General features: G+C 37.6%; 5 protein-coding genes and 1 non-coding gene across 10 annotated transcripts; 2 read left to right on the top strand and 4 right to left on the bottom strand.

Moving 5' to 3' along the window:
• Positions 1-14887: 14887 nt before the first annotated feature.
• On the bottom strand, positions 14888-21525 carry LOC149830681 (uncharacterized). The gene is made up of 5 exons (XM_090015515.1): positions 19472-21525; positions 19208-19370; positions 15976-16139; positions 15589-15847; positions 14888-15492 (listed from the first exon to the last, which is right to left on the bottom strand). Exons 1-5 carry the CDS (start codon positions 21523-21525, stop codon positions 15382-15384), a joined length of 2751 nt encoding a protein of 916 aa, XP_089871641.1. The 3' UTR covers positions 14888-15381.
• Positions 21526-33367: 11842 nt separating this feature from the next.
• Positions 33368-49571, bottom strand: LOC149830682 (protein transport protein SEC13 homolog A-like). 2 transcript variants are annotated; one of them, XM_090015900.1, is made up of 2 exons: positions 49433-49571; positions 33368-34651 (listed from the first exon to the last, which is right to left on the bottom strand). In XM_090015900.1, the coding sequence occupies exon 2, from the start codon at positions 34608-34610 to the stop codon at positions 33687-33689; it is 924 nt and encodes a 307-aa protein (XP_089872026.1). In that variant the 5' UTR covers positions 34611-34651; positions 49433-49571; the 3' UTR covers positions 33368-33686. The 2 variants fall into 2 exon arrangements, with proteins under 2 accessions (XP_089872026.1, XP_089872027.1); XM_090015901.1 differs by having other exon boundaries at positions 33368-34661.
• Positions 49572-76495: 26924 nt separating this feature from the next.
• Positions 76496-82990, bottom strand: LOC149830683 (putative serine/threonine-protein kinase PBL16). Its single transcript, XM_090015517.1, has 7 exons — positions 82694-82990; positions 82038-82233; positions 79330-79640; positions 79103-79238; positions 78659-78795; positions 78427-78550; positions 76496-76993 (listed from the first exon to the last, which is right to left on the bottom strand). The coding sequence occupies exons 1-7, from the start codon at positions 82988-82990 to the stop codon at positions 76638-76640; spliced, it is 1557 nt and encodes a 518-aa protein (XP_089871643.1). The 3' UTR covers positions 76496-76637.
• Positions 82991-89820: 6830 nt separating this feature from the next.
• LOC149830684 (transcription factor MYB3R-1-like) lies at positions 89821-109360 on the bottom strand. Of its 4 annotated transcripts, XM_090016700.1 has the most exons (14): positions 109238-109352; positions 108917-109031; positions 107923-108055; positions 105827-105881; positions 100455-100512; positions 99616-99710; positions 99374-99477; positions 97077-97205; positions 95392-96442; positions 94609-95220; positions 93490-93746; positions 91551-91668; positions 90564-90809; positions 89821-90233 (listed from the first exon to the last, which is right to left on the bottom strand). In XM_090016700.1, the coding sequence occupies exons 3-14, from the start codon at positions 108039-108041 to the stop codon at positions 90081-90083; spliced, it is 2997 nt and encodes a 998-aa protein (XP_089872826.1). In that variant the 5' UTR covers positions 108042-108055; positions 108917-109031; positions 109238-109352; the 3' UTR covers positions 89821-90080. The 4 variants fall into 4 exon arrangements, with proteins under 4 accessions (XP_089872826.1, XP_089872825.1, XP_089872824.1 ...); XM_090016699.1 differs by lacking the exon at positions 107923-108055 and adding an exon at positions 107257-107494 and having other exon boundaries at positions 94609-96442; positions 109238-109360; XM_090016698.1 differs by having other exon boundaries at positions 94609-96442.
• Positions 109361-126089: 16729 nt separating this feature from the next.
• Positions 126090-132344, top strand: LOC149830685 (YTH domain-containing protein ECT4-like). The gene is made up of 9 exons (XM_090016702.1): positions 126090-126262; positions 128253-128329; positions 128534-128684; positions 128794-128870; positions 128961-129539; positions 129986-130573; positions 130680-130892; positions 131033-131188; positions 131535-132344. The coding sequence occupies exons 1-9, from the start codon at positions 126235-126237 to the stop codon at positions 131766-131768; spliced, it is 2103 nt and encodes a 700-aa protein (XP_089872828.1). The 5' UTR covers positions 126090-126234; the 3' UTR covers positions 131769-132344.
• A 2349-nt stretch (positions 132345-134693) lies between these two features.
• TRNAY-GUA (transfer RNA tyrosine (anticodon GUA)) lies at positions 134694-134778 on the top strand. The gene is given in 2 exon segments: positions 134694-134730; positions 134743-134778. It is a non-coding gene; the product is annotated as a tRNA-Tyr (tRNA).
• Positions 134779-144179: the final 9401 nt, after the last annotated feature.

A 144179-nucleotide genomic window follows, 5' to 3' on the forward strand; every position in this document is an offset into this window, starting at 1 on the left:
TGTATATTTATGCTTTGCAGGTACGTAGCTGAGCTAATTGCGTGATGCTTAGTGCTAAGCATCACATGCAACTAAAAATGCAATGCAAAAGAAATAAAAAAATGCAAAGGTAAAATCAATGCAAATCAGGTAAATACCCGTGGTGAATAAGTGATGCAAGCGCATCACATGTTATTTACTTTCTTGGATGCAACACTTTTCTATTCACACACTCACTTAGTTGTGAATATCTAAGACTTCTTTGTTGGAGTTCGGAGATCATGCTGATCATGATTTGAATGTATGAAAATAGAAGTGCTCTTATTTTTGTAGTTCAGAGTGCATGTTAGTCATAGTAGTAGTTAGCGGAATATTGGAGTGTGTTTGCTGCAGGTATATGTTTGACATTATTGTGATATGAATGATTGAATGTATTGCAATGTTTGACGTGATTGTATCCATGCTTCCATGAAGTTATTTTCGAATTAATTATACCCTCCATGTGAAATTGTATTATGAAAACATGCTTAAATTGAATGTATCGTGTTTATGAATATGATTTCATCTTTCTAAATATCTTTGTGATATATATATATATATATATATATATATATATATATATATATATATATGTGTGTGTGTGTGTGTGTGTGTGTGTCATGTAACGTGTAGCCATGCTTGCATGAAGTTATTTTTGAATTATTTATGCCCTCCATGTGAAATTGTATTATGAAAATATGCTTAAACTGAATGTATCATGTTTATGAATGTGATTTCATCTTTTTAAATATCTTTATGATATATATCCAACAATGCATGATAAATTTGATATTTTTTTATCGACGCATTATTATGATTATCTTTTAACTGGTGAAGATAATATCTGTAACATTATAGGATAAAATGGCTGCAAACCGTAAATGGATGTACCGTAGAATAGTTGATAATGAGGTGTCCCTTAAATATATGGATGGTGTTGACAGTTTTATTGAATTTTCAATGGCAAGTGTCAGTACAGTGGATATCATCGGTCAGATTAGGTGCTCCTGCAGAATGTATAAGAACAATCAATTTATAGAACCTCATGGTGTTAAACATCACCTATACAGAAAGGGTTTTGTGAGTAGTTATCAAAATTAGACGCTTCATAGTAAAGAATTTTGAAACAATTTTGACGTACGGTGGATGTGGTGCATAATAATCCATATGTGGATTTGATATTTGATGTTGTAGGACCAGAACTGGGTTCTGCTATGGGTTTTAGTGATGTACTAACTGAGGTAGAGGAAGAAGCAACAAACGATGCAGCTAGTAGATTTTATAACTTAGAGATATTGATGAGCCACTGTGGAATGGTTGCGAGAGTCACACTATCTTGTCTGCAGTTCTTCAACTACGTGCGTATATGGTTCAGTAATATAAATATTTGTTAAGTGCAGACGATTTGATCTGGAGTTGCGAAGAGAACTTTCACATCTCACTGATTCAGAAGTACAGAAAGAATGTGAAAATAAGTTTGGGTAATGGTTAAAAGAGTTGGTAAGGACAATGACATGCATTCTTTTTGTGTAAACAACAATATGTTACTTAATTGGTCGTGATTACAATCATTGTTTATGCTTGTAAGTCCGCCATGGTGATGTTAATGATCAAAGAATATGTGATTTACAAAATGGCCCCACCAAAGTTGTGTAATGTTATAATGGGTACATCGTAAATGATTATCGATTCCATACAAAAGAGTACAGTGTAAACAAGTCAACGATGAATAGTGGCATGTGTGTCAAGGATAGCAGTTATGGTAAAAATGAATTTGACTACTACGGTGTTATTAAAGAAATAATGGAGTTGACTTACTTAGACATAAATAATACGATAACTTTATTCAAGTGTCATTGGTTTGATCCCACAGCAATAAGAGTCGACAAAGCCTCGGGCATTGTGGAGGTGAATCATAAATCAAGGTTTAGAATATATGAATCATTCATATTAGCCTCGCAAGCTCAACAAGTTTACTATACTTCATATCCGAATACAAGGAAGTCAGATAGAAATGAATGATGGGTGGTTTGCAAGGTGAAGTCTAAACTATACCCCGAGTATGATCAGTTACAGGAAGACAAAATTGTTGAAGAGGGTGATTACTATCAATCAGATGATATGTATGACTTCTCTTATGGTCATGATGTCACACATGGTTTGCATGTCATATCTCCATTGTCCGATGACACACGTATGAAAGAATGTGATCCGAATGATATATCAAGTGGATGGACGCCCAATGAAAATGACGAAGAAGAGGAGGAGGAGAAAGAAGAAAAATATGAAAGTCAAACAAGTGATGAGGAAACATATTTGAGCTAGTGAAGTACATCTTTTAATACATACCACATCAGTTTCACATATGCTCTTATTTTTGTAGTTCAGAGTCCATGCTAGTCATGGTTGTAGTTAGCGGGATATTGGAGTGTGTTTGTTGTAGATACATGTTTGACGCGACTGTATTCATGCTTGCATAAAGTTATTTTTTATTTGATTATGTATCCGCATTTATGGAATTGCATATCATGTTACATTCTATGCATACTTAGCATGTATATGCATAGTTATAAAATTGATTCATGTAGAACCTTTAAATCTTTACATTTCATGTATATATCATGTTCATGCTAAGATCAAAAGTTATGTAACTGATCCAAATAACATTTTTATTTGTTAGAATATGATTCATGGAGGTCACAGTGGTCGAGCACCCAGTGATCGAGGATCAAGTGGAGGTCGTGTGACATCATTAGGTAGATGTCTTTGTGTTATATTTAAATATAGGAATTCATTATATTTTTTCTTATATGTTGATATAAAAATTAATACTTATTAATTGTCTTTATAGGATCCCAGCTCAATGATAGCCAGTATCAGCCTTCGTCTTCACATAATCCTTCAATAGGTATATCATTTAAATAAATGTACAGTTGATTAGTTTATATGTGCATTGTGTGAATTTCTAACTCATTGTTTTGTAGATGATGTTTCACCTGCACATGACCCACCTACACCAGGTACTCACACACATCACGAGACAACGCCGGATGTAGGTCTTCTCAGTCTGACACACGATGACTCATTCAAATAGTGTATATCGATAGTCGATCGTAAGTATTACATTATCACTTGTTCAATACTTATGTTATAAATAGTGTATATCGATAGTCGATTATTAATGTGTACCATTTCATGTGCAGTGGGAGGTTTGAGCCACAAGAAGTAATACAAAAAATTAGGAAGTCACTACTTCAGTATCTACTAGGATCGGTCGCTCAATAGAAAGAGTACCTGAAGGAGGTGTTGGAAAGATTATGGTCCTCATTTAAGGTATACAATTGTTTATCATAGCTAATGTATTTCGTATATAATTTTTTGTTATAGTCATATGCACTAACTTTCTGAAATTATTTGTAGGCTTCGAATCGCTTCGCGATCACAAATATGGAGCATGACGCAAGGATAGCGTGACAGAAGGTGGCTGCCAATCAATTTGCTGACATGCTGCACAATATGAAGACTGCGACAATAAAATTAGCTGGTGGGATAGATGATCCACTACAGTGGAAGGGCCATGACACTTCTACTATCAGGATAGATTATTGGGATGCAATGTGCGACAAGTAAGCGAGCCATGAATTTTGAAATCGCTCAGCAAAAGCTGCATAAAACCGAGCAAAGATGCCCAATGTTCATCTACACATAGGTGGTTGTAGAACTTTTGGGAGCCACCAGAAAAAAATGGTAACTCTCTCTCTCTCTCTCTCTATATATATATATATATTCAAATTTATAAGTATTTAAACGTACTTTCTAATTGATTTTTTTATCATTTAACCTTATAGGAAGCCGAAAAAAGAAGCATTGTGCCTTAAAATGATGTGTTTGTTGAAACACAAAAACGTAAGAGCACGGAAGAGTTCGTATCAGAGAAGGCGAGAGCGACAACAATATGTATTTATTATATTAATAAATATTATAATATACAAGTTACCATGATTTATATTATCATAGACATTGTAATTCTTAATTATTAATTTCTATTATAATCATTACTTTATAGGAGTCATACGAGTAATAGATGGTAGAGCGATATGACGATGACTCCACTCGGCATCCGCCTTTTGATTCTGCAGCATGGGTGACTGCAACTGGTGATCCAAAAAAGGGTCGTGTGTTCGGGTTTGGGAGTAACATTAACACCACACCAGTCGTTGTTTCATACAGTCAGGGCTCTCAGAGTTCTTCTGCCATCATCAACTCCGATCGTCTGATTGACCCTGCTGTTTCTTGGGATGGTGTCTGTCAGCTTCTTCAGGACACAATGCATGACTTTTTATATGAAGTCATTCCCAACCTTTTTCATAATGAGTTGTGCAACTTTTTTTGGGACAGGAAAACTTCGTCTGCATTCAACATGAGCTCTAGTGCCCGTCAGGTATGAATGATTGAATCACTGTGATTTTTTATTGCTAGCATTAGAACACATGTATGCATGATTGAATCACTATAAAAATTTTGACAACCATATAACACATATATGCATGATTGAATCACTATGAAATGTTTTTTGGATAACTTTAGAACACATATAAGCATGATTTCATCACTATAAAAGTTTTTAGACTGTCTTATAACACATATATGCATGATTGAATTACTGTAAAAGTTTTTTGACTATCTTAGAACACATATAAGCATGATTTCATCACTATGAAAGTTTTTTTATTGCCTTACAACACATATATGCATGATTGAATTACTATAAAAGTTTTATGACAACCTTAAAACACATATAAGAATAATTTCATCACTATAAAAGTTTTTTGACTGCCTTATAACACATATATGCATGATTGAATGACTATAAAAGTTTTTGACAACCTTAGAACACATATAAGAATGATTTCATCACTATGAAATTTTTTTAACTGCCTTAGAATACATATATGCATGATTGTGATACATAACATATTTATTTGACAGCCTTATAAACCATATATGCATGCTTGAATCACTATGACATTTTTTTCACAACCTTAGAACACATATCTGCATGATTGAATCACTATGGATTTTTTTTGTCAGCCTTAGAACACATATATGAATTCGGTTAATGTTCTTCACCTTATTGCTAGTCTATGTGTCATTCAGCTATGATACTTTGATTTCCTTAGATTATGTGCATTGCATATAATTTATTTCATTATATTTTGTTTATCAATACTAACATTTTGGCTCTCTTGTAGGATGCTCGAGATGATCAACGTAGAGGAGCTGATGCAGGAATGGATGAAAGGGCAGATCGAGACAATGAAGAGGATGATGCTCCAAATCTTGGCGATGATTTGATTCATGTGTTGAATTTGTTGTAAGTACTTGTTGTTTCAAACAAAACTCTTTGTATATGTTCACTTGTAACTAATTAGTACTTGATGAGGATTATAGTGGATTGTTAAATTTGTTTAACTTATAGCTTGTGCTAAATTTATTTCCCCTACTTTGTATATGTCTTTTTTATGTGTACTTTATTTTTTATACACAGGTTATATAAATTGTATAACGAGAAATTTTTTCTTGATATTTCTATTTCAAATAAAGTTTTTTATTTATTTATTTTTAAACTTTGCGATGGATATTTTCCGTCGCAAATGTAGCGATGGATTAGGGACAAATATTCATCTATCTTAAAAACTGAATCAGTCGATGTTTTGCGATGAAATATAATTTGTCGCTACACCATTGTTAATTAAGCGATGGAATTTAGTGACCAAAATGTATCCATCGTAAAATTTTAGCAACGGCTTAGCGACGAATATGTATCTGTCGCAAAACCAAACTAGTCCTTATTTAGTGATGAATTAGGGACAGATCATGACATTCGCTAATCCATCGCGAATTAGCGATGAAAGTAATGACATATCAGTTTCATCACTAATTAGCGACCAGGAAATTACGATGGATGCTATCCATCGCTAAGTCGTCACCAATCCGTCGCTAAACGGATTAGCGATAGATTTGCAATGGTTTATCGACGGATAGTGTCTGTCGCTAATCCGTAGATTTCTTGTAGTGTTCACTCACCTAGACCTGAGTCACCATACTCGGTTGAAACCACCTAAGGTGATTTTTGGGGGAATTAGCCCTAACCCACATGCACCCCCATGCGTCCAACTGCTACGCGTGAGACTTCTTGCAAGCTGAGAGGTCCTTAACTAAATCTCCAAAGGCAACATCCTCTGATCTGCTGGCATTGTTTAACCAAACAATACTCCATGTCTGTGCCACCATACAACAATGTGCTACCACCGCACGCCACTAATCAAGCGAACGCATGCCGCACGTTCCTACACTCAATACATTTTTTCACTCAGTAGAGCTCTGCACTACACATGCCCCATTCTGAAAGATCAACCCAGGACATTCTCCCCCACCCAAAACTATTGTCGTCCTCAACAATGCTGGTGCAGGTAAGAACACAATCTTCATTGATATGTCAATTTTCCTTTGTATTTATCTTTGGTTTACTCTTTTTATTCAACCTATTCAACTTGTTCTGGTTTTCATCCACCATCGTCGCAACCTTTAACCCATCAAGTCTCATATCTTTAACACATCTTCGATCACTTAGACAACGATCTTCTGCTTTATCAACATCAATCATTCTCTGCTCGTGAGATCCCAGTGCAATCTCAAACACAAATAGGTCATCCTCACCCGCACGACAAATTTATCATCTTCATGCTCATGGCTGGGGTGCCTTTCAACCCCAGCAAGGGAAATTTCAAGAACTTCATGGTCCTGGCAGATAAAGATGACCACCAATGCGTGCCGCAAAGATATCAACTCTCTTAAGCACCAATTTGCGATTTTTCAATGGTTCAAACTAGTCCTCAAATAGGGGACGCCTACTTACGTATCACCTCAATGCAGTCTTTCAAAGTATCTTCTTGGACACTCGTCCTCACAAGGGCACTTTGCCCCAATGTTGCAACTCTCCTCCTGAAGCCAACACACTATACTCTGTCTCAGAGTCAGCAAAACATTCCTGCAGGAACCAGCAAGCCACAAACAACAACTTTTTCTACACACGCAATCCATTGAAGATCTGTCAACTCAAGAGTTCAAAACAACGAGCATTGTGCTCAACGTGAGTACTCTGCTAACCCATAATCTTGGGAGAGAATCTAGAAGTTTAGTTGAGTCTTCCATACCTGAAGGTGCAAATACATCCAGCTGAATTCAGCGTACATTCTCTGCATGCACAAGACAAACATCACGCTCCACCTGTGAGCCTAACACACAACTGGTAGGAATCTTTGGCTTATTTGCGTTCCCTTAGTCAAATGAACATCAACCTTACACTTCTGCTTATCATTAACAAAATGTCACATACCATCCTGCCAACATCTTGCTTTTGTGTTCGGTCAACCACACTTCAGTTGCATAAAATTATATAACCAAGATAAACTATAGTTGTCCTCTTCAGTGTCGCACACAATGAAGAACAAGGTCTCCATGAATCTTTCTACTCTGATGCCAATTTATCACGAACTTACTTTTTTCAATAAGCCAGTGCGGCACGACGATCCTTTCTTACTGCCGCAAGCCTCTCTATTGCTCTGTCACGAGCATAGAATGCTTTGCAAACCCGCAACATGCCAAGCTACCCAAGCTGGCCAGCCTAACGGTTAAAGGCCACGTACCAACACCTTTTTATGTACTGAATCATTTTTATTGACCCTGCACACCATCCTGTGCACAACTGCCTAGCGGAAGCTGATCAAGTGCATTTTCAAATGCATATTCTATGTAGTCCATGTCGCTTAGTGCATAATCGTCCTATACCAGTTATCACTTTTGAAAGAGGCACAAACTTTGCCTTAGCCTTGCGTGCCATGAAGCGTATTGCGACTCCATGCGCATGACACTGCAAAACCTCACCACTGAAGAAACAAGACCTTGCGGCCCCCAGTCCGAAGACCAGTTGATGATTGAACACCATAGCGAAAAGCACCACCCAGACTCATTCGTTGGTGCTTAGGCATTCACTCGCCTAACCCCGAGTCACCATACTCGGTTGGAACCACCTAAGGTGATTCCTGGAGGAATTAACCCTAACCCACATGCACCATCCTATGATCCTTAACCAAATCTTGCTAGGCTTGGGACTTCTTGCAAACTAAGAGGTCCTTAACCAAATCTTCAAAGGCAACATCCTATGATCCGCTGGCACTGCTTAACCAAACAACACTCTACGTATGTGCTGCCATACAACGATGCACTAACGACGATACCGATGCCTATCACATGCCATGTTACTACCGTACGTCACTGATCAAGCGAATGCATACCGCACATTCCTACACTCGATGCATTTTCCACTTAGTAGAGATCTGCACTGCACATGCCCCATTCTGAAAGATTGGCCCAAGACAATATATATATATATATATATATATATATATATATATATATATATATATATATATATATATATATATATATAAAACTAAGTTAATGCATAAAAAGATAAAATGCTTTGATGATTAATAAATGAAGAAAATGACTTACTGACCATTAATTTGATATATTTTTTTTAAAGCTCTATAATTTTTTATATTCTCCATGTATCCGAAATCACAAATATTTAGATTTAAAAAGTCTTTTTACCTTTCACATATACGAACTTTTTCCAAAATATATAGTTATTTTTTTTGCATAACAATATTTGTTCTCAAATCTGTATATCTTTAATCTGACATCAAAAACTTATGTTTTCATAGTCATTGGAATGGAGATACATGCCTATTACTTTCATGTTTTGAGTTGAAACTGAAAACCCCTTTAGGGTACCGTTTATGAGTTTCAAAACCAGAATAGAAACATGCTTTGCAGACTGAAACAATCGAATAATTGATCTTTTAGAGAACATTTTGACCCAAAAAAATGAAGGATTTCAAAAAACTACAAATAGAACAAAGAAACTAGACAAAAATATGTTTCCAATGATACTTGATTCGCTAGAAAACATTGAAGGGGCTTTAAACTCTGGCAACGTTCCTAAAATAGTAGATGAACAAGAGTAGTTGCTCTTTTTTCGTCTATGCCATGTTATTTTATGACCACCTGCTTAAAAAATCTTGGAAAACATAAAAAAAAAAAAAAGATCAGACATTAGCTTTCTATTGCTACTAAGATTACATTGATCTGATAAATGATTGTAAAGAAATGTCTTCTAAAAGATAGATTGTTCTTTATAAACACGCGAACAACAAACATAAACAAGGATGAAAAAGCCTGCATAAAATATAGGTGGACTTGAGTAAGTCTGCATATATTTTATGCGAACTCCGCACAAAATATATGTGGACTTGAGCAAATCTGCATAAAATATATATGCATTTCTTAAAGTTCATATAAAATATATGCAGACTTGCATAAAATATGTGCAAACTTCCTCAAGTTTGCATAAAATATATGTGGACATGAAGAAGTTCACATAAAATATATGTGTACATCCTCATTTTGTTCGAGTTTGATAGAATGTTCACAAATATTATTACGCGAACTTCGTGAAGTCTGCAAAAAAAAAAAGTGCAAACCTCATTTTAAGTGGGAGTATGCAGCAACGCTGCATTTTTGTGCAAACTTTGTGAGTTTTGCGCATGCAAAAGATAAAAAAGACATTCAAAACTGGCTATTTATGATTTTGGACATGAAAATAATAACGAAAATTCTAGGGCATTTCGAAAAACATGCTAAATTGCCAATACAATATGGCCATTTTCCATATTAAATGCATGTCTCATTCACGTTTTACGCCAGGCTGCAGTGTAGGTAGGGGTGTCAACAGGTTGGGTTTTCCCGGACTCGACTAGTACCAAACTCTATAGGGTCCAGGTATGGTGATAAATAAGAAAACCCAATTAAGACCTGGGTATGTATCTGGGTATAATTTGTTATATTTTATACCAGACCAGGCTCGACCAGAGTTCCGATTAAGATCCACAAATTTTCAATGTAAAAGTGATAAAAAATATTATTTTACCAGATATAGCCCAGGTCTGGTTCATGTAGTTCTTATCGGGTCCGGGTATGGTTTCTCTTATGGTGTATTTGATTAGACCTAGGTCTGAACCCGATACCATACCCGAAAATTGGGCTTAGGTCTGCTTCCACCTGGGTCCAAACCAAACCCGACCTGTTGAAACCTCTAGGTGTAGGGATGAAAGTATTTTTTTTTTTAAAGGCAATCTGGAGTTAGGCAGACAGTTATACAACTATACCATTGGGTTACGAACCTGCAAGGTCTCAACACAAGGTGACGTGCACTAGCTGCTCCTACCAGACAAGCTGAGCCCCCATTGGTGATGAAAGTGGTGTTGGGTAGACCTGACCCAACCAGAATTGACTTAGCTCGACTCTGTCATTTCCAAGATGAGCATTGAGGGCTGCGAGTGGGCCAGGTATAGGAGCCATTATAGTGCACCCAAACCAACTTAACTAATAAGCATCTAGTTTTGGGTTACGTGGTCTCGAAAAAATTGGACCTTCACTGGCTCACATAATTCAAAGGGTAATTTTTTATCTTTTAACAAAAAATTATGTAAGAAGAAACTCAAGTCAGTTGGGTTCACTAAGAGATATATCAATAACACTTTAGGCGAGGTGATTCAAACCTACTAGTGTTCTGAATCTGTCCTAGTCAGACTTTAAGCACTTATGAAACAACAGCAGCTTGGGTCGCCCAAGTGGTAGTAGGGTTGGGGAGAAGATGCTGACCCCTTAGTTTCAGGTTCGATTCTTACTGAGTGTGCAGGTGCCTTTCACTGGTGAGCTCCGACAGGGTTTGGGTGATCATTTAGAGATTACCTGAGAACTTTGTCATAAAAAATATTTATTGGAAAAAAATAATCTTTTAAAATGATGAGTTTTTTTTTTTAATAATTCAAGAAAACACCTCCTTCCATCACTGACCTTACATTGGCTGGCCTATGGTTGATAAAACCCTTGAGGTTTCCCCCTGCCTATAGAAAGAGTACACCCAACTTCAACTTTGCTGCAAGCTTTGCGTTTCTAACTTCGTTTTATCTGGATATTAATGCAATAAAACCACACTTCTTTTAATAAGTGTATATATAGGCATCCAATTTTGTGATATGGCTATCAGTTAGACCAAATAAGCCTATTTGATCAAGACATCAAGATCCAAATTTGTAGTTGGTCTCTGACTTGGATTGGAAGTAGGGTTGCAAATAAATCAAATGCAGGCTAGATCATGGCTGATCCGAAGCTGAATCACAATTTCATGCGGTAGATATGAATCAGGTCCAGTTTCAAATAAGATCCAACGAAATAGATTTAAATCCGGATCCAAACTTTGTATGGTTTTGGAAAAGGCTGAAGATGACTTTTACATGTACAAATATAGAGGATATGATATAAAATCTGAATATAAACCCAATATAAAAATGCATCTGCATTTGATGCCAAGATAGTCTTATTTGATGGAGCTGAATCCGATCTTATTGCACATTCGGATTTGATGCAAGATCCACAACCGACAATAATTGCAACTCGCTCTCTCTCTCTCTCTCCCATTGGATAAGTGTTTTTTCACATTTGGAAAGTGAAAAAGGAAGATATGTGAACGAAAAAAGAGTGGTTACATTGTTTTAAGGAGGGAAAGAAACAGAAAGATTAAGTAACTCACTTATAATTGGTCAGATCCAAATTTGACGTGCTGATGGATCGGACTCATATCTTAACCGTCTAACGTTTCGTTTAGTGAGTATTATATTTTTTATTATCTTCAATAACTTCCCAAAATTTTTGGCAACCACTAGTAGAACCTCTAATCTACTGCAGTCCCCTAATGGGCTCGTGGAGAGAGAGAGAGAGAGATTATGTATGCTTCAAATTTCAATAAGATTTGGTAATTAGTAAATATATCTAGAGAAAAAATTAGTAGCTTTTAGTAGACCATCTAAACTTTAACTTTTTTTTTATGACGAGGAACCCTTGCAGGAAAACCCCGGGTGGGGCCTTAACATATTATAATTGGTATATCTAGTATAATATTCTGGTAATTTTTAGTTGACAGTCTAATTTTTGGTAAATTCGATTATTAATAAATATATCTGGTAACATATTAATAGTTTTTAGATTGGATAGATGTTAGATTATATATGCATAAATTGGCAAATCCAAGTCTGATTTTACTTGGCCCCAAGGGGGGTTGGCGGGGCCTTGGCTGCTAGACGGGTAGTCAAGGTTTGATTCTCATGAGCGTTGCCCCTCTGCACAAGACAATGGGTAGCATAGGCTCCGGGACAGGGGTCCTAGCCTCGGAGTTTTACGCTTCCAGCACGACGACTGTAAGTGTTGGGTATGGTTTCTTCGGGTAATAAATCCAAAAAAAAAAAAACAGATTTTACTTGGTTCGAGATCCTGTTCTTGATCTCCATTAAAACCTACATATAGCAAAAAAACAAGTGGCCTAATTAAATTAATTGCTTAAAATAAAGCACAACAACCCTAGTTTTGACTCATGAAAACTCTCTCTCTCTCTCTCTCTCTCACTTCTATATATATATATATATCCTTTGGGTGTGGTTACTTTTTTTTTTTGAATTTATAACCCCGAAGAAACTGCACTTGGCATGAAGACCTAGTCACGCTGGCTCGGCCTGCTATACCTTCGGTCATCGTGTCAGCAGTGTAAAACTCGGAGGCTAGGACCCCTTCCCCCGGGGCCCATGTTACGCATTGGCTTGCGCATAGGGGTGCCGCCACTGAGAATTGAACCTTGTCTGCTAGTCTAGCAAACCCCCTTGGGGCGTCTGTGGCTGTTACTTAGCTTAACATATAAAATAACATAAACTCGTGTGAAAAAAATACAAATAGAGGCATTGTTACTCATAAGCTATAAAGAGGAGAAAGAAGAAATCTTACATGAAAGACAAAATCTCTAAGCCTCATGAGGAGGGAGGACTAGTGTGAAAGAAGCCAACATGGCATGTCTAGCCAAACTAGCTTGGAAAGTTGGCAACCAGGTGAACTCTCCTTGGGTCCAGCTAGTTAAAGTGAAGTATCTGAATTTAGAATCTATGTGGGTGCCTCAGCAAAGTGCGAGGTTCATATGGATGGAAAGAAATAAAGCAGGGCACAATAACCATTTTGGAACATGTTAAATGAGAGATTGGGGGACGACCAGGTAGAGTTTTGGTGTGACCCTTGGTGCCCCCAGGGTCCATTGATTAATCTACTCTCCTTGAGCACCAAACAAGTCATGTACTGCAGTTTGAGAGAGTGAAGGACCAACTGGATGGGGAAAAGGCTCCACAATGCTACTATATTGAATCTCAACTTTGTGTACCTGAGATCGTTAAGAGGATGGTAAACATTCAAGCATGGGCTATGGGTACCCCTGATAGATTGAAGTGGTTCCCGAAAAAGGAATTCTCTATGAGATCGGTATGGTAGGCAATCAGATCTCATGAGCAGGGGAGCCTGATCTTCAATTGTATTTGAATAAAGGTCTTCCCCAGAGCGGCCATTACGCTGAGGTGGGCAATAGAAGACAGGTTAATTACCCAAGACAAACTCCATAAGCATGGGATTCAATTCCTTAGCCGTTGTGAGTTATGTACAACAGCCAATGAAAACTCGGTCCACCTGTTCCTGCGGTGCTCGGACAACCTCTTTATTTGGGATATGTTGGCCTACATGTAATTTAGTTAATGACATACTCTTCTAGCTTTATGTGAAGTTCAAAGAGAAATTCACATTGGAGTTGGGAAAGAGCATTTCAAATTGTAATTTGGGTTATTTGGAGGATGCACAACCCCAAAACCGATTTTGAAAGAAGGTATTATGATAATCAGAGAACATGTGCAACGAGTTCTCAGCAACTCCAGGGAAGCGACAACACGTTGGAGGAACTCATCTTGCTGACACCTGTTGGAACCGGACTGAATCCAGGTCTGAATCTGTGGTGTATTTCAAAATTGCCTGGTGTGTGGGATTCACAATCAGGAATCACACTGGATACTTCATGACAGCATGGTGCTTCACTTTTGATAGAAATTTGGAGGCAAAAGAATGGAGTGGGTGGCCAAGAATTTTGGCTATGATAGCCTCAGGATCCAAAATAATTTTAGTATCTGGCAGGACTGATCTAGTGGCCGCAGTCCACAAATTTTTGAATGGTAGAAATCATACACACCAATACACCATGCCTCATAAGGTGAGGGACTTTTTGTATAGCTGTAATAGAGTAGTTGTACAGAAACCCGAATTTGATTCTAACCAGTAACCACATTGCTCATCTTTTGGCCAAGTTAGCGAGGGGGGGTGGGGGGAGGGGATCCAGAAATGCTGGAAAGATCACCCCTAGATTGGTCCCCTTACTGGGGAAATATATGAAATCTAATGATTATTTTTCATTGGAATAGAATCTGGTAGGAGTCTGCCTAACCCCAGCTTTCCTTTAAAAAAAAAAAAAGACATGACAATGTTGCATCACAAGTAAATCCTACAACTATTCCATTATTCACAAAGGATGGAATTTTATTCCTTAAAAGAAATCACCAAATTCCTATTGCTTCAACACAGCCGACTGGATGTGATGTAAATATGTGCCGTTGTGATCCAATTTGAATCTCTCTCTCTCTCTCTCTCTCTCTCTCTCTCTCTCTCTCTCTCTCTCTCTCTCTCTCCTTGTGTGTGGTTGTTAACACAAATAACATAAACTCGCGTGAAAAATACAAATAGAGGCACTGTTACTCAAACTATAAAGAGGAGAAAGAAATCTTACATGAAAGACATGAAATGGTCATTACAGAGAAGGATACAAGAAAACTTAAATACAAATAACAGATGCACTCCTAGTACCAACTACCAACTATAACTATAAGCCATCTACTCGACGTGTTCTTTTAACCCTGAGAAAGCCTCCTAAGAGCTCACTTAGACCACATTTCCATAATTTGCCATACACATTTCCCAGGTTCATTTATTGAAAATCAGGTTCTTCACAGGGACAATAACTTTGCTTTCTACTTACAAAGCTTTCTTCAACCTTAGCTATGGCACCAAATTGCTCTTCAGACAAGTCTTCCATCATATCACCCCAATGTTTTTTTTCTGGAACTTCAATGAACTAGCGTGCATTTGGCATTCCACAGGGAAAATATAAACAAAAGCCAAAAGTCTAGAAAACCCATGATTTTTATTACACTTTACATGGTCCTCTAAACTGCGAAACTGGACTTATGGCAGTAGCTGCATAGCTGAACACCAAAAATATCACCCAGATATTGTGGGTGTGAAGCAAAGGTCACCCCAAGCTAGTACTTATTTACTCTTCAGATTGGTGCAGGAAATTATTCTCTTTCCGTAAGGGCTGCTCCTAAGCGCTGGAAGATGAGGTTTTATAGCATCCACAAAAGCAGCATGAATGGCACCCTGGAGAATACAAGGACACATAATTGATTCAGTGACAAAACATTAATTTGTTCTTGGTGAAAAACACATGCATATGAGATGTTGATAGTCATTAACCTTGGAATTGGCCAGTGCTGACTGCACAACATAATTGGCAAAAGGATCCTGCAAGAGTTGGCCCAAACGTGAATCATCTATAAGCTCTTGAATAATACGTGCTCGCCTTTCATCTCCTGCTGATTTCAAACATTTCTCAACTACATTACTGCTGAATTTCTGTGCAGATAAGTATGCAAAGTGGCCCACTAGTTGGTCAATCACATGTGCGGTTGCCCATGAAACTTTAAGTTCAAATACATATTGCACCACATAGTTCCTGCAGGTGATTTGAAAGAGCAAGTTCATAAATGGATGCTTCAAGCCAAAAATAGATTTCATGCAAGAGCAAACTAAACAGGTTTCCAAACTAAAATAGACTGGCAACACAGCAGGTATGATGCATACCCAAATGGATCCTGTGATAAAATCAGTGTATTTGCAGCAATCTCATAGACCAACCGACGCCTTTGTTCACCGTCTGAATAGTGGAGGCACTTTTGCATCACACAACAACCATGACGATGAGTAGAAATTTCAACACAATGTCCTACCACCGCATCAAAGACAAACTGCCAATTGAATATTTTCATGTCATGTTAGTAGAAATCATGTTGCTGACATCAGTTATCATGAAAGCATAACTTTATGGTTAGAAACAAAAATAAAATAGTAAATATCAGAATAAGCAAAGCAAAGCATATTAACTTGGAATCTTGGTCACCTCATTTGAATTGACATATGAGGAATCTGGTAAGTTTCATTATGTACCACAATAAGTGAACATATTGTAAGAATAAAACTTTAAAAAAAAGGCACCCAGAAAGATTTTGTTGGAATAAAAACCTGATCGTGCATAGTCCTCCTCTTCCAAAGAATTTCTTTGTTTTCTCATATTGCTTTGTAGGTGCTAATATCAAGGAACCTAAAGCCAGGTTTGTATTACAAATGTTAAGAATAGTATCACTCAGATGAGGGCCAGTGATCTTTGAAATTAGAAATACTATAGCATAAGCATCTATTATTACCGTGTCAAAAAAGTGATAACGTGCAATAGTTATATTTTTCAATAATGTTGCATTGATTTCATCAACAAAGTGCAGAAAATGTGATCAATTAACCTACTTAGTGAGTAAAGTATAAACGACATTCTGTTTATCTCAGATATTGTCCCACAATCTTCTCCATCTTAACATGTACAGCTAGCTTCACAGAAGCTCACAGAAATAATCGAGTGATTAATTAAGCTATCTATGTTGTTCTCCATTTATAAATAATTTTGATTAATCAATTCATCAAGAGATCAAAACCATAAGGTTCCCCAAAAGGAGTCTAATATCCTCATACTGTTCAAAAGGCTTTACAATTTCTTTGATACTTGTAATTCTCTACTCCACATGTGAACAATTTTGCTATCTCTGTTTTGACATTTTAATAACCCTCTTCCAATTCTTGTTCATTATGCACAAATCTTGAGCCTGCCAGTTGGAGGAATTTTAGCAACACAGTTGAACTAGTGGGGAACTATACTATGCAACATGAGACATATTCACATGGATTAAAGCTCCTTCCCACAGAAATCAGAGCCCAGTAGAAAACATTTCTATGAATCATCTTGTTTTCTAAGAGGTGAATACGAGCATCCATTATTCAACTTCATAGATTGAAGAGCCTTACCTTGTGATGACTTAGTAGTAGAGTATATTTTTTCTTATTATCATATTTTTTATTGCACTCTCATTTATCACAATAATTTTTTGAAGATGAGGTTCAGTTTTTTTCCTCATCACTTGTTTTTTATAGAATACCCATTTATCACAATATGCATCATAATATACATTTGTTTTGGCCCAGTTCAATCTACCTTAATTGCAATAATAAATGGAATTTATACATCTAAGCATTGCAATATGGTTCAATAGAATCTCATCCTTGATCTACAATCTTGATCAGGCCATATCCTTCTCACACATCAAGAATGCTATAACAAATGTCAATCTATTCTTTTACAAGGTCCAATCATATCATTCTCAAGTCTCTTTCCCATGTAAAACGAAAGCCAACTAAATAATGCAACCTGACAAACATGAACCCACTCATATTCTTTACTTAAACATATCTAGATCATAGAAGCGATTTGTGTTTTCATAAAAATTATCTAGATCATATAAGTGCTTTGGATTTTCATAACCATGCAATACATCAGATGTTGGACCTTGCAGCTGCTTCTCGATTTGAAACATCCTTACCTGCACTCCAATGCATCCTGCTTCAGTACATCAGTTCCATTCCCCATCATACCTAGATAAAGCAATTCACACTATATCTGTTGGTTGTGATAACTCTACAGATGATATTTTTTTGTGGAGTAGCACTCTTGAGTTAAATATCTGAAAACTACAATGTAAGCAATATAAATATCTAAAAGCAGTTCTCAGATTAATGACCAACAATACTCTTATGGTCATCTTGTTTGCAGAACCAAACCTATGTCACATGGGTGCGGGTGCGGGTGCAGGTGCGACACGGGTGTGGCGCAATTTCAAAATTTTTGGACACGGGGACTCGGATATATATATATATATATATATATATATATATATATATATATATATATATATATATATATATATATAAGACTCGGTCAAAGTTGTGCCCATTAGGGGACAGGTGATGAGTTGTGAAGCCTGATTCAGGGTTTTTTTTCCATTCAGGAGGGGGGGGGGGTTCCCCCCGGTGCGGGTCCCGCATGCAGGTACAGATGTCCATGCTTCGTCGACCTTGGAGCCGAGTCCATGTGACATAGAACCAAACATAGCGCTAGAAACAAGCACTGCATAGGAGTATGAAAAGAATGATCTACAACAGCCTACAAAGCTGGACTTTGCAAACTAGATAAGAGGGCATCAATTTGTGTACCATTTAGTTACACATTCAGGTACAGATGTCCATGCTTCATGAGTCATTTGACATCAAACTGCTACAAATCAAGTCACCAGATATTGGCTACTAATACACTGTATTTAGATCCTTGGTTCAAACATTGTACTACTTTGCTTGTACATGAATTCATTTGCAACACCTAGGCCTACCATGGCTAACAAACCTTGATCTTTTAAAATAACTAAAAAAGTACATTTCACTTGACTTAGAGAATGATAAAAAATACATAAAGTTAATAGAAGTCAACCAGTGTATGAAGATGAGCCAACAGTTGTTGAAAGGAACCTGAAGGGTGGAAAGCGCTAATACAACAGAAGCAAAGAGGTTTCTGTGGGACCAACATAAACCAATAAAAGAAAGGAAAAATTATAGAAGAAAAGAAAAGGAGAACATAAGAACTATGCCACTGGGGGTTAAATTCTTTCCTCATGTGGTGTTCATTATCGAGCATAGAAATATATTGCTTTCAGAATTGCATCTTGAAGAATAAGTATGAATAACTCATACAGAAGGCCAGTTGGCAAAGAAAGACAGTTGTATGCAATTGAAATACAAAATGTGGTTACTGATTGAAAAAAAAGGTCTTTATTAACCATACATCTTTATTCTTGTGGATTATGACAACACGGCCAAGACTCACATGAGAATATAAACATAAGGGAAAATTCTGTCAAAGAATTCAGCATGTTAAACTTACCTCATTGTATTCATTATCTAAGCATTGCAACCACCGCTGTACAACATGATTTCCATTTGAGTCCTTTGTTAATAGCACTATACCATCCTTAAGAGATGAAACAACCATAGCAATTTGCTCTGGAGTTTTAAGAGTTTCTATAACTTTTTGTACAGCTCGAGTCCTAAAGTTAGGAAAGAAAAGAGACAATCAACCAGAAGAAATGACAAGAAGATTTCAAATAATATCACTAGCATGTAAATTGGTACAGGCAAACACACATACCCATGCATGTTGAGAGAGATGTTTACGAGGATCCCAGCAGTACTGGTAATAGAATGAAGAATCTGCATTCTTTGATCCTCATTACATACATCCATGAGCTTTTGAACTAGATAATTTCCAAAAGGATCAGTCATGAGCTCAACTATGTGGTCTATGATCTCAATAAATATCTTCTGTATTTCTTCTGGAGTGCCATCGACAAACTTCTCTTGCAAGAAACGGCAGCCATGCTGATCTTTTGCAAAAGAATAGATTTTTCCTTCAACATCATCCAATGAAGTACATTTCAGCTGCTGCCGTGCTCTAGGAGTAAACCATTCTGATTTATCAGGTGAAGATCCTCCAGAGTTTTGACCAGAGAGTAGGAGTGAACCTGCATTCAGAACTGAAGCATGGTGATGGCAGTGTCCATTTGATAAAACCCTCCCAGAATTAGCATGGCAGAGCACAAGGTTGTTTGCTGAAACTGAACTTGGCTTCAAGCTCCTCAATGAATTTAGTCCATGTGACCTAGTCAATATCTTTTCCGGGACAATATGTCTCGCCTCTTTCTCCAATACTTGGAAATCTTTCACAGCTAAATTATTTGATGGGCATGACAGGCCAGTCCTGGCTACGTGGTTCTGCCCATGAACAAACGGACAGCTCTCTCCCCTGCCACAGAAACCTTGAGCATAGTACTGGCAATGGCTACCACCCAAAAGCATAAGATTGGATTGGTTAAATTCTTGAGGAAGCACATTGTCATTCCAATATAAAGCTTGATTGGGTTGTTCAACATGAGAAACAGGCATCTCATAATAAGGTTGACCAGAATTTCTGCTCAGAGGTCTGACGATTCCATTAGAGGTTGATCGAAGGTGATTGTGAGTCATAGTTCCTTGGCTCCAAAGCTGTTGCAAACAAGCATACTGCTCTTGCATTGCCCTCCGCCTATCCTCATCCATATGTTGCCATGATATATGAGTATTGTTTAAACGTGGCACAGGTGTATTTGAATGTCCATATTGTTGTTGCTGCATAAATTGAGAACCTCGGGCATCCAAGTAATACTGTTGTTGATACGCAGAAACAGGGAACTCCACTCCAGAAACAGGTACTCTCGGAAATACCTGAAATGTGTGAATGCCTGTGGGCAATTGCATAGGTTCTGAATACATTGGAAGGTTGTGTCTCTGCTCCCCCAAAGTGTTGACAAGTTCATCAACTGGCAAGCAAGGCCCCAGCTTATGCTTCTTCATATCATGAATGTTGAGTTTCAAAAGCTTAGCATTTTCTTCCCTGTTTGTCTCTGCACTGAATTTATTCATAGTGCTCATGTTTGCTAGAGAAGGAAACCTCATTCCACACACATTCACCATCCCTTGGGGATCCAATGTAGAATCTCCAAAATTCAGAGAGTTTACTCTATTGGGCGATGGAGGGAGAACCATACCAACCACTTCAAGGTCAGAATGTGGCTTTCCCATCTGGTTAGAATACTGGTCCTCCACCAAAAAACCAGTATGGAGTGAGTCCTTATAGAGTACTGATGATTCTGTGGCTGGGCCGATACTCATTCCAGAATTGAAGCTTAAATTAGCAAATGCAGATGTCAACGATTGATCATCTGGTAAATTAGACTCGATATTGAGGCGACGCGCCTCCTGATCAATGCTTTCAGCTGGTGTTTGGTATTCTTTTTTGACAATGTTGTTTGCACCATCCAAGTTCCCTTCATTTTGTGATTGTTGATTGTATGTGTTCTTTGCATTCAAGCCACAGTAAAAGGAAGGGAAAGAGCTAGATGAGATAGGTGAAACAGAAACAGGCGACACGGATACAGCATTAGCACCATGTTTCGATGATTGTGAAGCATGGTAATAGTTAGTAAAAGCATCAGAACGTGAGTTTTTTCTCATGGTTTGCTCACTCAAAGGAGCTGCAACCAAACTTGGTGACGAATTAATAACACCGGATTCGTCCGAGTGAAGGTTTCCAGCAGAAGTAGCATTTGGAATCTCCCCCAAAAGCATCTCGAATTCTTCATCATCCTGTTCATTACCACCCTTCATCTTGTGCATATAAGAGAGTACAGAATGGTCTCAAATGAATGTGCAGAGCCAGCTCTATCAATCTCCAATGCAGATCAATACACAACCTTAAACATCTCCCACAAGCTAAAACTCGGAATATCTTAAAACCTTCCTAGAATTCAGAACCTCAAAAATCTTACTCCTCATACGATCAGAGTTGAGATTTCTTAAAAGGAACCAATACTCCTTCATACAGAAAAACAATAAAAAAAAATTCAGAACCATCTCAACCACAGCATGACATCCCAAACAAGCAACAAAACAAAACAAGAAGATCAAAACGACAAAACAACAATCAACTCATCAAAAACGTTGCTTGTGAACGAAAAAATCATCAAAATACAATCAGAATCATCGGAAACCAGATTCCCATAAAAATAGCAGAAATTCAATAAAAAAGAAACACCAACAAATCAGAAACCGATCATCTGCAATTTCTGCAATCAGTATTCAAAAGAACCAATGGAGATAACAAAACCCAATTGACAGATTACCATAAAAATGCACCGCAAATCCAAAACCCCCACAAAACCGATCACCATCGTCAAAAACGAGAAAACAAACCCAACCAACAAAAGGAAACATGAGAAAAGGAGAGAAACTCAGACTAGAGAATCATCAGAAGCATCACAAACTATTTAGATGGATTGAAAGCAGGGATGAGAAAGAGAAAAGGAAGAAAAGAGTGCGCTTCAGATGAAAATTGCTACTATTAGTACCTGCATTAGACAAGAATATTAGAGTCTTAAGAGGTGTTGAAGTGAGACCCCAAAGAGGGAAGAGAAAGAGAGAGAGACAGAGAGAGAGGAGAGGTTTTTGTGTGACTTAATGAGCAATGCAAATGGGAATGAATGGGTGGGATAGGTGAGAGTCGTGAGAACTGAGAAGGGCGGCGTATGAGAGAAGAGGAATGAGAGGAGGATTCAAAGGGAGAGAGAGAGCATGCATGGGTTTGGTTTGGTATTTGTTTTGTCATTTGGAATATAACAGGCAAAATCAAATTTGCAATTTGTATATTTTTTCATGTTACGTCGTTTATAACATATAAAAATAAGTAAAGGGAACCTTCTTAAGATAGGAAAGTGGAAACTACCATTTTTACCCATTTTAACCCAACAATTGAACCCCATTTTACCAAAGTTAAAAAAGTTAATCAAACTAATTTAGAAAGTGATAGGCTCTCCAAAATTCTCTCCTAGTCAGTTACATGAAAGATATTCTAGTCATAATCAAATCCAAACTACTCAACTAAACAATTTCTGATTTTCTTATTGTTTTCCTAATGACAACAAACCAATTAAAAAACAGCCGTCCATCTTGGGCGTGGTGATGGGCCCACAATCGAGAAGCTGGTTGGACCCACATAATGAATACCATACTTGTGAAATATAAATTGAATGTCTTGATGAGCTATTTATAGGTATGATAAATACAAGTTATGGCAAAAAAAAATTTCTGTATACTTGTAAAGGTAGACTTGATTAAATTATAAGCCCTTGTTATATTGTATTATATATACATCTATGTAACTAAGGTTAATTAGCTAAACTCTTCTACACTTGTTAAAAAAGGGAGAAAAAGGTTTATTTTTTTCTGAAAAATTAAGAAAATTATCCTTTTCATTTCCCTTTTTATAATTGATATGATAGTTTGTGAACACTCCTGGAGAAAAGGAACCAGTGCAATGCTCAAACAAGAGGCCAATATGCCACTTTGTCATATGCATGGCTTGACAGTCGGTGTACTGTAGGTTGATGTGCATAACTCCTATCTGATGGCTGCCAATATTTTGCACTTTACTTGAATTTATATCAACGATCAAACCAAACTTAGTTTGGATTTTTATTTTAATCTCATAGGCATGCTTCATTTGATATTATTTTTATGAGCTCATTGGTGTAAAAACATCAAGTCCTCTTGCCTACTAGAGAGTATGTGATGCAGGACTAGCGCAGGATGTAACCCGATTCAGAATTTGATTTGTGGGTCCATTTTGTTTTTTTGGATTTTTTATGTGTGGATCATAGCTAGATTTTGGATCCATATTAAATTAGGTTTTTTTTTTCTATAAAATCTTGTTATTTTCTGCTAACTCTATAGCCCCTCGCAGGTCACCTATGGAGCTGTCTAGACATCACGAGTTCGATTCTCTCTAAGATCAAACATGCATTAGTCAAGGAGTAACAGTGCAGAGCCAATCCACTGTCTGTCCTGGGGTTTACCACTATTAGGTGGGGTCAACTAGGGCACAATTTTGATGGATTTATCGTCATTAAAAAAATAAAATAAAAAACTACTGCTAACGCTATTTTTGAGTTCTGATGAAGTTTTAGTATAAAAAATAGATGGTGTGTTGTCAGATCTGTCAGCAAGTTTAGTGTGAAGGTCTTGAGTTCGATTCTATGCTTCCCCACCAGAAAACAGCCAATGTGGGAGTGTGAGGTTTACATTTCATGTTTCTGTAAAACCAAGAAAAACAGTTCATGTACTACACAACTTCTTTGTAAAAGACAAATATAAAATATTCACTTCAAAGGGCCCAACAGCCTGTTAATGGGCCGGGTACGGGAACGGATCCGGCACCATCCCCGTTTAGTGACCCTGCATCTTCAGTAAGGTGTCAACGGACCCCTCCTACCCCCCGCCCCCTCTCAAAAAAAAAATGGGTGAGTCCAAACCTGGATCCGACTAAGTGATGCGGGTATTGGATTCTGATTCATGTCTGACCAGATTTTTCATAAAAAAACATACCCGGATCCAATAAGAATTACATAAAACAGATCTGGTCCATACCCAGTAAACTAATATTTTTAAAGTTTTTTACATTGAAAAATTGCAGATCTTAATCACAATTTGGTATAAAATTTCATAAACCATACCCGACCCATTTAATAATTGGGCCTCATGGGTCCGATCCGGATAGTTAATCAGACCCCTTTCTTTGTAACCAAAACCTGATCCTATAGGATCCGGTATGGGTCGGGATCTGTACATACCCAATCCATTGACACCCCTAATCTTCAGTTCATCTATATGGTTGTACACTTGTACCCTGGTGTGCAGTTTATGCTATGAGAATCTTTAAGTTCTGGATCTGGATCAGATTCTTTAAGTTTTTTGAATAATGAAGGTATAAGAACTCAATTAAGTTGCAATCATGAAATGTGATATGGTATGGACCCAGTCTCAGATCCATCTTTAGTTCTAGATCTGGACCTACATGGATATTACTCATACCTCCTTTTACTATGAATTATCAATGGCTCCAGGATCCTGATCAGATTGCACTTGATTAGTATCGGCAGAGTGGACCCAATGAGCATGTCTGAGTCTAGAGCCAGTCAAAGCATGGACCATTTTCAGGCCCATTTAGGTCCCAGATGAGGTTTCCAAGTAGAGCCTGCAATCTGAGTACTGTCCAGATATGGTTCAGACTGGGTCCATACCATATGACAAAACTTGGACGAAAATATAGACCAAGTTTGTTCGACCATACTCAAATTTGGGACTGGAAATTGAAACCCAAATTTGACATGCTCGTACTTGGACCTACATTTTGGACATATGGACCCAGTCCTAGTCCCATGAAACTGTGGAAGCTTGGACCTGATATTAATTAACCCAAAAATTATTCAACCTAAGACCGGAATATATGTGGACATGGACTTTGTCCCATATTCGGACCCATGTTTGGGTCTGAATTTGAGCCTAAACTTGCACCACAATAAACAATAAATTCAAATCTTAATTGTCCAGGCAACCAAATTTGCACTTAAATACACACACACACACATTATATATATATATATATATATGGACAGTCAACGCACAAAAACAGCAAAAAATGTGCAAAATCGTTAAAAAGGGCCTTTACCGGCACTTTTGAAGTGCACTGGAACCTTTAGCGGCACTTCAAAATGTGCCTGGTATTTAAAGGACGCTCAGCAAAATAAAGTGCCTGTCAAGTATCTATGGATCAAGCAGCTACCACTCACTATATATGTATATATATTTCTTGACACAAATGGGCAGGTCTAATTGGTTCGGATCAGGGGCGGATCCAGGGGGCGAGGAGGGGCTCGAGCCCCTCCTAAAGTTTTGAAAATATTTAAGCATACCTATAAGCAAAATATATTATTATTTTTATATATTTAAGTCTACCTCTAACCCTATATATTATAAAAAAATTCCCCCCTTTAAGCAAAATATAAAAATTTATATTGCCCCCTTTTATATTTTAGTTTTAGATTTTATTTTATTATAAATTTGTTTGCCCAACAACAACAACAACAACAACAACTACGCCTTCATCCCAAAACAATTGGGGTCAGCGATATGAACCAAAAAAAGAAATTCATTTTGGGTCTTCCACATGAATCCTTTTCCTCTAATCATTTCTATCCAATGCCATGTCCTCGGTGAGGTTCAAAGCATTCATATCCTTTCTTATCATCTCCATCCAAGTCTTCCTAGGCCTACCCCGACCTCTTTTAACTAATATATTTTTCCATTTCTCCAACCTTCTAACTGGAGCATCATTAGGCCTTCGCCGAATATGTCCAAACCACCGTAAACGATTCTCTCGTATCTTATTTTCAATGGGTGCAACACCTACCTTCTTACGTATCTCCTCGTTCCGAATCTTATCTTTTATTGTATTTCCACACATCCATCTAAGCATCCGCATCTCAGCTACACTCATTTTTTGAATATGGTGTCTCTTGGCAGCCCAACATTCCGTACCATATAGTAAAGCGGGCCTAATAGTCGTCCTATAAAACTTTCCCTTCAACCGCAATGGCATTCTACGATCGCACAACACTCCAGTTGCACTTTTCCATTTCATCCACCCAACCTTTATCCTATGATTTACATCTCCATCAATTTCTCCATACTTTTGAATGATGGATCCCAAATATTTGAAATAATCATTCACCGGTATTTCTTGCTCACCAAGCTTCACTACACTCCCATCACTACTTCGTTGCTTACTAAACCGACATTCCATAAATTCAGTCTTACTCTTACTCAACTTAAAACCTCTAGCTTCCAATGTCTGTCTCCATAATTCTAACTTAGCATTAACCCCAGCTCTAGACTCATCAATCAAAACAATATCATCACCAAACAACATACACCACGGTACATTTTCTTGAATTGATCTCGTAAGCTCATCCATCACTATCGCAAATAGAAAAGGGCTTAAAGCAGATCCTTGATGTAACCCAACCGTTATCGGAAAATTGGTTGTCACCCCTCCACAAGTGCGGACATTGGTTACTACTCCTTCATACATATCTTTAATTATACTAATGTACTTGAGAGAAACACCTTTCTTCATCATTGTCCACCAGAGAACGTCCCTAGGTACTCTATCGTATGCCTTCTCTAAATCAATAAAAACCATATGCAAATCTTTGTTCCTCTCTCTATATCTTTCAATAAGTTGTCTAAGAAGATGTATAGCTTCCATAGTTGATCTTCCAGGCATAAAACCAAATTGATTCTCCGATATCATGACAACCTTCCTCAACCTAGACTCAATCACCCTCTCCCAAAGTTTCATAGTATGACTCATGAGTTTTATACCACAATAGTTTGTGCAATCTTGTATATCACCCTTATTCTTATATAAAGGCACCAAAGTACTCTTCCTCCACTCATTAGGCATCTTATTTGTTCGCCAAATCAAGTTAAACAGATTTGTCAACCATTCTAAACCTTTCTCTACCAAGCATTTCCAAGCCTCGATAGGTATACCATCTGGGTCAACTGCCCTTCTAGATTTCATTTTCTTTAAAGCCTCTGCAATTTCTTTCTTTTGAATCTTGCGCATGAAGTCACGATTTATCTCATGAAAAGGAATGGAGAAGTCTCCAAGATCTTGAGCATGACTATCATTAAATAGCTTATCAAAATAATCTTTCCATCTCTCCTTAATCTCCTCATCTTTGACTAAACCCTCTGCGTATCATCTTTGATACATCTAACCATACCCAAATCCCTCGATTTCCTATCTCTCATCTTTGCAAGCCTATAAATATCCTTCTCGCCTTCTTTGGTATCCAACTTGTCATAAACCTTTTTATATACCTTAGCCCTCGCGTTTCGAACTACTTTTTTAGCTTCCTTCTTTGCTATCATATACTTCTCCAAATTCTCATTATCACGACTCTTAGATTTATATAACACTCTCTTTTAACCTTAATAGCTAATTTGACATCCTCGTTCCACCATGATGTATCCTTACCTAGTGGTGCATCGCCTTTAGACTCACCCAATACCTCCTTAGCCACTTTTTTCATGCCACCCGCTATCTTATTCCACATTGATTCTGAATCCTCCTCGAGACACCAATCAACTTCCTTAACTACCTGCTCTACAAACATTCCTTGTTTAGCTCCTTTCAGTGCCCACCACTTAATTCTAGGATCTATCCTATGTCTATCCCTTTTGCGGCATTGTCTAATTCTAAGATCTAAAATTAAAACTCTATGTTGTGTAGCTACACTTTCTCCCGGTATAACCTTACAATCGATGCAACAACCCCTATCTCTCTTTCTAAGTAGGAAAAAATCTATCTGACTCGTATTAACCCCACTTTTAAATGTTACTAGGTGAGACTCCCTCTTCCTAAACCAAGTGTTTGCTAAGATCATATCATAGGACAAACAAAAATCTAAAATCCTTTCTCCACTTTCATTTCTTTCTCCTATACCATAGCCTCCATGGATACTCTCAAATCCATTCCTACTAATGCCTACATGTCCATTAAGGTCAACACCGATGAAAAACTTTTCTCCATAAGATATCCCTTGTACTACTCCATCTAAATCTTCCCAAAATTGATGCTTAATGGAATCATCTAAACCTACTTGAGGTGCATAAACACTAATAATATTAATAATATCCGTACCTAATACTAATTTAATAAGTAAAATTCTATCACCCTTCCTACGGACCTCAACTACATTATCTATAAATTGACGACTCATAACAATCCCTACTCCATTTCTATTCCTATTTATTCTTGTATACTAAATCTTATATCCCCAAGGTTCTATCACTTTTGCTTTCTCACCTACCCATTTGGTCTCTTGTAGATATAAAATATCAATCTTTCTCCTACACATAACATCTACTAACTCTACCAACTTACCAGTTAAAGACCCTATGTTCCAAGTGGCTAACCTAATTTTATGGTCTTGGACTAACTTCTTTACCCCCACCCATCCAACAAAGTGAGGGAACCCTTGCCTATTTGACACTACACCCGGGCGTCGGTGTGACACGTCGCTTCTGGGCGATGACCTAGCAACCCTTGCCCATTTATCACTGCCTCCGGGCCTAGAGAGTACAGCGCGTCGCTCAGTAGGGAACACCCCAACGAAATTCTCATATTGGTTCATTTTCATAAGGTATGACAAAGTTTTTATGTTGGCTGTCACAGGCCTACCGCAACCCTCCTCCTTTATCCGAGCTTGGGACCGGCAGTGTATAACTAGAAATTTATTTGCCCCTTTAAGCAAAATATAAAAATTTATATTGCCCTCCTTTATATTTTAGTTTTATATTTTATTTTATTATAAAAACTTTTTGCCCCCTTAAAGCAAAATCCTGTATCCGCCACTGGTTCGGACATCAGTCTAAGTCATGTATGCTTGACCCAGTTAAACCCAATGTTGTCAGTATCTGTTTCGAATCTGAATTGATTTTCACAACGATTCAGAGAATTGGTCCATTGAAGCTTGAATCGAATTAAAGCTGAATCAGCCACTTTTACTATTTAATATAAAAAAATTTAAAATTAAAACAAGATTATTAAAATATTACAATATTAAAATATTTTAAAGATATTAAAACAATTTAAAAAATATTAAAATGTAAAAAATCAATTGAAGGCTGAATTAGCCCATATCGAATTGATTTTGGGCCGACATGATGACTCAAATCGGCCCACTCAGGCCGATTCACATCGATACTGATAACACTGGTTACACTCGTACATCCAAGTTATTGGATCGGGTTTTACTACACCTCGATCTTCAATCGAACCGGCAGATATCAGACAAGGTATCACCATAATAGACCATCATGTTTAGGATATATTGGTTGAATATCAAACTCTTCTCAATAATAAATTGCCGTTTTAAACTTTTAGGCAATTTCTCACGATATTATCATGAGATTTTCTTAAATCTCGGAATATTTGTCACTATGGCCAGCTTTGACATTGACATCCTTACAATTGGAAAGTCAATAAATGTGATCAAACTAATTAACAAACTTTCATTTTCTTTTTCTTTTACACGGAGAAACCACCCTCAGGAACATAGATCTAGCTGCAGCATGAAACTTTCATTTTAAACATGTCTTTCTCAACAAAACTTTGAAAACTAAAAAAATAAATAAAAGTAATTAAATATTCTTTTAGAATTCACTTGTCTTGTAATGTCTCATGAGATTATAAACTCATGCAAACGAGAGAATGAATCTCAATGACAGTAGCTAAACAAACATCAGAAAATTTGTGATAAGAAACCAATTCTCATTTGTCATTGCAAACAATATGTTTGGTTGCATTTAAATGAGATTTGGAATCTCATGCAAATGAGAGAATGAATTCCATTTACACATGTAACCAAACATGTGAGTTGAAATCTCATGCAAATGAGAGAATGAATCTCATTTGTACAGATAACCATACATGCTATGCTATTTGGATTCACATGCAAATAAAAAATTATGAAATGTGATTTGAAATTACATTTGAAGTGAATCCCATGTGATTCCAAATCACATATTCAAATCACACTTGGAATATGTGATTTGAAATCATGACTTCAAATCACATTTGATTTCATTTCATGAATCACATGAGATGCAACCAAAAATTAAAAGCCATTTTCTCATTTATGTGAAAATCTGAATCACAAGGAGCCCCTTATGACTTTGATTCATATGAATTCTAATCAAATTCTTTTGAAAACATTTAATATATGAGAAATATTTTTAAAAAATGGGTTTTTAGAAAACTTAAACGTGTTTCCAAAATTTTCAGATTCAGATCAAAAGACCTCAATCATGGGGTATTGGATTCAAAGTCCATAGTGTCTATATCCTAAGTTGCCTTTCAAGGAATAAAAATGTCATTTTCTAGGCTTTAAAATTTTTTTATATCAAAATCCAAATAAAAACCGTACTCTTCAAGTCATTATCATCATGACTGCTGTTCTATCATCATCATGCAACCACGCTCTCATTATCATCACCAATCAAAAGGCTTAGGGCTCTAACCCAAGGGCTACCCTTTTGGCCATAAAACTTTATTTAGCAGGATTGTGACCATCAGTTTCATCTAAAACTCAAGCTTCTTGATGTGGGAAAACATGTAGGGCATTGGCGTTTAACGGAACACTGACACTGTCCACCGTTTATTTATCCTCCTTTCCTTATCAGGTCGGTTTTGGTTCCAGATCTAAATCTAAAGTGGGTCACAAATTGGATTCTGTCTCTGTGTATGGTCTAGACATGTATGATACCAGATCTGCTCAAAAGGAAATTCTTCACTATTCTTTATATGGAAAATGTAAAACTGGTTGGGTTAGATCTCATTCCTAGAAGATCCATTGTTAAGCTGCCACTTGGTTTAGATATGGACCCAAATAGACCTGAGGGTGCATGTTTCTGGATCACATCACGATTTGAATATAGGTCGGGTCAGGCCAAACCTGACTCTATCTATTTCGAAGAGTGGGTCCAGATCTTGACCATACATCGATCTGTGTCTGATTTGGGCTTCTGTGGTCCTGGATCTGGACCCAAATAGACCTGACGGAGAATGGTTCTGGATCAAATCACAATTTGAATATAGGCCTGACCTGACTCTATATCTATTTTGAATAGTGGGTCCAGATCTTGACCATGCGCCGATCTGGGTTGGGTTTGGGCTTCTGTGGTTATGGATCTTCCAATCCCCCAGCTCTTCTATTAAAAAAACTACAAGAACTAAGCGAACAGGTCGGCTTGATTGCAGGTCTCCCAACCCGAGCTCCATTTAAGTCAAGTCCGAATCTGATGGTGACAGATTCCACTGGGTCAAATCCATAAATTTGACTTAATTGATCCGTTTGTGGACTGTATCCAAGCGTTTTGCCACGATGGATCTAGTATCTATTACCCACTTGGTTGTCATGTGAAACATCATCAAGGTCATGATCCTGCACGCATACACAGTACATTTTTTTTAAAAAATTTTTACTCGGAGAAACCACCCCAGGATCATCGACCTAGTGGCGCTGGTTCTACCTGACGTACTTAGGGTCTCTGTCCTGACAGAGTAAAACTCCCAGGGCTCACCCCCATAGGGTCACCACACTTCAGCTGGCTTGCGCAGGGGTGACACTCATGGGCTTTGAAGCATATGGTACAATTTAATAGTTGCAACAGGGTTTTAAGCAATGTCACAGGGACACGCTATATAAGGTTCCCATGCCTAGGAGACATAACACGACACCATGACACGTTAAAACATTATCTTGGATAATTAAATAACAAAATTGTCATATATTCAAATATTAAATATATATATATATATATATATATATATATATTATTAATTAAATAATGAAAAAATCTGCATCCCCATGTCCAATCTTCAAAAAATTTGTGTGCCGCATATTGGTATCCAATCCACATCCATTTTGTTTTTGAAAGGCAAGCTAGGGTTAGGCAGACCTACCAGTTGTACTACTATTCCATTAGGTTTTGAACCTGCAATGTCCCAACACAAGGTGACGTGCACGAGCTGCTCCTACCAGACAAGTGGAGCCCCAGTTGGTATCAAATCCATAACAATGCCCATGCCTAAGGGACATAGAAAGGATTTTTTATAGCTATTATGAAGATGATGCACCAACTTCAGTTTTTCTTTTAGAAAGGCCAAGGGAAACCAACTCCCTAAGAACAAAAAGCCACTGAAGGCACAACAGGGGTCTCCACTTGTCTGGTGGGAGCAGCTAGTGCACATCACCTTGTGCCTTGTGTTGGGACGTTGCAGGTTTAAAACCCAATGGTATAGCTGTATAACTGGTAGGGGTCTGCCTAACCCCAGCTTGCCTTTCAAAAAAAAGAAAACACTGAAGGCACATTGTCTGGCCTCCATCTAGTAAAATCCTTGACAGGGTGTTTGGTTGCACGGACAGGAGTGTGCAGAATGGTCCTGTCAAGACACTTTCATTGGACACATGGGACTCTGTGTTCCAGGCATCTTATGGGGCACGAACAGCAGCGACCCGCAGATGCTGTTGTCCGTGCAATCAAACACCACCTGCCCAAGTCCCTCTTGCACACCGGCTCACCCAGCTTTGACCTCGTGGCAAGTGACACCTTCGGCCGGCATCAAACCAAGGCAGGTGGACAAACCACGGTCCCCTCCAGCCAGGAAGATGGAGCCCTTTTGAGAACAACTTGAGATTTGCTAGACCCCAAAACTTCAAAAACCATCAACAAAATCTGCACAAACGCATCATCAACTCACCGTGTCTGCTGCATCCCCGTTGAAGATCGTTTCATTATTTGAGGATATAAGGTTTTATTATTGCTTGGTGAAATTCCTAGTAAAAATAGAAGTGATGAAGCGGCTGCCAAAAATTAAATATAATTTCATCATTCTAGTTCAGCCATGTGTGGAGTATAATTAGGGGTCTTTTGACACGGTTGAGGGGAAAAAACCTCATATTAACATGAGAACCTTTTTAAAACACCTTCAAATAAACCAATGAGAGAGAGAGAGAGAGGCCCCAAAAGGAATACAAGAACATAAACACCAAAAAGAATGCAATTTTCCAGATAGTAATAGTACAGAATAAAAAGCAAAAAGGACATGTCAATAATAATGTCATAATTTCTAATTAGCTTACCATGAAATGCTGATTAAAGGTATAGATCCAATACTAAACCAAACTTCCAAAAAAAACAGTCCCACCAAAAGCAATTGTTCAAAAGAGACAGACTAGCCATCTGCAGTGAAGTAATAACCATGCAGACCTGACAGAAGGGAAAGAAGAAAAGAAAAGAGCAGCAGCAGAAGGAAGAGGAAAGATAGAAGAGGAAACAAATGAAGCAAAAAATAGCCAACACTATGGCTCCACTGTTGTCACCTGCTGCCACTGGCCATCAACTGCTTCCTTCCACAGTGTCACTTCATTATTCCCATCAGCAACCGCTAGTATATTCCCAGTAAGCGACCATGAAACCCTCCACACAGGCGTTTTGAAATCATTCAAGACCTTACCTCCCCACTGATCACCTTCCTTTCCCACAGTCCATATCACCACTGTGCCGTCCTGAGAAGCGCTCGCAATAGTAGACCTCGGAAGCCCAAGGTTTGGTGCCCAAGCTACATCTCTTACCCAATCTGAGTGCATCTGGAGTGAAGGAAAACAATCCATTTTCCAATTCCCATTGTACAATTTCCAGACCTTAACGGTGTTATCGCAACCCCCAGATGCTAACTTCTGCACCGGATCAAGAGGATTAGGGCCGACCAAAGAGCCAGGAGCTGTGGCAGGTGCCCATGAAACAGAAGTGACACCAACAGCATGGGCTTGATCAATCCTGGAAGTATCCCAACCGCCATCAGCACGAGCAGTGAAGACGGAGATGTTGCCATCAGAAGAACCACAAGCCAAACAGAGACCTAACTCATGGGGTGCCCATGAAATGGAATTCACAGAGGCTTTATGGTCAGTAAAGACATGGGCTTGTATCCATTCATTCTGTTGGGCTGTTTCTTTCCATATGATAACACGGCCATCATAAGAGCAAGAAGCAAGGATGGATCCAAACTTTGGGTGAGCCCAGGAGACCTGCCAAACAGGGCCTTGGTGACCACTAAGTGTTGCAAGAAGCTGTTGAGAGGAAGCAGAGCTGGAAGCGCTGCTCAAGCCAAATATTTTGATAGTAGTGTCAGAAGATGCAGTTGCCAAACGCTTGCCATAGTAGTCCATAGCAACATCATGAACAACATCCTTGTGACCCGATTCAATCTTTTGAGAAGGCATCTTCACTTCTTTTAGTTAATATATTCAAATTACTCGTCTTTCTGAAGAGCACTTGACAAAGCAAACAGTCAATCAAAAAGCACTATTGCAACAACTAAACACAAACTGAAAACTGAAAACAATCTGTATATGAGGAATTTCAGAGAAAAAACCAAACTGGTAGCAACTGAACTTATGAGAAACAATGCAGAACAAACATGAGCATGCTTGAAGAGTAAAGAAAAACACAACAGACAATAATAATCACACTGAGATTAAAGATAAGATTACCGTACTAAAGGACAAAGGGAAACTGATGGAACAATCTAGAAGCACCTTATTTGAAGATGAACTCAAATTAGCATATATTATTACATCGTGTATAAACAAATGAACATATATTCTAGAGGATTCTTATGAAACTAAAGTATAGAAGCTTTAATCTCTATGCATGGCCAATTATTATAAGTAATTAGATTTTGTGAGAATGTGTTAACCAGTCGAGAAAGTGGGAGCGAAAAGCGATTCAGGAAGCGGAAGCGGGAAGCGGGAAGCGAGTCACTTCTAAAATTTTAGGAAACAGAAAGCGTGGGACAACTTAGAAGTGAACCGAGAATCATCTCGGAAGCGAGAAGGGATGTGAATCGGAAGCGACCTACGAAGCGAACTGAAAGCGAACCAGAATTTGAATGGGGAATGAAGAAGGAAACAACCAAGGACTCAAGTGGGAAGCGAATAGAAATCGAAAGGGATGCAAAAATATAATTATATATTTTTTAATTTACCAAAATATAAAATTTATGTTATATAACTAAAAAACAGTCAACAAGAAATATAACTCAAAAACAATCAACTAAAAATATAAGTTATATAACTCAGAAACAATCAAGCCGAAATATAAATTATATAACTCAGAAATATAACTCAAAAACATAACTCAGAAATAGTCAAACGGCTTATATATATGAATTACACACACACACACACACAAATATATATAATATACATATTATAATAACTGAAATACTGAATATATAATATAACTAAAACACAAGATTATCAGTTATATATATATATATATATATAACTGAAAAACATAAACTATAGCAAAAACAGGAAGACCAAGAGAGAGAGAAACAGGAATAAGAAGAAAAAAAACAAGAAGAAGAAACAATAGGAAGAAGAAGAAAAAAAGGAAAAAAGAAAAGAAAAGAAGGAAAAAAAAGAACAAACAAGGAAAAACAGAAAAAAGAAGAAAAAATAGAAAAAAGAGTATTTATTTTATTTTATTTTGGTAAAATTTATAATTTTAAGGGCTAAAACTGGAAGCTCACTTCCAATTTAAAACTTGTGCTTCCCCCACATATTTTGGAAGCACAGCATTTCATGCTTTCGAATAGCGTTTCGGGGAAGCACACTTCCCCACTCCTATAGAAGCGTCTGGTAACGCTCGTGTTAACAATAAAATGGAAGAGCTTAAACTCCCATATACTTCATATGTTGGAAACCTAATTATAGGAAGAAAAAAATTCCATTATCACGCAGCTTGGATCTTGACAAAGAGTCTTAATTCAAGAGCTTAACTTTTTCCCATAGAAATACACTCTGTTTGGGGCCTTTGGGCATTGCAACCATAGGACGACATGCAAAAAGAAATGAAGCCAAAAATTTTTCCATCTTTGAGGCATCAGTTTAACACAAAAACTGATGCTTCTATGTTCTCCTTGTGTTCACTTTGAAAATAAACCAAGCCTGCACTTTCATTGTCACTATGTGTTGAACAAGAGTGCACCTATTGTGATGAATCTGCAAAAACAATCAACAAGAAAATAACACAGGGATTTAACGTGGTTCGGCAATGCGCCTACGTCCACGATAACAAGCGACTGTATTTCAACTATCTTATGATTTCAGGTTACAGCACACACACACACTATCTTATGATTTCAGGTTACAGCACACACACACACACACACACACACACACACACACACTAACCCTATGAGTACCGAGTTTTATGAAACAAGGGCAAAAAATAAAACTCTCCTGTACCAAACCGCAAGGACTCTACTCCCTTGCACCCCCTCAACTACTAGTGTCCCTGCTAAAGTAGAACTCGGTAGAAGTCATCGCTCGTTCTACCGTCTGCCTCTCATCAAATATGAGCCAGATACTCCAACAATCTCCACCTTGGCGAATATCCACCCCTTAGGAGACATGAAAACATAACTAAAAAAATTCTACCTGGGACACTAAGTTGAGGCATCTCCCATCTAGCAAGTGGAGACATTAATCAAGTTCAAGCAATGCTTGAACTTATCTGTAGTAACAGGCTTTGTCAACATGTCTGCTGCATTCTCAGAAGTGTGGACTTTCTTAAGCAATACTTCACCAGAAGAAAACCAACTCCCTAATCTTGTGAAACCTCACATCTATGTGCTTGGTCCTCGCATGATACACCTGATTCTTTGCCAAGTAGATCACGCTCTGGCTGTCACAGTATAGCTAAACTCTACTATGCTAAACACCCAGCTCTTTGACCAACCCTGTAAGCCATAGAGCTTCTTTGGCAGCCTCGGCAATTGCCATGCACTCTGGCTCAGTAGTGGATAGTGCAACTAGAGGCTGCACCAAGGATCTCCAAGAAATAGGCCCTCCCACAAGCGTAAATACATATCCCATTGTAGACCTCCTGTCATCCAAGTCACCTGCATAGTCTGCATCCACATATCCCACGACTGAAAGTTCATTTTGCTGATTGTTGAACATGATGACATAGTCTGTGGTACCCTTCAAGTATTTGAAAATCCACTTGACTGTGTCCCAATGCTGTCGACCCGGATTTGATAGAAACTTGCTCACCACACTAACAACGTGTGCCAAATCTGGTCTTGTACAAACCATATCATACATTAAACATCCCACTGCGCTTGCATATGGAACCTTTGACATGTCTTGAACCTCATCATCTGACTTCGAAAACTATGCAGTAGATAGTCTAAAATGATGCGCCAATAGTGTACTCACAGGTTTTGCATTGCCCATGCTAAACCTGTCCAACACCTTCTCAATATAACTGTGTTGAGATAACCATAGTCTTCTGGAGGCTCTGTCCCTAAGAATCTCCATCCCAAGAATCTTCTTGGCCGCTAGAAGTATGTCTGACCAGAGGAGAAAAAATCTCATCATAGTCAACTCCTTCCCTCTGTGAGTAACCTTTTGCTACTAGGCGAGCCTTGAACTTCTCTCTCTCTTTTTCTGATATTGCATCTTTCTTCTTATACACCCATTTGCATCCTATCGCTCTCTTCCCTTCTGGAAGCTCTACAAAGTCCCATGTTTGGTTCTTATGCAGAGACTCCATCTCTTCGACCATAGCACCCATCCATCTACCTTTATCTTGGCTAACTGTTGCCTCCTTAAAGACAGTAAGATCTACACTACTAGTAATAAGTGCATAAGAAACCAGATCCTCGAGATTGTACCTGGTGGGAGGTGATGTGAACCTCACTTCAAGTGCTTAAGCACTTAAGCATGGAACGCACCAGGGGTGTCGACTAGAGCACGGACAAGGGGCAGCACTTGATGCAGTGACACCAACATGCCAGGGGAGGTTGACCGCACAGGTAGGAGCATGAAGTGCGCAATGCACTAAGCACAAGCTGTGCAAGAGCGAGGGCCAAAAGGGAAGACCTGCAGCGCACAACGTGCAACGCATAACGCGCGTGGCATGTGGCGTACAACGCCATGCGGAAGGGCAAGCGACGCGCGGCCAATGGACAACGCACGTCAGGTGCGGCGCTAAGAGAGGTTTGCACGACATGCAAGCAGGAGCGTGCATGCGCACGACGCGAAGCGCAAGCGCATGGCGGGCGAGCGCTATGCAAGGCGCAGGCGCATGGCGAGCGAACGCAGCGCAAGGCGCATGCGCATGACGAGCGAGCAGTGCGCAAGACACAAACGCAGAGGCGCCTACGCGGGAGGCAAGCGCGCAACGACGACACGCATGGCGAGTGACGCGGACGAGCTGCTTGAGGAGTCAGCGCGCGAGGCGAGCGCCAAGTCAGCAAATGTGCTGGCTGTGCTAAGTTGGAGAGCAGGCATTGGCGGGAGCTTCAGCAGCCGAGTTTGACTGCCAAGTCAGACTTTGACTTGACGAGTGTCTTCAATTGTAAACCGTGGGCTGAGCCTATAAATAGAATCGACTTCGGTCTTGAGAGTTTTCTCTTCTTGGTGACTTAGGGCATTCGGTTCTCCTTATGGAGAAATTCGGGATTGGCCTGCGTGTCTTTCCTTGGGCCAGCGGCTACTAGTTTAAAGCTAGTAGGGGTTGGATCAAGTTCAGTCCACTGCTTCGAGACTAGACTGACCCACCACACATCCGACGGTTTAACGGATTCTCTCTGGGTTGTGAATTGCTGAGAAGACTGGCAAGACGCATCCTTCAGAGAGAGACTCCTGTATTGCAGCTGAAATCCAACAGCTGAAGCCGAAATCATAAGCTCCAGCAATATCCACCTTACAGTGAGCTTATAGCCTTATACGTTTATAGATTTGGACAGAAGCAATTGAGCGGCATAGGTCCTGGAAGAAACCTAAAAAATCAGGTTGCAACAGAGGCCTGATGGTGCGTCTGGGCTTGTCTATGGGTGTAGTGTGATGCTCTTGACTCTCTGAACTATAGCCCTATGAGTCACGAGTTTCTAACTCCACCTGCACCACATGCTCATTGCTGCCACAATTTTCTGGCATCTGTTTCTCTTTCTCCTGAGTACGCTGTAACATGGTTTTTTCATCAAAAACCACATCTCTACTGATCACCACCTTGTTTTCCTTCGGATCCCATAGCTTGAAAACTTTCACTCCTTTCTGTTAACCCCAAAAAATACACTGTCTAGACTTTGCATCAAGCTTCGATCTGTCCTCACTAGAAACATGCACGTAGGATGGACATCCGAATACTCTAAACTCGAAGTAGTCTACCGCATTGCCCGTCCACACCTCCTCTGCTACTTTTCCATCTAGTGCTTCCCTCGGTAACCTATTAATCAAGAAACACACCATATTCAGAGCCTCTGCCCAAAAGCTCTTTGCAAGCCCTGCATTCAACCTGAGGCACCGAGCTCTCTCAACTATCGATCTGTTCATCCTTTCCGCTACACCATTTTGTTGTGGTGTCTTGTGAACTGAGAAGTGTCTCTTAATCCCATGCTGCTCACACAACTCCTGGAACTTCGAGTCTGTCTACTCAATACCATTGTTTGACCTGAGGCATTTAATCTTCCTCCCTGTTTGAGTCTCTACTTCAGCTTTCCACAACTTGAACTTGGCAAACATTTTTTATTTGTGCTACATAAAGTAAGTACACCCAGACTTTTCGCGAATAATCATCAATGAAACTCACAAAATACATATGTCCCCCTCGTGATGCTACGCTGACTGGTCCCCAAAGATATGTATGAACATAATCAAGAATCCCCCCTGTTTTGTGTGTGGCTGTCCTGAACTTTACCCTGTTCTGTTTTCCAAGAACACAATACTTACAGAAATCAAGCTTGCATGTCTTGACACCCTTTAAAAGATTTTTCTTATGAAGCTCCATCATCCCACGCTTGCCCATATGTCCCAGCCGCATATGCCATAGGACAGTAATGTCTGACTCGGACTCTACAGCAGCAACTCTACCTACAACCGTGGTACCTAGCAGTCTATAGATATTTTCTGCTAGTTTTTGTTAAAATGTAATCTGTAATATATATATATATATATATATATATATATATATATATATATATTATTTAATATTATTATATTTTCTTTTATTATTTTCTTTTTTTCTTTTTTTATTTTTCTTTATTTTCTTTTTTAGCATCTAGTTCAATAGAAACTAGATATTTGATCTTGGAACTTGACTGTGCAAATAGCTGTTGGACTCTAGTCCAACAGCTATAATAAATGTTGTTGGACTACAGTCCAACAGCTATAATAATAAATGTTGTTGGACTGTAGTCCAACAGCTATATTAAGAGACGTTGGAATCCAACGTCTCTTTTGGAGAGCTCAAAATGAGCTCTCCTCTCTCCCACTTTTTTGTATATATAGGGGTGAACCCCTTCAATGTATACAACCATGCTTCTTAAGCATTTTGTTCATGAATAAAGTATTATTTATTTTTCAAGTGTTCTTCCTTTTATACCCTTTCAAGGGTCATGCTTGTAGTGTCTCCAATAGACACTTGTTTGTGAGTTATTTGTGCATTTGTTGAAGACCACCATTTCATTACATGGTATCAGAGCTACGAAATCCTTAGATCTTGAAGTGCTTCCGCCTCGATTTCCGTGCCACATTTACAAAAGGTGTTTCATCACCTTGTTCTTGGCTCAAGAAGATTTGTTTAAAGAAAGGCGAACTTGTACTACAAAAAAAAAATTGGTTTTGTATCCTCTCTTATTCTTTTGTCTACTATTTTTCTTTTCTTTTTATTTTTCTCTCTCTCTCCTCCTATTTATTCCTCTCTTACCCTTGTAAAAGATGGATGACAATGATAAGATCACCATCATTCCTATGAAGCTAAATGATACTAACTATGTAATGTCGGCTTCGATTATGAAGCACCACATTTGGGGAAAAGGTTTATGGGGTATAGTGGATGGTTCCGATTTGGAACCTAAACTATCTCTTACCAAGAAAGAGGGTGATAAAGAGGTTCCTCTAACGGAAGAAGAGAAGAGTAAGGCGTTAGCCACTTATAAAAAGAAATGGAAAGAATGGAGGATAGGGCATGCAAAAATTATGTCATGGCTCATCAATAGCATAGACATTAAAAAATGCTCTAGTCTAGCTAAGTTTGAGCATGCCGATAAGGCTTGGGAATACCTCAAAAACATGTATTCCCTTAAAGATATTGCACATGTATGCAATTTACAAGATAAAGTTCGGACAATGACTCAAAAAGATAAAACTATTTGAGAATATTATAATGAGTTGTCCGAACTTTGGGAAGAGTTGGCTCTTCTTGAGCCCAAATGGCATTGTGCCGAAGACATCGAGCTTCGCCAAAAGCAACTCGATATGGAACATTTCTATCAATTTGTGAATGGTCTAAGGCCGGAGTTTGAATCCACCAAATCGGCCCTTTTACATCGTGGAAAAATTCCTTCTATTGTTGATACTATAGAAGAGCTCACTATAGAGGAAAATAGACTTAGAAAAAGTACTCCAAAAGTTGATGATGACTCCGTTTTAGCTGTATCTAGACCGGGGAATCATACTCGTACTTATAAGCCGCCTCATTTTGGAAGGCAAAACGGTGACTTTGATAAAAGAAAAGTTATTTGTCATCATTGTCATGAACCGGGGCACTATAGGCCTCAATGTCCAAAGTTAAAAAGAAGAGAAGAAAAAAGAGTTGCATCTGTTGAATCTGAGTCAAAAGATCAAGATGCACCTGTGTCTATGGCTCAACTGATGGAAATCCTTCAACCTCTTCTCAAAGGGGTATCCTCCTCAACCGAAGCCTCAACTGGAGCGGCAGTTGCATCTTTCTCCGGTCCAGGTAACTTTCCTTGGCTTTTAGATTCTGGTGCTTCTTTTCATATGACCCCAAATGTTAATAGTCTATCCGAATGTCTTAAAAATAACTCAAGTGTGTCAAAGGTTTTTACAGCCGATGGCACATCTCTCGAAGTAAAAGGAATAGGATGTTTTGAAAATCTTCAAAAATCCAAAAGTTTTTTTATCCCAGAAGTTAGATATATCCCTAAACTTAATTTGAATCTCTTATCTGTCTCGCAAATATCTGATTATGGATGTAATATCTCCTTCTCTTCTCATGGTTGCTGGGTACAGGATCGCCAGTCAGGGAAGCTGATTGGGGAAGGCCATAGAGAAGGAGGACTTTATTACATGGACTTTTTGGAATTACCCAAGAATGCATTTTGTTATAATATTCAGAAATTAGAATTGGATTTATGGCACAAAAGGCTTGGCCATCCTCATATGTCTAAAATTCAATATTTTCCAAGTTTAGAAAAATTTTGTAATTCTGAAAATTTTTCTTGTAAAGACTGCATTCTTGGCAAAATGAAAAGGTTACCATTTCTTAGTAGAACTTTTGTTTCCTCACGACCACTTGAGTTAATACATTCGGATGTTTGGGGCCCCGCACCAGTAATTTCCAAAGGTGGTTATACATATTATGTCATTTTTGTTGATGACTTTTCTAGACATACTTGGATTTATTTTCTTAAACATAAATCTGATGTCTTTGCTAACTTCCAAATATTTCATAAAATGGTTAAAAATAAGTTTCAAAATGATATTTCTATTTTTCGCACTGATTCAGGGGGAGAATTTATGTCCAACGAATTCAAAGACTATCTCAATTTACATGGTATTACACATCAAAGATCATGTCCACACACTCCACAACAGAATGGCCTAGCCGAACGCAAACATCGGCACATTATGGAAACTACTAGGACATTGCTAATTGCAAATCAAGTTCCAAAAAGTTTTTGGGCTGAAGCGGTCCTAACTGCCACCTACCTCATTAATAGGATGTCATCTTCCTCATTAAAGAATACAACTCCAATAGAAAAGCTTGTTAACTTAACTCCAGATTATTCTAGATTAAGAGTCTTTGGATGCAAATGTTTTGTTTTCACCAACAGAAATGACAAACTCTCTCATCGTGCAATCCCATGTGCCTTTTTAGGATATGCTGATAATCAAAAAGGTTACAGGTGTTTCGATTTTCAAAATGACAAATTATATGTGTCAAGAAATGCATCTTTTTTGGAAAAAGAAAGCTTCTTTGAATTTGAAAAATCCAAGGATGTCACTGAATACTCGTTTTTAATTGATCCAATTTCAAAATCCAATGAATGCGATGTTGGATGTGACCTTGACAATGATCAACGTCCTATTGCTGTTGAAAATGATGATAATAAAGAGCAAATCCATAGGGATGTTAGTCTACAATATTCAAGACGTAGAGAGCAAAATCTTCCATGTGCATTACAAAAATACTCTGAAGTCTCACCTAGAAGAACGTCTAGAATCTCTAAACCTCCAGAAAAATTTGTGTCTTATGAATCTTTTTCACCCACGTATAGGGCCGCCATTACATTAATACAATCATATGTTGAACCATCATCCTATTCTCAAGCAAAAAATCATATAGAATGGATAGAAGCCATGAAAATAGAATTGGATGCACTAGAAAAGGCCAATACTTGGACGATACAAGATATTCCTCCGAGTAAGAAACCTATAGGTTGTAGGTGGGTATACAAAGTCAAAACCAAAAGTGATGGGACCCTGGAAAGATATAAGGCCCGTTTAGTAGCAAAAGGATATGCCCAAGAGTATGACATCGATTATGAAGAAACATTTGCTCATGTGGCCCGTATGACCACTGTTAGAACTTTAATAGCCTTGGCCTCCATTAGAACATGGCCTATCTTTCAATTAGATGTCAAAAATGCTTTCCTGAATGAGAATCTCGTTGAAGAAGTATACATGGAAGCCCCACCTGGTATTAGTATCCCTAAGGGTAAAGCTCTTCGTCTAGAAAAAGCTCTTTATGGTCTTAAACAGGCTCCAAAAGCCTGGTATGACCGATTTAGTCATGTTATGCTTGATATTGGTTTTCAACCTTGTTTAACTGACACTGCTTTGTTTGTTAAGAAATCTGATGCAGGCATCATTATTCTTCTTCTCTATGTGGACGATATGATCATCACCGGAGGCGACAAACAGAGAGTTGCAAATATCAAATCTCTTCTTAAAACTCACTTTGAAATGACTGACTTAGGTTTATTAAGATATTTTTTAGGCATTGAAGTTGCTTATTCCCCTCGGGGGTATTTGATATCTCAATCTAAATTTGCTCTTGATATCGTTTCCAGGTCTGGAATTACAAATGATAAGAAAGTAGACACTCCAGAAGTTGTCAATGTTAAAATGAAAATTGATGATGAAGAACTTCTTGATGATCCTACTCCTTATAGACAGCTTGTTAGAGCTCTTTCTTATCTTTCCATTACTAGGCCAAATATAACTCATGCAGTTCATACAGTCAGTCAGTTTCAGCATGCTCCCACCTCCGTGCACATGGGAGCGATTTTGCGTATTATTAGATACTTAAAATCCTCTCTTTCACGAGGACTCTTCTTGTCTGCTTCATCTTCATTAAATTTAATTGCATATACTGATGTTGACTGGGGAGGTGATCCCAATAATAGACACTCAACTACTGGTTTTTGTGTGTTCCTAGGTGAAACCTTAATTTCGTGGAGGTGCAAGAAGCAGCAGAAAGTCTCTCTTTCCTCCACCGAAGCTGAATACAGAGCCATGGCAACTACCACTATGGAGGTTGTTTGGCTCAGACGATTGCTAGCGGATATGGGAGTTAAAGCAACGCAAGCTTCAAAGATGTGTTGTGACAACAAAAGTGCGATCTACATTGCAAGCAACCGGACATTCCATGAGCGCACTAAACACATTGAGATGGACTGTCACTATGTCAGAGAAGAATACTTACATGGAACCATTGATCTGCCATATGTTACATCAGAATATCAATTAGCAGACTTCTTCACCAAGCCTCTCGCTGCTCCCAGATTTCACTTCCTCTTAGACAAACTTTCGCTCATTGTACCGTAAGTTTGAAGGGGAGTGTTAAAATGTAATCTGTAATATATATATATTATATTTTCTTTTATTATTTTCTTTTTTTCTTTTTTTATTTTTCTTTATTTTCTTTTTTAGCATCTAGTTCAATAGAAACTAGATATTTGATCCAGTCAAGTTCCTGTTGGAACTTGACTGTGCAAATAGCTGTTGGATTGTAGTCCAACAGCTATAATAAATGCTGTTGGACTACAGTCCAACAGCTATAATAATAAATGATGTTGGACTGTAGTCCAACAGCTATATTAAGAGACGTTGGAATCCAACGTCTCTTTTGGAGAGCTCAAAATGAGCTCTCCTCTCTCCCACTTTTTTGTATATATAGGGGTGAACCCCTTCAATGTATACAACCATGCTTCTTAAGCATTTTGTTCATGAATAAGTATTATTTATTTTTCAAGTGTTCTTCCTTTTATACCCTTTCAAGGGTCATGCTTGTAGTGTCTCCAATAGACACTTGTTTGTGAGTTATTTGTGCATTTGTTGAAGACCACCATTTCATTACAGTTTTTGTCCCTTCATTACTGTCACCTTTACTTACTTTCATTACTCCACTTTCAGATTTGTAACTACAACCGTTATAATCTAAAGTGCCCAATGAAATCAAATTCTTCCTTAAATCCGGTACATGCCTAACATCACACAACGTTCTAACCACACCATCAAACATCTTAATTCTGATATTCTCTATTCCAACCACTTTGTAGGATGCATCGTTGCCCATCAGAACAGAACCAGAATTGACTAACCTGTAGGTGTCAACCAATCTTTATTTGGAGTCATGTGATAGAAGCATAATGAATCCATGATCCACGAATTTGTCAGATGTTTTGAAACAGATGAAACAGAAAGCATATCACTGTCACCGCTCTCTAAGTCTTCTTCTTCCACTACGTTTGCCAACTTTGATGGACTCGCTTTGTTCTCTGCATTACCTTTCTTTTTCTCTGGACAGTCTCGTTTAATGTGCCCCCCTTTTTTCGCACTTGTAACGCGTGAAATCCTTTTTCTTCCTCGATTTGGACCAGGCTTTATTGTTACCCGAATCATTACGAGATGCTTCTTCCGTATTCCTGGTTACCCCTCACCATAAGTCCTTCAACTTGTGACGTCTCATCACTGGCTTTCTTCCATTGATGAAAGCCTAATAGAGCACTTGTGACGTCTTCCAGCTCGAGACTTTCTTTTTCCCACATCAGGGTGGTAACCAGATTCTCATATACATGAGACGTCGGTAGAGAATTTAGTAGCATCAATGCCTTGTCTTCGAACTTCACATCAACTTGTTTCAGATCGTTGATGATCTGATTGAACACATTGATGTGTTGGCTCAGATCCGAGCCCTTTGACATCTTAAGACCGAACTTCTGTTTAAGATAGAGCTTGTTCGTCAATGACTTGGACACATACCAACTTTCCAGTTTCAACCAAACTGCCGCCAGTGATTCTTCATTCATGACGTGATACATCACATGATCCGCCAGACAAAGCCTGATAGTCGCCACAACCTTCGCTTTCAGATCCTTCCAATCTGACTTCTCCATGCCTTCTGGTTTCTTTTTGCATAACGCTTTCACCATGCCTTACTGCACCAATAAATCCTTAACTCTCCTCTGCTATAATCCGAAGTTACCAGTTCCATCGAACTTAACCATATCGAATCTCGCAGATGAAACCCCAGAGATCGTCATCTGAGCTCTGATACCATTTGTTGAACATGAGTGCAGCTATTGCGATGAATATGTGAAAACAATCAATAAGAAAATAACACGGGGATTTAACGTGGTTCGACAATGTGCCTACGTCCACAAGAACAAGCAACTATATTTCAACTATCTTCTGATTTCAGGTTATAGCATATATATATATATATATATATATATATATATATATATATATATATATATATATATATATATATATATATATATATATATATATACTAACCTTATGAGTACGGAGTTTTATGAAACAAGAGCAAAAAATAAAACTCTCCTGTACCAAACCGCGGGGACTCTGCTCCCCTGCACCCCCTCAACTACTAGTGTCCCTGCTGAAGTAGAACTCGGTAGAAGTCATCGCTAGTTCCACCATCTGCCTCTCATCAAATATGAGCCAGATACTCCAACACTATGTTTCACATTGATTGCTCCCATCAAGGTCTTGAAATTTCTTTCAGATTTCGGATTCTATGAGCCTATTTCATCGTTTTAATAGCCCAAAAAGTGGGAACAAAAAACAGAAAAAAAAAAGCATTGGATCTGGCATAGCCACTCTACATGGGTTACTCGTCACAAATAAACCCATTGCAATAAGCATTAGCTATTAAGCTCTCATTTAATACAGGAAAGCAAACTATTAATGCACATAACAACACTGGCGTGCAAGTCCAGCTTTCAAAACCAATCCAATTATGGATTTTCCCCTTAACTATAAGTCTTTAATATATTGAGCCCATGAAGGTTTTAATTTCAAGCCAAGAATGTAAACATCACCCATGATCTTAAATTCTCCTGTATCCCTAATGGTAGACTTGGTCAGCTTCCCTACTCTGGCTCACCAATTTACACCAGAACAACTACATGAATCTCTGTGTGTTATTTTTTGAAGAGAAATTTCCCATCGCTCTAGGTCTCCAAGGGGTTACTCTACCAAGATTGTCTACGAGGTGATCTACCTATTGAAGATATACGCTGTAATTGTGCTTCTGAAAGTAGTATACTTAGTGCACTTAACTCTCCATGAAGCTCCGGCTTGTACCTACCTAAATTCACCAGACCAGAAAATCGGTGCTAGAAAATTCTAAGGAACAAAATCCTTGGTACGAAGAGATCAATATGCTTAGTATTAAGAAAAAAGAAAATCTTCGATTAAAAAAGAATTGATTGATTGAGCATATGTTTTCTTTTTGGCTGCATATAAACTCCCTTTTTTGTAACACTAAGTGATAAGATATCACATGCTCTCACACTTTCACATCGTTGAAATGCATGTAAATGTCATCTTATATAAATAATTTTTTATTGCAGAATGAGGTAGACAATAGTAAGAATGCGAATAGATGAGTAACATTGATAGAAAATCAAAGCACAGACGTCTTTACATAGAGCAATTACATCTTCCCCACATAAATGATGAGACAGTATAAAAACCACTTGACAAACATGCAAAGGAAGTGGAAAGAAAACAAAAGGATAAAAAATACTAAAATATGTTTGCTTTCTATAAATTTGCAAATTACTCTTTTGAAGATTGAAAGGCAAAAACACAATAAATACTAAACTAAAAAATCAAGCAATATAAAAAATAAAGCGATCCCAACATTTTTCCCAGACCAAGATGATTTTTTTTTACTTACACAGGGACCAGATTTTCACTCAAATCACCTAATTTGCTACCAAATTGCATTCAGAAAAGGATCAAAACAACCAGACACTTAAATTACCGAAACTCCCTTTGAACCATCCAACAACATTCATGCAAAAATCAAAAGGGGTTGTTAACAAACAGCAATTCCAACATTAAAGATGCCCAACATAACTATACATAAGAGATTAAGAAGAAGAAGAAGCAAAATAGACCCGGTTTTTCAAAAAATAAGAAGCTGTCTTGATGAAACAATTTTCCAAGCTCCAAGCGTGTTACAACCAACAGCAAACGTGAGAAAAATATGGATTGACAATACCCTAATCCCCAAATCCCACAATCCCTAACCAATAGACACCCAAATTGTTGAGATCTATAACTCGATTGAATTCCCAAGTGGCCTTGGTTCCAACCATGCCTCCAATCTCAGAGTTCCTTCAACCCATGAGAATTCGCTTAAACCCCGCAAATTTCTTACTATTCAAGGCCACGATTAGCGAATACAAATTTTTTCCATAATAAGCAATGACCAACATGAACGAATTACACAAACAACAAAATTTGCCAATAATCCATCGATTGAAAACGTAAAACCACCTACACATAAGCCCTCGCATGAATTAAAATCAGAATTATGGAATACCCATCCCGCATATTTGATCCACAGTTCAAAGATCAACAATAGACTACAAAATAAGCTCATACCCAAAATCAAGAACGACCAAAAATCACTGTATTTATAACAAACATCAAGTGATTTGGGCAAGAGAGAGAGAGAGTACCGAGTTTTGTGACGGAATAATGGCCGGATTCTGCAGGATTTGACGAAGATGGGAGGAGATGGCCGGATTCCGGTGATAATGAGGGGAGAGAGAGAAAGCGGGCGTAAAAATGGAAAGGGGGAGTCGGGAGACGGGGGGCTTGGCCGGTTGACAGGGTGAAACGGGTCGGATCATATACGCCGAATTTGGGTCAGACAGTTTATCAATGTGGACTCGAACCCGAATCGTAATGGAAAATGAAGGGCAAAGCGTAGTTACCAAGGTCACGAAATGAGAATGACAAGTGTTAGAAAGTAGAATGAAGCGTAGGGTGTCAACCTGTCGGGTTTATCCGGTCCCGACCCAAACCAAACTATTTAGGGTCCAGGTGTTGTGATAAATAAGAAAACCCGCGTAAGACCTGGGTTCGAACCCGAAGGTCCAATTAATATATGGACCTGAGTATAGTTTGTGAAATTTTATACCAAACCTGGGACTGACCGGAGTTCCAATTAAGACTAGCAATTTTTCAATGTACAACAACAACTACGCCTTCATCCCAAAACAATTGGGGTCGGCGATATGAACCAAAAAAGAAAATCATTCTGGGTCTTCCACATGAATCCTTCTCCTCCAATCATTTCTATCCAATGCTATATCCTCGGTGAGGTTCAAAGCATTCATATCCTTTCCTATCACCTCCATCCATGTCTTCCTAGGCCTACCCGACCTCTTTTAACTAATATATTTTCCCATTTCTCCATCCTTTTAACTGGAGCATCATTAGGCCTTCGCCGAATATGTCCAAACCACCATAATCGATTCTCTCTCATCTTATTTTCAATGGGTGCAACGCTTACTTTCTTACGTATTTCGTCATTGTAAAAATTTAAAAAAAAAATATGGTTTTAATGGGTCTGGTTCATGTAGTTCTTATCGGGTCTGAGTATGGTTTCTCTTATGATGGGTCCAATTAGACCCTGGTCTGAACTCGATACCATACCCAAAACCGGAGTCAGGTCTTATTCCACCTGAGTCCTAACCAAACCCCACCCGTTGACACCCTTAATGAAGTGTGAAGCTATTCGTTTAGAAGCTATTGTGGAAACATATGAAAAATTAAAAAGGAAACTTATACGAAGTGATGGGAAGTAAGGAAGAAATAAGTGACAAGCTAAAAACTAATAAATTTTAATATAAAAAAAAGAAAAACAGTAAAATTTGAGTGGAAATTGATTTGAGAAGCTAGTGAGAAGCATCCCTATCGTACAATAAGCCAGTTTTCTCATGCTTTTTCTCTTTTCAAGGGAAGCATGGTAATTCTCATTTCATAAGCATACTTTTTTAAAGCTTCCATTTTAATGAATAGAATTGAGTGAGAAACAATTTGAAAAGCAAGTGGGAAGTATGCTTTCTATAGTACAAGAAGCGAGTTTTCACGTGCCTCTCTTTTCAAGAGAAGCATGGTGCTTTCCATTTTGAAAGCCTGATTTTTGGATAGCTTGCTCACGTTTTAATGAAGGGTAACTATAGCATAAAGATTGTGCATAGACATTTTTTTTGTAATATCTCATAGAATCGGTATTATTTTAAATTTAATAAATATAGTTTTTATTAAATAAATATATTTTTTGTTGTTTAGATTAATATAATATATAATATATGTATTACAAGAATTGATGCAATTTGGATGCCGATGTGGATCTTTGACTCGTTGGCCGAAATCCATGATAATTGGTGTTTGGATAAATAAATTTTAATAATGAATTATAATAATAGTAAAACTATATATATATATATATTGAGTTTGGTTAGAAGGGGATTTTATTTCCTTGAGAGAATAAAATACCTTCTATTTCCAAAAAGGACATCCTCAATAAGGAGTCCTATTGGATTTATAGAAGGGCATGAACTCTCTCTAAATATTGACTTTGAGAAAGATAGAAAGGGTTGAATCGTGAGAGAGAGAGGTTGCAATATCTCCCTCTTCTTCAATGTGTTCTTCTCCAACGTCTACTTCTTCATCTTCTTTTTCGCAAATCACAACATGGTACGAGTTATTTTCTTAAACTGATCATTAAAAAGGGACTGTGCATCGATCAAATCACAGATGAGTTCAAGAAAGATAAAGTATGTGTCCTATGCATAGACTTTTATCTACCGAATCTAGATTCCCTGATTGTTTTGACCATCGGTCATTATTGGGTTAATCAACCGATTTTTTTTTTATATTTTAAGGATCTTTGTTGTAATTAAATTTTGTTTAAACTTTTCACTAGATTCACATTGGGTTCTTGATCAAAACACAAAGAATCTACTCAGAAGTCAGATTCAATTGGGTTAAGATCAAGGGTTTCTTAGAAATGGATCCATGATGGCTTAAGACCAAGCTTATTTGAATTAGATTCTATAGGCTTTATTTTTTTCAGCCTACATTTTTTTTTGAATGGGGATCAGCTTGTTTGCTTACGTAAAATGTAAATTTTAGAAGAAATCTTCAGAATAGTTTTATTTCTTCTAATCAACACATGTCTAAAGAACTGCTAATGGTATAGACTTAAGCAGTAGATGTTAATTCATTAATATGGTTAAGTAAAGCATGTCGTGGGTATCTTGGGTTGTTTTATTTGTTTCAATCTGAACAGACTTTTGTTATGTTTTTTTTAACTCTCTTATTTGAGTATGATCAAATCATCTGGAAACTCTCCTGCATTTAGTTTTTATCAGCATGAAATAGTATGTGTAACCAAATCAATTTAACACATGTTTATAAAAATAAATTTTTATTGCACAATCCAATCAACATCTATGTTATGTTTGGACCTGCACATCTATTTCAAAAATTGTTTTACCAGATTTATGAAAACAAGAAATCTGAATAGTTTTAAACTAAATTTTTTGACTGAAAAATACATTTGTCAATTACTCATTTTTTTTTGGGTTGTTTTTAGTGCTGAACAGGGATAAATTCCTATTATTAAAACTCGCATGTGTACGGGGGTTGACACTAAATCTTATCTGACAGCTGATCAAATTTTGATTTTATATATATATTAATGTTGAACTCTGGTAGTTTCTGTCCCAATTTTGGCTGATATGATAAATCTAATTTTGGTGTTATTGTGTTAAAACTAGATGCAGTTATGTGAACCTGATTCAGTTGGTATGGATCAGGCTTTGCATCCACTTTCAAATTTGCCCTGTTTTGGTTAACTAAATAGTGTATTGAAAATATGATTGGAAGTCAAATTGAAAATCTGATTTTCTTAAAGTCCCTACAATCTGAATTTTTATTTAACCTGATAAAATCTGATTTTTTTTTAGAAATTGTTAAAGCCGAATTGTTCTGGATATTTAGTTGAATGTGAACTTAATAAGTGTTGAATCTGATAAGGCATAAAAGTTTGGGTTTTTGGGTTAATATGATAAATCTGAATTGTCGGTCACAATATGCATTTGTTCATGTGCTATGAATATGCATTGATGTTGTTACAATATGCATATGTTACAATTGTTGATGAAGCTGGATGCATACATTGTGCAGGGATGAGAGCGTGACCTGAGATAAGAAATCATGACTCGAGATCATAAATCGCATTAAGGCATTATAGTAAAAAATGATCCAGACTTCGAGAAGATGTGTGAGAGTGCTGAAAAGCCGAATGGACAGTTTCCATTATGTTTAGAGATAGATGGTGGGTTCCGAAGGCTCTTCGAGAAGAGTTGATGAGTGTGGCCCACAAATCAAAGTATTTTTTTTAATTTTGGTAGCACCAATATATTTAAGGACTTACAAATGACTTTTTGGTGAAACGAGATGAAACAAGACATGGCGGATTTTGTGTCTCGTTGTCTTACTTGCCAGCAAGTTAAGATCAAGCACCAAAGGTTGGGTACATTGTTACAGCTGTTGGACATCCTAGAGTGAAAGTAGAGCGACATATCGATGAAATTCATAGTGAGATTACTGAGGGCCCATCGTCAGTACAATGTTATATGGGTGGTAGTGGACCGACTGACGAAGAGCACTCACTTTTTGTCGATTAAGGTGAGTCAAACCTTTGAGAGTTTGGCAAACTTGTATATCGATAAGATTTTTAGGTTACACTGGGTACCACTTTCGATCATGTCGGATCAAGATCCTCATTTTATGTTATATTTCGGGCGCCAGTTGCAGAAGGCTTTAGGTTTCATACTGAAGTTCAGTATAGCTTTTCATTCGCAGACCGATGGACAGATCGAGCGTATGATTCAGACTTTCGAGGATATGCTCAAAGCATGCGCGTTGGATTGAGCTAGAGATTGGGATAAGCTTGTGAAACTTATAGAATTTTCATACAACAATAACTTTAACACTAGTATCGGTATGACATCTTATGAAGCTCTATATGGTAGACCTTGTAGATCCCCGGTATGTTGGAATGAGGTCAGAGTTAGAGCAGTTGAGTCTTCAGAGGTGATCCAACATTATTTAGAACGTGTGATTAATTTGCCAACAGTTAATCATTGTACAAAGCCAACAAAAGAGATACACTGATCAGCGGTGCAGGGAGTTCAGTTTTGTAGTGGGAGAGCATGTTTTTGTTTGGATATCGCCGACGAAGAGCATTTTCAGGTTTGAATAAAAGGAAAAGCTTAGCCATCAGTAGGTGGGATCCTTTGAGATCCTTGAGTGGATTGGTGAGTCGGTGTATCGAGTGACACTTCTGCCTCAGTTTGTCCATATTCACATCTTGATATTGTACCAGACCCCTCACACGATATTCAATATAAGGCAGTTGGAGTATAACCAGACTTCACGATATTCAATATAAGGCAGTTGGAGTATAACCAGACTTGACGACAGAGGAGAGACCGATGGAGATTATGGATCGCCAGGAGAGGGTGCTTCAGAGCAAGGCGATTCCGTTGGTGAAAGTGCGATGACAACATCAGGGATTGAATGAATGCACTTGAGAGCCTGAGACCGATATATACAAGCATTAACCATATTTATTCGGTACGTTATAATTTCATGAACAAAATTCTTTTAAGAAGGTAGGGATACAATATTGTGTACAATTGATACTCTTTTAAATTTAATAAATAATGTTTTTATTAAATAAATATATTTTTGGTTGTTTAGATTAATATAATATATAATATGTGTATTACAAGAGTTGATGCAATTAATTTGGATCTTGATATGGATCTTGGACTCACTGGTCGAGATCCATGATCCATACATGTTTGGATAAATAAATTTTAATAATGAATTATAATAATAGTAAAATAATATATATATATATTATATTTAGAGTTTTGTTAGAAGGAGATTATATTTCCTTAAGGGAATAGAATACCTTCTATTTCCAAAAAGGGTGTCCTTCACAAGGAGTCCTATTGGATTTATAAAAGGGTGTGAACACCTCTCTCTCAATATCAACTTTGAGAAAGAGGGAGGGTTGAATAATGAGAGAGAGGTTGCGGCATCTCCCTCTTCTTCAACGTGTTATTTTTCTCCAATGTCTACTTCTTCGTCCTCTTCTTTTTCATGAATCACAACAACAAGGTATAAGTTCTTCTCTTAAACTGATCAATAAAAAGGGACTGAGCAGGGATGGAATCATAGATGAGTTCAAGGAAGATCAAGTATTGCACAGATTTTTATCTACCGAATCTAGATTTCTTGACTGTTTTTGACCAATTGTCTCGATTGGGTTAATCAAATGAAAAAAAAATGATTTCTTTTAAGGATCTTTATTGTAATTAAATTTTGTTTAAACTGATCATACATATAAGTTTGTATGTCCTTGTTTTTTACTCGATTCACGTTGGGTTGTTGATCAAAACCCAAAGAATTTGCTCAGAAGTCATATTCACGTGGGTTATGGTCAAGGTTTATTTTCGATCAAAACTAATGTTTAGGTTAAATGGATTGTGCTTATGTATTTTCGGTAGGCGTGTTTCTTAGAAATGGATCCACGTTGGCTAAGGATTGAGCCTAATTGAATTAGATTCTATAGGCTTTATTTTCTAAGCTTGCATCTTTTTCTGAATGGGGATCAACCTGTTTGCTTATGTTAAATGTAAATTTTAGAAGAAATCTTCTAAATAGTTTTATTTCTTCTGATGGTATACACTTGAGTAGTAGATGTTAATTCGTTAATATGGTTAAGTAAAGCATATCGTGGGTATCTTGGGTTGTTTTATCCGTTTAAATCTGCACAGACTTTTTCTGTCACATTTTTTTACTCTTATCCGAGTACGATTAGATCATGATATGCAATCTGGAAATCCTCCCATGTTTGGTTTTTTTATCAATATGAAACAATGTGTAACCAAATCAGTTTAACGTGTTCATAAAAATGATTTTTTATTGCACAGTCCAAATGACATCTATGTTATGTTTGGACCTGTGCATCTGTTTCAAAAATTGATTTACCAGATCTATGAAAATAAGAAATTTGAATAGTTTTAAACAAAAAATTTTGACTGAAAAATTTATTTGTCAAGTACTCATTTTTTTTCTTGGTTGTTTTCAGTGTTGAACAGGGATAAATTCCAACTACAAAATTTGTGTGGGTCAGTTGTGGTCGTTACATTTTTGGCTGGTTTGGTGATTTAAACTGAACCCTTGATTCACGAAGAAAAACTATATTACCAACTACCCTTATAAATTTACGTTACGAAGATAGGAAATTGTAAAAGATTATTAGAAAATAAAAAATATATATAATAATAAAATTTATCTTTCTCCAAACTTTGAATCCTCAATAGGGCTCTCATCTTTTTATACATGAAGTCTCCCAAATCTCAATTCAAGTAAACTACTTAATTTGATAAACTCCTAAAAAAATAGTTCCTCTTAATTCTCCTAATCTAATTAAATTTGAATATCAGATCCAAGATCCATTACAAAATAATCTAAATACTAAAATTGATTAAAATAATAAAAATATCCAAAAACATCAAAATAGACTCAAATTGGATCCTTACGAACCTGAGTCTTCTGCTATACTCATGCATCATTTGGTGTATTGTGTAAACTGGTGAAAGAATCCGGTTAATCTTTTTTTGCACTAAACTAAGTTGCTTATAAAAAGAATCTAAATAAAGATCATCCTAAGGAAGGAAAATGCAATTAGCCTTAACATATTTTCTTTCAAATAAGCTTAGCATTTGTTGCCACATGACACAACACGTGGACATGCCATCTGACACATTATGATACACGGTTTGGATTACTCTAATAAATTTTAATAATAAAATATATTTTAAATATCAGAATACATATTTTTCTCATTTAAAAAAATAAAATCCTGTGCCCTCATCTTAAATTTAAAAGCACTTCACTAAAAGGATACAAGTCAATAACGGCGAGATATCTCATATCTATAGGCCTATAATGGTGATATTTCTCATCGACGAGTCACCAAAAATAAATGGCTTTTGTTGACATATAACATCAAAATTTACAGCTTGTCATTAAAGGGTGACCCAACACCAATGAGTAATCTCGCCAAAACTGGGAACACCAATAGCGTTGTGGCAATTTTTAACGATGAGAATTGACTCACCGTTATAGGCGATAAAGAGGAGATTAGCTTTTCATGATAGGCTATAAAGAAAAAAATTATCTTGCCATTATAGGCTATAATAGAGAAAATTAGCTCGTCGTTATAGGCTTATAGGTTATAACTGCGAGATCTGATGCACTGCTATTGGCTATAACGGCAAGACTAGGATCTAGCCTATAACGGTGAGACATGAAGAAACCAAAGAAAGAAGGAAGAAGAAGAACAAGAACACGAGATGTAGTGGAATTGTGAGAGAGAGATTAAATAGCCTTAATAGAAGGTGTCCCCTCCTATTGGTTCTCCTAATCCCAACTAGAGATAGAACTCTATCTCTAACAACCTCTAGGTGAGACGTCCCACCTAGAAGGCTCTTCTAAGAGTTTTCTAACTCTTGTAAAAGATTTCTTCTAAAAGACTTATAACTTCATGAGGTCTCTTAAGAGTTCCTCTGAAATAAAACTCTGACTTTAATAATAATTAACAAATAACAAGTTTTTATGCAACTAATTAAGTAAATAATATTAGTTATCCATGTTACTATATAATAGTTAATTTTTATATTATTAAAAAATTAATAAATAACTCAGGCCCATTGGGCTGGCTCGATAGCCCACAGGCTGGGTTTTGGCCCGGTACCTAACAGGCACGGGCCTAAAATCATGGCCCAAACCCGGCCCAACGGGCCGAGTCGGATTGGCCCATCGGGTTGTCGGACCGGTTGCCCACCCCTACTTCCTTGCAAATAGCATGCCAAAAAATTTATTTTCAAGTTACCAAACTTAATGCAGGAGATCATGACAACAAATCTAATAGCAATGCAACATTTATTCAAGCTTAACAACTGGATCAAAGGTACTCATATCTATGCAAATATACAAAGACCATCAACAAACTATGCTATATAAGAAGGCCATAAGAATAAAAAAGAAAATTAAAAGCACTAAGTAATACACAAGAGACATACACTAAACAACCAATCCAAACATGTTCACATTGTGAGCCATTGATTAGGTTTTTTTTTATGTTTAGATGTGTATTTAGAGAGAGGCTCACAATGAACATCTCATATTACACCAAAACTAGTTAAAATAAAATTTAGATTTTCAAATGATAGATTTGATCCAAAATATGATGTTAACTTCAAAAACCAATGGATCACGATGCACTAAAATTTTATAGCTCAAAAACACAACTTTTCATATTGAAATAACATGATCAAAGGTTTGATCCTTAGCAAACGGACCATAATGAGTATATATATGTAGTCAAATATAGGACTTATCATCCGTTCAATAAATTGCAAAAGTAGAGATTAAAATACAAAATCCCCAAATTTAAAGTATATCCACAAATAAAAATTAGATTCAGCATCATTCATTCAATAAATTGCAAAAATAAGGATTAAAATACAAAATTCCCAAAATCCAAAGCATATCTAGAAAAAAAATGGATTTAGCATAATTCTCTCAATAACTTGCAAAAATAGAGACTAAAAATTCAAAACTCCTAAAATCTAAAGCATATCTGAAAAAGGAATCACATTTAGAAACCTTAAAACTTAAAATTGGGTTAGGGTTTACTCAACAACCAGAGTTTACAATTAACCCAAAAGAAGAAGAAGAAGAAAAGGAAAGGGGTCGGCCTACCTTGGTCGTTCCTTTATCCTCTTCACTTGAATGGGACGGCCTCCACAGTAGCAGCATGGAGGTAGAAGGTGGAGGAGAGGGCAGCGCTCTGCCGCAGGTCATCAGAGAAGGGTGGAGACAAGGAGAGGGTCTGCCGATGGTGGAAGATGAGAGAATAGAAGGAGATGGGTAGGCCACAAAATGAGAGAAAGAGAGAGGTGAATAAGAAAAAAGAAGGGTGTGCTTCTCTTTAACTTAAAAGTGAGAGAGAGAGGGGGAGAATGGCTAGGTATATAAAAAGGGCACATAAGGACTCTATAACAACGATGTAACTCTCATAGTTAAAGAGTAAACCTATCACACCGAGATCTTTTGATCGTCAAATATAATTGTTAAAGTGTTTAATGATAATATCTAATGGCCAAATCATCTCTCTCCATTATAGAGTAAAACCTATAACAGTGAGATAAGATCGAGTTGTTATACATCTATTTTTAACAACGAGATGTGTGCAGGGGCAAGGCATTTCAGGAGATATCCAACTCGACGTTATTAATGACATAATAGTGGTGAGATTTATGGTCGTAATAGAGTAATACCAATGTGATATCTATGTTGTTATTTTTTGATCGATAATGAGAACAAAAATCTTATCGTTATTGCTTGATCAATAACGTCCAGATTTTTACTAGTTGTATTCTTCTATTGTTAATAGTGGATTTCTTATTATCTTTTACTTAAAAAGATTGGTGCTTTAATCATTCTTTATTGGCCTCTTTACAGGCTCTGCGTGTTTTCTCCTTTCTTCCTTCTCTTTCTTTTCTCAAATATGGTTGTGTTTTTGCTTCTCTTGTTTAGTTATTTTAAAATAAACCAACCAATAAGTCAAGACCTGGACACATAACATCCCTTCGTGGGGGTGTTTCGATACATATAAATGAAAAACTGAGTCATTATGAAGCTTAATATAATAAGCCAAGACACCAGCCTTTTTTCCAAGTTGGCATGTTGTACTAAATGCATGTTTCCAAAAGCAATGTGCCTCGAGGGTAAGATGGTCACTTCAAAAAATGGCAAACTGAGCTCTTGTGTTTGTTTTTCGATGAGTGGAACCCTGGCCCAAGTAAAAAAAACCCAAGTGGCTCCATAACCACCCTGCCATCGGGTGCAATATGATTGCACAAAAATTGTGCATTAAACCCTATCGCCGAAGTCTTGGGCCCACACCTGACAGGTTCTGTCCTCAAGATGTCAGGTGCTTAATTAATGCACAAGTATTTGTGCAATCATATTGCACCTGACTTTTTCACGCCTTAAGTGGCCCACCTCTAAAATTCTATGGATTCACCTCTGCATCAGCAGAGTTTGATCCGGTGTCTTCATCTCAGGACCCTCACAACCATCCTGCTGGCCATGCAGCCACACCGTGGACTGAGCTCTCGAGACTTCATGCTTTCAATGAAAGATAATAACGTGGGAACAGGACGCATGTACCTTGGAAGGTCCCTTAATCTCAACCGTGGATTCTAAAGCTATGTCATGATGGCAGCGTTCTCATGCAAGATGTATGGGCAGGTTAACCTTGTTGTTGGGCTCCAAGTTTGATGAATCATGACGTCAAGGTGTGGACGTCATCCAGAAGGTTGATATGGAGGTATTTCACCCACTCTCATCTCCCTTCTTCCACATAAAAAAAAACCATTATATGATAATTTATAAAGCAAAAACTAGAGAGAGAGATGTTACTACCAACACAGCTTTTCCCAATATCTTCTTGCTTGGAGACTACCATGGCCTGCTCTCTTTAAGCCCACTATCGATTGCAGTACGTCTTTTTTCTTTTTCTTTTTTCCCGTTTCTGATTTGGGCTTCTTTTTTCCTAGTAGCTCTGCAAGGATGGGGCCTTCTTGCATGCTTTCTTGGTTCAGTCTCATGGATGTTCATGTCTGTTCATATTTCACAGAGAGAGAGAGAGAGTACATACTCATGATAGAAAGAACTCAGGGTCTTCTAAACTTTTCTTCGGTATTGACCAACGGGGCTCCGCTTGTCTGGTAGGAGCAGCTAGTGCACGTTACGTTGCAGGTTCAAAACCCAATGGTATAGTTGTATAACTGGTAGGGGTCTGCCTAACCCCAGCTTGCCTTTTAAAAAAAATACTTTTCTTTGGTATTGAGAGAGAAAGAGAGAGACTATTCTGATACAAAGATCATTTCACGTGTCTAAGGCTACAATTTGAGAGTATGTGTATGTATGTTTTCCTGATGAATTTCTATCTGTCTAGCATTCTAAATTTTACAAAGTTGCTTACCCCCCCCCCCCCCCCCAAAAAAAAAAAAAAAGAAGTTGACTATTTGTGGTGCTATTTTGTGTCTAGGGTGCCAGTTGAACACCAAGAGGAAGATGATGCAATAGGGCAAATGTCTGGGTGAGCCACTTGAAGCTAAAGAGGAATTTTACAGTATGTCAATGGGTTTTGGGTCAGCGCTTCCAGATGATGGATATGCATGGAAGAAGTATGGGCAGAAATTCATAAAAGGAATATCAATGAACAGGTGAAATTTGTCACGCACAAAAATCCATTATATTATCTTGAACAAAGATCTTGGACCAGCATAAGAATAACACCCAATGTTTTGTATCATTGACCAACAAGATGAATCTCTAATCACTGCAAATCTCTCGAAGTGAACTTTGGAAAGATTAGCAATTCTCAACAACGGCAGTGAATTGCCTCTTTTCCTTCTTCAATTTGGTGTCGAGTTTAATATTCGGTGCTATTGAAGGCACGGAACTATTGAGCTGGAAATCATCGGTTTGAGCTTTATAGACACAACCTGACCACAGATATGTTCAGCATGGTTTTTTTTGCTAAGGATCAAACCTTGGATCATGTTATTTTGATATGGATATATGTTTTTTTGAGTCACAATTTTTTTTTTTTACAAAAAAATCTAAACTATATGAAAAGGTGATTTATATTCAATAGTTTAATGCCAGCACCAACTATTTACCCTTTGATGTCTACTTATGTTCTTGTGTTCTATTGAATTGCAAAGTTTCTAAATTGTTAATTTTTTAGAGGCTAGCAAATAAATCTTTTTCGGAAATGGCAGGAGCTACTTCAGGTGCCAAAGGGACAGGTGCAAAGCCAAGAAGAAAGTAGAGTGGAGTACTTCCAACTCATTTGTCAAGGTTGTGTATGATGGCACACATAGTCATCCATCTCCAAATTCCTCAGGTGGTGCCACTGCTGGTGCTAGCTCTGGGGATCAATCATCTGGAGGGATGGACCAGTACAACTTGGTGTACCAAGTCTTTGGAAACACACCTCCCTTTCCCCAAGGTTAGTTGTGCTAAAGGACCAAGTTGGTCACCCTTGAAGTTTGAGAAGATTTGACATTATTAGTTACATAACATGCACCAGTACTGCCAGAAAGCAAGCTATGTGCATGTTATGATAAAGTTAAGAACTATTCTCCTCCTATCTATACATATGAATAGGATTGAAAATTACACCTTTGACTGTTGCAGAGGATACTGCCATATTACAACTGTGCTTCCATTCAGTGAATGTGTCTTGTGAATGTTTGGCTGCATTCTTAGAGGTATGTTATAGTGAATAAACACAGTCTATTTGTGAAGGCCTCTAGGAGATATATGTGAGGTTTACTACATAATGCAAAGCAACTTATCCCACTCTTTCTGCATAAGTGATGTGCCTCCAAATATATAGCTCCTAATAGTCCTATAAATAGAGGATACAGAAGTGTGAAGTTCTGTTTAGCCCCAGAAACTCGTTATCTGTTCATCTTTGCATTTGGTATTACGAAGGATATCCGCAAAAGACATGACTTTTTTTTAAAGAATTTGGTACAACAAAAAATATATCTGCAACTCCAGGTCCAACCATGGTTGTGATGTGCTAATCCCTCTTCATCATTCAATGATCTGAGGGCATACTCAACCTTGACTAATTCGAGGCCATTGGACACTTTTCCTTCTTGAGTTTACCCTTCATGTAGATTTAAGGCACGTTTGTGTGCCGCGGAAAGCCCACGACTTTCCGTGGATCGAGGCGCGAAGCCTCCTTCCCCGATAAGCAAACGCCCTCTTAGGGGCCCTACGCATGTTACGGAAAAGGGAAGGTTTCCACAGAAACGCACAAAGCACAAGGAGTTTCTGCGGGCCCCACCGTGGCAATGCAAACAGAGGGATAGGAGAGCCCCCGAAATGCATGCTAGATAAAAAAAAACTTATCATGATTACAAAATAACTAAAAGGGACATATTTGAGTGGGGTGCACACCAGCCGGGCTCGAGCCTAATATCTATGCTGGACAAAAATTTTCATTTTTCAGGCTTGGCTCGAGCTCATAGCCGAGCATGAGAATGGCTATAGAAGATCGGGTACTAGTTGAGCTTCATACTTTAACGAAAGAGAGAGAGAGAGAGAGAGAGAGCAGAAAGAAACATCAACATTACTAAGGCAGGGGATCAACAAAGAGTTGAGCCCGCGAGCAAACAACAGACCCAAAACAAAGGGCCGAAAGTACGAAAGCAAAACAAAGAAAAATAGAAGAACAGATATCAGCCAGGGTCCTGAGGAAAAGAAGGCGGCTGAAGGGTGTGGACAACATGGAAAGAGAAACGCAAAATTGCCTACACATCAGCCAAGATGCAATGAACGAGCTTATTGAAGGCAACCGAAATTTGATGGAAGATCGCATTGTTGCGAGTCATCCACACAGCCCACCAGGAAGTAAAAAGCCAAGTTCTCCAGATCAGTCATCACCGCTTGCAACTGCAAATCTACAGCGAGCTCCACAAAAGGTCGAGCGCGAAGGATTCCTGTCTTACGATGACTTAAGGTTGATTCCACGTGCTTTTAAAGAGATTCACAAAGATTGGGCAAGCCCAAAAGAGATGGTAGGTGGATTCTTTCACCGCTTGGCAAATGATGCACCTACTTGGATACTGAAAACTCACCTTTTTTAGGAAGTTGTCCATCTGGATCCTATCATGAAAAATTAATTAGGTTAAGAACCAAGAGCAGAGAGTTGGTTCATTCGCCCATAAAAGGCGCTTAGAAATCCAATCAGCCTCAGGAGGAAGAAGAGATTGATAAAGAGTTTTGGTGCAAAAAATGCTGCTAGGCGCAATTGCCCATTGCAAAAGTTGTGCATCAGGGCCAGAATCATCATCTTGCGTGAGGATGAAAGACATGGCTTTAAGCCACATGCAACGCAGGTGCGAGATATAAAGCCTGTAGGGGCGACGGTTATAGTGGATCGACTTAAGGGAACCGTACTAAGCATGGAGCAGATGAGCATACGGATTGCCTAGACGGTGCACCATTCAGCATTGCTTCACGATGAGAGCAATACTCCTTAGTCTGGGAGCGAAGATCCCTAGACCAGCCATACGCCTTGGTAACACCAACGAGTTTCATCCAACCAGGTGACGCTTAGTTCGGGGTTAGCAATTAGACCAAAAGAAATTTGCCATTAAATGGGAGAACTTCTCCACACCCAAGGGTATCAAAATCATGGACATAAAAAATTCTTAGATAGAGGACAAGACATGCCTAATAAGGGTAAGCCGATCGACGATGGAAACGTAGGAAGCCTGTCAGGAAGAAATTTTGGTCTGAACATTTTGGATAGTGGCAGTCCAAACGGCTGAGGGGATGCGCTTTATTTGCAAAGAGAGACCTAGAAAGAAAATAAGTAAATTCGAAGTTGCGCAACTAAAAATCTGTTGTCCGGCGACTAGCAATGAAGGGGGGCATTGAACATGGACATATAGCATTTACTGTCATTAAGGGATAAACCCGAAAGAGAGAGAAAAAGGTGAAGGATGAGCTTGAATCTCAATGCTGCACGGAAGCACTGCCGAAAAGGATCATGTTGTCAGCATAGGTGAGAATATGATGGGGGATTTCCTGGATGCCGATGGGATCAATTATGCCTTTATCTGCAGCCCTCTTGAACAACATCATGATACCCTCGACAATGACATTAAATAACAAAAGAGAGAGCGGGCAGCCTTGCCGAATACCGCGCCCAAGCTTGAACTGCCTACCTCTTACTTCGTTAAGCTTAATCAAAGAGTAAGCATTTGAAACCAACTCGCGCACCCATCGGGAGAAACGGTGACCGATACCGAAGTTGGCAAGCATGTGGAATAAGAAAGGCCAATGGACCGAGTCAAAGACTTTATGAAAGTCGAGCTTGAGAGAGAAGAAAGGTTGGCCACTGATATGCAAAAAGTGAAGAACTTCAGAGGCTAAGATGAAGGAGTGATGAATCCGCATGTGGGGGATAAAAGCGAACTGGGAGTTTGAGAAGATTCGATCAGCTACGACTCTAAGCCTATTGGCCAAAACCTTAGCAATAATGCGGTAGAGCGCACCCATAACTGAAATTGGACAGAACCTCGAGATATCAAAGGTCGCCATGCCCTTCGAGATGAGAGAGACAATGGCTAAGTGTGTGTGAACCGGCAGCCGACAGTTGCGATGGAACTCAGCGATGACATTGATAACGTCATGATGAATGCAAGACCAAAAGATACGAAAGAAATCCATGAAAAAGTTGTTGTAGCCAGAAGTTTTCCATCCTGAAAGACCGTTGATAGCTAAAATGATTTCAGCGTCAGCAAACTTAGATTGCGTAACTCTGACTTGAGCTTGCTCAATAGCCCAGACGAGAAGATGACCAATAGTGTTGTCAACGGAGGTCTGGGCAGCATAAAGGGTCTTGAAATAGTGGGAAACAGTGGGTAAGAAATTATCGACGGAGTAGCTGACTCCCCCAATGGAGATAGAGGGAATAGCGTTCCTCATGTGGCGGTGTGAAGCGTAAGAGTGGAAGAATCTAGTATTGTCGTCACATCGCTTGTTGTTTCCAACAGTACCAGCCGCAAGCCAATGCACCATCGCCTGTTGTTTCCAATAAATTTCATCCTTGAACCGCCAGGTTTGCAGAAGCAAAGAAAGCTCAGTGGATCTGGCCTTTAAGCTTTGAAGAGTCGAATCGGAAAGGGAATCCGGGAAAGACATAAAATGATGAATGGTTGACAACTCTTGTTCCCAGGCATCCATTTGCTGGAATTTATTGATATTATTATTCAAAAGCCAAGCTTTGATGTCGCGGGTCAGGCAAAAAAGCTTCTTATGGCACCGGACGACGGCCCTGACCGCAGTAGAAGGCTTGATCCACAAACGGTAGACCACAGATTTGAAGTTCAGCTCCTTCAGCCACCACTTTTCAAAAACAAAAAACCTTGCAGAGGTAAAGCCTTCTCCCCAACGAGTGACGACCTGACTATGGTCCGAGACAGAAGGAGGAAGTAGGAAGCAGGTGATGTCGTGTAGGATCTTCAGCAAATCGGGGGAGACGAGCACTCGATCGAGCAGCCTGTAGCATAGGCGAAACCTTTTATTCGATCATGAGAAAGGCTCGTCGGTAGGAGGAACAGGGTAAAGCTAATACTGTTGGACAAAATCTTGGAAACTTCGCATAGAGACATATGGAGAAATGAGAGAATTTGAGTCATGAATAGACAACAAACAATTAAAGTCTCCCATAAGAAGCTGCAGCTTCCTAAAAGAACCGATAATCCTGCTCAAATCGGACCATCACGCTGGACAAAGGGGAGGACGATTGAGGCCATAGACAATAGTGACCACTGCGGGAGAGGTCCCCACATTCAAGGAAAGGGCAATCGAAAGAGAGAACAGGATATCGTTGACTTGGGAGATGCTCATAGAAGGCTTTTCGAGAATAAAAATACCACCAGCGTAGTGGACCGCGATCTTAAAAAAGAAGTCTGACCCTCTCCATATTTCAGAAATGAAAGAGAGAGAGACTGCTTCTATTTTTATTTCGCATAGAGTAATGAGATCTGGCTTTTCCTGGCGAATCTAGTTTGCCAGAAACAGACTTTGGTGAGATAATTCAGTCATCTGATATTCCAGCATAGAGTCTTCATAGCTGGAAGTCAGGAAAACTCTGAGAGGTGCGAGCTCTGGCTGAACGCCGAGGAGAACCACCAGCAAGGGAGGTCGAGGGGTGCAGATTGCAACGACACCCTCAGCGGGCAGAACAGCAGTGTCTCAGGGAGGACACCGCCCCAACACCAGGTAAAGGGAATGAGGAAGGAGTCGACGTCTCAAGAACGACCCCAGATTGGGGTACCGTAGAGGAAGGGAGAAGGTCGGAGACCAGGGTAACAGATGCGAGCATGACGCCTGAGATATAAAGCAGTTGTTGTGAGGGAAGAGAAACATTGAGAAGCCAGACAACTTCATCAACTTCGATACCCAGCGGAGAAAAGCGAAGGTTTTTACCCTACTGGAGGAAGAGCACCCGCAGAAGATGAGTGTCCAGAGGTAAAGGTAACCGGCTCCCAAGATGAATTGTGGTTGACCGCCATATGCGAAGAAGGGTGACGACACACGAAGTTTGTAGAAGATAGGATGAAAGAAGCCTACATGTGAATCACCATGCAGTTGATAGCTCGATAAGATAGGGCATTGAAAACCATAACATGAACCGCTAGGCCATCAAAACGCCTGCATGGGAAAAGGATATAGTGCAGGTTCCCAAAAATTGATGCTTACGAGAGCCACACATGTCTCTAAAAGCCACCGTAAAATCATGCAAAACGAGAGCATGGGTGGAGGTGCAGGCTAAAAAAGGCACAGCGGCCTTGACAGGAGAGAGATTGGAAACATGAGCATAGGGAAACGAGATGGCGACAGACTACTGGGCAGGAATGCCATCATCATAGGTTGGATTCCCAAAAGCCTCGATAGCGCCAACCAAAGAGGCTCTTGGTGGCTGAAAGGATCGAGAACCGAGAAGTCACCTGCGTGAGAAAAGGAAGGAGGGAAGATTCCAAAATAAAAGGTTCCTGAGAAGAGCACCAACATCACCATGCGCCGTCAAAGCACCTCGGGTAGGAGCGCCTGAAGAGAAAGGCTCAGAGAACCCTTGCAAATCGAGAGTATGGGGAAATGAAATGATGGAACACAGCTTGCTAGAAGAGCCATCATCAGAGGGAGGATTAACAATATCCTTGGGAGCACCTACCAAAGACGATGATGGCGGCAGAGAAGAGCAGGAAACGAGGGAACCATCGAGCAAGCTGGAGCGGCCACCGAAAATAGGAGATGACAGAGATGGTGCCGCCACTGACGGCGCGAAGGCTTTTCCGATGAATGACATGGGCAATGCAGGTGACTGGCTGATCGAAACTCGGATATATCCAATTTTGAAAGCCAGAAAAGATGATTTGGGCTCATGCAACTTGTCAGTCTGCACCCAAGGAGAGAAGGAGGCATGGCGTCAGGGCATCTGAGATCGTCCACTAGCTTGGCAAGATATCGACTTTGGCTGCAGAGAGCGATTAGGGGGGGAAGCGGGCTGGGGCACACTTACTCTTCCAGATTGGATGTCGTCGAGAGAGAAAAGAGGAAGCATAATGATGATAGGCAACGTGCTTTCGAAAGTTAAGGGAGAAGCACTCGGCGCACCACCAGTCCTGAGGCTTCGTGCGGCACAGTTGAGCGCGAGAACGAAATCCGGAGAAAGAAAGTTGCCAGGAGGGCTTAATATCTTGTCAACCCCGATCATCGCCCCAGCAAGGGGAGACCCGAAAGAAAAATGGTGCGCGAAGCATCGCCCCCACCGAGCAACTCTGAAGAGGCTCCCTCCTAACAGCACGGATGAAATTCTGAATATCCAGAGAAATGAGCAAACTGAAAGCCACACAGGAGGAAAACACGATCGAAAGAGAGAAGAACAACTTCAACGATAGCCGAAACGAAAGGGCAACATCAAAACCCCATCGTCAGAGGGCAAAAGCAGTGCCCCAATCATTTAAAGCGTCCTGAATGGAGAGAAGGACCCGCTGTACCAGTAGAATAAGAGAGAGAGAGAGAGAGAGAGAGAGAGTAGGGTAGACTCAGAGCTTACTTCACCATCGTCGTTTCAGTGATGGTGAGCAATGACTTGCTGCCTGCTTGCCGTGGGTAAAGCCAGAGAGGGGTGAGAGGCTGTGTGCACCCTAACCCTAAGCCCTAACTTTCCTTTTAAGCATACATATATTGTGTATTGTTGAACCCTTGATCATTTTAAGATCAACACTTCAGATTTAAGATATCTATTATTGATATTAAAAATAAGATATACTTAAATTATTAAGCTCAAATTTAATTGAGCTTAATCGGAGCCTTAATGGCTGTCCAAACGCAACTGGTTTGAGCATCCAAGTGTGCGCATCTTGTACGGAGCTTGCGAGCCAAGGTCAGGCTTAAACTGAGCCGATACCAATCGGAGCTCCGGCTAACCCAACTCGTTGTGTAGGCCTATATTTAAGAGATAGGATTAGAAGACCTCGTCTTGTTTTGCACTTTAAAAGTTCTGTGGTAGAGGCCCATCTTGAATCCTGCTTATCAAAAGCATAATGATGAAAAAGTGTTGTTCCAAAAGCATACATGAAACATCCGGTTTGAAGGAGCTGTATTATCATTGTTATTATTGTTTACAACCATTTGCCAGTTTTATATGTTGAGCCTTTTGACAACCCTCATAACATTTTGTACATTTTGTTAATAAATAATATAACATGCAAAACATAATTGAAAGGTAAAATAACTTAGCATACGTATCCTTAACACTAGTCCAAGTTTGTATAATATGATATGACCTCACCTTCAAGTGGTTAAAACACTTTATCCACCACTCTTGATCACCAGAATGTGCTGCTTTTGTTGCAAGTGTAATCCCATTTTGAGTAATCAAGTGTTGAATTTGTCATATAATTTTTGTCCAAGAGATTTAAAAGGAAAAGCTGATATTTTTATAATGTAATATGAGCATGAAAAAAATGTTAATATGAGTTTTATTAAGTAGATTACTCAATGCACGTAGTGGTTAAGTCTCAGGTCATGTAATAGATGTAAGACATGCATGTGTCAAGTGAGATGACATGTAAAGGGTTCATAGAGAAGTTATATAAGTCATGAGTTACATGAGTTAAGCCATGCAAGTAGCCTAATAAGCTTCAAAGCTCATATATACCTCTATTGGACCAACTAGCTTGGTTGGCTCCGAACTGCGGTGCGGTTCTTTTAGTAACAGGCTCAGGATAGCTGATCTGTTTTAAGCCAATAGGATGTCACCTAGTGCCTAAAATCAAGTCGACCAAAGACCTAGACCCCAAGGGATTGCCAACCTGGTCTCAAGCTTGTGCATAGGAGATACCCTATACTCCAAGTTCGAATCTTCATGCAGGCAAAAAAGTCGACCAAAGATGTCAGAAATGTATATACAGTATTGTTCTAGTCACAGAAATTTGTCTAGAGAAACTGAGAGACCCAGTTGACCATGTCATAGGGGCACACAGTTTGGGACCCTGTGTCAAAGGGACACGACACGGTACGTGGACATGCTATGCAGTCGTCAAAGTGGCCTCAATGTATTTCACAATATGGAAACCAGTGAGCTCATGTCTGACCTCAATCAACTATTTTGCGTAATGTTTTGGATCCATGGATTTAGATCTGATTGGGTCCCTACCAAGTCAGACAAGATCCAGACCCTTCTGTGGTAAGCATACCATTTACATCATCCACACACGGTCCCTGCTGTCAGATTCAATTTGCATGGCCCTATCTACCACTAGGCATGTTTGGAAATGAGAAAGATGTAAGAAAAGTGATGCAAAATAGAAAATCTGTATGGTTTTTCTGACCCTTCTAAATAAGAAACTTTTTCGCTGAGAGTTTTTTAAAAAAGTACACTTTTTATACGGAACATTCCTCCATGGGTATGGTGGAGGAATGTTTCCTACCAAGAGAAAATTTATTTTTACAGTCCCAAACACCCATCTCACCACCACCCACCATCGCTACCACCATCCATCTCACCACCACCCTCTTCCTCTCTCTCATTTTTTCACTTTGTTTTTCTCATGCTACACATACAAGCAAAAAACTTTTTTTTGGAGAACTTTTCTTATCAAAAACTCTCATAGGAAAAACTTTCTTTTTCTATGAGTTTTTCTCTTCCAAACGTGAGAAACTGACTCAGTTTTGTCCTAGACTGAAGGGAGTGACCTGGGTGGCTGAGGACAAAAGTGCACCACTGTGTTTGATGGGATCCACCTTGGGTTGATAGTTCCATCCATATGCTGGCCATGTTGCACTACCAAACTTGTCAGTGATTGGCGGCATACATAAAGCATAGGAACATGCCTTTTTCTTTTTGGCCGTTTATGTGGGACCCACCATCCCTCCTTTTTGAAATGAGTAGGCCTCCCTAGCTAGTCCTTTGTTTTTTGGTTTCCTGGCTTTGGCCTCTCCCAAGGTTAGGAACGGAGAAGAGCAGCTCCTTGTTCGGCTCAGCTTGGCTCGTGAGAAGCTTAGCTTGTATCGAAAATTAAGCTGGATGAGCCTGGCTACGAGCCAGCTCTATTAAATGTGTTGAGCATGAACATGGCAGCTAGGCTCTTATAAGCTTGTTATATATATATATATATATAAAAGATATTGGCTACTAATGAAGTTAAGGAACTAACGTGGACAAATCATTCTTTTCTTAAAAAAAATCAATTGTTTATACATCAAATGCTAGGGATGTGATATACATGGTTTGTCTAGTAATAAACTTGTTTTGAATCATGTGACTATGACAAGTAATTAGGTATTTAAAGGGGTCCAAAAATGAACAGCCCACAATATGTCAAAATTTGATAACTCAAAAGATCACACGATCCAAGGCTTAATCCTTAGTCAACAAACCATGCTGGCCACATCTATGTGATTAGATTGAGTCCATACAACTTGCACCTATGATTTATCACTCTTTACCATATTATGTGTATTTTGTATATTATCAAGCTTAAAAAGCACCTAAAAATATTTTTTAAAGAAAATGAGCCAACTCATGATCTGCTCATAACAAGCTCGGACTTGGCTTGGCTCATGACGAGCTCACGAGCCAAACTCAAGCTGGGGTGTACCCTTAATGAGCAGAGCCCGAACAGCCTAACCTCGGCTCATTTGGCCCGTTTACCAGCCCTAGCCTCTCCTCCTCCCTCTACTCGTGCTTCACATCTTTGATGCTCAGTTGGTGTAAAGGCCCCTCTCTCTCTCTCTCTCTCTCTCTCTCTCTCTCTCTCTCTCTCTCTCTCTCTCCGCCCATTGAGATTGAGTGTTGTGATGAAGTTTGAAACGAGGCATTGAGCATTTTTTAATTGTCACGCTTTAAGTGTAAATGCTCTGCTCATTTGGTAGGAGCAACTTGTGATCGTCACCGAGTTTATTGAAACCCAGATGAGCATCCCTTGTTGCAAAGTTGAAGCTGGATGTACTCTTCTATGGACAAGGGGACCTCAAGGGTCTTACCAACAGGAAGCCTACCACTGTGTGGCGTTTTCTCCTTAGCCTACAAAAAAAAAAAAAATTGGCACAACGTCATGTTTTGGTAGGAGTCATGATCGATAAATGGGGAGATGCAAATAACTTTGTAAGGTTGGACATGGGGCTCGATCACCATTACGGGTGGACATGGGACCGACCAGGCCTGGCCCAAACCAGACCTAAGAACACTTAAAGCCCCACCTGTAGGGTATCAATGGATTGGGTTTGACCCAGACTCAACACCCTAGCTATAGGGTCAGGGTTTGGTGATAAAGAATGAGGCCCCATTAGAATCCGGGTTAGACATAAAGGGTCTGATTAATATATGGAGTTAGGTATGGATTGTGAAATTTTATACTAGACTTGGGCCCAACCCGAGCTTTGATTAAGACCAGTGATTTTTCATTGTAAAAAAGATGACATTATTTTACAGTGTATGGACCAAGTTTGGTTCATGTAATTCTTAGTGTCCCAGTATGGTTTTCCATATGGAAGACCCGATCAGACCCTGGTACATGAACCTTTAGTCAGATCTAGGTTCGAACCCACCTGGGTCTGAACAATATCCGACCCGTTGACACCCCAACCCCCTCCGACGATTTTGTCGGAGGGAATGAGATATTTAAAAAAATAAATAAAACAGGAGAAAGTCGGTTACCCCAAATGGGAGAACTGCCTCCCCTGTAAAAAGATCGAGATGAAGATAAACCTCACCCCCTACGATCGTTGAGGGGATGAAGGTTATCCTCACCCCACCGTGAGGTCTATAAATAGCCCTCACAATTCGCATTTCCCCTTCAGTCGAGCAAGAAGGAACAAGCGGTAGAGAGCGAGGGAGATAAAGATCAGAAGAAAAAAAAAGTCAGGGAGCTTACCGAATTCTGGCCGACGACAAGGTAAGGGCTCCTTCTTCTTCCTCTATTTCTTATTTTTCTCCTTTCTTTTTCTGGCAAAGGGGATCAGCAGCCATGGCTGCCGGTGAGCTGGAGAGAGAGTCGGTTGGTCGGCACCGACGATCGGCCCCTCTGCCGCAGAGAGAAGGGGAGAGGGTAGACTCAGAGGCTGACCCCTTTTGCAGACAGAAGGGGCTCTGCCCCTTCCACTTTATTGTTTTCAAGGTCAGGTCAGCCTGAGTGCGACCCAAATCGAACTAGGTCGATCTGAGTCACACCCAGACCGAACCAGATCGTTCAAAAAAAATGGGGTCGATCGAATCGGTTCAGGTTGGGTCGGTTCAGACCAAACCGGATTGGATCAAACTGGGTCAGACTGAATCGGTCTAAACCAAACCGTTTCAGACTGACTCAGTCAGACCCAGGTCTCGGATCCATATTGATATGATCTGGACCAGGCCAAATATGGATCTAGTCAATTTGTATAGATTCAAATAGAACTAGATCCAGAGATATTTGGGTATGGATTTTAACTGACTATTTTGGAATCTAGAATAGAACCAGATCTGATTCGAATCAGTTCTAGATCCAGGTCAGAACTGAATCTGATTGAATCAGTTCTGGATCCAGATCAGAACTATGTCTGAATCCAGTTAGACAGTTTTGGATCCAGATCAGTAATGTGTTTAGATCCAGTCAAATAGTTTTGGACCCAGCTCATAAATAGATCAATAATGTGTTTAGATCCAGTCAAATAGTTTTGGACCCAGCTCATAAATAGATCTGGATCGAGTTATGAGTTATTTTCAAATTTTAAAAAGAATTTCAAAATGACCAAAATGCCTTTGTAAGTATTTAAGATCAATTTTGGTAAAATAGGCATAACTTTGCATTCCGAACTTGAAATCGATTAAGGTTTGGTGCGTTGGACTTATATCGTAGAGAAGAATTTACTTGTCATCTGATTTTGGTTAAATCAGGGGCACAAAAATCAAAATCTAACGAGTCAAGTTGAGAGGGGTATTATGATAATTCTATTAAAATATAAGAAGTGATATATATTAATATGAATATGCTTGTGTAATGACCAGATTCTACTGTTAGAGCATCTTGAGACTCGATTGTGACTAGAGCACAATATTCGTATTTGAGGTAAGAAATATTATAAGAAAAATTTAGATGTGAATAAACATTTTTACGTTGCATGTTATTATAATATTGTAAATTTGCATGATACCTTTTGAGTGTAATCGTGATGTGCATAAAATGATCATGCATGATATTATGAAATGATTGCATACACATGTTAGTTGTGGTATGTCATGCATATTAGAAAGAGATTATTTTGTTATAGCATATCCGTATAATAAATTCCCAATAACATGTATCATAATAAGATTGTGATTAGATTTGAGTTCATTTATTCTATTCATGTTATGAATGGATATATTGAGATTAGCATACATAAACTCTTAAACCCCAGAAGTGGCGACCTGTGGTAAAGGCTACCTGGTTCGCAGTCAGAGTGCAGTCATCATAAAGAGTGGGTCACCGATGATTTAACGATGTTGAGACCCTACATTGTTGTGTGCTTATTATGAAATAAGTGTAAGTCCTAATGTCATCCTGAGATTAAAAAATGAGATATGTCGTGATCATTTCACGATATCACTCATGAGAGAATGAGTGAAATACGATTTTGAGAATGTGGTTCAATGTGTTGAACTTAGCTTATAACTTAGGGTTACACTCACACGGTTTTGGGAGACTCTACACGACCATGGATGGTTAAGAACGATCTTAGTTAGGATACGGCATGAACCATACCAAGTTTGAAATTGAGCCTGATGTCTCAACTAGCTACGGGTGGAGTCCAGGGACCACTGAAAGCGTATGGTTCATTGTCTGACCAACATATAGAATTTGGATGTTATACGCGGGTTGTTAGACCCACAGACGGCTATGACCGGTAATAGCCGACTTATGATTAGTTTCATGTAATAGAGGTTTTAAGAGAATAATGGAGGGATAATTAAAATATACAAACTTGTGTGGTGTATCGAAAACTAAAAACAAACTAAAGACTTAGAGCTTACTACAGTTGTAAGTTTAAGTATTTATTTGCTTATAATTATTTCTTACTGAGTTATAAATTCATCCCCTGTATAATTACAATTGTTGGTTCTAGACACACTAACACAGGAAGGACGTGATCGACTTCTTCTTCTTCTGCATAATACTTGGTAATTGTATCTTTCTTGTCATTGAACATTCTTGTATTTGTTATTTTCTTTTGTTACGAATGATAAGCATTATGAAATAAAGTGAGTTATTGAAAAAAAAAATATTCATGTTTTCTTTGTGTGAACTTTGTATGTTTTTTCTCTGAGAAGTAATACCAACCGAACTCTCAAGGTCTCAGATCGGGGTGTTACACCTACCCACCTGACTGGTGTTAGGTTCAGGCTAGAGCAGGCTTGGTAGGACTGAGCCCTTTAAGACTAACTAGTAATTATGGGTTGAATCAGGCCGGGCTCCATTGAGTTACCCATTTTCCCCTATGACCCATTTACTAGTCGGGATGGACCAAACCAATCCCTTATCAAGCTTGGGCTGCACAAGACAGTCGATGCTTAGCCTGCACCTGGTCGGGTACTGGACTCTATGCCCAACCCTACCGACCATGGTGCAATCATATGAGGCTGGCCTGAGTGACTTCCTTTAGCCACGAGACAGCTGCTCAAAGATCAGGCTGGGCTTGATCAATCAACCTATTAGCACCTCAATGGAATGATCAAGCCCGCCAGAAAATGGACACGGGATGGGCCAGATGGGACCGGGCGCATCCCTTTCTTTTAATTTGTGTGGGCAGCCTATGAGCTGCTAGGGGCTTAGCATGTCCAGGTGGAGCCATGGCTGGCTAGGTTCACCCGGGCACAGGCATTGGTTGACTCTTTAATGGGTTGGGTTTGACTGGACTGCAGCCTATTGATAGGCTGGTCAGTCCATCCAAGATATGCGCTTTATCTAACCTTAATATTTTTGGATCATAGTCGCAGATACCACTGAAATTTTGACAATATTGTGAAACGGGATGTTCGCAACCCGTAAAAGTCCTGATAACATCGCGATATTTTCAAAATCTCGCCTATTTCCAGTATATCGTGATTTTATCACAATTGTCAAAAGTCCTGATTTTATCGCAGATACAGTGTCTTACTTTTTTTTAAAAACAGTGTACATTTATCATACTTTTTGGCAAACCTTCAATATTATATATTTTCTTAAACAATAAAATTTTCAAATATTGCAAGCTTATTTCCTTTGCTAAGAAACCCGAGAAACAGACTTCCCACATTGGTCTCAACTAGGGCAAATCAATACTGCAATTACGTTTTTGTGAATCACACACATGGACACAAATATTGAGTCACAAAGATGAAAATAATTCATATTTCAAATATATAGATATTTAACGTGAAATATAGAAGCAAGGACTAAAATTCACATCTTAATGATATCAAGACACACACATACATTGAGCTAGAAATATAATGGAAAGAATATCATATTTTAAATTAATTTTGTTATATAGATATTTAACATTTAATAAGCAAGGACTAAAAAAATTACCTCAGTGATACAAACACAAGCATGAAGACCTCTCCACTGTAAAACCAACATTGCATGTAAAAGTTCTCAACTTGGTATTGAGATATCAGCAAACATCTTGGCTAGCCTCTTGGACCAGGGCACTTGGAATTTCCACTGTCGCCTGGAGGGGCTCTAAGGAGTCGACAATATCCCTCATTAGCGGCCGCGCCTTGGGATTCTGATTCAAACAGTGGTAGGCTAGCATTGCTGCCTTTTGCATGCTTCTGACTGGATAGTCTCCTTCCAATCTTGGGTCTATGATGCTAAGTAGACGCTTTTTCTCTTTCAAGAGAGGCCGGGCCCAATCAGCCAAGTTTTGCTCTCGGTTGGGCCGGCTCTTATCAAGTGAACGCCGACCTGTGAGCAGTTCCAACAGAACAACACCGAAGCTGTAAACATCACTTCTAGCTGTAAGATGGCCTAAACAAGATGTGACTTGGTCAGTGTTGTTCTCAGAGCATGTTCTAGTTTAAGTAACCAAAGCAGTAAGATCGCATGATAGTAGTAACTGAAAAAGAAAGAAATCTGGTTAACAGATTAACAGCCGTAAAGCTTCAAAGAAACCACTGAATTTTAACAGTCTTGTGAGTTTAAACATAAGCATGTCATTATGCAACTAAACTGTAAATGGTAATAATTAGATAGACATATAACTTCATTCAACTGTGTATAATATTCTTATAACAGAATACAGCATTATATTTTATAATGTCCTTCATGGGATGTATCAGTGGTTTTGGAAACTTGCTGTTTCATATGCAGTTATCAGTTTTCGATGTTATATGCAGATTGGCACATTATGGTATGCATAGTTTTGAGGAAAAAGAAGGAATTGTATATTTTTAAGAATGCAAGTGAAGGAATTGGGGTTGGAATTGTGAAATGAAAAAATGTCAGCACAATGAAAGAAAAAGGCTAAGCAACTAATAGAGTTTCAGCCATATCCACCGACAATGACCTTCAACTGTACATCCTCACCAGACCACTTGATATGAAAATGTATTCTAATGTCATATGATGCTAGAATGACAAGTATACCTAGTGTTGGCAACTTAGCCGAATGTGTGTGTGTGTGTGTTCATCCTTGCATGCATTTCTTAGTTTTCCAGTTTATAATGTCTTAAATACAAGGAATTGTACATCTACCTAGTGGGTAGTCAAGGAGGTATCCCAGAGATTCTTCCTGTTTCTCCACTATCTAACCAGAGGACTCAGAGGATGTGAAACTATAGCCAAAAATAACTCACTGGCTTCTGAAACAGAAGCCAGAGGCCATAATTAAACATCTTACCTCAACCATCCATAATTGTCTTAAATGGAAACTTGATTCAACCAACTTATTTTTTTAACTCAAATATAGGTTGACACAGTGGTCCAGTTCATAGGCGAAAAGATGCACAAACCCAAGATAATATCCAGAAAAGGACATTTGATTTAGGCTTCAACAGAAACTGCTTCTGATTTCAGTTTCTACAATTGTATCATGAAGCCATAATTCCACAATCAAAAGAATGCTGAAATTGTTGAGGTGCAACTTTATTGTCGAAATCTACGAAAATTTATGTAACCTCTAGTGACTATAAGCTGAGTTCCAGGTAACTCAAGCTCATGCATCACAAGTTTGGTTAGAGGAGATGTATGTGGACATCATGTCATCAAAGAAGGTTAATGAAAAAATAAAACCATTCCAGCTGACCTCACTTACAAAGATGGACTCGGGTTAATCATGAGTTGCTAATGGCTTGTCCCGAGTTATATGAGCCTCATAGTTTGCAGGAGCTAAAAGTCAAGTTTCAATGCTCAGGACGAAGAAAACTGTTATATAAAGATCTTGCAACGTCATGAAGTGGTACCTGTCATCATATACTCAGGAGCAGCATAACCATAAGTGCCCATTACTCGAGTAGAAACATGAGATTTATCTCCAACTGGTCCATCCTTTGCAAGTCCAAAGTCAGACAACTTTGCATTATAATCCTGAAATACCAACATCAACTTCCTAATGTTATTGCAACTGATGAGGTGAAACAATATGACTTGTTGAAAATTTATTTCAAAGAACAGTAGATGATGCAAATCAGTCACCATGTCCAGCAAGATGTTGGAAGTCTTAAAATCCCTATATATAACTGGTTTTTCAGATTCATGGAGGAAAGCAAGACCTCTTGCTGCCCCCAAGGCGATCTTCAATCTGACAGCCCATGAAAGTGGAAGCAAAATCCCTGCAATTATTACAGAAACAATCAACCTAAGCAAAAGAATCGCCCATGGAAATTCCAGTAGCTCATGCATAGATACTTGTTGATATCGGGCACACAGTTTGTAAAAGTAACTTCGTAGCTGAAGAAATGGCATGCTGTAAGGGTCATAAAAGTAGTTTAACACATTCTGTACATCGTTCTAACCCATGCTCTGTAATAGGAGTGACCATGAAATAACCATGAGTACCTCAATTAAGAAGGAAGCTTTAAAAAGTGGAAAGTAGCAATCTAGTGGCCTGTCAAAGAACAAGTAAATGATGAAAATTACTTGAAAATAAATTGTTTTCCACACTACCACGAGCCATATACTCGTAGATTAGTACTCTGTGATCATCCTCACAACAGTATCCAATAAGTTTCACCAAATTTGGGTGTGAGAGCTGCCCCAAAAAGATAACCTCTGCCTGCAAATCCAAAAGAAACTTGCAGCTCAATATAATTGAAGGGACAGCCATACATGAACTCAAACAATAGAAAACAAGCAGAGAGATATACCAGCCATTCTCTGTGACCCTGGAAACTCCTCTCCCCATCATGAACTTTGACAGCAGCATCCACTGGCTCAATCCCCTGCCTTAAATCCTTGGGAATAAACCCTCTGTAGACGCTTCCAAATCCACCCGCACCTAAAACATGAGTCGGCTTAAAATTTTCTGTGATTGTCTTCAGCTCACTGAATGTGAACACGATCAAAGGGTTAGCAGCCGAATTCCCTCGCAAATCTTCGACTTCTTTAGGATTGGTAGGGTAATTATCGCCATACTTCCCTTCTATCTCCTGTGTTGAACTCTGTATTTTTGAAGAATCTACAAACAGAAACATTCATCAAGCAATAAATAAGCATTCATTAAGACTAAATACAAAATTACACAGAAGAAAAACAAAGGCTAGTCTAAGATTATCCTATTTTTCCATCTAATAAAGTATAATTTAAACCAACATGCCAATTTTCCAACAGCTAAAACACTTCACGCTGTATCAAATTACGCAGCACACACACAGGCCAATCTTAGTCTTCTTTAATCCTTTTTTCTCCAAACTCATGAAAACAAACTGGAAAAAACACAACACCTTCTTGCCAACTGACCAATCAAACCTAAAAGCAAAGCAGATATTAAAAAGAAAAAGAAAAAGTCCAGATTTCAACAGTGACAAAAAAAAAAAAAGAAGAACCAGGAGAACTGAATTCTCCAACTTGTTTCAGTCCAAGGCATATGATACAAAACCAACCATAAGCCAAAAAAGAAAAGGAAGAAAAACAATAAAAACCAACCTCAATTCAAGCTAATGAGGACCAAAAAGAAGAAGAAAACACACAGAAACTCAAGAAGCGCTGACCTGATTTTGGATTAGAAGGTGGACAACAAAGATAAGACGTCAGCCCAGAACAGCAATTCCCCATCAAGAAAGAGAAAAGAACAAGAACACCCCAACAGCCAACGCCCTCAAAAACTCGTCACAAATCCTCCTACCACCCTCTGTTTCTTGGTGATTACAACCCCACCAACCTTGGTTTTACATAAAAAATCCCATATTTCTCCCAACAGAATCCTCACCCTATCAGAGAAACACCACCTGTAACTCACTATATCATATATCAAGAACACCAAAATAGTGGGGCATTCCTCATGAGGAGTTTCTCCGGAGTCTTGAGTGCGTTGATGGTGCTTGACTTCTTGGAAATAATGATGGAGATAGATTTGCGTCACCCATTTCAAAGTTGCCGTGGGCCTAAGCGTCGATCCTATGATTCCTATTGCATTTTGTGGGTCTTGGTTCCAAAATCCTGCTTTCTCAAAAAGTAAGTGGAAGTTTTGATGGCCTGTATAACAGGGACACCAACGGTGACCCGATATGATTACAAGTTATAAATTGGTAAAATTTTCTAGAGAAATTTTAAAAAAAGCCTCAAAAGTTTGGGCAGTAATTTTTAAAGTTTTCCAAAACTTAGGTAGTTTATTTATGTGTCCAACCTGAGACTATTGCAAAGGAGTGATTTCAGAAGGTTCGTCGTTACTTATAGGTTCTTGTATGTCATCTGAATCATATTGTAGATCAAGAGAATCGTCTTTATTTATTTTTGGAATAACTTTTTTCATGTTTTGATCTTCTAAGAAGATAACATCTCTACTTTCGATTAGACCCTTATCTGGGTGATAGAATTTATAGCCTTTAGATCCTTTAAAATATCTGATAAAAATACATCTTATAGATCTGGTATCTAGTTTATCCCTTGATTGTTCTATAACTTTTATATGAGCTACAAAACCTCATTTTCGAAGGTGACTTAGACTAGGTTTTCTACATGTCCATGACTCATAAGGGGTTGTGACAATAGTTTTACATGAAACTCTATTTAGGAAGTATGTTGTTGTGTATAAAGCTTCTCCCCAAAATACTTTGGGTAATGAAGCGTTAGATAACATACATCTAATAATATCAAGAAGAATCCTATTAAATCTTTCAGCCACACCATTTTGTTGAGATGTGCCCAGAGTAGTAGTTTGCGGTCTAATCCCATTGAGTTTGCAATATTCAGCAAATTCATTTGAGGTATATTCTCCTCCTCGATCAGACCGTAAAACTCTAATCCTCCTACCGAGTTGATTTTTAACTTCTTGGCGATATTCTTTAAATTTTTCTAATGCTTCAGATTTATAAGTTATAAGATAAACATAATTGTATCTAGAAAAAACGTCAATAAGTGATATAAAGTACTGCATTCCTTTATGTGTTGAAGTCCTGAAGGGACCACATATGTTTGTCTGTATAATTTCTAATAATTCAGATGCTCTAGTGACATTTTGTGGGAATGGTTTCCTTATCTTTTTTTTCATAAATACAAGGTTCACATTTATGAAATGACGATTCATCAAAGTCTAGTATTAATTGTAATTCAGCAAGTTTTTTCATCTTTTTTAAGTTAATATGACCAAGTCTTTGGTGCCATACATTTACATCCATATTAAAGATAGTATCAATATAAGCAAAAGTCAAAGTAATTTTATTTATGTTTGAGTCACAAATTTTAAACAATCCCTAATTCTAATCAAAGACACCATCGAATAAGACTCGGCCATGTTTTCCTATAGTGACCTTCTCTGGTAAGAAACAAACTTCAAAACCCTTGGCAACCAAGGTCGGGACAGATACTAGATTATGCCTCATTGACAATACAAACAGGACATTGGATAATAAAATACTATTTTTGGCGGTTTTAATCCGATATGTCCCAACACTCATAACATCAAAGTAGGTGTTGTTGCCCATGTACACTCGACATTCACCAGGTCTGTAATCGATCATGTCCACCATCCTCTCCTTTGTCATAGCAATATGTCGCGTTGCCCTAGAGTCCACCCCACCAACTAGAAAAAGCTTGGTTCGCATAAGAGCATTCTGATATCACGCAGATAATATCTCAGATCTCTTTTTGCCGATTGCTTCCATTATTTCTGTCAGTGTGATTTTTTGTCTGGCTCCTGCAATCTCTCTTGAAGTGTTCAGGTTTTCCACACTTGAAGCACTTCACCTGTGAGGCAGCTGATTACGGCTTGCGGAATGTTGGAAAATTTCTCTTATCAGATTTGTCATTGCCTTTAAAGTATTTCTTCTTGAATTAGGGGCGTCTCGAAGGGTTATAGTTCCATGAAGGTTCATCTTTAGCAAAGTGTAATTTGCTCTTTCAGTCTTGTTGCATGTGTTGTTGATCAATTTTTAGTTGAGCAGGAAGTTCTTCCAAGGTTAGGTGTTTTGAATTCAACCTAAGAGCAGTTTGTACCATCTTTCAAGAGGATGTTAAATTATGCAGAATTGTAGATATCTGCATCCGGTGAGGAATCACATTCCCAATAATTACCAGGTCCTTGGCCATAACTAGCATTTTGTTGACATGGTCAACAACAATGTCATTCTCTTGCATACGACATGAATTGTATTGTTCCAAGAGAAGTTGAATGTGAGTTTCTGATATTGTGTCATATTTCTTGGATATAGCTTCAAACATAGACTTTGTTGTAGGGTAATCCTCAAAAACCCTAATGAGATCATCGTTCATATATGTTAACATGATGGTTCTTGTCAACATGTTGTTTCTTTTGTATTTGGTGTATGAGGTTTTAACCTCGTCAGAAGCAATAGGACCAGGGTCACTCATCTCAGTAGTAAGAGCATTTTCGATGCCCTCCAGAGTCAGAACAAGAGGAATCCTCCTCTTCCAAATATGAAAATTTGTGTCATTGAGTTTATCAGTTTTTGGTAATTCAGTAGCACAAACTCTACTAGTCACTTTTCTATTATTGGTTTTTTTAATATGGCATAACATAATAAGTTTAAGTCCAACAATCAACAAGCAGAATAACAAGAGAATATCAGTCATGAATGCATAAAAGAACATGTTCATAATCAAAAGAAAATTCATGATCAATATCTCGATTTCATACAAAAAAAATGTATGGCAATCAAGCTCTTTGATTTTAAATGAAATTGAGCTAATTTTCATACTCAGACCACTTTTCTATAATTTCATAAAAGTCAGAGGAAAGATTTGCAAGAATAATCCCTCAAAAATAGAAACTAAAAGGAAAGGATGTTTTCTGCAAAAAATAGAAAAACTAACCCTATTTTAGAAAAAAATATGAAACCGAGTCCTTTTGTGGAATTACCAGTAAAAAGAGGACTATTGAAGTAATTGAGGGACACAGAGATAATAATCAAAAAAGGTAAAGAGCTAAACATAATTTACCATAAAGGGATATGAAAGTAAATTAAACTAAAATCAGGGGTATTAATGTAAATGATCTGACAAGGATACAACCAGAACTTCCAAAAAATACTGGGGGCAAAAAAGCATTTTAACCAAGGAACCATTATATAAATCAACCTTATTTTTAAAACAGCAAAAGCTTCTCGATGAAGTTTCTGTGTTTGTTTTTTCTTTTGTTTTCAGTCGGCGAGTTCCCTGTCCGTTTGTTCGCCGGACAGAGAGAGAAACTGGCGATGGCGTGTGAGCTTCCCAGAGGTCGTTGGAGCAGCCTTGCCACTCTTGCAGCGGTGAGAAAAAAAGATTTTGAACCGTTTTCGCTCATTCGCCAGAAGCAGCGTCGGACAGAGAGAAAACCTTCGGCCATACGCCGAGAAAAAAAAAGAAAAGGGCAGATCTGTGTGTTTTATCACTTGTTTTTTTTTTTTGATGTTGTGATTGTCGGTGAGAAGACGTTGATCACCTTCGGCTCATTCACTGGAAACAAAATCAATGAAGGTACTTGGGCGTTGTAGCAGCCTAGAGGACACCGGAGCGGTGTCGCCGATGTAGCAGTGGAGAGAGAAAAATGGTAATCCCCTTTCCTCTTTTTTGTTCTTTTTATTTTTTTTCGACAAAAAGAAAACCCATTGGTAGATCTCTGAAAAAAATGGTAATATGCCTTTTTTCAAATCGCTCGATGCCGGTGACCTTTTAAATGAAACAGAGGTCGCTAGCGACCCTTTGATGAAAAAAAAAAAATCTTCCCCTTTTGATGTTTTTTTTTTTTACTTTCTGAGGTTGCCCGATGTCGGCGACCTTTTCAGTTTTTTTTTTTTTGAGGTCGCCTGCTACAGACAACCTTTCAAAAAAAAAAGTGACCACCCCCCCCCCCCCTTTTTTCAAAAACTGCCAGAAGCTTCTCGATGAAGCTTTTGGTTGGCTAAAACAACTTATGCAGATCCCAAACGGGATCTTTTTTTTTTAGATGGCCTGATACCGACGATGGAGACACCGACCTCTCCTGCTTTATTACAAAGGTCGGGAAAAGTTTTTTTTGTTTTAAGAAAATAGGATAAAATAAAAACTTGTTCTCCTTTTTTTTTTTGAGATCGCCTGAGATCCTACGAAATCTGATGCAGACCCCAGATGGAATCTATTTTTTTTTTGTTTTTTTTATTTTGTATTATTATTTTATTTGAAAACAATAGAAGCTTCTCTGTGAAGCTTCTGGTTGATTCCTTCCAATTGAGGTTGATTGAGACCCTAAAAAACGGATGCAGATCCTGAATGGGATCTGTTTTTTTTTTTTACTTTACAAAAACAACATAGATCTTTCCTTGAGAGATTTGCCCGATATCAAAACAAAAATAATAAGATCTTTGACCTCTCTTTTTTTAATCTGATTGTCCCGATGATGGTGATTCAAAGTCGATCTTGCGTACACCATCGAAGCTGGCACACCACCGAAGCTGGCTCTAATACCATTGTCGGATCGGTATGAAGGAGAAAATAGGGGATTGAGATCGGTTTATGTAAACGGCCTGCTTCAAAGGGGTTTTCTACTCACGCTTTAAAATGTACCTGGTGAGTAATCCCTCCTCCTATATATAAAGAAGGTTGCTGAGAGTTTAGCTCTCTTTGGGTAGCCGTTTACCCAGCAACGATATACTATTTCACTTGGAGCTTATTCAGCCAGAATGAGAAGATCATTCTGGATAAGGCCCTGATCCAGAGCAGTCTCAACCATCAAAGGGAGAGTGGGCCCTCCTCTCTCTTTAATGGGTGAAAAGTCTCTGTGAAACATGGCCACAGTTACTAACATTGCTCTTAATTAGTTAGTAAATTTAATCTGATTAATAAGGTATAAGATGATTCGGATATCGGATGGTTATATTAAGAATAAGAAAGAATTGATAGTGAGTAAGAATGCTTTGGTGGGCATGCAATATTGTCATTCTTAACGTAGGTTGAGTGAATTTTCAAACAGATGTGCCTGCACGATATCCATATTTTCAGTGATTGTAAGAAGCAACAATTTGGCAGTAACAAATAACAATGCATATAGGAGTGTCAATGGGTCGGGTTCGATTCGGACCCAAGAATCTGACTCAGACCTGATTTGAGATGCTAGTACTGGGTCTGGATCCAAGTCCAATTGAGTGCACCATAATAAAATCCATACCTGGATCCCATAAGGATTACATGAACCAGACCAACATACCCAGTAAATTTATATTTTTTATCCTTTTCACATTAAAAAGTTTTGAATCTTAGTTGGACGGGCCCAGGTCTTGTATGAAAGATCACAAACCATACCCGGATCCATATATTAATCAGACCATTCAGGTCCAACCCGAATTCTATTTGAACCTTCTTATTTATTATCAAACCCTGACCCCATAGTGTTTGGTACGGGTCGGGTCCAGGTCATACCATTGGCACCCCTAAATGCATAGACTTTCATAGATGATTTCCATTATGTCCTTTTGTGATATTGTATATGTCAACCTTCTAGATTTCAAGCCTTTACCTTCACATAATCATCCAAGTATATGTAGGCTTTTCCAAAAGGCATATACTTTGGTAATGCAAAAGGACTAATTGTTAAGAGGGTGCCGTATAAGATGTGGACAAGTAGGAAAGCAAACACCAACACTCTACAAGTTTGGTATAGTGGTGCACCACACCAAACTTTATGCCACAAAACTAGGAATCACATACTCGTTGAGTGATGCATAAAATACAAGGTTTATTGTATATTAAAACGCACTAAATGATTGTTTAATGAAATTCCAACAACCATGAACAAAGTGGTATATTAAAACTCACTATATGCAGTTTTAGGCTTGTGGGGTAGGCTAACTTGAAGAGTCAAGTAGGACAAGGCAGACTGGGTCAATCCTGGGCTATAAGCATGGTTGGTTCACCACTGACTTGTCCTATCAAATAGGGTACAAAATGGATTGGTCAAATTGGGTTCAGACTCGATTATGCATAGCTAGTGAAAGAGCTGTCCGTGTTGTTGGAATGTAAATGTATCGGGTCTATCTATTTCATTTGGCCAGGCCTAGAGTATGGATCCAAGCAAATAGAATCCAAACCTAAAGATTGGGTCCCATACAAGGTCAGAGTACTGGGGCAGGGCCCGATCCATACTCAACCCAAGTTGTACATAACTACCAAATTCAAACACTCAACTTTGTAAGAAGGGACCAACGGGGCTCCGCTTGTCTGGCAGGAGCAGTTAGTGCACGTCACCTTGTGTTTGGACGTTGCAAGTTTGAATCCCAATGGTATAGTTGTATAACTGGTAGAGGTCTGGATTACCCTGGTCCATTTAGTACTGGGTCCAGTATCTTCTCCTTTTATACCCATTATTCTACCTTTTGGATAGTGGGAAAGTGAGCGTGGAAAACCCAATCAAAGTGGATCCACTGGGTTGGTAAAAGCTTGCCAACCATAGACTCACATTGTCTCAACAACAATTGAAAAAGATTGACAAAGCTCAACCCGATATGGGTTGGTCAACCCAAATTTAATAGAAACCCAATGCACACAGTGGTGGTGGTGGTGGTGGTGGTGATAGCGGTGTCTTATCCACAAGCTCCACTACAAAAATAAATATTTGCAGTTCACCAGAATCCATAAGAATGGATCCTAAAAAGTCGCACATCAAGTGTTCGACATTGATATAACCTATCCAATTTTGACAATGAGATTATTGGCTGTTCGCAGACTAGGCGTGTTGGGAAAGGAGTTTATTTCAAAAAGAATAATTTGCCAAGTTATGGACAATTTTAGCATTCAATTTATAGTGCAATCTCCAATATGATCTTTAAAAATTTATTAATCATTTTTTTCATCTTTTCCTCCAAATTTCGAACTCCCGTTCCTGTAAGTTGAACTAATTTGTTGTCACTTGCAGATGATGTTAGCCTTGTATATCAATACATATTAATGATAAATTAAAAAATGAGAAATAAAAATTTCAAAATCAAGGGTTTGGCGTAGTGGGATGGGGCCTAGCAACTAGGTATGTGATCTAGGTTCAAATCGCATGGCGTCACCTCGTGTGCAAGCCCAAACATGGCCACTCCTTCAGCGCAAGCTGCAGGCAAAGCCAGCACGGCTAGGTCTCCCATCACGGCTAGGTCTCCCATCATAGGCGTGGTTTCTCCATGAAAATATAAAAAAAATACCTAAGTTTTAAAAATTTTAACTCTTGAGATATAATTAAGATCAAGAATAGATGCTAATTGTTAGAAGAAAAGACTGCACGTCTTTCGAAATCCAAAACTTCATCATGGTTGGAGATAACTTGAACATCATCATTGTAAATGATCCTACTTTACGGCAAAAATGATGTGTTTCTGAAAATGCCCTACAATCTACCAAATGCTTTGATTGGACAATCTCACAAGTTCTCAAATTTTTTTACCAATTTTACCCTTCACATGTGCGAATTTTTTATTTTTCACGTCAAGATACTAAAATAATATACTGATGAAACTCGTCAACAAAATTGCATTGAAGGTAAGGATGACGGTGGACCTGGGGAAAATGGGGGGCCCGCCCTGCCTCGCTCCGTTTGGATCAAAGATAGACGACTTGAAATAGAAAATAGATCGGGGATGGAGGTTAAAATCAAAACCTGTGCGAGAATGAAGGTGGGTATGGAGGGCAATATTTTGAGACAGGGAAAGGGTGGAGACCTTGTCTCCCACCCCGGTCCATTGTCATCCCTAATCGGAGGTTGCAATATTACAAAAAAAATTGCAAATTTTCAAACAATTTGTGAAACTCATAATGAGTTTTACGCAATTACGAGCGAAAATCATAAAATTTGCAAAAGTCTAATAATTATGAAATTGTGAGCGAGTATCGCATGAAGTATTGTGAAAGTTGGATATTAAAAAATTTCTTATTCGAATCCCACCAATATTGCGAAGTTATTTTTTTGTTGCGAAAAATTATCTCACATAAATGATTTTTCGTTTTCCAACCCCTTTTTTTTGCAACACCTAGCATTCTTGTGGTATCCAACCGGTGGTCCCCCAGTCCTTCTAACGACCTTCTTCTTCATTTATTAACATTTGTTGAGCTTCTCTGATCTCTATGTTCTCTTCATTTATTAACAATTTTTTTAGAAACCATCGTGGTGGTTGCTCATGCAGTCAGCAGGGTCCTGTGTCAAGCTGAGGGCGCAGGATCAAATCCCACTGGTGCATGGGAGTTGCTTTTGCTTTATCATGGTTGGGGCACATAAGGCTGGGTGGTTGTATCCTCGCAGGGAGGCAGGCCGATTAAGTGAACTGGTTCTTAGTGAAGATTCTTCATTATAAAAAAAGACATTTTTTGGTAGAAATAATTATTGGCATGCCTAGCCTCAGTATATGTGCTGTCAGCCTCTATGTACATACCTAACCTCGTGATGATAAAGGTTTGGACTTTGGATTCAGGCTGTGCTAGAAATATTAAAGCCAGTCTGCATCTGCCCTAGAAAACAGATCTTACAGACCCAAACCACTAAGCTTATAAGATGTACATTGGTGGGCCCAATAATTTTTATCAGGCAGTTGTGGGGTTCTATTTAGAGTGCTAAACAGAGATTAGAAGTGTTCTCCCATTTTTGTAGCTACCAGTTAAGGGCAAATAAGTAATAATAATGATAGGGTGCTCCCGGAGCACCTACTCCCACCTAATACAAGTTTCAAATTTTCAAAATTTGTATATGTTTTTCATTGATCAGACCCTATAGATATGATCTACAATCATTATTTAGTGATAAACAAGTTTTAGATCATGTGATTATGGCATACATGTAGTTTTTTAAGATCTTCAAAAATCAAAGGTTTATAATGTACCAGAATTTCATGACTTAAAAAAACTAGTTTTGTCCAAAAAACATGATCCAAACATAATTTCTATCAAATAAGCTGTTTTAAGTACATCTATAAGGTCTGATTGAGAAAATGCAACCTACAACTATGATTTTTAGTAGATTGGAGTATGTGCTCCTGGAGCACTGGAGCATTACTCAAAATTCCAGTGAGTAAAAGTAATAAGGGCTGCCAAGGAGCAATTTTTTATTAAGTGGGGTGTTTTGAAACATAAGGCAGCTAAACATAAATTCACCATACATTAGGCACCTATATGCAAATTGCTCTAATTTTTATATTTTGGAGCCTCGCAAAGAAGATGAATATCACAAACCATGAACGGTCAACTGAATACCTCCAAAGAAAATAATATAGATGTCTTAATAAGGGAATGAAGAATACATCAAATATATAAATACATCGCCTTGCAAGCCAAGGGCTCCTTAGTTCAAACATTTTAAGGGATGACCTTACACAGTCCTATATATCTAAAGGGAACAAGCACATGAACTCATGAAGAGATGACCTTCCTCTGACCATATCAGAGAGTGTAATAGACCTCCAGAATATACTAACAGTTTCCAATGCAACCATGGAGCATAGGGAGCGAAGAAACTATTTTGCTATCTACATCCCTTCATCAGGTAGGAAGTGGGACTGGATAACTTCAATCGACAACCACCATATGATGCACCTGTTTCTCTAGCGTTATTTGTTCTGCGTGCTGGTGACACACAACCACTGAAGTCCAACACTCGCCGCTCTGATAGGAACGGCTGCAAGATAAGCAACAAAAATAACCAAAAAGTGATCACCCAGTTCTCTTCATTGGCATGTGCAGAATTCAACTGAAAAAACCCTTGGTTAAGATGCAGCAACTGCAATCAATCAGTTTGGTTTCCCATTCTAAGATTTTTAAGAGAAGTCACCAAGCCGGCCTGAATATACAAAACTACACCAAAATTGATATTAAAGGATATCCTATATGCAGAGTTGATTTCACTAGGATAATTTCAACAGTACATGTAACATTTCATGTTATGCATGGAAAGGAAAAGATCATAGACCTTCCACAAGGATGGGAATGTGGTTTTAGGTGACCTTACCATGGTACCGGATGGTAAAGGAATAAGGTTTTCCAGCTCATTGTCAGAAAATGGAATGTCCTCCTTCGAACAATTCTGGCCACTGGTTTGCTCTGATTTCACTGGAGAAGATGCCATTTCTGGTTTTCCACTTGCCAGGATCTCTTCTGCTTCAACTAATGCTTCTGCTGCCTGTTCACTCATCTGTTGCATTAGTCCAAGCGCATCATAGGTTCTATCTCCTGGACTCAAGAAGTACCCCATCTCCTGGATTAAATGCACAGTGAGAAGAGATTTTAAGCACTACAAAAAGCCAATGGTTAAGTTCCTAACATTCAAAAGGTGGAAGTATAAGAGAAACAAATCCCCAGATCCTGAATAACATCAAATTTAGAATGGTACCAGTTAAAATAATTGTCAAGGAATAAGATTGTCAAAGCGGGCAGATATTATTTGGTGATAGTCGGTCAACAGAGAAAATGCAACTGGCTCTTTTCTTCTCTTAATTTTAGAAGGTAAGCTGAAGTTCACAAATGAAATGATAACCATACATACATACATACATAGGTATTTTTCATCCTCATGAGAACTGAAGCAAAAACTACACCCCAGAGAGCAAAGTGACATGTAAAGTAAAATGCATTCCCTATAAAAGATTCCAACTGATGAATGGAGATTACTCAATATCGAGCTCATGGTTACAAGAAATGAAGGGAAGGAAAAGCAAGGATATGAGAGAGAGCTTGAAAATGTTCATTTAATTGCTCTATTCACAGTACATAACTAGTTCGCTTTCTTGATAGCACAAGGTGATGAAAGTGTCAACAGAAAAAACGGACAGCAAAAATGCCACTATACTTATCCAAACGATAACAAACCAATACAATTGATACAAGTAATGCTCACGAGTCACAGTGCATAATCAAATTGGTTTCCCACAAATAACAAGCACTTCCAGAAGATGAAGTATCAAAGATTTGTATAAGAATGTAGTACATAGATAAGTACCTCCAGTGTTACGTCAGTCTCAAGCCTTTGGCCTAAGAACATTGAGCTTATAAACCAAGGAGACTTCCAAGCTGAAGGAGAATCGAGACCTCTCTTATAACCAGGAGTGCCATCAAAACTGCCAAAAGATAAGCGTCTTTTCAATAAAAATATTGAATACATGGATTACTTCCTAAGCTATTGTGGAAAAAACTAACATGGAGCCAACAGTACCTCCAATACAGCTGTAAAAAGAATTTTTACACTTTAAAATGTTCATTATGTTAAAGAATACCCCAAAAACTATCATGAGAATCAAAACCAGATACTTGTACCAACCAACATTCCACATGACGAAGCAACAATGACATGACTCTGAGGAATAAGTGCAACCACTATAGTGACCACTAGAATATAGTTACCAAAAGCATATCTCTAATGGACAAACCAAAAGACAGAGAGAAGATTTGACTGTATGATACAGAGTTACCAGTCGAGGAAGTGGGAGCGGGAAGCGATACGGGAAGCAAGGCACTTTCAAAAATTTAGGAAGTGGGGAAGTGTGGGACCACTTAGAAGAAAATTATGAACCGTCTCGGAAGCGACCTAGGAAGTGAACCGGAAACGAGGGAGAAGCTAAAAAAAAATGAAAAAAATGGGGAAGCAAGGGGGAAGCGCGCTTCCCATAAAAAGGGGGATGCTTCCCCGCGCGTTTCAGAAGCGCGGCGTTTCGCGCTTCCGAAGTGCGCTTCCCCATATGCCTAGGCGTTTCCGGTAACTTTAGTATGATATGATAAATGGTCCCACGGCATCTCTGGAGCTTAAAACTAAATTTGAACGTAACAGAAGGATGCAGAGTCGCAGACAGCCTTTCTTACAATATGTATTTCTCTTCTTACACACTCAGAGCCAAGTAAAGGGAATAATTTTGAAGACCACATAGGATCACAGTCTATGTAGCACGGACTCTTCTAACAGGGCACCGCACCCTCGTCGCACCCGCACCCATGTGGGTGCAACACTTGGACACTGCTTCCTTTGTGTCATTTTTGTGCAAAAGTAGATTCAGTTAACCCTAACCAGATCCAGTTTTACCTATATTACATATATAAATACATAAATGCACACACATACACGTAGTGTTAACTTAAAAATGTTAAAAATTATATATATATATATATATATATACACACACACACACCCTCCCTGCACCCCCGCACTCAAGTTTTTTTAAAGTGCCGCATCCGTACCCGTATCTGCACCCGCACCTATGTGACATAGATCACAGTCCAACACCAGAATCGTAATCCTTGTGCTTGTGTGTGAAATGTGGATTCTAGGGCAATTTACTGTCAATCTTCCAAGCCATGTGGAAGGGTATTCCACAAGAACTGGAAAAACTTTACAAAAATGATTTGATTTGTGATCTTTCTTTTTCTTTATATCGCCTGCAAAAAGTTTTTTTCAGATATTGCAAACTTGTAATTGAAAGATATAATGCTAAAAGATATGCTCTTGTTTATTAAATTGGTTTGTAAAATCCAGGGTATCATTGGAATTGCCTTCATCTCCATTACTGCAACAATAAGAGAAGACAGCACCACCAGGACTGCCATTACTGTTCCCCAATCAAGGTATCACTAGAACCATTTTCATCTCCATTAGTGCAATAACAAGAGAAGACAGCAAGAGGACTGAATTCACTGGAACCATTTTCATCTCACAAAGAGTGTCATCACACGCACACACACTGAAGACATTAAAAGTATGGCTAATCAATCAACTGCTAAAATGCAGATAATACATGTAACTTCTCAGTCATAATAGGTGCTCACATACAAGCAGAAAGCATTAATATCCAACAACTTGCTGGCACAAAGTAAACAAGAAAAATAGCCATAAAAAGGGTATCCACATGCAGACAAAGATGGAGAGTTTAAGCAGTAGCAGAATCACTCACATGCTCAGGCTTGCAATGTCAGGATGGTTACATTCCCTTCTCCTATCAGCAGAATGTTTTGAATTTGATGAGGTAATATTTCTAGATGGACAATCAAATTGTCCATCAGAACCATCTGACACTTTCTCTGATCTACTAAATTGTGCTTTTGGCGATTTAGACACAGAATTAAAGGATTTGGTCAGAGGATATCCACCTCCAGAAGGTGACGATAATTGCAAGTCATTCAGGTTGTGTTCCACAAGAACTCCAGACAGCTGCATTTAAAGAAAATAGTCCCATCAATATTTTAAAGAAAAACTTTAAAAAACTCAAAGGTTAAGAAAGATGATAAATTTACAAGAGATAATCAAGTCATAGAGATAAAGTTGAAACAAAGTTATCCTGAAAAACAAGTACAATAATGAACATTTCATCAACTAGTCCTTGAATAGAAAATGCTTCATTAGGAATTTCCCACAGATTTTTCAGAAATGTTATGGGATTCCATGATGAATGCCCAAAATCTATCTAAAAATTAAATAGACAGGTAAAGCTAAAATAATCCAACATAATATACCAATGTTTTAAAAAACGTTGGTGTTTAGCATCACAAAAAATGACCTTGAAGTGCTAAGGATATTTAAAATACAGTGATTTTAGGCTCTGTTTAGGAGCCGGTGTTGGGGAGGAGATGAGAGGGGTGATGGGAGTGGAGAAGAAAATAGGTGATGAGGCTGGAGTTGTTAAAGACATCCTTGTGAGAATATAGTTAAAACTGGCCCATCTCCACTCTCAACACCATTCTAGTTTCTCAAACCGGGGTTCCCAAACACCAGTAGGGTAGGTAGTATTAATTAAACCCTAATTAAATTCCATCTTCCCTCCCATCTTGGGCTCCCCCTTATTGGAGCTAAAATTGGTGATCAAATAACCCCATAATCCGAAAGTACTGTTGGTGCCAGTAAGTGAACACACGTACACATTTAAAAGGAAAAAGCATGAAACGCAAAGAAGGTAGATGCATATAACAACTTGTTCCAGGGATAAAAAGGCATAATACGACTATAGGATGGAACTAGTTTATAAGAGAAAAAAACGACTTAGACCTACTAATTAAATTTTCTACTGGTAGCTTACCTCATTATGTACATCCTTAGACACAGGCCTTATCTCATCTTGTAAACCACAGAGTCGTTCATCAAGAAAACTGCCTCTAAGAACACTTGGGCTATCTTCTCTGTCAGCAGATACCTTGACCATGTTGGACTCTGTAAGTTTTGAGATTACTGCTTTCTTTTTACGGCAATAAGGTGGGGACAGGAATGATCCTTCAATTGAAGAAAGAGAAGACATACAATTCTCCTTTTCATCTGAAAGTGAATCCCTACAGTAATTTTCATCTCTACGTAACGGTGAGGTACAAACTGAGTCATTAATCGTTTCTCTTCCTAATATTTCATGCTCTTTCAAAGGGGTTGATAGTTCTCGCTGTCGTTTTTTCAAGATAGAAGGTGGACATATAAAGCTTTTAGCAGCATTCCTGAGTAGAATGTCAGAGCTCCTGTCATGAGAAGGTGAATCCCATAATTTATATGGTGAACAGTTAACAGAAATCATCATCTGTCGAATCCCAAGTGGGCTATAAGCCTGTTGCAGGTCGCTGCCAGATGGGATGAGATCACAGTTCACAAATGGAATTTCCAAGCGAGGAGGTTCATAAAAGAGAGAACCCTTTTCTTCAATTTTCACCTGTGAAGCAGAGGTGGCATTAAAGTCAGAACTGGTATGTGGCTTGCCCACCTGGACAAGCTCTGGAACAGATAACTTTTCATTTTGCTCAACAGTTGTACAATCCTTAGACTGATTACTGTCATAACTAACATTTCTCATGCCACTAAAACATACAGGACCATCACATACCGAGACAGCACCATCTTGAAGTTTGTTGAAACTGTTGTGGCCAGCACTCGAACAATTATTATATATAATATCAGGGCTACCTAAATCATAAGGAATTGATGGAAAACCAGATGACACATTTTGTCCACAAGAGCTCACTAGCCCATCACATGTAGATGAGTTATAGTTGTGTAAACATGAAGTTAAGATATTCTCAGCATCAGAAGTTTTGAAGACAAATTGGTTTACAAATGAAGTCATGCAACCAAGCATAGTGACACTTTCAGGTCCTTCCATGTGACTGCTTGAAAAAAAACTCTCTGCCTCAGAAAACTCACTTTTAATATGATCTGGTAAACTGGAGACTTTGTTTTCCTGTTTATCAGAACCCACAAACATGCCACAAAATGATGTACCTGTGTTACATCCACTAGAACATCCCAATTCATTTCTGTAGGCATCATCAATGCAGGGTACCCAATCACATGAGACCTTATATGGATCAGGTGAGATCTGAACAGCATCCAAGAAAGCAGTTTCAAGAAACTCTTCAGAATTCAAGTTGTAAGCCTCATTGACAAAATCTACAGAGTTCTGCTGCAATTTTTTTTTGCTGATAGTAGCATTCACAGCCAATTCACTGGAAGACCTATCAGATACAGTGCATGCAGATGCTCCCTGTGAAAATCCATGGGACACCTCAAAATCTTTATGTGAAACAGTATCCTGCACTTCCTTTAGGATTCTTTTTCCTTCCACTTTAATATTGTTCGTTCCTCCCTTTGCAAATTGGACTGATGCTGCATTTTTAGACCCCTGTAGATCAGAGGGATAGCCTTCGGCAGATGTTGATGACTGACTACACTCTGACAACTCATTGACAGCAACCTCATCATGGGAACTCTCCAATCCTGAATCCTGCTGGTTGACAACAGAAGTTGATGGAATGCACTTCTCCACAGATTCTGTGATAGGCAGACCATGGAACTGATTAAGTAAACCTGATGATAAGTATGAATCAAGCTTCTTTTTCAGAGAACTGTTCCAATGATTCTTTATTGCATTGTCTGTCCTGAAAATGATAAAAGCACAACAACAATTCAGTGGTTGCTTCATCAAGAATAAATAACAAAAAGCATCAAAGCAATACATCTGTTAAGTATAGGTTATCAGATGAAAAGCAGAAAGAGTAGCATCTCCTTTAAGAATCAAACGATCAAAGCTAACAAACTGGACAGCCTTGACATGACATAGGTGTTAAATTCTTGGATGTAAGTACATAAGCTCCTTGGATTCTTCAGCAGTGATCATTAGGAATATATATATATATAGCATTAAAACCCATATCTTCACCAAGCTGAATCTGAATATCTTGAAGAACTCAAGAACTATATAAACATCCTAGTCTTACCTTACTGGAAATATGCAGACAACAATTTATAATAACATGAAAACAAGAAAAGGATCACTAATTTCTGGTTCCCAAAGACGTAAATGAGAAGTTTGACATGACAATTGGCTTGCAAACACTTGCATAAATCTCACAAATTTGCTATACATGGCAATTATTTAGAATGAAATATTAAAAAAAAACATGTGGGCATCTATTTCCTTTATTATTTCAAAATGAACATCAATTCAACAAAAAATAAATTTTAAAAGATTAAAATGGCTGAAAACGGCTATCTCAAGATCTCATGGCCAACCTCCCAGGTAAAAATTTGGCTAACTCAGCCCATTTGTTCCCATAAATTTGATGAGCTCGAATAAGTGCCAGTTCTTCTTCTTCAGTCCACGGTTCCCTGTTTATAGCTGGATTCAGGTGATTATGCCATCTGCAAGATCAGCTTCCTATGTCAATACATGCTTAAAAATTCCATGGTCCAAAGAAATGTGGAAAAGAATAATGAGAAGATGGTTCTCACTCATAAATATATGCATAGGTGACTCTTAAATAGACATAAAATGAAGAAAAACCCAAATAAGAACACAGAAAGAGATCTCAGTAAAATCAGAATATTGAAAATAGCATTCTTAAATATCAGAAATTTTGATCATAATGGTAAAACAAAACTTAATAAAAAAAACATGTATAACATAACATATAACCAAGAAGAAAGAAAAATTTATCAATCGAGCTAAACTATTTCAATGTTTAAGAAACAAAAAAGTTTGAAGTCTTTCTTAAGTGGTCAATTCAAGCTTTCCACACACTTGGACCCAACCAAGTCTTAGTGGGGAAGCCATTGTGGATGCCTCCGATAAATTAAGTTTGCTTAGTTTCTCCCTTTTTCTTTCTTCACCTTTCCTTCTTCATGAAACAGAATATTGTCAGGTGCTTAGTTGTCAAAGGCGGCGCGCCACCTAGGTGTCCTAGGTGCAGCCCCACTGCCTGGGCGACTAGGTTTGGGTGGCGGGGCCCTATATTACCGCCTAGGCTTTTTTTAAAAATTTTTTTGAAGACATATCATTTGCGGTGAGGCCCTATATTACTGCCTAGGCTTTTTTTAAATATTTTTTTTGAAGACATATCATTTTTTTTCTTCTTCGAGGAGGAGAAGAAGAAGAAGGAGAAGACATGTTATTTGTCCATTGCTTGTATTATATCTATTGTTGAGAAGAAGAAGGAGAAGACATGTTATTTGTCCATTGCTTGTATTATATCTATTGTTGAGAAGAAGAAGAAGAAGAAGACATTATTTGTTTATTGCTTATATTACATCTATTGTAGTTGTTAATTTTTTTGTAGACATGATTTTATTTTTTGTGTATTGTTCTTCACATTGTTAGTTGTATAATTTGTATTGGTTGTTTGTTCAATTGTTAATTTATTCTTAATTTGTTTGAACAAGTTAAGGTTATTTAATATAATTGCTTTACAGTGTTCAACAACATATTATTTGTCTATTGCTTATTGTTGATTGATTTTATGCTGTATACATGTTTCTTATTATGTTTTTTTAATTTTTTTTATTTGGGGTACCGCTTAGGCTTCGCCTAGCGCCTATTACAACTAAGGTCAGCTGTGCCACAGGTCAAGGGCAACTCTGACATTATTCACCTAATGTAATCATGTGTTTTGGTGAACAAGATTTTAAGTGAACTCCACTAAGTAGGCCTACATTGGAAGTAATGTTCAATCCAGTATGCCAAATCATATGAAACTTCCAGTCAAGGCTGACCAATCTGACTTTTGGAGGCATATCCATCTATTTCTATAGTGAAAGTGTGGTAACAATCACTATCTCAGTGAATGAAACAGCGGTAAGTTATTGCCAAAGAAAAAGATATGGAGCAGGTGCATGACACAGAGAATAAGATCATGCTACTACTGCCTTTCTGCCAAATCTTAGACGTTCATCCCCATGTACTTGGACACTCATGGCAAACAAAAGAGTAAAGCTAGAGATGGGAAGCTTACTGGAAGAAGTGAGCAAGAAAGTAGAAAAGCTAGAGATGAGAAACTTACCGGAAAATGTGAGCAAGAAACTAAGGGATCAGAGCTCTTTCAGACTACAAAAGAAGCTTAAGACATGCTTGAAGTTTGAACAAAGAACCACGAAAACCATTATCGTCACTCATTATAGGTATCAATTATCAAATATGACAATCGTGTAAAAATAAATAGTGCACATGTTCTGAAATGCACCACATGGAAAACTAGATTAAAAAGAATGAATAAGTTAGGCTGAGAAACAGAGTGACTAGAGTCTTTTTAGAAACAAAAAAAAAAGTGCTTAAGCATTTCCTTGGAAAAAGATATAATTGAAGATTAGGAAAGAAAGAAGCAAGAATATTATCCACATTCCACGTCAATATCATATATAACAAACCCAAAGATAAATGGCTCCCATAAAGAAGGTGAGAAAAATATAAAGGTGACAAAAATTATAGGTTATGATATGTATAGCGTGTATGCGGGGCAGAAAATGAATCAAGGATAACACGCAATATGAGCTACAAAGACTTGCAATAAAAGAATTCAAGGTGGATTATCTTTTACCTCTCACGACATTGTTTACCAATACGTCCAGGCAATGCCTGTGCAATGGTTGACCACTTTTTTGCCCCGTACTTATTAACAAGCTCTATGATCATGTCATCCTCCTATTTAAGATATGATGAATACATTTAGCACAAAATGCAACAAGATTCATATTAAATAGGCCACTACGTGGGTAAAAAATGTGAATGAAGAAAATTAAATCATCAAATCTAATGATAATGTCAGGGTAGTCATGATACCTGTTTTGACCATGGCCCTTTCACAAGTTCAGGATTCAAAACTTTCTGCCACCTATGCAAGCACTGAACATCAGTCCGATCCTTGAAAAAATCAGCTGTTTAGAAGCAAGAAAAGAGCTGTAAGTAGCAAGAAAAATTTCCTCAATTTGAAGGGGAAGAGGGGGTAATTTATGGCAACTCAGATCATGTCAAGGAACATCTCTTATGTTATTGATTACAGATCAAACAAACATGCAGAAGTAACTTCCAAAAGCAAAGGGGATAAAGACAAATCGTGTTCTTTTCAGAAAGACACAAGACATATAGAAGTAAAACCGTAAGACAATTGATTAAATATCAATACTACAACATGTAGGTACCCCTTTGGCATTTGCCACATCAACCACATAACTCTGAACTCATTAAGAGAGACAAACCACTGATGAATAAGATGTAATCTTTTATGGAAGAAATTCAAGAAAATGATTGTATAGGGGTGCCTATGAGTGGAAAGGGAATATGAAGCATTTGTTCATCAACAGCTGTTCCTGATGAATAGGCAGCGGACAAAGTTGATCCAACTACTAAATGAAAACGCCAGCTCAAAAACAAAATGATAAAAAAACTGAATTAATTTATGCCATTTCAACATCAAAATACTTCAAACAGTCTGGCCATAAGATAGGAAAAGTACTATTATTACTACTCTACTAACTACTACCGCCGCTGCTACTACTACTACTACTACTACTAACTAAAGAAATCAATAGATAACATGCAGATGAATAATTGGCCAGAAACAGGCACTTCATCAAATGATAAAATAAAATGAAGAAGATAAAAACTTACTACGGCTGTACCTATTCTTTTCCAGTTTTTTCCTTTAAAGACTTGAACAGCTTTCCTCAATATTTCATCCTGCAAATATTGTGAACCACTTTAAACTTCGTGTGCACACACACACACATTAAAGAGTGGCAAACCCTCTGAAATTTTGAAAACATAAAACAACTGAAAAGTACTCAAGTATAGTGTTTGCATCTGTGTATTAAAAGTAGAGATGCAAATGGATCAGAGGACCAAACTGGATCCTATTCATGTAGCCAGATAATCCATATCCATGTCCAGGTCTTTCAGAACAAACAGTGTGGATTTAATCGGATCTAGGTACGAATCAGACAAATATGTAGGTTCAAAAGTCAAAACCCAGGTCAGAAATGGGTCTGACTCGACCCATTTTATTTATTGGTAATAATATGATGCTCCCGGAGTACCTACTCCCACATAATAGAAGCTTTAGATTTTCATATTTCTTAAAATCTTTTTGTTGATCAGACCCTATAGATATGATATATAAGCATTATTTAGTAGAAAACAAGTTTTGGATCATATGATTATAACATACATGCATGTTTTTCAAGACCGTTAAAAATCAATGACTCACAATGTATCAAAAATTCATGACTTAAAAAATCTTATTTTTATGTCCCAAAAACATGATCCAAAGAATAATTCCTATCAAATAAACTATGTTGAGTACATCCATAAGGTTTGATTGAGAAGATACAACCTACAACCATGATTTCTAATATGTGGGAGTAGGTACTCCCGGAGCACCCAAGCACTACTCTTTATTTATTTGGCATGAAAATTGACATACTTTGTCATTTTTCTGCAGATCCAGTATCAAAGGGTGTCAAATCATGTCCAGATTTGGAATGCTACCATGTGTTCCAGGTGAGATTCAAACCCAGAACCAGACCCATACATTGGAAGTCAGATCCTGCATTGGGTCAACCCTGAGTAGACCCATATCTGACCCATTTGCAACCCTAATTAAGAAGTATGCCGAGAGAATAACTATGGAACTAAGGACAAACATTAGTCGTTTACCAGTACTGACATATGAAATTTCAAATGTTACAAGCACTATAGAATGCAAATTCATTAAAAGATATATTCTACATGCAAAATGCTCTCTGTTGACTTCTCTAAATCTTGAGGAAGAGAACCAAAATTATGGATCTCCTTGGTATCTCTTGTGAATATTGTTATAAGAGTAAAATGCATGTTGATTGTTGATCAAACAATTTTTCCCTAAGATGACTCATCAACAATATTCTGGTTCCTTTAATTTAGTTGGAAACACTAGAGTGCTATTTCACAGAAAACTACCAATTAATTAAAAAATATCTTCCTTGAGTTAATTTTATTTTTTTGACATAACCTTCCCGGGCATTTAATTATCTTATACAAAAATGTTCTAAGGTGAAATTCAGTGGCCCCACCTAAAATGTCTGAAGTGAACAAACTCAATAAAAAGTTATGGTTCCTCAAAACTCCCATTATTAGAAAAGACCCCTAGGATTAGGCTACTTAGTTTTTAACCTTTTTTCCTCGGATAGTTCAGACTGAGGTCCACATTGTCCTAAGACCTTTTCTTAGGAAAAGCCAAACCACTCAAGCAGCCACTACTGGTGCCAACGAATCCAAGGCACCATGCTATCATAAGATTTTTTGAGTGAATTTGTTGATATATAGCGGAACTCATGGACATAATCTACACATTTCCGGATCTATACACACATACAAGTTACAGGGTTCAAAACGTCTGACCCACTAAGTCAAAAATGCTGATTGATCATGCATAATTTTATGTATAGTTTTTATATGTTTACATGCATGATTACGTGTGAAAATGCTTAAAAAAGCTTGTTTGTTAGAAGTTTTAGTGATTTCAATCGAATTGTAAATTGAGCAAATGAGAGTCCTCTTTGAGTCTTTTAGAAAAATTAAATAAGTTTTTAGAAAATACTTTTTGAAAAATGAGTCTTTTGAAATTTTTGAAAATTCTATGAACTCTTTTAGAAATTTTTTCTAAAAACAGGTTCAACCCTAATAATGCGTTATAAATCACAGCATTGAGAGAGAGGGGAGCATTTTTCCCTCTTGAGATCCATGCCTCCCCCATCTCTCTCTCCTCTACCTCTTCTCTCCTCTCTTCCTTATCCAACTGGCTTCCTCCCCTTTTCTTCTCCCTTCTCTTTTATCTTTTTGTATTCTTGCTCTCATCGTCCTCGGTTTCTCGTATCCCCATCAGCGGAGAGTGTGGCACACGTGTGATCGCTATGGAAAACCGTTCTTCTTCTCAACCCGTCCGTCGGAGGAGAGCCGTTCGGTAAGTCTCTTCTCCCCTGCTTCTTTATTCTTACGCACGTAGTTCAGATTTCAATTTCGTTAAATACATTGAGTCTATATTAGTATTGCATAATGCATAGCATGATTCATTGTTCGTTAGGTGCATATAGAAAGAATCTTATTTGATTGTTATTTTGTTTGGCATATACAACAACAACAACAACTACGCCTTCATCCCAAAACAATTGGGGTCAGCGATATGAACCAAAAAAGAAATTCATTTTGGGTCTTCCACATGAATCCTTTTCCTCCAATCATTTCTATCCAACGCCATGTCCTCGGTGAGGTTCAAAGCATTCATATCCTTTCCTATCATCTCCATCCAAGTCTTCCTAGGCCTACCCCGACCTCTTTTAACTAATATATTTTCCCATTTCTCCAACCTTCTAACTGGAGCATCATTAGGCCTTCGCCGAATATGTCCAAACCACCGTAAACGATTCTCTCGCATCTTATTTTCAATGGGTGCAACACCTACCTTCTTACGTATCTCTTCGTTCCGAATCTTATCTTTTATTGTATTTCCACACATCCATCTAAGCATCCGCATCTCAGCTACACTCATTTTTTGAATATGATGTCTCTTGGCAGCCCAACATTCCGTACCATATAGTAAAGCGGGTCTAATAGTCGTCCTATAAAACTTTCCCTTCAACCGCAATGGCATTTTACGATCGCACAGCACTCCAGTAGCACTTTTCCATTTCATCCACCCAACCTTTATCCTATGATTTACATCTCCATCAATTTCTCCATACTTTTGAATGATGGATCCCAAATATTTGAAATAATCATTCACCGGTATATCTTGCTCACCAAGCTTCACTACACTCCCATCACTACTTCGTTGCTTACTAAACCGACATTCCATATATTCAGTCTTACTCTTACTCAACTTAAAACCTCTAGCTTCCAATGTCTGTCTCCATAATTCTAACTTAGCATTAACCCCAGCTCTAGACTCATCAATCAAAACAATATCATCAGCAAACAACATACACCACGGTACATTTTCTTGAATTGATCTCGTAAGCTCATCCATCACTATCGCAAATAGGAAAGGGCTTAAAGCAGATCCTTGATGTAACCCAACCGTTATCGGAAAATTGTTTGGCATATAGTTATTCTAAATTTTGTTTGGCATATAGATTATCATGACTCTTGCTTAGGTTCTGCATTCAGATTAGTATTATGTTTAGCGTGTCATACAGTTAGTTTTCTGTTTTGTTTTCGTTAAAAAGAAAGAAAAATATATATATTTACAATCTTGCATACTGCTATTTAGGAGTTGTTCTGGGTCGGCCTGTTACGTTGAGTTGATCGAATCCCAATCAATCTAGATCAGTGTGTTTCTGTCGAACTCAGCCTACACTGTGTAGCAAGCACACTGATCCAATCTTTAATCCACTGATCAGATCACGATGTCACAATATTTTTTTTACTTGGCTGAGTTGCTGAGTATCATCAGGCCCAATATGATCGGGCCTGATAGATTGATCTTATTGACAGACGTGAGCTGTCTGATCAGCGGATCACGCCCCGATCTGTGCAAGTTTTCGATTGATCCACCATACAACAGATCAGGATAGTGTGCGCTCGGCTGCCAGCACTGACGATATCAGATTTGTTAAAATATAGTTTCATGACCGTGACCAAAGTGCTGACAGGCTAACGTGATTAGTCGGACACGCTGCTGAATCTGATCACACACCCTGGTGTGATCAAAGTGAGCTGCAATCATTGTTCTGTCAGTTCAACCCATTCCGATCAGATCAGCAGACTGCAAGTAATAAGCAGATCGCGCGCAAGCTGGAACAACATTTTACGCTGATGACGTTTTGAGATATCAACGTCAATCACGCATCCTGGCTTGATTGATGTTGATACTAATCTTTTCAGCAAGCGTACTCTTATTCATTTAGTTTATTTTATATTGTATCATCTAGTTTAAGCAGTCATTGTAGTTAGCTTGATTCCAAGTTTGTTTTTTGTTTAGTTAATTCAATAGTCCATAGTTGATTAGCTAGATTATGCCAAGTGATTAGGTAGTTTTAGTTGATTGTGATCTTTGTGTAACTAACCTTCGTTAGTAGAAAATTGTTCCCTTTTGTCGTCTTTGTCTTGTATTTTCTTTTTGTGTGTTGCAGGAGGGGCTCAGTTTTGAAAGAGAAAAGCACAATAGTGAGAGAGTCGTGCACACATTACGAGAAGAAGGCTAGAGCACTTAGAAAAGAAGCCCTGCAGATTTTTACTTTTCTTTATTTTTATTTTCATTTTTTGGGGGCCAGATTGCCATTTAATTAATTGGATTGTAATAAGGCCTTTTTATTCTTTGAGCCCTTTGCAGAGGGTAACTCTTGTAATTAGTTAATTAGTTAATCATTCTTTTTATTTCCTTGAAAGGCAATAAAGTTCGTCTTGTGTGGGGTACAAAAGTGATTAAACTCGTTCCCTGAGTTCGACCCGGACTTCACCACTAGTGTGAGTCGGTTTTTACAATTTGACGCATGGTTTACACGGACACTTTTATTGAAAATTATCTTTTAAAAATACTTGATTGAAAAAGTTGCATCATTGTTATAAATTCTTATTGAAAGAGGGTGTTGCAGCAACCAGAATAAATTGGTATTACTTGGTCAAGCTAATACAGAATTTAAAATACATGATGCAAGAACCATGACATTAACTTCCATTCGGGTCAATGGGCCACTACAATACCATCGCAATGGTTGAGAGCCTATAGCATAGCTCATGCATTACAATACTTCAAAGACTTGAACTACCACTGCAATTCATCAAAATAAATTTGCACTTGTCAAAAGAAAGGAATAGTACAAGCAACATCAAGTAATCATTCGCATTATATGGAGTCAAGATTCCAGTTCATAAACATAATCAATGATCTAGAACTACTAGTTCAACTACCATAAAATACATCTAATGTATCAAGAGAAATCCTATCCAAATACAGCAAGCCATTTCATTCTGGCCAACATAAACAGAGGATGAATATATTGACATAGTTAGATCTTACCTCCTCAGGTGTCCAGCCACCCTTCGTTGATCGCCTGGTAGGTCCACTGGTTCTCCTATAAAAGTATCAAGTTGTGTGTTAATGAAGAGATATTGCATATATAATCCAAGAACATCATCTTATCATATTATGATAGCATTGGTTTAGCCAAATTCCTTCAATCAAGAGAGTTCTCTCTCCGGTCTTCAAAGAAACCACAACTATTATCTTCCATTAATCATAAAACATATTTTGTCAATTAAAATGCATAAATCAACTGACACATTGATACAAGCAGAATTTAATTGGTGAACTATCATTATGAATATCAGTTTTGAATCACAAAACCAAACTTCATGATCAAGGACTAAGTTAGCTGTTCATTCTCTGGCACACGAACAAAAGAACACAGTGCTCATTACCATTTATCAGCAATGGAGCGATACAGAATTTAAACCTTCGGTTATTCAAATTGAACAATTAATAAAATGATTGATGGGCGTACATGTTTGGTCCTGGTTAGGATAGGCAAAAGAGTGAAGCCCAAGAAACTGTTACAATTTCTAGCCAAATAAGTAATCAAGAGCAGCTCAAGATTGTAATCCATAAAAACTCTGTAGTCCTGCCCAATGACTGAGAGAGTAGGCTAAGGCCTGGACCTGTCTTGATTACAGGCATACATGTGCATATTAGTTCCCAAAGCATTCAATGGACAACATGGATGCAAGGGAATCTTTAAGCACTGCAACACAGGCATAGTGTATGCACCAAGATTTTCCTTAACATAGAGAAAATTAAAAGGACTTTAAGGATTTAAAAAAGGAAAAGAGGTTCTGCAAAAAGTGATGAAGTGATATTGGAATATGTGGCTACATGATCAGAAGTACATCGCAATAGTGGTTACTTTTAACTCTAAAAGGTCAACGGAGGCTCTCCAACTCTTGTGTTTAACATTGTAACAAGCCTGCAAAAGTGGAAGAGGATATCACATATTCATGAAGCTAAGGACATGAATCCAAGCAGCAATACCAAATGGCAATTATTCAACACTCAACAGAAATGCTCTTATTAGCCCCTTTCTTCAATAAGCTTATTGGCCCCTCTATTGTAAGTTAAGTTCAACATCAGAGAAAAAAGAGATGTCAGGTTACACGCAGACATCCAAGATTCTCTAGTGTAGGGATTGTCAAGTAACTAGAAAGCATAATAACTTTTTTGTACATAAATTATGAATATTTAGTCTCAGATTCAGTAACTTCTTGTTTATATTCCAAAAAAATCTTAATTGACAATTTCCTATCTGAAATTATCCAAGATATCACATCCAATTTTAAGTCTAACAGTTTGTTTGACTTATGCCCCTTCTTGTACCTTCAACAAAAGGTCTATACATTTGTTTGTCTTCCCATCTGCTACTTTTGCGCCCAAAGATGTGCTTCAAAAAAACTTACCCACAACAAGATCGGTTAATTCTCTCTACATTTTCCCCATGCCCCTGAACTATTTGTGTTGTCCCTCCTGTCATAAGCTCCATCTCTTTGGGAAATCATCCTCGTCTAAGAAACATTTACTTCTCCTTAAGAATTTTGCCCCAAAAATGATGTCCATCCTATCATGCCTTCTGACAATATTTTGTGAAACCTCAGGTGGAACCGTGGAAGTCTATAGAGTAGTTCAAATCAAAAGAACCTACATTTATCACAGATTCATGAGCGCATATTGCAGATATTGAACTGAGCAACTAGGATGCTAGGATTTTGGAATGATCCAAAACTACAGAAACCTATTACATAATTTCCCAAATGAGACCTCACACATTCAATTTAGCAATCATAAGCAAGTCAATTCAACTAGATAATCAGGAAATACCACTAGCAATTGTTTAAATGGTCAGAGATAATGTTTTTACAAGCAAAACAGTGTCATGGAATGGAATTACTTTTAGCAAAACCAACAAAGAACAGATTGAACAATATTCTGTAACTAAGCTGAGCATGACAATAATATGGTAAAAACTCCGCTATCAAAATTGACACCAGAATCTTCTTCAAAAAGACACACACACACAGATTTAAAACCGCTATCTACTGAACAGGGAAATAGTTTTACGAAACTACCCAACCGAAGGCCGAAGATTCTGAGCAGGAGCAACGCTCCCATCTGAAATAGCCGCAGCACTAACTGGTGTGCTGCTGCCATGAACATCAATGGATCCTCTCATCTTATTACCACCCATTATTTGTCATAGAGCTGCAAGAATTACTCATTAGAAAAGCACACTTGTAGCTAAAATTCAGCCTTGATATAAAGGAAGCAACACATCTTAAAGATCAAGGTTAAAATAAATGTGAAAAGAATTACAACACACAAGGAACGAACAAATTAGCAAAAAGAGGACCAGGAAATCAAACGGGAACACATTTCTATGTACATTCACCAGATAAAAATCCATACTCATGCAATAATTTAACCCACACCTGAAACTGACAACTAGCATGCATGTATTTGCATCAAACAAAGAGAACAGAAAAAATTGAACCCATGTCCTGTATGCGTAGACTTTACTACTGCGATTAGCAATCAAGGGAAACCCTAAGGTGGTGTATGGATCTAAGTAACAAATATCGCTAATATTTATCAAAATATAGTGATTTGAAAGAGATATTTTCATACACTGCCATAATCCCGAAATTACACAATATCACTGGTGTTGAAATTGTCACCATATCAGCCTGATACTTACACAGTAAAAACCAGTTTTGACTTCCTTATATGGTTGTATTTTTCTTCATATTCTTCATATAACATTATGTTCGTTAGCATTTTATCTTTTCCGATATTTTCTGGAGATTTTCCAAAGATAAAATGTAATTAATCACGAGATTTTCTCTCGCAAGGGAAAATCTTGATACTGAGGATTGTAGCATTGGTTTGGATGCATCCACTTACCCAGAAAATTGCTGCAGTTTGGGACATGATAGTATGGATCATAATGCCATCAGTTATCTCACGAATCAAAATGCAATAATCCAACATGAACTCCGGAAAAGAAAGCATCCCCAATCGGTAAAAATTACAATTTAGAAGAAGAAAAGGTTGACGACAACTCACCTCCCGGACTCGAAAATTACCGAAACCGCAGAAAATGTGCGCAGGTATTGCGTCTCAACACGGAAACATTCGCATAACATAGCGATGACGAATTCTCCGAGCATACGAGGAAGCCCTAATCAAATCGGCCACCAAAAAACAAGGAAAAAAGAAAACGAATTGAGAACCAGAGAACTCATCCACCGTCATTGATCCGGAATCCTAAATTCCGTCAGAAAAACGAATCCGAAACCAAATACAAACAGAACAAACGAAGAGGTAGCAGAATAAAAAAAAAACATTTTTTTGTCAGAAACGAAGAAAAGAATCGGAAATTGGTACCATAGATGCTCCAATTGCAAACCCAAAACCATAAATTCTCCTCCTCTTCTTCTTCGAGAGCGATCTCGTCTATTTTGATCAGACAGTGTAGGTTCGACGCAGAGGAGATAAGCGGTCGTCCTAAAATGAACGCTCGGCCGCCCTTCCTCCATATTTTGAATCTGAAAACGTTTACCTACGGACTGCTGCCGGTTGCTCGATTTTTTAACCGGTCAAGCCGGTCAGTTTGACTCTTTGCGTGGCAAGCGGGTCGGATCATAGTGTATTCGAATTAGAATCCGTACATTATGCAATAGATCCGAATTGGAAATAGAAGAGTTGCATCGGAACCTAATTTGACCTGATCATCCTGGACAGGACAAAAAAGGACAAATATAGTCTTGTCAACCTGCAGGGTATGACCTGATTTTGGACCGAATAAGATCCCATAGAACCCAGGTTCATTACTAAAGAAATTAGTGCAATTAGTATTGGAATCAAAATCTACATGATCCGAGTGCTATATGGACCCAATGTCAATGAATTAGATTTTATCCAATATCAGAGATCCTTAATGGGAATCATGAAATCACCTGGTGATGTCTGGGCTTCTTAATTTTATGGATCACACTATTTCTCAAAACCGTGAAAGCTATATGGAAATCGGCTAAGGAACTATTCTTGACCCTTGACAAGTTAACTAAGATTTTGCAGAGCTTAAGCAAAAGTATCCTGACTAGAGGTGTCAACGGGTTGGGTTGGGTTTGGTTCGGACCCAAGTGAAACCAGACTTGACCTGAATTTACCCAAACCAAACCCTATAGAGTCAGGATATGGTGATAAATAAGAAGACCCAATTAAAACTTGGTTCCAGACCCAAAGATCCGATTAATACATTGACCCAGGTATAGTTTGTGAAATTTCATACCAGACTCGGACCCGACCCGAGTTTCAATTAAGACCTACAATTTTTTAATGTAAAAATGATAAAAATCTGGTTTTACCGGGTATGGTCCGAGTCTGGTTCATGTAGTTTTTATTGGGTTCGGGTGTGATTTTTATTATAGTGGACCCAATTAAACCTGGGTTCAGACCCGATACATACCCAAAATCGGGTCCAAGTATGGTTCTACCTGGGTCCGAACCGAACCCAACCCGTTAACACCCCTAACATTTATTAATGTTTTCATGCGGAAGAGCCCAACCTTATAAAATAGAGTAATCTCTGTTTTGTGGCCCGTGTCTGGCCAACCTTGGTTTTCGGCCCTTAGTTCATGAACTTCGGCTAGAGTTGACATTGCTTTTTTTTTTTTTAAATGATGATAAATCCTCACCGAATCCAGGAATCCTACATTCAATCCTAACCATCCAATCAACGGTTAGGATTGGTTCACATTTCACTTGGATGTGAACTGATTTTAGCCGTACAGATGGTTAGGACCGACACATGATATAACTCATCCTATGTCATATGATGGTATCCATGTTCCCCTACGTGGGGTTCGCATTGCTTATTAAAAAGAAAAGAAAAAATGCGATAAAGCATGTTCATCTCCCTTGTTGCAACTTGGGGCGTCAAGCAAGCGGTTGAACCTTCACCGGACCTGGGTGGTCCGGGCTTTGGTCCAGCTCTAAGGTTTTGATATTAGCCATTGTCGGGCCGGTCTTATATCGATTACACAAACCAGACCTGATTCATAACCGGTAAAATAATATTTGTTTCAATTTTTTTTTACATTAAAAAAATACAGGTCTTAATCAAAACTTGAGTCGATCGTGTGTCATGGAATTTCATAAACCCACCCCAGCACCGTATACTAATCAGATTCCGTCTGACTAAATTCTTAATCTAACTTTCTTATTAACAAACTTGAATCCTATCGGATCTGGTACATACTAGGATCAGGTCATACCTGACCCGATCCCGTTTATTTCAGACTGAAGAAACAGGATGGCAAACCGGTGGACACAAGAGAAAACATATGCAGAGACAAACAAACAAAGAGAGACTTGTGAATCCAGCTTAATCTAAATAAACCGATCAGCGTAGGGCCAGTAACTGCACTCAGAACGAAGCGATCAATCACACTGCAACCGCAGCACATGAATGATCAAACCCCAGAGAGCATAGCGTATATGAGCATGACGAAGAGATGGAGCACCAGTATGATGGCTATCCACAGCAGGCCCTTGTTCACACAATGTCCGGGAGGCAGTGTTCACCCAAGAATCCGGCCACCGGGGCCAAGAGAATGGTGATACCGACCCCGGCAATGAAGAGAATGAATTGGACGGGGTGCGCCTCGATAAGCTTTTCCTCCACTTCCGCCGGGACTTCCTCACTGTTGCTCGACAGCAGGTAGACGGAGCTAAGGAGTACCAAGCCAGCGGATACCAAGAGGATCCATATCAATTTGCTGAATTCTCCAACACCCATATTTGCCTTACTAACGAGCTTGGTGAGAGAGAGAGAGAGAGAGTAATAATTTGTATAAGAAAAGCAAGGGATCTATAATAATATAGAGAATGACGTGGTCCTAGAAGAAATGACGCATTAAGTGGTAGTTTCCTTGGCTAAAATTTTCAAAACCCCAAACTTTCTGGTATTATTTTGACTTCCCAACAAAGTTTTTGCCTTAAACAAATTACTTAGTTTCTTTGGCTAAAATTTTCAAAACCCCCATGGTATTATTTTGAAAGTCTCAACTTCCCACCAAAGTTTTTGCCTTAAACAAATGACACCAAGTTAGTTAATTCCATAACTTCTATTAATTGTCCCTTACAGGAACTATGCACCATCTCTCTCTATACTAGCATAGTAGGGAAACAGGTTGTGCTTAGTCTGCTTGATATAGCAGTGGACCTTCACTGTATTATTTTTACTCGTTCTTTCGACTTAGTGCATTTAGATGTATGAGTCCTTCATCAGTCATATCAAAAAAAGATTACTCATATTATGTTATTTTTGTTGACGACTTCATTAGATATACATGGATTTATTTTCTAAATTTTAAACTCAAGGTGTTTTCTTTCTTTAAGAAATTTTATATAATGATTAAAAAATCAAATTCTTAATAACATATTTATCCTTATTTCTGATTCGGGAGGCGAATATATATCAAATAATTTTTAAAATTATTTGAAACATTGTATTAGTCATCAAAAGTTTTGCCATAGAACTCTCAAACAAAAATGATTAGTGGAAAGAAAACATAGACATATAATAGAAATTGTTAGGACTTTTCTTATTTATTGACACATTTAAAAAAAAATGGGCCAAAGCCGTATTAACTTCAACCTACTTAATAAATAAAATACTTCCATATTCTTTGCAAAATATCTTTCCCTTTGAAAAACTTTTCAAAATGACTCCTAATTTTAAAATATTATGAATCTTTGAATGTAAGTATTACGTACTTGCTTATAAAAATGATAAACTGTCCCCAAAAGCTATTAAGTGTGTTTTCTTAAGATATGGAGAAAATAAAAAAGGGAATCATTGTTTTGACCTAAAGAACAACAAACTTTATGTCTCTAAAGATGTAACCTTTTTAGAAAATGAAAATAGATTTGATAATAAAGAAATTAAATAAGAAATTGACTATACATTTACATTTGATCTCTTACCAAGACTTGAGAATCTAACAAATTTACCTATTGATGTCTTTGATGCTTATGAACATCCAGTTGTTGATGAAGTATGTTATCAAAATGAAAGACTGATTAAAAATATTCTTGTTTATTCTCGGTGTGAACAAAGTGATCAACCATGTGCTCTTGACAAGTTCACTCAAAATATACCCTTAGAGGGATCTCAACTTAAGAGATATAATCAAATCTCTCTCAACTTTAGAGCATGTTTAATAACTCTTTACTCTTATCATTAACCATCACATTATAAAGATGCCAAAAAATATCTTCATTTGATTGAAGCCAGGGAAAGGAAGGTTGATGCCCTTAGGAGAACCAACACTTGAAAAATAGTTGATCTTTCTCTAGGTAAGAAGCATATAGGATGTAGGTACATGTTTAAAGTCAAGGTCAAAAGTGGCAGATCCCTAAAAATATATAAAACAAGGTTGGTTGCCAAAAAGGTATGCTCAAGAATATAGAGTAGATTATGAAGAAACCTTTGCTCTCATCGCGAGATGACTAGTGTTGACACCTTAATAGTCACTGCCTCCATCAAAAAATGGCTAATTTATCAACTAAATGTTAAAAGTATATTTTTAAATGAAGAACTTTGTCAGAAAGTTTACATGAATCCCCACCAAGAATGAATATTAATGATAAAACTAAAAAAGACTTTGTATGGTCTTAAACAAGCACCTAAGTTTGATATAATAAATTAAGTCATGTTCAGATTGATTTGTGATTTATTTGTTGTTATACTGACACTGCTCTTTTTGTCAAGAAAACAAGTACTAATATTGTGATACTTCTATTATATGTTGATGACATGATCATTACAAAACATGACAAAGGAGTTAATGAAATTAAATATGTTTTAAAGAAAAATTTTGATGTCTTACTTAGGATTTTTTAGATATTTTTTAGGCATTGAGGTTACCTAATCACCTAGAGGATATATCCTTTCCCAAATGAAATCGGTTTTTTATATATTTGCTAAGTTAAGAAATTATGATGAAAAGAAGATGGAGACCCCAGAAGTCATAATGCTAAATTAAGACTAGAAGATGGCATAATTCTCGAAGATCCTACTCCTTATCGCCAATCGATTAGACCACTCACTCACATTTCTATCACTCAACTTAATATCACTCATGTGATTCATGTAACAAGTCAATTTCAACATGCTCCAAACACAGTACACATGAGTGTAGTTATGAGGATTATTCACTATATTAAAAATACAATCTCAAAAAGGCTTTTCTTATCCTTCTCCTCATCATTAGATTTAACTACTTACACTAATGTTGACTGGGGTGATAATCCAAATAATAGAATCTCAACTACTGTTTTTTGTATTTTTTTAGAGGATTTCTTAAATTTTAAAAGTATAAGAAACAATAGAAGGTTTCATTGACTTCAATTAAAGTAGAATATCGAGCCATAAATATGACAATAATGGAGTTTGTATGACTACAGACTCTTCTCCATGATATAGGAGTTTCCATCTGCAAATTTTCGAAGATGTGTTATGACAATAAAAGTGCAATATACATTACAAGCAACCACATATTTCATGAAAGAACAATGCACACTGAGATGGACTGCCATAACTTTTATTGGTCATAACTTTTGATCTGTTGTTTGTTTGAAATGATTTTTGAGTTATTTAGAAAGTGCATGTTGTCTACTTTAACTCAATGAAAAGCTTTAAAACCTTATTTTTTGGCCAAAATTTTACTTGAAATGGATCTAGATATTTTGGACATAAGATATTGACGTTTCAAGAAGATAATCATTTAGACAAAATCCTTAGGATTGTGATTAATCAAAATTAGGGTGTCTATAGAGTTTTTGAAAGGGATATGAGATCTTTGACCCAATTGGATAGCCAATAGGCGGTGAAGCCCACAAATGTTGTCATTATTGGCCTATGTTAAGTAGACGAGGATTCTATTGGCTCAACTAAAATTAGGATTTAGGTTCCCCAAACCTTGGATGAGATTGTGAATCGGATCTATTAAAAAGTGTTGCATAAAAGTTTATCAAAATGAGAAATGTTAGCTTTAAAATGCATGTTATATTAGTCTATAAAGTTTTTTAAAATCAATTTTATTATCTTTTATATATATTCACCTTATTTTGAAAAGCTGGTTTGGTTGTTCAAACGAAGTTTGCAAAAGTGATATCAAATCTATGATGTTATTTTTTGAAAATGTTGTTTTAGAATGTATATTTTCAAAACCTTCATAAACCTAATTATTAAAGTTGTAATTTTAGTTGCTTAGTGGATATATAACTCATTAAATATTATTATTGTTTTTGATAAAAAGTAACAAGAATTTAAGAAAATACTCACAAGATGCCTAACCATAAGAATAGCAAACAATAAGATTCTTAGGATGCCTAACCAAACTTCTTGCCTAATTCTTAACGATTTCATTGTATGTACTTGTCTGATGGAGGTAATGGACAACATACACTAGTTTATTGGTTTAATAATGGAGGGGATCAAAGTATATTGTAAGTCGGATTGAGGATTCATCAATGAACACCAGATGCCTAGTAGGCACTCTAGCAAATACCTAAGAATCCTCTCAAGAACGACTTAAGATAATAATCCAATGGTGAAAGGTTTGCAAAAGGTTGAAGGAGATCACACATAACCTGCGGCGATGAAGTAGACAGGTCTTTGGGAACCATGACAACAAAATTTGGGTCATCAAAGAGGAATTAGAGGGCATTCCAATTGTTATAAAGGGGAAGATGAGGCCATAGCCAAGGAAACTTAGTTTAGAGAATCGATATTTCAAGCTTTATGAGATGAAACATTGTACTGGAGGTAGATATCAAGGATGGATTTGGTTGAATGAAGGCTACTCCAATATATCTTATTTTCACATGCCAGTCTATCAAATTGTTGGGACATCATTGACAATGGCATAATTCAGGCAATCAAATACTAGGGATGGCAGTGGACTGGAGGAAAACAGGCCCTTGCCCTGACTTATCTCGTTTGGACTGGGGATGAAGGACATGAAACAGGGATGGAGGTTAAAATCAAAACCCGTGCGAGTATGGAGGCGGGGATGGATCCACTCCTTGCCTTGTCAATCCTCGCCTTGCCCCGCCCCATCTCATCCCCGATCCTTCTTTAATTAGGGATGGTAATGGACCGAGGGCGAATGAGGCCCCACCTCGTCCTATTTGAACCGGGGATGGATGACATAAAATGAGGATAGAGGTTAAAATCAAGACTCGTGCGAGGATGGAGTGGGGATGGAGGGCAGAATTTTGAGATGTGGTGGGGGGGGAAACCTTGTCCCCCACCCCCGGCGCCGATCCACTGCCATCACTATCAAATACTACTTATGAAAAGGTAAGATAGTGTGAAGCCTCAATCCAATTGGATGACTAGGATTGAATGTACGATGGAACCCATTCTATTTCAAATGATGGGATACATATTCAAGAATGACAAGATTTTGCTGCCATCCTTTTCCAAGAGAGTAGTCTCACCATCCTTGTTTTATGGAAAGGTTGGTAGCAAACCTCAATGAGATACTCTCACATTTTGATAGACATTCAGGTCTGACTGTTGAATCAACCATATCGAGGGAAGATCAGGTGCAATGTGATTGCACACTTTTCATGTACCGTTGCACCTGAACACCCTCCGTTAAAAAAAAAAATTGTAATTACATTGCACCTGATCATTTTCAACCAAATCAGTGGTAATTCCCCCTTAATATTTCAATAGACTTGGCCAACGTTTGGCCAACATTTTAGGGTGGACGTTAGGGGAGTCACCAATTAAATATTGTTTGCAAGTCGTATTAACTATTAAGAGGGATTATTGTGCTCAAATAATAATAAAAAATCCAAAGCAGCTATAAGGATGAAATGCAAAGAACTGATAAAATGTTCCAAATGAAAAGATTAAATGGAAAGAACATGGAATGCAAAAAAATGTATTTATGTCGTTTTGTTTTCGAATACAAGACTTGATCAACCCCAACATGCAGAGTGAAGGAAACTACAAAGATCAGGAGTTGTGATCATTTTTAACTTCTCTGATGTTATTAACAAGTTCACTGATAAAATGTACTTTTTGGTTTTTACGTCTAATGATGATCAAGGATAAACCAAGCTTTGTCTGCAAACACCCCACATATGACCTCGGTCATCTACACCACAACTCTCACTTCATGTAGGTTCGTAGCAAGTAATCTCGATTAGTGATCTCCCCATCACTCACCTTGAAAGCATAATAGTTTTCAAGGACCCATTCATACGAATTATGTTCCTTTTTAAGTTCCCTAAGCATGAAATCGAGGCTGACCACATGATCTTTGATCCACACTTGATTGGAACAATCCATCACCAACCACATCTCTGTGACCTTCTTGGAGTCATTGATGTGGATCAAGGAAAGAACTCCTCCACTTTTATATAATGAATTATAAACACAAAAGTTCGAAGTGTAACAACCAACACTACAAGGATGAGAGTCAACAAAGATGATGTTTCTTACTTCTATAAGCCTATAACGACGATGGCTTTAGTTGAGTAATAACGGTGACATTTATAGGTTGCTCTTAATGTGTGATCCAACACCAGTGATGAATCTCACTAGAACTGAGAACACCACTAGCAGTGACCTACCCTATAACGATGATATTTTTGTGTCGACGTTATAGCTTGTAATGGGAAGAATTAACTCATCGTTATAGTTTATAACAGCGAGAAGTAAATCGCCATTTTAGGCTATGACCGTGACAATTATGTCACCGCTATAGGTTGTAATGATGACATAGTGTTAAGGTCTCTAATGGCGACACCAAAATATTGTCGTTATAGGCTTTAAGCTTGCAAAAATAAATTTTTATATTAGTTAATTTATTATTACAATACATTAAACAAAACAAAAAATACAATTCAAATATATACTTCAAACATCCTAAAACATACATCCATATAAATATAAACATACGCATTTTCAACTTTCTCAAATATTCAATTTCAAACATACATTCAAATATAAACGTATACTTTAAAAAATAAACACAGTTCTTCAACCTCCTCAAACATTCATCCTCTCCAACCCCTTCAAACATACATTCAAATATAAACATACACTTCAAAAAACAAACACACTTCTCTAACCTCCTAAAACATTCATCCTTTCCAACTCCCTCAAGCATTCGACTTCAAATATACATTTAAATATAAACATACACTTCAAAAAACAAACATACTTCTCCAGCCTCATCAAACATTCATCATCTTCAACCCCCTCAAGCATTAACCTTCAAACACACATTTAAATATAAATATACACTTCAAAAAACAAACATACATCATCTTCAAACACCTCCCTTACAACCTCTCCAAACCTACAACAAATACATTTCAAGAATGACTATAATTTGATAATTCAATTATGATAATGTTAATGATAATGATAGCAACATAAAAATTCACTTAGATAACTTATAAATATTTTAATCACGTTACGATTGAAGGCTTAATAATGCTTTCGCCTTTTTCTACACTTACATGAAAATCTGAAAATGTATAAAGATAATATTATGAAAACATCTTTTCACATTCAAGATGATATCAACTTCAATTCAATATATATATAATCATTTTCACATTAACTACAACAGAAAAATATTTAATGCAGGCAAAAAAAAATTTATAAACAGACACGTCCTTAAAACATAATATGACAAAAAAAACTATGACATGTTCATCCAACAAATATAATATGATGGTCTTATCTATGAGAAAATAAGAGAGATCTAGGATGAGAGGTTCTGTCTGAGAGATTCTATGAAAGTCTACATCTGCTATCTGAACTTTTTATTTTCTTTTATGTCTCGCTCTTGGTTTTCTTTCTCTTGCTCTTGGTTTTCTTTCTCTTGCTCAGTTGTTCTCTTAATTGTTGAAACTCTGATTGTGTTGCCTCTGTCTGAGAAGATAGCTCTAAAATATGGGTTTTGCCTTTAGATGAAATGACAAATACACCCATCCCTCTCACATGTCCAAACCGTTCACCGAAGACATTGATAAAGACATCTCGTTGCGACATCGACGAACCTTCTTGTGAAGAATATGTTTTATCACTTTCAATCTTCACATAGTGCAGTTTACTCTGCACAATGCTAATATTTGGTTATCAGTAACTAATGACAATGTACAAAGTAGAATGAATGAATGAATGTGGATTTTATTTCACTGCTACAAAGTGTGAGTTACTTACAAAGGTGTGTTTTACTTCACTGCAGATGAATGCCATGCAATCTAAATGGGCATGCATCTTTTTGTAGAATACACTTGTCGTCGGTTTCTACCCATCTATTTAAGTGTGCAAATAACAAATTTAGAATATATTAAATCAAATATATTTAACACTATACTACTATATGAAAAAAATAAAGTTAGAGAATAAGAAACTTACCCTAGTATAAAACCTATGGATATACGAAGACAATCCACTGATATGTTGAACTGTCTGTTTTGCTTTATTTATAGATTTTTTCTTTGATATCTGTTGTGAACCAAAAAAAGATTAATCAGTTCACAAAAAACTAAAAATTTGAACATTTATTTACTTATCAATATATATCTAATATTTACCGTCCAATAGTCTCTAGTGAAATCGTTGCAAATCTATTTCCATACTTCAAAGTCGACTACCTCAGAAGGATGTTTTGTTGCTTCGTCGTGGTTTTCAAACCTCTTGTAATGTTTGTAAAAACTTTCTCGCACACTTGAGTATGATAGCTAAAACAACGTATCCATGGTAGCACGATGTTCAGTTATATCCTTGTTTAAATCAAACTCTGCCTGCACTAAATTACCACAATATAGTTAGTAATAAATTTTTTTATGGATTAGTTTGTTTATCAAAACATAGTTAGAGAATATACTTATATAAACTTCCTTACACAATACCATCTTCTTGTTCCTTGTGATCTTTATCCACGACTTATGAGTCATGTTGGCCCATTCCTTGATGATGCACGAAATTCTCCTAGAAAATACAAAGGCGCCCTCGCTCACGACTCCTTGTGTCCCATGCTTGATACTTACTGAAGTCTTTCGTTCCTTGATTTGCTTCGAGTGGGCTACACATTTGTTGTTTCCATGTTTGCGCTAAAAAGATTCTATAGTTACTAATTTGTTGTAAGAAACAAATATATATTAATAAAAATTACAGTAATAAATTTTTAATTATACAAAAAAAATAATTGATTAATATTTACCTGAGGCTGTCGTGGACGGCTTTGAAGCTGCAATGACCTGTGGTGTTTAGGGAAACATCTCTTCCTCCATTAAAATATCACCCACATGTGATATAAAGTAGACCTGAATCTCAACAGTGGTTTCAGTCTAAGTCTAGAAAGGATTTCAATAAGGCAAAGTTGAAATCATGTGGTATATGCCCATATGCTCCTCCTCTTCAAGAATGTTGTTTCCTCTACACTCTTTCTCTTCATCTTTTTTATGCTTTTTCTTATGTCGATTCCATCCATTACTTTTACCATCATCGTCCCCATCTTCCTCTCCCTTTGCAACTCTCCCATGCTCTTCTTTGTGTTGTTCCCTTGGCTTAGAAACAAAAAAGAAAAAATGGACAATCTAGCACTTGGTGATTTAGAAAAACTTGGTAATGTCAAGCATTTGTTGATGTCATGCACATGTACTTCCTTGTTCTGGTTGAACTAGAAACTTTCCAAACATAAATGCCTTCCTTTAAATTATAATTTCTAAAACATATTGCTTCAGGCAGTAAATTTGCTATATATATTTTTTCCTTTACACGCAACAGTTTAAACGGACCTGATACATTTGGATATTTGGATATGAATCTGACATGCTATATTTTTTTTTTGGAGTTTGATCCTTCAAGTAAGATTCTGATATGCATTCTCATTATATTTAGACTTGTTTTCTCCATATTCAAATCACTATTTTAGGATGAATGATATCCTGTCCAAATTGAATACTTTTGTTTACATGTAAAAAATTTGATGTTAGCCCTTTTTCCTACTAGATCTAGTATTATCATGTATATTAACCTAGATTCAACCTAAACCTCATTAAATATGATTTAAGATATATCCAGATTCCATACTCAAATTCGAATCTATTGTTTGTGTTTGGATCTGAATATAGGTTTGGCATGTCTAACTTCATTAAATTACCAACTTGGCTCATTACAAGCTTGAGCATAACAGACTCTTCTTGCTTGGCTCATTTACCAGCTTTATTCCATGAAAATTTTGACACTATGTCTCAAAGATACACCTAATTATGAAATTATTCAGTTGATGTTTTTTGTAGTCTAATTAAATGGTCAAATTGTCATAATTCTTTTATGATATTATTTTATAAAAAAAAATATGTAATTATAATCAGGGCTCAACTTTGACCCTAACCTACCCATATTGATAATAACTGGGTTTGGGTTCTCGTTTGGATCAGTTGGGTTAATCATGAAAGGACCCATACTCATCAAAGCATCCAACACCAAATGATTGATTGGCACAGTTCGGTTCTAAATGGAGTTATTTGATTACCTTCCCTAAAATGGAAACCAATTATTCTTCAAGTTGGAATATTTTGGATTTATATTCATTTAAATGGTCAACATATACATATACATTTGAGTTGGATTTAGAAAAGACTTCAAATTAAAAAAGCACTTATAATGGATGATTCAAAATCTGCTCATACCTATTATTTTGGAGGACATAATCATGTAGCTTATACTAAGGCTGATCCAAATCTAAAGATGAAATAAGAAGCTGGTACCAAACAAATAAACCATAGCAGATATCAAGAATCATTAGATAAAGGAGAAACTGATCAAGATAAACTTTCCTGATCAAATCATGTAATCTCCCAAAAGTAAGGAGATCCTTAAGGATCTGTTTGATTGCTTGCCAAGATTGGATAGAACATTAGAACAAAAGAGATAGATGACATATTCTGTTACGTAACAATTGTACTTCACCCAATGTTTGTTTCAACACAAACAAAAGATTGTATTTGTTTTGATATAAAAATTTTAAATATAGAAAGCCCTAATCTAATTAAACTCTAATTTGAAACCCTAAATCAAAAATCACTAATTCAAAAACCTTAATTCGAAAAAAACAAATTCAAACCCTAATTCAAAAATTCCTAATCAAGTCAAACCATAATTTGAAACCCTAAATCGAAACACACTAATTCAAAACCTTAATGCGAAAAAACCTAATTCAAAAAGCCCTAATTAAATAAAACCATAATTTTAAACCCTAAATCGAAAAGCACTAATTCAAAACCTTAATTCAAAAAAACCTAATTCAAACCTTAATTTGAAAACCCTAAATCGAAAAGCCCTAATCGAAAACCCTAAATTAAAAAGCCCTAATACAAACCTTAATTTGGAAATCCCTAATTCAAATCCTAATTAGAGAGAGGCGGGACATGCAATCAAACACACCCGAAGGATCTCATGATTCTCATCATCTTTATAAATGATTCCCACCATTTCTATTTAGTGAAACCTCCTCTATGAGACTATCTCAACCATATGCTTAATCTTGAAATAATTTTGTTGACCTTTTGTTTAACCAGTCCATGAGAAGCATGTTTTGTTTACTAGCCAGCCCTATGTTTGCAACAACCTGAAACGTAATGCTAAACACAAGTCATTATCAACAGATTTGCTTGGGTTTAAATGTTACCCCAAGACTAGATGCTTGATAGAAAATAATAAGAAATTCAAACTTAGGTTTGATGGCTTAATAAAAACAAATGTATATGTCAAGGTTGCTAGACTAGGAAGCGGAAACGAGAAACAATACTACAAGTGGAAGTGATAAGCGATGCATTTTAAAATGTGCAAGAAGTAAGAAGTAAAGAATAAAAAAAACAATAAAAAATTTGAATGAGAATAAAAATGAAACACAAATAAAAACTAAAATAAAAGTGACTATCCTTAATTTTCATGATTTTTTTAAGTGTAAAAATCTAAAAATAATAACTTTCAAATTAGATAAAACACATGAAAGTGAGTAAGAAGCGTAACCAAGAGTTTTCACAATAGTACTAAAAGTGTCAAACCATACTCGAGAAGCCTACTTAAAACTGTAAACAACCTTTCTTAGTCTCAACACATAAGAGTTTGGGTTTCCTTTTGAATACCTAGGTGAATGCTTTATATACACTTCTTCACGTAGGTCCTTACGTAAGAACACATTTTTAACAACTAACTAAAACAAACTCAAGACAATTCAAATAGTTTTCATCCTTTGGTCCAAAAGGACTGCAAATTTCATCAAAGTCCAAGCCATGTTTTTGTGTATACCCCTTTGCCATGAGTCTAGCTTTAAAACGTTCAATGCTGCCATCGAACCTTCGTTTAATTTTATATACCCATTGACACCCAACAACATTTTTTTTTATAGCTTGTGAACCATTTTTTCATGTATGAAAAATGGAATGATTTCATCATTAATTGCTTTTGTCCAATGAAAATCAAGGCTTGCCTCAACAAAAGGCTTGGGCTATTGAACATGTGCAAGGGCTGTAGCATGTGTAGAAATCTATTAAAAAGGATTCATAGCTTACCCATCTAGATGGTAGATTTCTCACTCAAGTACTCATACAAGTGGGAGTATCTGTTGAAGGTCGTAAGTTTGGATTATCATGAGTTGAAGCCATAGCTATAAGACTAACATCTATGGAGACTCATGTGAGATAGTTAGGCGATGTTTCTATGGGCTGCTGTTGGTCCGAAATGAGAGAAAGAACAACATCATGTGGCGGCATCGTGATGCCATTGTTGATTGATATGCTGGTTTTCTTGTAACATAAACCTGGCCAAAAAAGGGAAACATACTTGTCTTTGGTGTGCGAGAATCCAGATCAACAATCGTGCTGGGTGAAGATGGAACAACATCATGATTTCTTGCACTCGATATTGTATCTTAGGAAAGCCGAGACGACTGGAAGAGATCAGAATTGAATGGTTTCTGCTGGCTGCCACATATATGTGTTAAGTGATATGCATAATTCAATATATATGTATATATAACTATAATTAATAATGTAATTAGGGTGCCCATTATAGGCATTTTGGTCATTTTATACATGTTAGAAAATATGTTTTTTTATTTTTATTTTTGTATTTTATCTCTTTATGTAAGGGCATTTTTGTATAATGCCTCTATATAGTGGTTGGGAGTACTCCCAACGGTCTCACAAATGGGACTGTTGTGAGCCTTCCAACGTCTATTTGGAGGCTCTCTCTTGACCTTTTCTTGTCTATAAATAAGGGTTCAAGGCCCCTTGCATTAGTAAGGGTTTTTGAATCTTCTTGATGAATAAATTCAGTATTTTTAAGTGTTGTATCTCTTTTGATATTGTAAGTACCCTTGTGCTTGTATAAGCCTTAAAACTTTTTGGATTATCCTATAGTAGATTTGTGCATGCACATTTTGTGATTATGTCCTGTGATTTGTACCTTTTGAGTGAGGTGTGTGAAGACTCTTTGTTTCATTTCATAGTATCGGAGCGAGGGTGTTCTTAGACCTTTGAAGTGTGATTATAACGTGATTGTGATGCCCAAAAAAATATGTTGTCTACAAAGCCCTATAGGGTCCGGGTATGGTGATAAATAAGAAGACCCAATTAAGACCGGGGTTCATACCCGAAGGTCTGATTAATACATGGATCTGGGTATAGTTTGTGAAATTTTATACCGCAACTTGATTTTTGATTAAGACCCACAAATTTTCAATATAAAAATAATAAAAAATATTATTTTACCGGGTATGGTCCGAGTCTGGTTCATGTAGTTCTTATCGGGTCCGGGCATGGTTTCTCTTATAGTAGACCCAATTAAACCTGGGTGAGGACCCGATACCATACACAAAACCAGGTCCAAGTCTGGTTCCGCCTGGGTCTGAACCAAACCCGACCCGTTGACACCCCTAATTGAGAGTGGGGGGTGCAATTGGATGGAGCTTGGCTGAACATTGATCCGAAACCAACATTTTGTTTAGGGATACAAATCCTTAAGCAAGATCGGAATGTAAACTTAGATTGGACTCAGATTTGCATAGTCAGATATATGTCCAGATTTGGATCAGTATTTTATGTTGTTCAATGCACCAATTTGGATCAAATGATATTTATTTGTACTTTTTACATCTAAAAAACTTGTTTTTCGTCTCCTTTCATCGGATCCAGTATTAACATATATTTCTAAGTGCTGACTGACCCCTACATCATCGGATCTCATTTATACGTGGGGTCAGTTTTGAATCTGTCGTACACAAGTCAGATATGGATTTTGGATCAAGTAGCTTTATCCGTTCTGTTTGATGTGATCCCTACTTATGACTAAGGTGGACATCCAACACATTATTCTTTGATATGAATCTTAAAGAGAGATGCGAATCAAGTATTATCCAAATTGTATCACATCCATTTCTTCCCAAGCTTGGACTGCAGGTGTAAATGAATCAAATATTGCTTCTCTGATCAGAATGTAGCACATTACATGGACCCAAATAAGATCCGACGAATGCATATTTTGATAAGAATCCCATTTACATGATCCACCTTTTTCAGATTCATACTCGAGTTTGGACTGGGGCTTCATGTCAGATCTAAATTTTGATCCATTCAGAAAATTTTTTATGTGGAATAAAATACCATGTTTTAAACCTTTTTTTATCAGATCCAGAATGATGATTTTGATCTCGGATGCACAATCAAGTCTTCCACATCAAATCTAATTTTGGATCCGAATCCATGTTCAGTCTTGGTACCCGTATCAGGATTTGGGTCCAGATCAAGCAGAACTCCAACCCTTTTTTCGATCCGTTTAGACCCCTACCAAAACTCAGAGGCCCATTTATCAACCCACGCAACCAAAAATCCATATCTAGAGAGAGAGAAACCCTAAAAAAGCCCCATAAATACACGTGGCCCATGGGGGAGAGAGAAGAGAAAAGAGGGAGAGAGAATTAGGGTTTTTCTCTCTCTTGATAGCGTTGGAAGAGGGGAGAGGTAAGCAAAAGAAATGAGGGGTGGGTAAATAAATAATAAACAATAAATATAAATAAATAAAATAAAAGAATAAGAAGAACAAAAAAAAGAAAAAAATATCCGGTGTTGGAGGTGGAGCCGTGGTGCTATTTGAATCACCTCTTCACCACCAAACAACCCCCTCTTTCTCCAAAACGCCCCACCTCCCCCCGGCGGCTCCCCTTCCCTCTCTTTTTCTCTCCACTGCCCCCACCCTTTCTCTCTCTAGGCACCACCCTGTATTTTGTATCCCTGTAGAGAGAGAAAGAGGGAGGACCATCTTCACCACCATGGCGGCCGTGGCTCCTGCTCCTGACCGTATCCTTTTTTTCCCTTCTTCATCTGGATACACCCTTTCCCATCGTTTTTTTTCGTTTTGGAGATGTTCCTGCGTGTTTTTCGCCGGTTTTGCTTGTTATTTTTGCGGGTTTTGTTGGAGTTTATGTTTAGATCGGATAACTCATCCAATCCTCAGTTTGGCGGTTTTGTTGGGTGTATGTGTTTGGTGGTGTCGTTGGGGGTTTGACGGATTTTTGTTTCTGAGATTACTTTGTCATGGTTTTGCTGTATGTGGGGGCGTTTTGCTTGTGGAGTGTCGGGGTTTTTCTGATGGATTTGCTAGGGTTTTGATGCAGAGATCGGAGTACTGGTAATTGTATTCGAGTTTGGTTTTGATGGGTTGCTGGTGATTGGTTGATCGTATAGATTCTGCTTTTTAATGTTGTTTATGGGGTCTGTTTCGTTTGGGGATTTGTGGATTTTGCTAGAGTTTATGTTTAAATCGTAAGTGATTGATGTGTTGGAGTTTGGTGTTGTTGGTGCTTGGTTTTGATGGGTTTCTAGTGCTTATTAGCCAATAACTTGTTTATTTCAATATTTTTTCAGCTGCTCGGCTGTGAAGGCTGGTTCGAAAAATTTATTGGGTTTGATGGGTTTTGCTAGAGTTTATATTTAAATCAGAGAACTCATAAATAGACTGGCCTCTCGTTGTTTATTATGTTTTTTTTGGGTCTTTAGTGCTTTGTTGTTGATTTCTAGTTTTTTATATTTATTCTTTTCCAGGTCTGCAATTATGGTTATGTGTGTTTAGATTCGATGGGTTTTTACTAGGGCTTAAGCCTTATCCAGGCAAATAGTAAGTCCTTGTCTTGGTTTTGTTGTGGGATAGGGTTTCATGGTCTTTAATTGTTCTTATAGGTCTTTCCAGGAATTGTTGCCTCATGTTTTTCCTTGTATCAGAAATGTTTGATTACTGTGTTTAGTTATGATGGGTGAGAAAGATTGACATGGTACAAGTAGAAGGAACTAGAAAGAGAGGAAGACCACTGAAGACTTGGAAGGAGGCAGTTAAAGGTGACATGAAGGATTGTAAAGTAACCAAAGTTGTAGCTCTAGATAGACAGTAATGGAGAAATAGGACTCGCAAAGCCGACCCCATTTTGTTGTGATAAGGCTTGATGATGATGATGATGATACATGACTTGGTGACTAGATCAGGAAACCGAACATAGTTATGACCAGTGGTACTTCTGCTTCAAGTTTTTTTTCCTCGTCCTAGAATGTCTAGATCAAGCTAATTATGGAACTTGGACCCTGGTAGTTTGGTAGAGTTTGATAGATTGGTTTGGTTTGATTTTATGGGGATTTCCATTTGATAGTTTGATGGATTTTTGGTATAGTGTGTGACAAGGTCTGAAATTGGTTGAAACTTGTCTAGGTAAGTTAGTGTTCGATATACCACACTTGTATGTACTGTGTTTATTTTATATTGGTACAGTTGGCTGGAATTTGGGTTGCGCTGCCATATTTGCATTTTGACCAATTTTTGTTGTTGTTTTCATTGTTCTCTTCTTGTTTTGAAGCTGGAGTTTGTTAGGCTTTTCTTGTGATTTTTTTATTTTTTCGTAGATTCTGAACTTTACTAGTGAGTTTAGAAGATCAAGTCATTTGGCTAGTAGGCCAGATGAAGGGTTTTCATGATCCAGATGTTTTGTGGGTTCTTTCCTGCTTCAAAGGAAGTTTCTGTATGGCCGTATCACAGTGGTTGCTCAGTTTCTTAGTGTTACATGTGTTTGAGATTTAGCGATTTCTTTGTGTTTGCAAAATTCTTTCTTGTTTCCCTGGTGCCCTTCTTAGGTTGTCCACAAAAGGTTGGTTTATTGTATTGTTTCTGTAGTTTGTGCTAGAGTACTATGTTTTACTTGGAGAACTTGCGTTCATTGGTTTGTTTAGGGATTTCTATTTCCTTCTATGTGATAAGATGTTTTTGGCAAGATGCATTTCTTTTCCTTGACCATGTTGACTTCAGAAGCTTCGGATTTACTTAAGAATTTGTCATTAGATTCACAACCGAAGCCTCCAGAGATTCCAGAACCAACAAAAAAGGTAATTTTTGATCCGCAATATGTAACATTGTTATCGAGAATTGTTGTTTGATTCATTTTTATCAAATCTAATTATCGCATCATTCGTTCAGATGCTTGTTTATGTGTACTTTGGAACATGTTAGTAATTTCTCAATTGCTTTTCAGTTTCTTGGTTCTGTCAAGATCAATCATGCATTTATTCATTTATTTATGTTTTCTGCAGCCATCTTCTGTTAAGTATGATGCTGGTGAAGTTGGAAATGCACCAAATCCTATGGGTGATCGGTCTACCACACCCATCCTTCAGGAGTTTATGGATCCTAATATGTATTACATGCCTAATGGATATGCTTCTACCGCATATTATTATGGAGGTATACTTTAGACTTTTTAGTTTGTTTTGTTTTGCATTGTAGGTGGTGTTAGGTCAGTTTGATTGTAAATACTGATGTTAATTTGACTGTTTATCTCTTAATTGTTTAGGATATGATGGTCCAATAAATGAGTGGGAGGATTATCCTAGATATGTCAATTCTGATGGAGTTGAGATGCCGCCTCCTGTAAGTGTGCTTCCCCTTCATCCTGTCTTATGTTTGGTAAGTCCTACTGCCTGTGCCTTTACATTGATCCCTTATTTTTTTTAATTACAGGGGGTTTATGGAGACAATGGAACTATGATGTATCACCCTGGATATGGTTACCCTCCTTATGGTGCATATTCTCCAGGTGGTTCGTCAGTTCCAACTATGGGACCAGATGGGCAGCTTTATAGTCCTCAGCCTTACCAATATGCAGCTCCATACTACCAGCAGCCTAACCCATCTGCTGGTCAATATAATTCTAATAATCATGTTCCAGTGTCGAATGGAGAGGTTTCTACATCTGTTGCACCTGACCAGGGAACGGTGCCGGCAGGATCGGCTAATGGGACTTCCAACGGAGTAGCAAATGGCAGTGCAAATGGGAGTCATGGAGCACCACCATCCAAGCCCAACAATCAGCCATCATCAACCGTGAATTCAAATGGTTTGTATGGGAGGGGTATTTTGCCAAGTTATCAGGATCCCCGGTTCAGCTTTGAGGGGATGCGATCAGCAGGTTGGCTCGATGGGCCTGTTTACTCCGATGGACAGTGTAGACCTGCAACAAGTGGCCCCTTGTCTTCTTCAGGGTCTCAGTCAGTTACAGGAACTAGAAACCAGAATAGCCGGCCGCTTCCTCATCTGATGGTATTCCTTTGATGTATTTGGCTTCTTTTGCATTCTTCATTTCGGACAAATATTTTATTATACCAGTGATTTCCAGGAACATGCTCATCCTGTTTGCAGTCATTTGTTTTGAGATTTGATTTCTTTTCAAACTTTCTATTCTTATTTATTGTGGTAATTTTTTATTGGTTAAACAAGTTGTTACTGCAGTTTCTCATGTCTGCAATTCAATGCCAGACATCTTTGATCTAGTTGTCTTGATCTTTAATTGATTTTAGATGTCCTTTGAAACCAAACGGATGCAGTGCTTTGTTTTCTGGCACATATTTACTTCTCTTCTTGATATAGAGTCATGTAATTTTACTGCCATTTGAGTCCAGTCTGCAGAGACTCATTGTTCTTCTTGCCTCTTGTGAATGTTCAACCCTTTTTTTGTTTTTTCAAGGGACCATCTTTCTTGTGTTCAGGGTTTGCATCCTTCAGGACCAACTTCTGGCGTGGCCCCGGCTTCTGCCTTCATGAACAGAATGTATCCTAACAGCAGAGTATACAATCACAGCACTGGCACGTTGAGAGTTCCTCAAGTTTATGGCTCAAACGGTTATGACTCCAGAGCAAATGGGCGGGGTTGGATGCCTATTGATAATAAATACAAGCCTAGAGGACGTGGGAATGGATTTTTCTATTATGGCAATGAAAACATGGATGCACTGAATGAGCAGAACAAGGGACCAAGAGCTTCTCGATTTAGGAACCAAAGAGGTTTCCCTTCTGGTGTCACATTAGCAGTGAAGGGCCAGAACATCACTCTGAATGGGACCTCAGAAGATTCCAGTAAGACTCCAGACAGAGATCAGTACAACCAACCGGAATTCGTTACCAATTTCTCGGATGCAAAGTTTTTTGTTATCAAGTCATATAGTGAGGATGACGTGCACAAAAGTATCAAGTACAATGTCTGGGCCAGTACTCCAAATGGTAACAAAAAGCTTGATGCTGCTTATCAAGAGGCCAGTGAGAAAGCCAGTGGCTGTCCCGTCTTCTTATTGTTCTCTGTAAGTATGGGATTTCCTTTACTCTCCTCACGTGTGCTTCAATGAATGTAACACTTCTCCTTTGTTTAGCTGCTTGCATAACTTGTGATAGTTAACTCTGTTGTAGGTGAACACAAGTGGGCAATTCTGTGGCTTGGCAGAGATGGTTGGTCCGGTTGATTTTAACAAAACTCTGGACTATTGGCAGCAAGATAAGTGGAATGGTTGTTTTCCTGTCAAGTGGCATATCATAAAGGATATCCCTAACAGTTTGCTGAAACACATTACTCTAGAGAACAATGACAACAAGCCTGTAACAAACAGCAGAGACACTCAGGAGGTAACCCTTTATTTTCAAAACTGTCAGCCTTTGTCAGTTTGTGGGTTTTTTGTTCTTCTTGGGTTGTATGCCAGTTTTTAGTTGCATAGAAATCTGGCAATGTATTTTGATTCTGACTTCATTGCACTATATCTCTACAGGTGAAATTTGAGCAGGGGCTTGAGATACTCAAGATATTCAAGGAAAATGTCTCTAAGACTTGCATATTGGATGATTTTGGATTTTATGAGGGCCGTCAGAAGCAAATGCAGGAGAGCCGAGCCAAGTTACAGCAGCTGAAGCAGATTCAAAAACCAGTATTGTTTTCTTTTCCTCTCATATTGCAATGTTGTTTTTAAAGTTTTGAGTTGGCCTTGTCAAGTTCTTTGTTTATGGAAAATTGATTGAAAAATGGGTTTCTTCTTTTTCTTTTCCTGGAGAGAGCGAGCAAAGAAATACAATCACCACAATTGTGATTTAGAGCTTGACTTTCTTACATGGTTCTAAGATTTCAACATTTATTGTTAGATCATGGCATATCATTGCAATACCATCACATTTAAGATTTTCAGAGTAGTCCGTAGTAATTTTGCAGTTTTGAGTACATTTAGTTTGGTCAAGTTCTGCCGAGTTCTGCTAGTATTTACTCGCATTGTTTTCCAGATATGGGATGGAAAACTAAATGAGGGTAGCACTGAGGATAAAGATGGAACAAAACCAAAATCCTTGAAGCCTACAGAACCAGTAACGATTCTTCAGAAAGAATCCACCCAGGGTCTTGTTCAGAGAAAGGCATCAGATGAGAATGGCTTGGTTGCAGGAGCTGGGGATGTCACGAATGGTGCTAAACCAGCAACCGAGAAGAGGATACCAAACGGAGGTGCCAATTGTTGCTAGTCTTGCTCAGTAGACTTTTCAAGCTGTAGCTGCACTGCCTCTGTAATTTCAGCACCTTTGAGTTCTGTAGCCGCAGAAAAGTACAGAAAGAAGTTTTGCTGGTTTAGATAATATAGCTTACACTGGTGATACTGGCTGAAGATCCAGGGATGCATAGTTCTGCAAGCAATAAAAGTGGATTAAACCCCATATAAAAATATAATTTTGTGGGTAAGCCAATATAATGTCTCAGTGTTAGCTGTTTAGTTCTGCCAAAGATATTTACCTTCTCTTGTGGTAGTTCCTTTTTTTTTCCTTCGCTTCTTTTTAGTCCATTTTCTTGCAATAGCCAATAGAGACTTGTGGTGGCATAGGGCAATCTAGAAGATTGGATCTAACTAGGTCATATTTAGTGGTTTGGGATATCTTCTGATTTTACTTTTCTTCTTTTTCTTCCCTCTTCTTTTCTGTTTTATGCCTCTCTTTTGTATCTACATCTTCGTTTGAACCTTTGTATCTTGGAAAGAAACCAGTGGAATTATTGTGATAGAGCAGCTGAAAAGCACTAGTTTTTCTATGAAAGTTTTTGGCTTCTGATGATGTGTGGTAGTCATTTTCTTTTCCCGTGTAATTCTTCGACCATTGCTGGTTTGCACATAATCTTACACAAGCATTTGTTGGTCAGTCGAGATACTGTGTATTCATAAGTTTCTTTGGGATGTGGGACGTAACTCAACTGAGTCTCATGCCTTCTGAAGATTGAGGCTCAGGGACTTGCTCAGTTCCTTGATTGCCCTTGTTTTACTTTCCCTCTTTTTGGTCTTAATAACACTTCCAATCATATTGGAAGATATGGTGCTTACCAAGGAGGAGATGCATGTTTTCCAATGTCAACAAAAAATAATTAACTTCCAGCTTTGATATTTTTTCATGTCGATTGGACAAAATTTATGGGTTTCATCAGATCCCTTTCTAGTGGTTGGGGATTGATAATGATTTTCTTTAGATGCTTACCGAAATTTATGGGTTTTGACACTCCTTTTCCGGAGTTTTTACTCTGGTGTTGGTTAGTAGCTTAGATTATTATTTTCTTGAGAGAGTCTGTAATTTATGACTGGCATGGAAACTTCTGAGTGAAAAATTAATCATTATTTTCTTGCCTCCTGAAACCATGGTTACTGCAAGCTTCTACCTATGTTGGAATGCTCGATTTTTGAATTTGTATTGAGGCATGTTATTGATGTAGATGTCTACTTGGCTTGAACTGGGTCCGTCTAGCCGATAAGTTAGATTAGGGTCCCACCACTGAATCAAATCTAGCAGTCTTTTGAACTTGAGCGCGAGCTTGCACCGTTTCGACTAGATTTTGTGGTGTCTGAGGACCAGTGAATTGCTTGCTTGATGAAGTTTGCGATTACCGAGGTACGAAGCTGGATGGTCAGTTTGATCGTATTGAATTTGGTGGAGCATAATCGGTTTAATGTGGTATATTACCGGGTCTGTCTGGTTATTTTGCTCCATGTAAGAATTGAAGCTCTCCATAAACGAAAAGTATGAGAGTATTCGAGGTCACTGTTACCTTCATTAGCAGTACCTTTCATGCCAATCTGGTCAAAGGCCAACTTTGCCTCCTGTATTCAAATGACAAAATATGGGCCTTTGAGCTCCCTTTATTTTTGTATCTCGGCGTTGGTCTTACACACTGGAAACACTTTTATTTTCTGACTTAGTTTGCTATTACAAACCTTAGCAATGATACAGACATGACCAACTTCTTGCGTTTTGACTGATGTATCTACTGTTCTCCAGGTTTGGTATTTGGCTAGCATTTCATCTATGATCCTTGTGCATTTGTTACAAGCAAAGTGCAACGGGACACTGCTTCAAAGGGTTTGGCGCAGTGGGACGGGGCCTGGCTGCTAGTCGGTCCGTCAGGGTTCCATTCCCACTGGACATCAGCCCCTTGCATTAAAGCCAAAGCAAGGTGACTGCCTGGGGGCTAGGTGTGTGCCATGGGTTTCTGATTCTGAGGGTGGTTTCCCCTTCACTCATGGAAAGAAAAAAGCACAATGGAACACGTTCAAACAATTCCACATTGTAAGAGCTATACGTCCATTGAGAGAGAGAGAGAGAGAGAGAGAGAGAGAGAGAGAGAGAGCTGTCAATAGGTGTGACCCATCAAGGTGTTACCTATACCCGCCTAAATAACTAGTTGCTAGGTTCGGGTTTTGTCTGATTAATAAAATGAAATGTGAAACCCGGATCCATATAATTGAAGGCACTTATTTTCATTAAAAATACATATAAAATACTCAAGTCATTTCAGACCAAGGTTTGGGTATCGGACAAAATTATAACTTAAACCCAGCTCACATATTGCTCGAGTGGGCTTCAGGCCAACCTGAATAATGGTCGGTCTTTGGGTGTTCTGGTTCGGGACACGTACCCTGTGCAAAATTGATCTGTTGGCAACCCTAAATGTGAACCTTCTGTTTTTTTTTTTCGTTTTGGTTAGATCAAGGGGAAACTTAACCTTTATAGATTAAACATTGGCAAGCCTCCTGTTAGTAAATCCCTTGAGGCCCAAGAGTACACCCAACCTCGACCTTCATCATAAAGGATGTCTCTTCTAGCGTCCACCAAGTTCAACAATTGACGACCACTACGAGAGAGAGAGAGAGAGAGAGAGCATAAACTTTGGTGGCTGCATGATTGACTTGCAAAGATGGAAGAGAGAATGAAAGTATCATGATAAGGCAATTCAAATGTAGAGGGTAGGCTCCATCTTTCATGAGGCCGACAAAAAGTATTGTTCCACCACATATTATGAGGGTAATCATGCAAACCTCAATATGAGGGGTTTGAGATGAATCGCGTAATAATTGTGGTTGATACTGCTAGCACTTAATATATTCATATTAAAAAAAATGCAAAGCAATTCACAATCCGGCTTTAGCTCAGTTGGTAGAGCGGAGGACTGTAGTAGGTCGCTGTCATCCTTAGGTCGCTGGTTCGAATCCGGCAAGCCGGATTCATTTTACTGCTTTTATTATGCCATTTTTTCCCTGATCGATTTGTTCGTTAATTCCGGAACTTGGATACTAAACTACAATGGTTGTTGTACCAAGTTCGGGATTTTGAATTCCTTCCCATTTAATTAGTATAGGAATTCAAAGCAAAATCGAGAACTTTTAATATATTATAAATAAATAAAAAAGCAAATAAAAAATAAAAAATGGTGTTTCCGTGTCCTATTTTCCATTTTTTTTTCTAACTCGCGCATTGAGCTCACAGTGCACGTTGGGCATAACAGTATCTTTGTGACATAGGTCTTTTGTGATTCACACAAAACATCAAGGTTCACTGTTCATTGCAATTATGTTTTAGAAACAACTGTTCATGGCAACTAGGTTTTACTCTTGGCTGCATATTAGAGAGATGATGAACCACAATGGGGTCGCCGCGTGGCCGGGGGTGGTTGTGAGGGCATTTTTATGAAGACTCCGGATCAAACCCCGCTGGTGCATGGTGTGTCCGTAGCTTTCAGAGGTGGGTCACGTACGGTAGGATAATGGTCATGGGGGCCCCACCTCGGTTTTCTTTATCATAAAAAAAGAAGATAATGATTAATGAACCATATTTCAAAGCTAATGCAAGTGCATCTGGATCAATGCAACGAACACTAGAGGGGGGTGAATAGTGCTTTTAATTTTCGTCTTTGAAATTTGAATACTGCAAAGCAATCACAAATAAAGAACACAAGAATTTTATCCTTGTATCACCACAAGATCAAACAAACCAAAACCGGTCCTATTTTCAGCAACAACCCTGCTGAAAGCAAACTTCTCCTTTAAACAAAAAAGATTATGTCCTTTTACAGAAAAACTGAAATAATCAACTTACAATCAACCTATGAGCCTTTCTTATGAATGTAAATAGAGTATAATAGACTTCTAGGCCTGCTGAAATACTCAACTCACGATTTCACTAACTCAAAAAAGGAATTGAAGTGAAAAACTAGAGTAAAAATACCCAGTGAGAGAAAATAAATACTTGAATGAATACGAGTGAAAAACAAAGAATTTGATGTTTTTCTTGATGATTTTGAGTGTAGATCTCATTCTTATTTATAGCTAAAGAATTCAAGACGTTGGTAGTAAGAAGGGGGTGTCAAACTGAGTTTTCTGAACAATAAAAAATGTTTGAAAAATGAAAGAACGCAACTTCTGAAAGTTTCAAAAAATGGCTATATTAGTCGACTGTAATTAAATATTAGTAGACTGACAGTTAAAGTCAGTCGACTACTGTATCTAACCGACCAAATTTAAATTCTAGTTTTTGAAACTTACTCAACTAAAGAAAAGTTAGTCGACTGATAAAAATCTTTAATAGACTGAAAAAACTTTTAGTTGACTCTTGCTAAATTTTTTCGAAAATGAACATTCTGGCCGATCGACTAAGAAAACTTTCAGTCGACTTTTATTAAACTTTCCAGAAATTGAACTCTTGGGTCGATCGACTAATGAGTCTATTGGTCAACTGATAAACCTGAAAATGTGGGTAAAGAGCTTTCTAAAATGATTTTTTGCCCAAGAGTTCTTTTAGAAAAGTTTTTCTTAAGTATTTTTAGGTGAAATGCAAGTAAGATATGCAATCAAAGTAAGGCTATTACAAGAATCTAAGACTTTTAAAGAGATTTACATTTGCACACTTGTCTTCACAGATTCTTCAACGAATTCTTCAATTCTTTTTATCTTTCTTTATTGCCTTAGCTAAAATTCAGTTGTTCCAGTTGTTCATCATCAAAATCTTATACTTGAATTATCGTGTACAACTTCCTTGTCTTAACAATCTCGCTTTTTTTTATGATGACAAACTAGTCACAGATAGAGCATTGATAAACAAATAAAAAACTTACTCCCCTTATCAATATGCTGTCAAAACATAAGAAGTTAGCATAATATCAACACATAATGTTTTTCTTCTCATGCATATTGGTTTGCTTCTCTCCATTTGTCATGATCAAAAGAAGTAGGTAGATGATCATGCATTTATTTTAGAATATAAATCATATTAATTCATGCATGATCCGATGAATAATCACATTAAAATCTCAAGTTTATCGTTTGTTTCGAGAAATCATGCGAAAAAGATAAAAATCGGAAAAAGCATAAATTGAGAGTTAATTTGGCGATTTAGGTCATTTAGGAAATAGTTAGTGATATTTTCTTTAGGATTTAGATTTTTAATTCAAAAAAATAAACCGATGAAATAGTTTTTTTTAGAAAGTCTTATTAGTGTAGTAAATAGTATAGGTCTTTGAAGTTTTTAGAAAACATTTTTGTAGAAAACCTTTTTTTGGAATTTTTGTAAAATAGTAGGAGTTAGCATTAATAGTAGCAAACTCTCTCCTCTCTTTAAATATCCTACGCATGGGATTGAGAGAAGGGTCCCCTTTTGCAAAAACGTATTCCCTTCTTTTCTCAAACCCTCTCGCCCACCGGCTCTCCTCCTCCCTTCTTCTTCTCCCTTTTCTTTCTCTCAACCCTTCTCTCGCCGGTGGATCTCTCCTCAACTGGCGTCGTTAATGCAAATGAGCGGCCTCTCTCTTCTTAACCCTTCCATCGGAGGAGAATCATGGTTTGTCTCTTCTCCCCTATCTCTGTAGCTTTGGATCACAACATCACATGCATATTTCTTGTTTTTCTGCATTTTCATCACATATAGCATAGTTTAAATTCATGTATTCCATTTTAAATAGAGTACAATAGTTTTAGTAGTTGTAATTTTTTTTCTTTCTTTCTGTTGCTGTGAGGATCACGCAAGGCTTGCATGATCGAGCCTGCTAGATGTTATATAAAGAAGAAAATTTTTTATTGCAGGTCGTGATCTGCTCACGATCACGAACTGTAACGTCTAGGCTCCAACCAAATAACGTTTGACATTATTCTGGTTTTTTGAGAAACAGCCAATCACAGTGTGAAAACATTGTGACTAGAACCATTCAGCTGACAACATCAATTACCAACTCCATAGAGTGATTGATGATGTATTGATCCAAGCTAAGCCAACGCAAGGGCTTGCGTCGATTGCCTTCACACAACTTGCTCTCTGGATATTTTGTTTTTTTTTGTTTGTTGTTAACAAGTTAGATGTTATGACATACTGAGTTAGTATATTAATTATTTTACTTGATATAAGGCATTAGTTATTAATTACATTAGACGTTGATTACATTAGTTCATGAGTCATTAATTGCATTAGTTTATTATTTAGGTCATTGATTTCATTAGCCTATTATTTCAATAGTTGTTTAGTAGGGTTTGATTGTTTTAGTCATCACATGGATTAGTTTAGAATCCTCAACTAGTTTAACTTCTTTTAAAGTTGTTGTGGCAATAGGTAAACATTAACATTAATTAAAACAAGGTATCTATTGTTTATCATTTAGTCGTAGGTAGCTATTTATGTATCTTTAGTTAATAATATTACTTGTTTGTTCAGCATCAACTGTAGGTTATTGTTTAAATAGTATTTCAAGTAGATGTTTTTGTCCGGCCATGTTTAGTTTAGTTTTATGTTAATATATATTAGTGTAGGCATCTATGATTTTCTTTTCTTGAATTCTTTTTGGTTTGTTGGAAGTAATAAAACATATTCACGTCTTTTTGGTGTCAAGCTAATCAATTGTTTTAGTCTCGTGTTTGTCATGTTATTAGTGGATTTTATGCATGTCGCTGATTTGCCTTCATTCATTTTTCTTTGTTTGATTGTAATTTAGTATTCATAAATGGTTATCTTAGTTTCTTGTAGATAACATAGTTGTTAAGTAGTTTTGCTATCTTGTCTTTTAGTGTCAGTTTGTTATTAATTAGTTCATAGTTGATTACATGTTTATTAGTTGTTTTTAGTTAGTGTAGATTATGTTCTTACTGAATTTTAAGTATTAGATCTTGTTAGTTTTCCTCGTCCTGCTTGTGTTTGTTTTGTGTTTTTTGCAGGGAAGCGTTAGACGTGCGGTGAAGCCCTTTTCGTGCCCTCGAAGTACCCTCTGAGGTCCCTTCAAGCCCTCAGAACTGTCTTCGGGGAGCCCTCAGAAAAGCAAAAGTTTGAGAAAACATGCATTACCTCAAAAAGGGACAAGAAGTCTCGAAGCACTAAAGCCTTTCCTTTTCTTTTTAGATTAGGGTTTCATTTATTAATTAATCGGGTTTGTAATAAGGCACTTAATCATTTGTTTAAGCCCTCTGCGTAGGGCATCACTATAGTAGTTATTTACTTATTTAATTCTTTTTATTTTGGCAATAAAGAGTAGTTTAGCTTGTGTGTTTGAATACAAGTATTTTCCGTTTCTTGAGATTGACCCGGACTCCACCACTCGTGTGAGCCAATTTTTATTATTTGGTGTCTGGCTTTCACTTAGTTTTCATCAAAAATATTGTTTTAAAATTCATTTTCCAAAACTCACACCAGTAGAGTCAGAGCATAAAAAAAATGCGGATACAAGTTCAAAATATTACAACCCAAACAAAATGTTATCAAAGCAATATCAGTAAACAAAGTTCAAGAGAAGTGTTGTTTGAGCATTTCCTTGATTTCAGCTATATCAAACTGAATAGATGAAAGCTGTTGAGTAACACCCTCACGAAATGTATGTTGTTGAAGTTCCAAAGCTTCAATGCATTTCAGAATTTCATCATCATCTTTTTCAGTAGAGAATTTTTTCCTTTTGCCTTGAGATGAAGACAATATAGGAGATGATGATGGTTCAAGAGATATAGGAGATCCAGAGGATGAAGGTACTAGATAGGAAAGTTTCATTCATTTAAAAATAATTTCGTCAAAGATTTCCTTTTGAGAAACAGACTTTTTATTATTCAGAGGCACTTTGAAATATTTGAAGATTCGGGTAAGGATACACCCATACGAAAGAAAAGGTTTTTGTTTTCATAACGTAGTAAAAAAGATGTGTGCCCAATTTACAAATATATTTTCAAATAAGACATATAGAGCAATAGAAAGATCAGTTAAAAAATAATCAAAAGATCCTATTTTTGGGAAGACATTATGAGCAAGAATTCTTTCTACAATTCGAGCGCGAGGTTGAAGGTTTGTATTTTTGAAAGGGGGACAATGAGGAGCGCCTGAAAGTAGTATTTGGTTAAAAATCTTTTCATCATTAAGGTCAATGAAATTGAAAAGAGTTCTCGAAGATGAAATATCAAGAATAAAAAAGATGTGAAATCCCTTTAAACAATGCCTCAAGATCATATCTTGAATAAACGTGAAAAAAACACTTCTACCGGGTAAGATGAGAAGGGCAAAAATAGAGCCAAATATGTCATAAAGAAGAGGATTTCTAAGAAGGTTAAGAGAGAATCCATGTTGAGCCTCGGCTGTGGGTGTGGATGAGGAAGGGGAAGCATGTCCGGAGGCAATTTTCTGACGAGGCATCATTGTTAATAAAGAGAAGACAAAGAAGATGGAACCTATAGAAGATAGCGTTGCCGCAGTGAAGGATGGGACATTGTGAGGAATTCAGCATTGCAGTGGCAACGTTCGGCACTCCAGACGTTATCCGACGATGTAAAGGTTGTCCGGTGTGGCAGAGATGATCCGAGGAGTGAAAAAAAAGGGCACCGATTCACCAAGGGTTTTTAGAAGAAGAGAAGAGGCAGTAGAGAAAAGGGAAAGAGGCTTTGGCTGCTGCAAAGGAGAAAGAAACACACAGGCGGGTTTCTGGAAACATAAGTCGATTGCCCTTAGTTTTTAAAACAAGTGGTCGGTTTCGTTTTTTTTTTTAAACAACCAACTACCAGTCGACTAATCCTCAAATATTAGTTAACTAAAAAATCCAGTTTTAAAAGTTGTCAAGTAAAACAAAGATTTCAAAAATAAATTATAAGTCTAATAATGAGCAAATGCCTAGTTCTCTTCTAATTCTCATAAAATCTTCATTTTTAAGTGATTTAGTAAAGATGTCGGCATGTTGTGCATTTGTGGGTATAAAATTTAAAGAAATATCACCTTTTAAAATATGATCTCGTAAAAAATGATGTCTCACTTCAATATGCTTAGTTCTTGAGTGCTGAACATGATTTTTTAAAAGATTTGTAGCACTAGTGTTATCACAATAAATTATTGTTATGGAGTAATTCAAACCAAATTTTTTTAAGGTTTGCTTCATACATAGTACTTGTGAATATGTTAAACTAGCCGCTATATATTTTGCTTCAGTAGTTGAGAGCGATATTGAATTTTGCTTTTTATTAAACCAAGAGACTAAGGAATGTCCTAAGAAGTGACAAGTTTCACTAGTACTCTTGCGATCAGATTTGCTTTTAGCAAAATCTGCATCACTATATAAAACTAAATCGAAGGAAGATGATTTCGGGTAAAACAATCTAAAGTCTGAAGTAGCTTTCAAGTATCAAAGAATTTGTTTTACAACAATTAAGTGAGATTCCTTTGGATTAGTTTAAAATCTAGCGCACATACAAACACTAAACATTATATCAGTTCGACTAGCAGTTAAGTATAATAGAGATCCACTCATACCTTTGCAGAGCTTAGTATCTAGAGTTTTACCATTTTTATCTTTATCAAGAGAGGTAGTTGTGCTCATGAAATTTCTTCTTGATTTAGATGAGTCCATGCCAAATCTGTTAAGAAGTTCTTTTGTATACTTGACTTGGTTGATGAAGATTCCTTCTCCAGTTTGTTTTATTTGAAGTCCAAGGAAGTAGTTCAATTCACCCATCAAGCACATTTCAAACTCTTCTTGCGTAGCTTTAGCAAAATCTTTGCAAAGAGAATCATTAGTAGAACCAAATATTATATCATCAACATAAATTTGTACAATAAGAATATCTGAATTTAGATTTTTAATAAATAGAGTGGAGTCTACCCGACCGATGGAAAAACCAGATAGTTCTAGAAAACTTTGTAGTCTTTTATACCATGCTCTTGGTGCTTGTTTGAGTCCATACAAAGCTCTTTTTAATTTGTAGACTCTCTCTGGATATTTCTCATCTTCAAAGTCTGGAGGTTGTTCTACATAAACTTCTTCATTGATGTATCCATTCAAAAATACACTCTTAACATCAATTTGGTATAACTTAAAATTCATGTGGCTAGCAAAAACAAACATAATTCGAATTGAGTCCAATCAAGCCACTGGTGCAAAGGTTTCATCAAAATCTATGCCTTCTTCTTGGTTATAGCCTTGTGCTATTAGCCTTGCTTTATTTCGAATGACTTCGCCGTTCTCGTCCAGCTTGTTCCGGAAGACCCATCTTGTTCCAATCACCGGATGATCCTTTGGTCTATCAACTAGATCACATACATCATTCCGAGTGAATTGGTTAAGTTCTTCAGACATGGCCAAAAGCCAAAATTCATCATCACAAGCTTCATTGAAATTCTTTGGTTTTATTTTTGTTATGAAAGCAAAATTTGCAATATATTCTTCCAATTGACTTCTAGTTTAGACACCACTCTTTATTTCTCCAATAATTTTCTCATGTAGATGATTACAAAGTTTTTTCCAAACCGGTGGAAGATTTTAAAAAATGTTTTCTTGTGAAATGCTTTCTATCAAAGGTTTTTCTTAAGGTATGACTTCTTCTCCTTCGCTTAGAGGTATAACCTGCTCACCATTATCATCAAACACAACATGTAAAGACTCTTCAATGCAAGAAGTTCTTTTATTAAAAACATGATAAGCTTTGCTTCTAGAAGAATATCCAAGAAATATTGCTTCGTTTGATTTTGAATCGAACTTATTAAGATTATCTTTGGTATTTAACAAGAAGTATTTACTATAAATTTTTTTGAAATATGAGATATTTAGTATACGATCATAATACAATTCAAAACATGTTTTATGTAAAAAAGATCGAATAAAAACACAGTTTAAAACATAACATGTTGTATTTACTACTTCAGCTCAAAAGTATTTTGCTAAATTTTTATCTTGAAGCATGGTTGTAGCACATTCTTGCAATGTTCTATTCTTTCTTTCAACAACTCCATTTTGGGAAGCTGCTCTAGGAAAAGAAAAGTTATAAGATATTCAATGTAAATTACAGAACTTTAGAAAAGATTCATTATCAAATTCTCCTCCATGATCACTACGAATAGTAATAATAGAGGTAGTTTTTTCATCTGTAATTCTTCTGCAGAGTTTAGAGAATTCTGAAAAAGCATCATTTTTGTTTTTCAGAAAAATCACCCAAGCAAAATGAGAATAATCATCTACTATAACAAAAGCATATTTACTACCATTCAAACTTTGAATTCTTGATGGTCCAAAAAAATCTAAATGTAAAAGTTTAAGAGGACACTTTGTTGAAATTATATATTTTGCTTTGAAAGAACTCTTGATTTGTTTACCCATTTGACAAGCATCACATAAATGATTCTTTTTATATGATATTCTAGGTATGTCTCTAACAAGATCATTCTTGGATAACTTAGAAATTAATTTGAAGTTAACATGTCCAAGTCTCTTGTGCTATAACCATTGAATTTCATTTGAAGCAATAAAATAGTTTTCGTTGAAAGTGGGTAACTCATCAAGATAAAGTTCATATACATTGTTCCTACTCTTTCCTTTAAAAATGATCTTTTTAGAACAAAAATCAGAAATTAAGCATAAATCATGTTCAAAAGAAATGAGAAAACCTTTGTCACATAATTGACTAATAGATAACAAATTATGCATTAATTCATCTACTAAAAGAACATTTTCTATCAAGAGAAATTTTGGATTACCAATACCGATTACTTTTTCCTTACTATTGTCACAAAAAATGACGGTTTCTCTATCCTTACTTTGAAGGGTGGAAAATAACTTTGGCCTTCCAGTCATATGTTTGGAACAGCCGCTGTTCAAGATCCACTTGTTCCTTATTTTGTGTACCTATAACGAAATTGGAAGACAAAACATTTAACCCCTTTTTTATATTCAGGTCCATGAGAGTTAGTCTTAGGAATCCAAATCCATTTGGATTTTGGTTTCCTTTGAAAATAATTACTCTTTCTATTATAAAATGATTTAGCATTTCTAGAATGATAAGATGGATAATCATGTCTAGCTTATATGCATTGGAAGTACCATGATGTGATATGTTTCTACCATGATATACATCTCTAAAAAATTGAGTTCTTTGAACCAATGATTGAGAATTTTGACTTTGATTCTTTACCACATAGTTTGATCTATTTTGAGTATCAAAGAAACTATATCCCAATCTAGTTTTGTTAATCGAGCATCTTTGAGAACCAAGAAGTTTTTCTAGATTTTCTTAACCATTAGTGAACTTAGTCACTATAGAGAGAAGATCATTAGATTTTTCTTTTAAACTAGATATCTCTTCTTGTAATATATTGGTTCTAATGCCAATTTCTTTTATTTTAGATGCTTGAGAA

The sequence above is a fragment of the Nuphar pumila genome, chromosome 8, assembly GCF_984573655.1.
Source record: "Nuphar pumila chromosome 8, dmNupPumi1.hap1.1, whole genome shotgun sequence".
NCBI lineage: Eukaryota > Viridiplantae > Streptophyta > Magnoliopsida > Nymphaeales > Nymphaeaceae > Nuphar > Nuphar pumila.

Bases quoted from the DNA above. Each gene is read 5' to 3' on its own strand.
- LOC149830684 (XM_090016698.1), bottom strand. From the start codon at position 108,041: ATGGGTGGTAATAAGATGAGAGGATCCATTGATGTTCATGGCAGCAGC. The intron at 99,478-99,615 runs GTATCATGACTA...TATCTTAAATAG, and splicing joins AAGGGCCATGGTCAAAACAG to GAGGATGACATGATCATAGA. The intron at 90,810-91,550 runs GTACTTATCTAT...CATTTAATCCAG, and splicing joins AGACTGACGTAACACTGGAG to GAGATGGGGTACTTCTTGAG.
- LOC149830685 (XM_090016702.1), top strand. From the start codon at position 126,235: ATGGCGGCCGTGGCTCCTGCTCCTGACC. The intron at 129,540-129,985 runs GTATTCCTTTGA...TCTTGTGTTCAG, and splicing joins GGCCGCTTCCTCATCTGATG to GGTTTGCATCCTTCAGGACC. The intron at 130,574-130,679 runs GTAAGTATGGGA...ACTCTGTTGTAG, and splicing joins CCGTCTTCTTATTGTTCTCT to GTGAACACAAGTGGGCAATT.
- LOC149830682 (XM_090015900.1), bottom strand. From the start codon at position 34,610: ATGCCTTCTCAAAAGATTGAATCGGGTCACAAGGATGTTGTTCATGAT.
- LOC149830683 (XM_090015517.1), bottom strand. From the start codon at position 82,990: ATGAGTGACCCTGGTCCTATTGCTTCTGACGAGGTTAAAACCTCATAC. The intron at 79,239-79,329 runs GTATATCTCTCT...TTGGATTTGCAG, and splicing joins AGGGTCACAGAGAATGGCTG to GCAGAGGTTATCTTTTTGGG. The intron at 78,551-78,658 runs GTGACTGATTTG...TTGGTATTTCAG, and splicing joins CCAACATCTTGCTGGACATG to GATTATAATGCAAAGTTGTC.
- LOC149830681 (XM_090015515.1), bottom strand. From the start codon at position 21,525: ATGAAGGGTGGTAATGAACAGGATGATGAAGAATTCGAGATGCTTTTG. The intron at 16,140-19,207 runs GTAAGTTTAACA...TTCAATTGGCAG, and splicing joins TAGATAATGAATACAATGAG to TTTGTCTTTGATGCGGTGGT. The intron at 15,493-15,588 runs GTTAATGACTAT...TGTATTCTCCAG, and splicing joins CAGCACTGGCCAATTCCAAG to GGTGCCATTCATGCTGCTTT.